Source organism: Artemia franciscana, unplaced genomic scaffold (assembly GCF_032884065.1).
Source record: "Artemia franciscana unplaced genomic scaffold, ASM3288406v1 PGA_scaffold_30, whole genome shotgun sequence".
NCBI classification, from domain to species: domain Eukaryota; kingdom Metazoa; phylum Arthropoda; class Branchiopoda; order Anostraca; family Artemiidae; genus Artemia; species Artemia franciscana.
Genome location: NW_027062662.1, coordinates 1,848,401 through 1,992,579, shown reverse-complemented (window position 1 = coordinate 1,992,579; position 144,179 = coordinate 1,848,401). Strand labels below are relative to the sequence as shown.

The 144,179-nt window shown below is 34.9% G+C and overlaps 3 protein-coding genes across 5 annotated transcripts in view; 2 read left to right on the top strand and 1 right to left on the bottom strand.

Annotated features, from left to right (window-relative positions):
• The window catches only part of LOC136041581 (RNA-binding protein cabeza-like), a 71,699-nt gene extending 1,158 nt beyond the window's left edge, over positions 1 to 70,541 (top strand). Inside the window, exons 1-10 of one of the 3 annotated variants that reach the window (XM_065726275.1) lie at positions 34,864 to 34,962; positions 39,948 to 40,097; positions 41,359 to 41,548; positions 46,755 to 46,789; positions 49,808 to 50,004; positions 57,064 to 57,193; positions 58,794 to 58,937; positions 63,801 to 64,004; positions 66,006 to 66,201; positions 70,426 to 70,541. In XM_065726275.1, coding sequence (XP_065582347.1) covers positions 34,953 to 34,962; positions 39,948 to 40,097; positions 41,359 to 41,548; positions 46,755 to 46,789; positions 49,808 to 50,004; positions 57,064 to 57,193; positions 58,794 to 58,937; positions 63,801 to 64,004; positions 66,006 to 66,201; positions 70,426 to 70,459 — 1,290 coding nt within the window. In that variant the 5' untranslated portion in view covers positions 34,864 to 34,952 and the 3' untranslated portion in view covers positions 70,460 to 70,541. Of the gene's footprint in view, positions 1 to 34,863; positions 34,963 to 39,947; positions 40,098 to 41,358; positions 41,549 to 46,754; positions 46,790 to 49,807; positions 50,005 to 57,063; positions 57,194 to 58,793; positions 58,938 to 63,800; positions 64,005 to 66,005; positions 66,202 to 70,425 lie in introns of those variants that run through there. The other 2 variants (XM_065726274.1, XM_065726276.1) reach the window with 2 other exon arrangements.
• A 9,974-nt stretch (positions 70,542 to 80,515) lies between these two features.
• On the bottom strand, positions 80,516 to 99,452 carry LOC136041569 (ubiquitin-conjugating enzyme E2 S-like). The gene is made up of 5 exons (XM_065726255.1): positions 99,333 to 99,452; positions 90,754 to 90,901; positions 87,844 to 88,034; positions 85,126 to 85,254; positions 80,516 to 81,125 (listed from the first exon to the last, which is right to left on the bottom strand). Exons 1-5 carry the CDS (start codon positions 99,339 to 99,341, stop codon positions 80,961 to 80,963), a joined length of 642 nt encoding a protein of 213 aa, XP_065582327.1. The 5' UTR covers positions 99,342 to 99,452; the 3' UTR covers positions 80,516 to 80,960.
• Positions 99,453 to 99,614: 162 nt separating this feature from the next.
• Positions 99,615 to 141,406, top strand: LOC136041609 (ATP synthase mitochondrial F1 complex assembly factor 2-like). Its single transcript, XM_065726318.1, has 6 exons — positions 99,615 to 99,708; positions 116,802 to 116,992; positions 125,392 to 125,502; positions 131,514 to 131,694; positions 137,908 to 138,023; positions 141,235 to 141,406. Exons 1-6 carry the CDS (start codon positions 99,648 to 99,650, stop codon positions 141,364 to 141,366), a joined length of 792 nt encoding a protein of 263 aa, XP_065582390.1. The 5' UTR covers positions 99,615 to 99,647; the 3' UTR covers positions 141,367 to 141,406.
• The last annotated feature ends 2,773 nt before the right edge of the window (positions 141,407 to 144,179 follow it).

Sequence of the window (144,179 nt, the reverse complement as noted above, 5' to 3'; positions counted from 1 at the left end):
TTATTTAATCTGTTCTAGTCTTACAAATTAAAATACTTTTTAATGACTTCATTTCGTGCATGGTCATCAATGTGGGTTTAAAAAGGTAGGGTTTTTGTGCTGCGACAGTAACACTTTGATTTTGTGTGTTTTTTGTTTGTTTGTTTTTTTTTCTAGCACCCCGATTTCAGCTTCTTCCTAGAAAGTGGTAAGGGTATAACCTCTGCAGTTCTTATGGAAAGTGTGTGCCTTAGGCTGGATTGGTGAATATGACTTTGCATTTTGAAAAGCTTCGTAGAACTCTTGCCTGGGGGCATAAAGGATGATTTTTGCTTGTCCTTGAGCCAGAGCCTATAGTGTGTGAGGTGAAATGGAGTTTTATAGCCTTTGTCGGAGAGAACTATCTGAAGTTAGGCATTCAAGCTTTCGTTTTATCAAACCTTGTTTCTGCTTTCGAGTGGGAAGCTCCGTTCTAGCAGGCAAGCAGGCAGACACCAGTCTCACATTGAAGGTGGACTAAAATCTATAAGTGTTAGATGTATGCGGCAGTTACCTCGCCCCACAGCCAATACATTTTCTTTGAGTGATAAATAGAAAAATCTATATAAACAAAAAAGTGGCATTTTCCCACGGGTCCGAAAGTGCTGCTATCTATTGTTTCTACCCATTTCTGTTCGTGATTTCAGCTGAGTTTATCATTCGTTTTTTTTTGTACTTGGGATCGCAGTAGAGAAATGGTATCAGATGTGCCTTTTAAACTTTAAAAGTTCTCTCGTTGCTAAAGAAATTAGAGTTTATCCTTTGCTCCTTTCTAAGTGATGACGTTAGAAACTTGGCCTACGGCAAAAAAGTGAACTTTTGAACAAAGACAGATAGATTTTTTTTTCGACGGCAGTCGATAGCTCTTGATGAGCTGATCAAAGTATATGTCATCCATTTTTTGGTACAAAAATTCCTTCATGAGATGTAGTTTGAAAGTTTAAAGGGGTTGACAACTTCAGTAGTAAGGTACACACTGAAACCAAAAATAGGCCGATAACAATTGTGAGACATATAGGGGAGTTTTAAGCAACAGTCGTTTGTTAGCTCAAAATCATCTTCGGCGATGAGGGGTTCGCAACTTTTGCTCTTAGTGTACCTATTATTTGTTTCCGGTGTATTTGATAGTAAGACCAATTTGGTTCCAGTGGTAAGACATGTGAGGGACTTGTTTATTTTAAGATCCTTACAGATTAACAACTTCAGTATTCAATCGAAGCAAGGAAACAAGACCAAAATGTTGCTCTCGCAATACATTGCTCGGCGGAGTCGAACAAACCTTGCCGCAACACGTCACATTGCCCATGCAACGTATCTAGTTTTGTTCTAGGAATTGAGGATACAATGGCTTGCGAGAATCCGCATATACATGAATGAATTTGAAGAACTTTTTTGCAAATGTTATCCTTAGCAATGGTAGATGATTTTGAGGTACTTAGCTTTTAGTTTTGAAATAAAAAGGAGGCATATGGTCAAGTTGCATCTGTTATTCTTAGCAGTGGTAGATGATTTTGAGGTACTTAGCTTTGGTTTTGAGAAGCAAGCATGCATATGGTTAAGTTGCATCTGTTATTCTTAGCAATGTTAGATGATTTTGAGTTACTTATATATTAGTTTCGAGAAAAACAGGGTGCATAAGGTCAAATTGAATTTGTTATCCTTAGTAGTGTTAAATGATTTTGCGGTTCATAGCTTTTAGTTTTGAGAAACAAGGATGCATATGGTCAAATTGTATCTGTTATCCTTAGCAATTTTATATGATTTTGAGGTACTTAGCTTTTAGTTTGAGAAACAAGGATGCATATGGCCCAGTTGCATTTGTTATCCTTAGCAATGTTAGATGATTTTGAGGTACTTAGCTTTTAGTTTGAGAAACAAGGATGCATATGGCCCAGTTGCATTTGTTATCCTTAGCAATGTTAGATGATTTTGAGGCACTTACCTTTTAGTTTTGAGAAACAATGATGCATATGGCCAAGTTGCATTTTTTATCTCTAGCAATGTTAGATGATTTTGAGGCACTTAGCTTTTAGTTTTGAGAAACAAGGATGCATATGGCCAAGTTGCATTTTTTATCTCTAGCAATGTTAGATGATTTTGAGGCACTTAGCTTTTAGTTTTGAGAAACAAGGATACATATGGCCAAGTTGCATTTGTTATCTCTAGCAATGTCAGATGATTTTGAGGCACTTAGCTTTTAGTTTTGAGAAACAATGATGCATGTGGCCAAGTTGCATTTGTTGTCTTTAGCAATGTTAGATGATTTTGAGGCACTTACCTTTTAGTTTTGAGAAACAATGATGCATATGGCCAAGTTGCATTTTTTATCCTTAGCAATGTTAGTTGATTTTGAGGCACGCACCTTTTAGTTTTGAGAAACAAGGATGCATATGGCCAAGTTGCATTTGTTATCTCTAGCAATGTTAGATGATTTTGAGGCACTTAGCTTTTAGTTTTGAGAAACAATGATGCATGTGGCCAAGTTGCATTTGTTGTCTTTAGCAATGTTAGATGATTTTGAGGCACTTAGCTTTTAGTTTTGAGAAACAAGGATGTATATGGCCAAGTTGCATTTTTTATCTCTAGCAATGTTAGATGATTTTGAGGCACTTAGCTTTTAGTTTTGAGAAACAAGGATGCATATGGCCAAGTTGCATTTGTTATCTCTAGCAATGTTAGATGATTTTGAGGCACTTACCTTTTAGTTTTGAGAAACAATGATGCATATGGCCGAGTTGCATTTGTTATCTTTAGCAATGTTAGATGATTTTGAGGCACTTAGCTTTTAGTTTTGAGAAACAATGATGCATATGGCCAAATTGCATTTGTTATCTTTAGCAATGTTAGATGATTTTGAGGCACTTACCTTTTAGTTTTGAGAAACAATGATGCATATGGCCAAGTTGCATTTTTTATCTCTAGCAATGTTAGATGATTTTGAGGCACTTAGCTTTTAGTTTTGAGAAACAATGATGCATGTGGCCAAGTTGCATTTGTTGTCTTTAGCAATGTTAGATGATTTTGAGGCACTTACCTTTTAGTTTTGAGAAACAATGATGCATATGGCCAAGTTGCATTTGTTATCCTTAGCAATGTTAGTTGATTTTGAGGCACGCACCTTTTAGTTTTGAGAAACAATGATGCATGTGGCCAAGTTGCATTTGTTGTCTTTAGCAATGTTAGATGATTTTGAGGCACTTACCTTTTAGTTTTGAGAAACAATGATGCATATGGCCAAGTTGCATTTGTTATCTCTAGCAATGTTAGATGATTTTGAGGCACTTACCTTTTAGTTTTGAGAAACAATGATGCATTTGGCCAAGTTGCATTTGTTATCTTTAGCAATGTTAGATGATTTTGAGGCACTTAGCTTTTAGTTTTGAGAAACAATGATGCATATGGCCAAATTGCATTTGTTATCTTTAGCAATGTTAGATGATTTTGAGGCACTTACCTTTTAGTTTTGAGAAACAATGATGCATATGGCCAAGTTGCATTTTTTATCTCTAGCAATGTTAGATGATTTTGAGGCACTTAGCTTTTAGTTTTGAGAAACAATGATGCATGTGGCCAAGTTGCATTTGTTGTCTTTAGCAATGTTAGATGATTTTGAGGCACTTACCTTTTAGTTTTGAGAAACAATGATGCATATGGCCAAGTTGCATTTGTTATCCTTAGCAATGTTAGTTGATTTTGAGGCACGCACCTTTTAGTTTTGAGAAACAAGGATGCATATGGCCAAGTTGCATTTGTTATCTCTAGCAATGTTAGATGATTTTGAGGCACTTACCTTTTAGTTTTGAGAAACAATGATGCATGTGGCCAAGTTGCATTTGTTGTCTTTAGCAATGTTAGATGATTTTGAGGCACTTACCTTTTAGTTTTGAGAAACAATGATGCATATGGCCAAGTTGCATTTGTTATCCTTAGCAATGTTAGTTGATTTTGAGGCACGCACCTTTTAGTTTTGAGAAACAATGATGCATATGGCCAAGTTGCATTTTTTATCTCTAGCAATGTTAGATGATTTTGAGGCACTTAGCTTTTAGTTTTGAGAAACAATGATGCATGTGGCCAAGTTGCATTTGTTGTCTTTAGCAATGTTAGATGATTTTGAGGCACTTACCTTTTAGTTTTGAGAAACAATGATGCATATGGCCAAGTTGCATTTGTTATCCTTAGCAATGTTAGTTGATTTCGAGGCACGCACCTTTTAGTTTTGAGAAACAATGATGCATATGGCCAAGTTGCATTTGTTATCCTTAGCAATGTTAGTTGATTTTGTGGCACGTACCTTTTAGTTTTGAGAAACAATGATGCATATGGCCAAATTGCATTTGTTATCTTTAGCAATGTTAGATGATTTTGAGGCACTTAGCTTTTAGTTTTGAGAAACAATGATGCATATGGCCAAGTTGCATTTTTTATCTCTAGCAATGTTAGATGATTTTGAGGCACTTACCTTTTAGTTTTGAGAAACAATGATGCATATGGCCAAGTTGCATTTGTTGTCTTTAGCAATGTTAGATGATTTTGAAGTACTTATCTTTTAGTTTGAGAAGCAAGGATACATATTTTCAATTTGCATCTGTTATCTTTAGCAATGTTAGATGATTTTTAGGTACTTGGCATTTAGTTTGAAAAAAGGGGCCTCCCCCTGGCCACTCAGCGTGTCCCCAGGTGGCAATAGGGGAACGCCCTACAGATATGTATGGTACCACCATAGGAGGCACGGATCTAGGGGGGGCTTTTCCCGGGGGGTCAATGATAGAACATGGGCACCCTCGCCAGGGGCCTTACATACAGGTGGAGGAGGAAGAAGGTCCCTTCAATGTATTCTCAACATGGCCCACCGGCGTGTCTATACGTCCTATGAGTTACAAACCTTCTCCCAGTAATGGGCTAAATCGCATGGTGACGCAGAGCACCATCGTGGGAGGATCCTCTATATGAGGACAACTGTGGTAGGGTGTAAGATCTAGATCTATGGACAACGGTCTCGGTAAAGGGCTGCCTCGACCCTTCCGGGGTACCTGCAAGACTGGGGACCTTGTGATCAACTCTATTCCCACTTGAGGAGTGGCGATTCTCGTGGAAATTACAGCCTAGTAAAAGACACAGAACTTGCACAGGATTCTGATTAATGGATAATTCTTCTGGGCTTGGTCTGTTTTGACAGGCGTTTTCGGGCTGAAAAACCTCTACCTAGATAATTTATATTCTATGGGTTGCCTCTCCGTAGTAAAATATTATTTGTAGGCAGAAATATATAATGAGTCGGAGGTAATAGGCTTGGGACTGTCTGTGCAGGATTTTTACTTTTGTTGATAGAAGAGCATCGCAAGTGCTGAAAACCATGTTTTGACCAAGATGGGTCCAGGATTGCACAAAGCCTCCATTCATACTGGAGGTCCCAAGGAAGTCTTGCTGTCCAGTTCTAAGCCGGCTTAAGCGGTTTTGTGTAGACTTGAGAAGATATGCTGATCCCTGTCCTGCACTGGTGTCCGGTATCAGTGCTTTTCCTGAGTGCTTTTCCAAGCCTTGGTAAAAAAAAAAACTAGTTTTTTTAACTGAAAGTAGTTTTAATGTCGCTCCTTACTTTCAGTTAAAAAAACTAGTTTTTTTTAATTGAATTTGGTTAATAAAATGAAAGGAAAATCACGAAATAATGTGGGTATATGTCAGTGGAATTGCATTTGACTACAAACGTATGCCCAGAAAAAAAAAGAAAGCTGGGCTCTAACTCCACAGGTTAAGTTACAACAGGTTAAGTTACCATGTTTTGACCAAGATGGGTCCAGGATTGCACAAAGCCTCCATTCATACTGGAGGTCCCAAGGAATTCTTGCTGTCCAGTTCTAAGCCGGCTTCAGCGGTTTTGTGTAGACTTGAGAAGATATGCTGATCCCTGTCCTGCACTGGTGTCCGGTATCAGTGCTTTTCCTGAGGCCAAAATAATTTCAGTGATTTAAAGAAAATGAAAGTTGGAACTTGTAATGTTACGACGTTCAAAAATGACTATCGTGTCGACATTTTGACTGACAAATTCAGAAGATACGGAACTGGACTTATTAGGAGTTTCAGATACTCATATCCCAGGGATAGGTAGTATGAAAATAGGTGACATAAAATATTGGTTTACTCAGGCAGGAAGGATGGGGTACATAGACAAGGAGTAAGGCTCACGATGAATATGGAAGCTGCTATGTCTCGTTTAGGCTGGTAAAGTATTAATAATAGAATACTAATTGCTCAATCTGTGATTAAAAGTTTTGGGTATCAGTCATAGTAGTATATGCCCCTATAGAACCAAATAACAGAGATAGTTGTGACTCAGATGACTTTTACTTACAGTTACAGAAGCAAATAGACAGGGCCCCAATTTGGTGTTTTTTTAGGAGATCTTAACGCCCAGGTAGGTAGAAATAGAGATAGATCGTATCCTAGCCTAGGTAAATTTAGTGTAGGAAAAGGATACAGTAGTAGCTACAGCTCTGCAATGTTGTAACTATAACAATTTAGTTATAACCAATACAGTGTTTGGTCAAAAAATGACCCATAAGTTGACATGGTATCCACGCGACGGTAAGACAGCAAACCTTATTGATTACGTTATAGTGAACCGAATTCTGACAGGATCAATACAAGATACTTGGGTATATAGGAGTGCCTTTTCTGCTGTTAAAAGTAAAGATCACCATCTAGTAGTGTCTAGGGTTAAATTAAAGGTGAAATATCGGAAGCGTAACTGCCTCACGGGAAGTTATGATATTGGTAGACTCCAGGATGAGAATTTGAGAGAATCTTTCCAGAAACAGTTGAATACTAGACTTGAGCATTTGAAATTTGACAATGTGGAAGATGGTTGGAATAATTTTTGGAAAAACAGTTTGTGAAGTTGCTGATGGTGTCTTAGGGAAGAAAGTTAAGACTGCAGCTAGGGATATTTGTGAAAATGCTTTATATTTAATTGAGAGGAGAGAGCGTTTGTAAAAGAATTATCTGTTTGATAGATCATATGAAAACAAAAGGAATTAAAAAAAAGGTAGAGAAAGCGTTAAAATGTGAACTACGGAGGTGTGAAGTGGAGTCTATTCATAAAATTGCCAAGGATCTGGAAGAAGCAGCTAAACGGTATAATAATAAAATATTGTAGTGGCATGTTATTAAATTGAGAGGGAGTTGTCAATCTGGAATTTTCCCAGTTAAATATAGGAACAGGGTCTAAATTAGTGATACCTATCTCATCCATTCTATTAACATTGAATTTTTAGTTCATTTACATCATTTAACATAAAATGTTGCACATTTTGAACAATTTCCACCTGTACATTCAAAATGAAAACAGGTCCATTGAAATCAAATTATCGGATTATTAGAATTATTCAATATTGTATTATTATTAATACATAATACGTCATATTTTGTATAATTTCCTATACTACTTCTTCGACCTAATATTTAATTGTTTGATCGATATCCAAATAATTTGTATTATCTTTATTTTTTTTCTTTCAATAACCTTTAAGATCATACCTTTATCTAGTTTTTTAAATTTCTTTTCAAGATCAGTGACTTTAGAATCAAAACTCAGAGGTGCAAATAGATCAAACATTTCACCTTCAAAATCAATAATGATAACGATTTCCTTTCCATATTTAGTTTTTACAAATTTTATTAATTAAATCATGTATTCCATTCCAATGTCTAAGCCTTCTTTCCTAATAGTTCCATTATATTTATTTTTCCATTTTCATTTTGCTTTAAATTTTCTCCATTTAATAGCTGCTAAATTTATTCAACAAATTTACTGAATCGGAAGTAATTTATCTAACAAATTGATTTCTGTTTAACTTTTAACTAGTCTCCAATAGCGTAAATGGTTTGAGCGCTTGACTCACAAGAGAAAGGTCTCAGGTTCAGTTTTGGAAGCCTGTCAAACGAAACACAAAAAGATTGGACAAAATCTCCTTACAGAACTGTGTGGCCCAGTTGGTAAAGTGGTCGACTGATCATCGGTTGCAATCCAACAATTCGACTCTCACTTTTACCTCGTGTAACAGCATAAGGTGTCAATACGATTGGGGCACTGCCCAGATCAAACAGTTCGTGGTAACGAACTGTAGTAAGGAGCGACCCGGCTCAATAGTAACCAAAACTCTAAAAAATGGAATTTTGATACCAATACCTACATCAAAAGAATCGCATTGTAATGCTGATTTTAAATATATAAGTTTCATCAAGTTTAGTCTTACCCATCAAAAGTTATGAGCCTGAGAAAATTTGCGTTATTTTAGAAAACAGGGGGAACCGCCCCCTAGAAGTCATAGAATCTTAACGAAAATCACACCATCAGATTCAGCGTATCAGAGAACCCCACTGTAGAAGTTTCAAGCTCCTATCTACAAAAATGTGGAATTTTGTATTTTTTGCCAGAAGGCAGATCACGGATGCGTGTTTATTTGTTTTTTTGTTTTTTTGTTTTTTTTTTGTTTTTTTTCCCAGGGGTGATCGTATCGACCCAGTTGTCCTAGAATTTTGCAAGAGGGCTCATTCTAACGGAAATGAAAAGTTCTAGTGCCCTTTTTCAGTGACCAAAAAAATTGGAGGGCACCTAGGCCCCTCCCACGCTAATTATTTTACCAAAGTCAACGGATCAAAATTCTGAGATAGCCATTTTATTCAGCGTAGTCGAAAAACCTTATAACTATGTCTTTGGGGACGACTTACTCCCCCACAGTCCCCATGGGAGGGGCAACAAGTTACAAACTTTGACCAATGCTTACATATAGTAATGGTTATTGGGAAGTGTACAGGCGTTTTCAGGTGGATTTTTTTGGTTGGGGGAGGGGTTGAGAAGAGGAGGATATGCTGGGGGAACTTTCCTTCGATAATTTGTCATGGGGGAAGAAAATCTCCATGAAGGGAGCGCAGGATTTACTAGCATTATTTAAAAACACAATGAAAAAATAAATATGAAAAAGTTCTTTCAGCTGGAAGTAAGGAACAGCATTAAAACTTAAAACAAACAGAAATTATTACCCATTTGAGGGGCTCACCTCCTCCTAATACCTCGCTCTTTACGTTAAAGTATTTTTAGTAATTTCAACTATTTATTCTACGGCTTTTGTGATTCTGGGGTCATTCTTAATGAATTGGGACAAAATTTAAGCTTTAGTGTAAAGAGCGAGGATCTGACAAGGGGGCGAACCCCCTCATATATGCAATAAAAATATGAGAATACAAAAGTTCTTTACGTAAGCTAATTTATAAGTTACGTAAATCTTTTACTAATAAAAATATTCGTAAAAAATTAAAAGTTCTAGTTGCCTTTTTAATTGACCAAAAAATCGGAGGGCAACTAGGCTTCCTCCCCCGCTCTTTTTTTCTCAAAATCATTCGATCAAAATTATGAGAAAGCAATTTAGCCAAAAAAAAAAATGCTAATTTCGTTTTAATTATTCCTCTGCGGAGAGCCAAAATCAAAAAATGCATTGATTCAAAAACGTTCAGAGATTAAATAAAAAAAACAAGTTTTTTTAACTGAAAGTAAGGAGCGACATTAAAACTTAAAACGAACAGAAATTACTTCGTATATGAAAGAGGCTGCTTCCTCATCAACGCCCCGCTCTTTACGCTAAAGTTTTTTACTGTTTTAAAAAGAAGAATTGAGAAACAGAGTCAAACTTTAGCGTAAAGAGCGGGACGTTGATGAGGAAGCAGCCTCTTTCATATACAAAGTAATTTCTGTTTGTTTTAAGTTTTAATGTTGCTCCTTACTTTCAGTTAAAAAAACTTGTTTTTTTTTATTTAATCAAAGAGTAAGAAGTATCTAGCTTCCTTCCAAACGTAAAACCCTGCGGGATCTCCTCAGAACCCAGGCTGATGTGAGATCACCAGCACCAAAAAAAATAAAAATAGAAGACAGCCTGGGGGGGGGGGGTTACAAAAAAATTTAAATTTTGTTTTTAAATATTTTTTAGTTATGTATATATTCTATTAATTTATTTATTGAAAACGTAGAATATTTATTGGATCCATGAATTTTAAAGTATTATTTGAATATAATAATTTCAAAGTATTATTTGAGTAAATAATTTGATCATTTACTAAAAGAAATTTTTTTAACCATATCTAATAATTCATGTTTTTTTTTCTTCTATTATAGATAAATTGTTTATACTATTTCCAGGATCTACGTTTTTAGTTTTTATTAATCAAACTAATTCATAACTTAATAATGAAACAATAAGCAAATAGCATGGTGAAGAGAAAACTGTGGAGATAAACTATATGCCTTTCGTAATGATAGGATGAAGGAGATAGAAAATGAGCCCAAATAGAGCGATTAGTGAAACAAGCAATATTAGCGGGTGGAACGTAAGAAGGGTTTTATTTATGTGTTAAACTTTACAGACTTGACACAGTATTTACATCCATTTAGAATTACTGTTTCAAATATTTTTCACGAGGAAAAAATTGTAGAGTTTTGCGTAATTCATTTTCTCGTTTAATTATTTCTTCATTAGTCAATTCACCCGATTTGTACATAGCAAACGATTCTAAATATAGAAATAAGCATTTTTATACTTTGTTAAGCTATTCTTAGATTTTTTAAAGTATTTCAATCAGGACTGTCCCAAGACTTAAAGTAGCAAGGGGTAACACAGCAAAAGCAGATAAACCTGAAGGACTAAATATAAATTTATATAGCAAGAAAGCACTACTAACATTTCCATAATATTTATAACTTTTACGATAAACAATTAATCTCTTTTTTAGTTCTTCTTCCATTTATATTTGAAAATAAACTTTAAACAAGATTCTGTGGATCCATTCCCTTAAATCTTATTTTTATACATTCAACATATAAATAACCTCCATTCACATCGTTAAAATTTTGGCCTTGAGTACAATGATAGGCAATTTACATATTTGACAATTTCATTTCCAGGTTGAATTCCAAAAGAATCATAAAATTCTACAAATGGGTACTTGGGATCATTGAAATATCAAGTCCAATGTGTCCCAGGCGATCCGATGTAGTTATAATTGATTACATCACATTATTTTTTCTTTATTTTACTTAGTAAGTTATCTCGAGAAAATCACCTCAAAAATAAGGGATATGACCTAATTTATTCAATATATCAGTATTTGTCAGTGGTATCATGTGATATTTTATTCTTTCTGATATTCCCTTATTTTTAAGCCAGCATTCTTTGAATTTTGAAATCTCAGGTTCAACAACGTTTCTGGATCTTCCACGCTGTTTATGTAGTTTATGTACCACGCTATTTATGTATCAACTTTAGCGTTTGAAGAATCAGTAATTGTCAACAATTTTTTTCCAGTATATGTACCCAATGCAGCAGCTCCTCTTGTTAGAGGAGCTTTACCTATTGTAGTTGCTAATGGTATTAAAACCGGACTTAAGCCACCATTTTTGTTGATGATATGATGTAATTAGATAGACATCTTTATTCTTTATTTTCGCTTGCTCAATTTGCTCAATTTGTTTCCTTTTAATTCATATTTTAACAGGGTCTTTACCAACAGTAATTTTACTTATTCGAATTCGGCAATTTTCTTATTTCTTCAACAATTTGTTTATTGTTACTTTTTGAAGAGGAGATAAATGAATTGTGTATTCTTTTTATTGATTTTAAATTTATCAACAAGAGATAAGAACGGTAATCTTAGATGATGTTGAAGTAGTAGTTTGTAGGATAAATCAATTTTTATCCTTTTTTCATTTTAAATTTTTCAATCTTAGTCCCCTGTCTTTTATGAAGTAATAGTCTAACAGATTCTCGTTCATTCACTTTTGTATGTGTTACTCGCACTTTACATTTTGTTTACGTCTAGACACGTTTTCTTTTAGATTTTGAAATTCTGATTAAATAAATTGTATACTCTTCCATTTATTAGAAAATTATTTTCATCGATAAAATAAAAACAGCTTCATGCTTGAAATTGTTTAAAATAATTATAAGATTTTGTAAGTTCATAGCATCATTTTCTGATTTTGGATCACCTATATTACTTAATCGTTTCAATTGTAAATCAAGATTAACATCATCATCCAGTAATTGGCTTTTGTTATTTGTATACTTGCGATATTTACTTCCTAAGCTCCCAAACTTATTCATTAATCATACGCAAATTTTATTAAACTAATATCCAAGATCTTTCTGCACTTGAGAGATTCATCATATTTTTTCAAATCAATTAGTAAAAATCCCTGATTCTTTGTTGCTTGATTAAATTAGTTGATAAGTTTTTTTTTCAAGTCAGATGCATGGTTTTGTCTGATTCTATCAATTTCTTTTGGATTAAAACACTTGAAAAATCCAAAATAGTTTCTTTATTCGTTTTAATCGTATAATTTTATGTTTATCAAAATATCTCTGAGAAATATAAACTATTGAGGTGTTTTGCTTTCTACCTCTCATGCATAAATCATTAATTTCTTCTGATCTTTTTCTGTTACAAAATCGTCAGATAACTGAGTTTTGACACTTTAGATCTAGGTCATCCACATCAATGATATTGCTTTATCACTACTCGCAACCAAAAGATTCATGTCAGTTTTTCCTTCCAAGATATTTATGTTAATCATTGAATCTTTATATTTATCTTCTTCAAGATCTTTAGGATACGGATAAATTTTTTGAAAGTTTTAGCAATCATAAATCAATTAAAAGAGTAATTTAGCTATACCACATCCAAAGTTAGCGCAAATCAACAGTTGAAACGGCCATTGAGGTGCTAGCAAATGTTTATTTTTAAAACGACCTTCATTTTTTCCACATTCATATATTTTAATGGGTGCTTTTCCATCCATTTACTTGGTAAATTTTTTTTTAAAGCAAAATTCATTTATGAAGTTCATAGCTTTGAAGCTTATAGCTTTAAAGCTTATAGCTTTGAATGTTATAGCTTTGAAGCTTATAGCCTATAGCTTTGAAGCTTTCCACTTTTCCGAATAACACAACTTTAAAATTTCGTAATGTTATTTTATCTTTAACAATATTTGTTTTGATACCTTTCAATTTTTTCTTTGTTTTGGTTTCATCGTCACCCTCTTTTAAATAAACATATACTTTTAATCTCAAAGCTACAAACTCAGACATTATTGTTCCATATAATTCATCCTACATCATTTCTATCACTTTTTTATTGACTGCAGGGAAATTATAAGGATTGTTTTCTTTATAATCCGAAGTATCGAATTTTTCTTGGAGGTCAGCTTTAATTTCACCATGAAAATCTACAATTCGAACATCATAAATAAAGCTATCCGTATCCATAGAACATAAGTCAATGTTTTCATTATATATTGTTTTCCTACATCCATAATGAAATTCATACGTCAGTAACTTAGATAACTCTGATACAGCAAATACAATATAAATAGGTCCATCTAGATTTATTTTTTACTTTGCCATTTTGGCTACCGAGGAACTCTCGCTAAAGATTATTTCCAATCTAAAGTTGTTTTTTTTAATTATTTTTTGTCTTTGTTCATCATTAGTAATTATTTCCATACTTGCTCTTTTTCTAATATTTTACAAGGTTTTCCTAAAACAAGCATTATTTATGAGTTTACAAAAATCTTTCTCGAAATCATTCGTTCCCTTTTGTTGTAACTTAGTATTATGATTGAGATATTCTTTTAATTAGAGTGACTCAGTAATTGTGAGTGTTCAATGTACTTTTTTCAACACTAAGCCATGTTTTAAATACAGTTCTAAATTCGTTTAATTTGTAAAATCATTTATTTTATTATTTAAAGTCGTAGTTAAATTTATATCGAAATTAATCAGGAGCTAGTGGTAAATCTTTATGTAAATTGTGTTACTCTCTTCTATATTCTAAGTCAACGTCGTAAATGGCATCTACATTATCCTTATTCCATTCTGATTGAACTTAATTTTTAAATTGTTGGAAATATTCTGAGGTGTTTTTTTTAAATGGTCGGGTATAGAAATTAATTAAAATCTTTTTCATGTAAATTTTGTGACATTGCCCAACCGCATACTTTATTAGAATCTGAACACATTAAATAATTTGAAGGTTTTGTTTTATCAAAGGCTTTCATATATTTATTATTAGCTTTAGCAAATCTTTTCATACATTAAGAATCACCGCCTCTTATTTTTCATTCTATAAATGTATATATATTTTCGTCAGAAAATTAGGGAATTTCAGCTTTAGAGTGTTTGAGAAAAGCTTCCCATGCTAGTCGTGGTGCTGAGAAGAAGTGCGGTGGATGTAGTTTATAATTATTTGAGCCTACATTTCTAGAATTTTCAACGTCACCTGATAAATTAAAAACATCACTCTTTAGATAAAATTTAGTGTAATCTAATAGCGGTCTACATTTAAATAATTTCCAAATGAATCGCTCATATATATTCTTCTTGAGAAACATTTTTCTCTGTTAATCTATAATAAAACTTGCCTATTGAATGTAATTTTGTATAATTTATTTATTCATAGCTATCAATATATTCATAAGGACAAATACTTTTCTTTATTATTTCTTTGAATTCTTCAATATTTTGAACTACATTAGAAGTATGCTTAAAATTACTTCTTAAACAACAGCAGTTTACTTTACATTCACATTTTACTAAATTTTCAGAAAGCCAATCTAACGATGAAGCCATAAAACGGAGTGAATCTATGAAGTGCACTTCGTATTGCTTTTCATTAACAATTATTGTTTTATAAAACAACATAAAACCCCCACTGAATCAAAAATACCGTTATAAGGTACTAATTCTCTAAGAAATAAATGAGTCTCATATTTTGAGAGATTGTGCATTATAATAGGGATTTTTTTAGGAATTCTAAAGTTTTTATTCCATTCTGCATAAGTAAATCCACGTATATTACCAGTCATATGGTCTTGATTTAAATAAAAAAAATATTCACTACTATTTCCTTCTCACAAATGGGCCAGCTTTTAATAGTTGTATCATTCCATTTTTATCTTACTTGTTCTTGTTTATAACCATGATATTTCTGTCTATTTTCATACTCATTGGATATTTCTATACACACTTTTTTTTACGGTAGTTACAAAATGCGCTTTAGAATCTGCACCAAAATATTCGTAATATTTATTTTTTATTTTATTAAAAGAACAACACACTTGGAATCCATAAGCAAATGACTTTTTCTCTGCTATTTTAATTATCCTTTTACCTTTTTTTGATTACATTCTTCATGACACGATTCAAAATCAGCTATAATACAGTAATATAATTTCATTTGTTTTGGCTATATTTTTAAATTCAATTGTAGTTCCCGGTTTTGGCAAAATGATGTCAGGATCTTCACAGTTATCTCTTTTAGAATTTTTTTCAAACTATTTTTCTTTTGAAATGTCTACTGCAGTAGGTGAAACGATAAATGTTTGATTTATGTTTAGAAATTTAAATTCTCAAGAATCTACTTAAATCTTTAATTAAAACATAATGATTATCAAAATAGAGTAAATTAATCACATGGGTTGTAGTTTTTCCATTGATCTTAGTTTGAAGAATATAAGCTCAAAGCACTTTATTTTCACTTATTTTAAATAAACAAATTTTAATATTATATTTTTTTTTGAATTTATAAATATCCTGAATGTCCATTGGAAAATTAGTGATCCCTTTAAAGTTGAATTCATTTTCATGTTTTTAATAGTTTTACAGTCTGTCTTCATGATTTTTAACTCGATATAGATAAGTGAGTATTGACCAAAGAAAGCATTTTTTATCAGTATTTTTTATATTAATGCAAGCTTGTTTTATTTTTTACAAATTCAGGCAATTCTTCATAAGCAACTCCTACATAATTTTGTAACCTCGTCATTTGATAATTAATTCCATCGATTCTTTCAAATTGTAAGCCTGATCTGGGTGTATTCTCTATAACTAATGTAGGTATATTCCTTGTGTTTACTATTTAGATGGCTTTGTTCGATGTCACTACTTTTATTGAAAATTCAGAAGTAGCAACGATAACAAATATGTTTAGAGTTCTTCACTATCCTTCTGAAAATAAAATATTACACTTGTTGTAAATTGAACAAAAAGTGGCCCAAATTAAGCTCCATTTGCATTCATTGAAATATTAACTGTATGGGATTTTTTCTATTCCATTGAATACTAGTATTATTATCATCTTCTTCTTCCTTAAACATATACTCTGGGATATCTTGAACTTCTTTTGTTTCTTTTATTTATAAATAAATTCTAAATGTCAATATTTCTGTGTTTTTTACCATTCTCTCTACCAGTTACATTTCAAATGAATTGTCGATTTTTATCAATATTTTTTATTGATTTCTATTAGATTTTGAACTAACTTTTTACTTTATTATTTAGTTCTTTATAATTTCTAACATTTGAAATCTATTTGGATTAAAAAAAAAATTATGCTCAGTAATATCTTTATTTCGTCAACTATTAAATCAAAGTTTTAGATCTGAAATAATTTTATTGTTTTCTTCGATTTTATTTTCTAATTTTACTTTTGATTCAGGTTCAACATTTTGGTGATACTGCTTTTTGTCTTTTTCTCTTTTTACAGTTGGTGACCATCGAAAATAGTGATCGAACATTGATGTTGTATTATTGAAATTGTCATTGATGGTATTAAATAATTCAAATTTTTAACCAATAATCTTTAAATTATATTTTTTGGCAAACGACTGCAATGCCTTAATTGTATAATACGGTATTAGATATTTTATCTGGACGAATTTGTATTTTTGTTGTAAACAGCTTTTAATCACTTTTGCAATGTCAGTCATTTATTAGGAACTGATTTTATTAAACAAATTTCTAAATCTTAAAAAATAGTCAAGCCTCGAGAAATTCTCGAGACCTTCTTGACAACATAGAAATCTGCTAGTGTTTATTAATATGTTTAATAAGTTAAATTCGTTTAGTAATTTAAATGTATTTAATAATTTAAATCTGCAATAAATGGAGATTTATTTTATGCGATGTAAAAGGATTACTACCACCGAGTTTTTAACTCAGTCGGTTTCAAAAAGAAATTAAGTGTCATTTTGTGGTTACGAGAAATATCGTTTTTTAAAAAGGAAGCAACGAGCAAAACTCTGGGTAAAAGGAAGTGGTGTTTCTACTGGCAAGAGTAGTGTAGAAAACAAGTTTTTAGAACTCTATTATTCAAACTTTTAAGGGATTGAGGATTTAAATAGAAAATTAAAAGAACCTAGTTTTACTGTATCATAACCAAAAATCAAAGAAATAATGCACAATAAAAATAGTTATTGTTTACACCATCCAGCTTATGACACATTTAGTAGAAGACGCGTTTACATTCATAGTGTCGATGACTAGTGGCAAGCAGCTTTGGTTAATATCCAGCCGTATAAAAGTGAAAACAATAATTATAATTATATTCTTACTGTCATTGATTGTTTCAGTAATTATGCTTGTTTTATTCCTTTAAAGGATAAAACGGGTAAGGAAATGCTTTTACGGATTCATTTAAAAATAGAAAACCTAAAAAATTACAAACAGATAAAAGTAAAAAATTTGTTATGAAACACATTCAAGTATTTTTTAAGAGTCATGAAGTTCATTGTTTCTCATCTGAAATTGAATTTAAAGCTCTAATTGTCGAACGGTTAAATAGATCAATCAAAGAAAAACTATCTAAATTTTTTACTCATAACAACACAAACCGTTGGATAGATGTATTATCCTCTTTTGTTGATTAAATTAAAAAAAACTATTTTTTTTTTAACTGAAAGTAAGGAGCGACATTAAAACTTAAAACGAACATAAATTACTCCGTATATGAAATGGGTTTTCCCCTCCGCAACCCCTCACTCTTTACGCTAAAGCTTTTAATTGTTTTAAAAATTAGAATTGTGGCAAAGAGTCAAACTTTAGCGTAAAGAGCGAGGGATTGCGGAGGGGAAAACCCATTTCATATACGGAGTAATTTATGTTTATTTTAAGTTTTAATATCGCTCCTTACTTTCAGTTAAAAAAAAGATAATTTTTTTTATTTAATTTCTGAATGTTTTTTAACTAATGCATGTTTGATTTTGGCTCTCCGCACATAAATTATTAAAATGAAATTTGCATACTAATTTTTTTTTTGCTAAATGGCTTTCTCTTAATTTTGATCAGACAATTTTGATAAATAAGGGGTGGGGAAGGAGGCGTAGTTGCCCTCCAATTTTTGGCTACTTAAAAAGGTAACTACAACTTTTAATTTTTAACAAACGTTTTCATTAGTCAAAAATATACGTAGCTTAAGAATTAACTTACGTAACAAATTTTTATATTCTTATATTTTTATTATGTATCTGATAAATACCTCGCTCTTTATGCTAAAGCATTTTTAGAACCCCTCATATGCTTAATAATCTCTGTTCGTTTTAAGTTTTAATGCTACTCCTTACTTTCAGTTGAAAAAACTTTTTTCGTGTTTATTTTTTCATTATTTTTTATTTACAGTAATGCTAGAAAATCCTGCGCCCTTTTCATTGAGTTGCTCTTCCCCCAACTCATATTCCTCCAAGGAAAGATCCTCCCATATATCCCCTCCCCTCAACCCAGCCCCCCAAACCGAAAGAATCCTCCTGAAAACGTCTGTACACTTCTCAATAACCATTACTGTATGTAAAAACTGGTCAAAGTTTGTAACTTGCAGCCCCTCCCCCAGGGACTGTGGGGGAGTAAGTCATCCCCAAAGACATAGTTATTATGGTTTTCGACTATGCGGAACAAAATGGCTATCTCAAAATTTTGATCCGTTGAATTTGGGAAAAAATGTGCGTGGGAGGGGGCCTAGGTGCCCTCCAATTATTTTGGTCACTTAAAAAGGGCACTAGAACTTTTCTTTTCCATTAGAATGAGCCCTCTTACGACATTCTAGGACCACTTGGTCGATACGATGACCCCTGGGAAAAAATAAAATAAATAAATGAAAAAAAACAAAAAACAAATAAACACGCATCCGTGATCTGTCTTCTGGCAAAAAATACGAAATTCCACATTTTGTGGATTGGAGTTTGAAATTTTTGCTATAGGGTTCTCTGATACGCTGAATGCGATGTTGTGATTTTCGTTAAGATTCTATGACTTTTAGGGGGTGTTTTCCCCTATTATCCAAAATAAGGTAAATTTTCTAGGCTCGTAACTTTTGGTGACAAAGACTAAATTTAATGAAACTTATATATTTAAAATCAGCATAAAAATTCGATTCTTTTGATGTATCTTCTAGCATCAAAATTCCAATTTTTAGAGTTTCGTTTACTATTGAGCCGGGTCGCTCCTTACTACAGTTCGTTACCACGAACTGTTTGACAATTATGACAATTCTTATCATCGATCCATCAAAATGAAACCAACAGAAGCACGTAAAAAGAAATTTAAAACAAGGTATACACTCATTTATTTCCTGATGTTGAAAATCAAAAACCATCCATAAACATATTCAATGTTGGTGATTTGGTTAGAAAAGTAACGATGTTTTTGATAAAGATTACCTACCAAATTACAAAACTGATGTGTTTCAAATAGCTGCAGTGAAATATACAACCCTTATAACGTCTGAATTATTGGATAAATCCGGTGAACTCATTATTGGGGGTTTTTACGAAAAAGAACTCTCAAAGGTTATCCGATAAACACTTTCATTCTATATATGGATCCTATAAAGTTGAATAAAGTATTAGCAAGTATAGTTAAAATTAGAGATATACAAAGAAATAGAGTTCAAGAAAGTTCCTTAGAGCAAGCTGGATTTCGTTACTATGCTGAAAAGTTAGGTGGTGCAATCATTGAAGAAGAAGATAAAAATACAAATATCACTGATAAATTACATCAAGGTGGTACTTATTTCAGAAAAACGATTTCAACAACTAGATTAATTTCTAAGCAACACAGCAAGTTTTCAAGCAAACATTCCAACTCACTCAATTCAAGCTATTTTACCTCCAAATAAACCAAATTTCATTGCTAACGTTGATTCTGGGATAGATGAAGAATTTCTTAGAGAAATCAATAAGGACTCTGATCCTAACGGATTGTATTTCGAAATGCCTAGTTTTTATTTAAACAATTATCAGTATTTAAACAAGGCAATAGATGAATCAGGAAGACCTAATCAAAGATATGGAGAAAAGATGAAAGGTGTGAAATCTAGTGAATTAGAAAAAAGTCTCAGTTTGTAAAAATCTATAGAAGAAGGTTAAAATATTTTCAAGAAAACTTTGATTTTATACAACCTCGGAAGGCAACTGTGATTTACATGAATGCAAATGATCTGAATGAAAAATTATATAGTTTGGTAGGTAGCAGAGCTGCTGGAAATACATCTGATGAAGTGAGAAATGAAGATATTGACCTGCTTATACATTATCCAAAATAAAATTTTAAAGAAAAATAACTATAATACTATTTACAATAATTATCTCAGAATTTGAATTTTATGAAGAAAAGGGCTTTTCTCATAAATGGTTTTGATTATTATTAGTCGTAACAAAAATGAAACTTAACAGTCCGGTCACAATTAAACAATCCGGTTCACGAAATGAAACAAATAATCCGGTCACGTTAAATCGAGACTCTGATTATGAAATAGCTTTAAATCAATATACACTAGGGTATTCATGGTATAACATTAGTGATCAATTTAAAAACAATACGTTTAAATACAAGGGAAATAAGGAGGAATGGGTTAACGTTGTTATACCCAATGGGTTGTATGATGAAGAGGGTTTAAAATATACCTTAATTTGTTATTTTAATTCATCCCTAGATCGATGTCAATCAGTAAATCATCCAACCTAGCAACAATAAAATTTGTTATTATTTTGAAAGAGAATTATAAATTTCGGTTTAATAGTGATTTATGTTTTATTTTAGGATTTGACAATGAAGTTGAACTAATTAGTAAATGTAATGAAGGTATTAAAGGTCCAAATATTACAAGAAATGTTGATAAAACACATATTTACTGCTCATTAGTAGATAGTGCAATTGTGAATGGGAATACAACCTCTGATGTGATCTAGAGTTTTCCTCAAAAAACAGAAACTGGATCGCTACTCTCTGAGATTCGTATAGAACGGCATTATCTTTCAATAAATCGAAACGAATATATCAACGCGCTAAAAATGATCACAACTAATCAATTAGTTAGATTAATTGATTTGAAAGGAGGGAATATTGAATATATTTTGGATGTGAAAAAGGTTTAATTAAATTATTAAAAAAAAATATCTATAATAAATGTTGATCAACAAGAAACAATTATTGTATACAATACAGTATTGTAGTGGGATTGGTACTATTCTCAATTATTCAAGACATCCATACAAAATATAAAAGATGAAGCTTGTTCCATCAATAACACTATGATCAAACCTCGACTGGAATTATTTATAAATAGGGCGATTGAATAAGTAAAAGACTGGATAGATTATAATCAAAGAGAGTTAAATGACGTTAGATCCCTAAAAGATATAGTTTCAAATAATGAGAGATATTTCAATAAAAATCTTGATGAAGAGAGGAAAGGCTTATTCGAGGCAATGATTTTAGGGAATGGACTTAAACTACATTCTCGGTGATGCTCTTCTTGGTACCTTCAGTGACAATCAAAGATCAGCCTCCACTGTTTGAAAATGTTTTGAAGTTTATTCAATAAATATGTTCTATATATAAATGGCAGTGAATCAAGTACTTGCTCCTTATTGGGACACATTTTAAAAGTCTATTATTGACGATTCTACAACCAAATATGAATATGCAGCAACTAGAGAAGACAATATGTGTGTATCTCAACAACTAAATTATAATTTCATTTTAAAATATGTAGAACCTTGGATTCTTACAAATGATAGTTACCTTTATGCAAAAGTGAAAAAAACACGATTGGATGGAAGAAATATGCGAAATAATGATGAAGCTACTTTAACAAATAATGGATTTAATTTGTTCAGAAATGCTGAATATATTATCAATGGAAAATGTATTGAAAGTATTGTTTATGTAGGTATAACGACTACTGTTAAAAATCTATTAGAATTTTCTGTTGACTATAGTTGAAGCATAGCTACTAATATTTTTATATATAAAGATAAAACCCAATCCGTTGATCCATTTAAAGCAAAAAACGAGTTTGAAAGCACTTTTATACCTGTTGCAGCAGGTAGTACAACCATTACAACAAAACGAAAATAACGCTTTTAATAGTGGTTTATTTAAAAGATTGAATAAAACCAAAGAAAGTCACATGGTTAGTATGTATTTACCATTATCACGATTATTTGGATTTTGTCAAGATATTAATCGTGTTTTTAGAGGCGTTACACATCAAATTATATTAAAAAGAAAAGATTTTTCCAATATGATTATAAAATCTGGAGCTCAAAATTTTAAAGTAGATGTAATGCATTTATCATGGATGTTACCAGTATTGCATCCCAGTTTACCCATAGTGACTCAATTAGAAGCTGGATTAACGAAGAAGACGGAACAATTAAAAGCTGGATTAGGAAAGGGTAGCTCATTTGAATTAAGATGGGAAGCGTGTAATACCTATAAAAGTGATAATAAAACGGATAAAGAATTAACATGGGGTTAGTCAATGTATGCTATAATATAATTAAAATTGTTGTTTTGTTATGGAGATCTGATAATGATAACTTTAAAGGCAAAACAATATGGTGTTTGATCACACGAACACTGATAGAATTGAAGTGAGAATAAATGGATGTGAATATCCACAAGAAGATTTTAAATAGGGTTTTAGTGATGCTAATGAAGATTGTTCGATTGCTTATAAACGATTTTTACAGTTACGATATAAACCTAGAAATGTTGATGGTGGAACAATTGTAAGTTACAAAGATTTTAAAACAGTGTATCTTTCATTTTGTTTTGATGTTTCAAAGCATGAATTGAATATTTATTGAAGTGGATCAACTGCTGATATACAAACTAAATTTTTGCTAGATCAAGTACCTGCTAATCCATATGACATGTACTGCCTTATATTTTCAGAGAGAAAAGTAATCATGAAAATCATTTATAGTAAATTATATATTAATGTTTACATTATTTTCGATTTGGAAATTTGTTTAATAAGATTATTTACAAATAAATGGAGAAACTTGTAAGCGAAATGAAAAATACAAATCTATTAAAAATACAAATCATCTTTTCCTAGAATACTAAGGCACACCATCTAACCAAATAACGCATCACCACTCAAATCGTTTCTGAAGCGTGTTTGGATTTTTCCCCATAATTCTTTCATCGAGTGACAGAATTCTGGGAAGAAAGCCAAAGTTTATTAAAAGCAAAATTATTTTTGATTCAGGAACTGTGTTTAATTAAATTATTTACTAATAAATGGAGAAACTTTTAAGCGAAATGAAAATGGAAAATAAATATAACCGAACTAATAGGAAAGAAGATTTAGACATTGGAATGGAGTTTACGATTTAAGGAATGAAATGTCTTACAACTAAATATGGAAATAAAGTCGTTATTATTATTTATTTTAAAGGTGAAATGGGTGATTTATTTGCACCTCAGTGTTTTGATTCTAAAGCAGCTGATCTTGAAAAAAAATATAAAATATTAGATAAAGGTATGATTTTAAAGGTTATTGAAAGGAAAAATAAATGTAATATAAATTATTTAGATATTGATCTAAAAATTAAATATTAGATCGAGGAAGTAGTATAGGATATAATCAAAAATATAATGTATCATATATTAATAATAATACTATATTTAATAATTCTAATAATCTAATAATTTGATTTCCATGGACTTGTTTTCATTTTGAATTTATGGATTTATCATCTTTAAAATGTGCAATAGTTTATGTTAAAATTATGTAAAATGAATTAAAAATGATGTAAATTGAATGAATGAAACCCCACTTTCTATACTACTTCCAGGAGAATTTTTCCTCCCCATTTGATTCTGTGGTCTCCCATTACCTTTTCTCTGTTCCTTCAGACAAAGTCCATCAAAAAGATCCATATAAAGGGGGAAAGAACACAACCCTGCTTAACTCCTGATTTAATACAAAACCAGCTTCAATGCCACTCCTGGGCTTGGATCATGCTGATGAATCAAGCATCCTAGCTGAAAGTTGGAACAAAATGAATAGACTTTTAGGGACTTTCCGAGTTCAGGGCGCTAGAAGAGGTTTGAAAATTAATGTTAAGAATACTAAGACTAGGAATAAGTGAAGATAAAAGGATGACGTTTGGTAACGAAAAGATTGATCAGGTGGACAGCTTCACTTACCTAGGTAGTATTATTAGTAAAGACGATGGGAGCAGTGAATATGTTAAAAGTAGAATAGCAAAGGCTCAGGGTGTTTTTTCACAGTTAAAAAAAAGTTTGGAAGAATAGGAAGATAAGTCTGAAAACTAAGATTAGAGTATTGGAAGGTGAGTGATGATAGTGGTCATAAATGGCTCTGAAGCATGGTCGCTCCGAAAAGTGAATGAAGATCTTCTATATATTTTCCAGAGAAATTTTCCTACGGATTGTTCTGGATACCTGGTTGACTGGCCGTATTTCAAACACTAGACCGCACGGAAAATATGGTTCAATTCCGGTTTCTAGGGCTATAATGAAAGAAACGTTGAGATAGCTAGAGCACGTTCTGTGTATGAAGGATGAAAGATTGCCGAAGATAGTCCTTTTTCGCCGACCGTCTATGACTAAACGGAAAGCAGGTCGTCCGCGTCTGGATTTGGGAGGATGTCATAAGGAAAGATTTAAAGGAAATGGGAACTTCCTGGTAGGGTGTAAAGAGGGAGGTTTTAAATAGATTGGGACGGAGGAGGAGTGTTCCTAGCTCTGCCGACCTCAGGCGGCTTTGTGCGGTGGTTAGTGATTAGTAATAGTATATATATATATATATATAGCAGTATTAGTAGTAGTACTACAGTAAAATTTGTAGTAAAAGCACTACCACAAACTACTTGTGCTTAGTTAAGTAGTAATACTAATAGTATTGCTATTAGTAATAGCAGTAATTAGTAATAGTAGCTACTACTACTAGTGCTAGCAGTATAAGTATTCTATAGTATATAGATTTATAGCATATAAATAAAATAAATTATATATCTATAATATCTAATTATAGATAATAATCAATAGTAGTAGTAGCAGTAGTAGTATATTACTTACTACATAGTAATATACAGTATTATAGTATACTACTATACTACTTATACTAATAATATATACTGTTATATATAATATATATATATATATATATATATATACATTATATATAACAGTATAAGTAACAGTATATAACATATATATATATATATATATATATATATATATATATATATATATATATATATATATATATATATATATATATATATATATATATTCTATATGTATATCCATATCGATTATATAGATTCTATATATATTATATATAGAATCTTTTGCCACAGAAGATTCTTCTTACACTGTATTATTCATTAATTTACCCGTATATAGCTAATCGTTGCTTTATCTGGAGTAGCAATTATTTTTTACTAATTATAAGCGAGTGCAAGTTCTTCAGAATAAAGCGATTAGGATTATTGGTAAATATGTTGAAGAGGTCAACGAAACTATTGCTTGTTATAAATCGCTGAATCTGTTAAATTTGGACAAATTAGAGATTTTCAAACTTCTACATTTGATTATCAGTGTATGAATGATCTAGTCCCAGCATTTTTTAAGAAGTTTTGTTGTTTGAATAGCCAAGTGCATGATTATGAAATGAGAAATAGTGACGATATAGCAATTGAGTCAACGGGTACAGTTAGATCAGCATGTACGGTAAGATATATGGGCCCAGTTATTTGGAATAAGTTGCCAGTGAGTATTAGGATGGCTGAACACCTACTTTCATTTACGAAAAAATAAATGATCATTTGTTAGAAATTAATTAATTTTTTTTAGGGGGAGGGCTTGGAAGGGGTCTGTGGAGTGTGGTATAGGGCGATTTTTGGGGCTGTTTATCGTTTTTTTTTGGAGGGGGGGGGGGTAAATATTTTGTTGTTTTTTTAATTAAGAGAGATTGATTTGAAGCTTGAGTTTTTTTTAGTTGTGATTTTTAATGGAATATATATTTTTACTTGTTATTGCCATACATCTGCAAAACTGTAAAGTTTTTCTTGGTGCGGCAGCATTTTGTAAAAGATGTGTTTTGGTTTTGTATGTGAAAAAAAAAATTAAAAAAAAAAAAAAAGGAAAATTTTTCCGGTCCTAAAGTCATTTGTCACTTGTTTTAGAACTAATTTTAGTATTTATTGTTTTTTATTTAGTAACAATGATGAATATAGTAGTAGCTGCAACCTATCAAAGAGTTATCTCTATAAAGTCCTTAGGAAATGGCTTTTCAAAAGTGGAATCAGGGAAATGGTTTCATTGAGAAATGCCTATGGAGCAATATGGATGTACTATTGGGTAATGATATAAGTTGTCAACTTAATTTTTTTTCAAAAAAAGCAATTTTGAGAAGAGGTAAGAATGTATAAGAGGGGTTCAAACTGGAATAGGAGTTCTTTTTTTTGAAAGCCCCCTGTTTTTAGCTTCTGTGTGAAAATCGTATTTTACTAGAAGCTAACATTTGTGTTTCTCCGTTTTTTCTTTATGAATCATCAGATTGAAGACTGTCGTGAAAAAGCTAATTCAGAATGAAATTTCAGTTCTATAAACCTTTATGACCGTTTTTTTTTTTTAAGTGGCGACTCCGCTTAGGCCATGACAGAATATTTAAGCAATGGATCCAGTTTGAGGATTCAATGCCATGTTTTAGAGTTGGCCCATTTAATACACTTTATTTGTGCATTTTCAGCTCTTTTGTAACTTAACCTGTGGAGTTAGAGCCCAGCTTTCTTTTTATTCTGGGCATACGTTTGTAGTCAAATGCAATTCCACTGACCTATACCCACATTATTTCGTGATTTTCCTTTCATTTTATTAACCAAATTCAATAAAAAAAAACTAGTTTTTTTAACTGAAAGTAAGGAGCGACATTAAAACTTAAAACAAACATAAGTTACTCCGTATATGAAAGGGGCTGTTCCTTTCTCAACGCCTCGCTCTTTACGCTAAATTTTGACTCTTTCTCTGAAGTCTATTTTATTAAACAGTTATAAAACTTAGCGTAAAGAGCGGGGCGTTGAGAAGGGAACAGTTCCTTTCATAAACGGAGTAATTTCTGTTCGTTTTAAGTTTTAATGTCGCTCTTTACTTTTAGTTAAAAAAAATTTGTTTTTATTATTTAATTTCTGAACATTTTTGAATTAATGCATGTTTGATTTTGGCTCTCCGCACATAAATTATTAAAACGAAATTTGTATATTAATTCTTTTTTTGGGTAAATGGCTTTCTCTTAATTTTGATCAGGCGATTTTGAGAAAAAAGGGGTGGGGGAGGAGGTCTAGTTGCCCTCCAATTCTTTTGAGGGCAGAAGTTATAATTTTTAACAAACGTTTTTATTAGTAAAAAATATAAGTAACTTAAGAATTAACTTACGTAATGAACTTTTATATTCTTATATTTTTATTATGTATATGAGGGGGTTTGTTCCCTCATTAATGCCTCGCTCTTTACACTAAAGCTTAAATTTTGTCCCAGCTCTTTAACAATGACCCCTGAATCAGAAAGGCCGTAGAATAAATAGTTGAAATTACTAAAAATACTTTAGCGTAAGGAGCAAGGCATTTTTTTGATGACAAAGACTAAATTTGATGAAACTTATATATTTAAAATCACCATAAAAATTCGATTCTGTTGATGTATCTTTTAGTATCAAAATTCCGTTTTTTAGAGTTTCGTTTACTATTGAGCCGGGTCGCTCCATACTACAGTTCGTTACCACGAACTGTTTGATTATATTAATTTGGTTTATTAACCAAATTAATAAACTTGAGCAAATGTATATAAGAGAAAGCTTGATTTCAGCTAATTTAAATGATTAAAATTAATTGATTTCAGCAAATGTCACGTACTTGTTGGAGCATGGAATCAAAGCAGGAAGTAAAACTCTCCTAGAAATAGAATATGCTGTTGACTTGAGCATCCTAAACGGAAGTGTTAGCAAAATGAATGAAATGCTGGAGGTTCAGGGTGGAAGGATGGGTTGAAAATCAATCTCACGAAGACTAAGTTGCTAAGACTGTGAATAAGTGAAGGTGAAGAGGTAATATTCGGTAACAAGAAGATCGATCAAGCGCACAGCTTACTTCCCTAGGTAGTATTATTATTAAAGACGGTGGGTGCTGCGAAGATGTTAAAAGTAAAATAGGCAAAGCCCAGGGTTTTTCTAAAATTGAAAAAAGTTTGCAAAAACAGGAAGATAAGTATTTTAACCAAGATTAGAATCTTGGAAGTTACAGTGATGACAAATAGTCGAGGATGGTTCTGAAGCGTGGGCGGAAGAGGAGGATTTGTTTGATGTTTCCCAGAGAAATTCTTCAGGGATTATTATGGGTACCCGTCTGACCGACCGTATTTCAAACAGTAAACTTTACGAAAAATATGGTTCAATCCCACTGTCTAGAGTTATAAGAAGAGAAAGGTTAAAATTTCTTGGACACGTTCTGGGAAGGATGACATATTGATAAAGATCATTCTTGTCAGGCAACCTTCTAGGGTCAAAGGAAAAGTAATTCGTCCCCAAATGGGATGGGAGGAGGTTGTAAGGAAAGATTTAAGGAAAATTGGAACTTACTTGGAAGGTGTAAAGAGGGAAACTTTGAACAGATTGGGATAGAAGTAAAGCACACATAGATTTGTTGGCCTAAGGTGGCTTGGTTCTGCAACGGGTTGTTGGTAGTAGTAGTAGCACAATTTTATACAGTTAAAAGGTCTTGTGCCACTTTGGCTGTAGCTTATTGTTAACTTATTGTTATCTAAGACGGATAAAGTAAAAGCCTGATACGGGATTATCAGTTTGTGTGTTCAAAAACTATTATATGCTTATTTTTGGCTCCTTGTTCCTTTTACTTATGGAGTTAACCTCCCTTTTATTTGCAATTTTTTTCTTCGAAATTGTGTTGATATTTTTTAAGCTTTCGCCGATAAATACATTAGCTTTGGTAAGTGGTGGCGCCAAAATGGAAAAAATGAGCATTTCTTGGATAAATTTAGGCTGGTAATCAAATGGCTGACTATTGGCTTTGACATTCTAATAGAACGATTAGCATGAAATTTTGGGCTCTGTCCCCTTGTTTAGAAATCTTTACTACTATTATAAATAATTCACTGCTTTTACAAGCCTGATAAGGCCAACATAGCTGCGCACAGTCCTCCTCCTTCCTAATCTATTCAAAATTGTTCTCGTTACACCCACCCAAAAAGTTACAATTTCCTTTAAATCCTGTCTTATGACCTCTTACCAGCCCATTTTTGGACGACTTACTTTTCGTTTGGTCTAAATGGATGGCCGATAGAGATCGATTTTTGACCATCTGTCATCCATCATCACTAAAACCTGCCCTAGCCATTTGAACCTGTCTTTCGTTATTGCCCTAGAGGCAGGATAGTGCCACATTTTTCTTATAGCTTGCTCTTTGAAATACGGTCAGTTAGACGGACACCAAAAACAGTCTGTAAGCAATTCCTCTGGAAAACATCTAACAAATCCTCCTCAGTTTTCAGCAGTGCCCATGTTTCAGAACCATACCTAACTACTGTCATTACAGTAACTCATGTTTTTAGCCATCACTTCCCTAGGCAGATCCACTTAGCTGGGCCACGCGTTTGGCCCAGTTGCTTTCTCTTCATTATCTCCATGGTTAAACAGTGGTTCTCAATACTTTCATCACTTTAACTATCATAGGTCCATGCTATTTTGTAAAATCATTGTCTCGATTTGAGGCAGTTGGCACACGCAGTTTTCTGGAATATATGAGAAACCAGAACTCTGAAAATGAACTTTTGACTTATACTGGCCAACTGACTAAGAAAAAGAACTATTTTGAAGAAATCTTCGGCTTAAGCGTGAGGTGTATTAAACTATATTGGTTTTAAAGGATCTACTCCTTCAAAATGTTTGTGTCCGAAATTCCCCGCTCGTTGCGCTATGGTATTTGTATGGTAATAAAAATAGCCATGTAGTGGCTGGAGGAATTCGTATCGAAAGTTCAAATATTATCTTAATGAAGGTTTGCTGAATAGGAAACAAAATTTAACCAACACAGCTTAAGTATTTCTTTGTGTGCTAGTTTAATGATTAGCCTCCTCGAGCCTTTGTCTTTTTTGTGATGGAGATGAATTAGCGATGTTTTTATTTTTACTTACTTAATCCCTATGCCGGGTAGGCGTTAAGAGCGTCGTCAGCCATTTCCACGTGGGGTCAAAGACCTTTTGCCCACCCTATGCCCTCTCCTCTCATTACATTAATAATTTTGCATTTTCAAAATGTAAGATTTTTATGTTTTTTACATATGTATATTTGAAGACACTGGCCCCAACCCTTCATTCTAATCAAAGATTTCGTGATAACGAACTATAGTAAGGAGCGACCCGGCTCAATAGTAAACGAAACCCTAAAAAACGGAATTTTGATACTAATAGATATATCAAAAGAATTAATTTTTTATGCTGATTTTAAATATATAAGTTTCATTAAATTTAGTCTTATTCATCAAAAGTTACGAGCCTGGGAAAATTTGCCTTGTTTTGGAAAATAGGAGAAACATCCCTTAAAAGTTATAGTATCTTAACGAAAGTCACACCATCGCATTCAGCGTATCAGAAAACCTTACTGTAGAAGTTTCAAGCTCCTATCTACAAAGATGTTGAACTTAGTATTTTTTGCCAGAAGACGATCACGGGTGCGTGTTTATTTGTTTGTTGTTTTTTTTTGTTTTTTTTTTCCCCAGGGGTGATCGTATCGACCAAGTGGTCCTAGAATGTCGTGTGAGGACTCATTCTAACGGAAATTGAAAGTTCTAGTGCCCTTTTTAAGTGACCAAAAAATTGGAGGGCACCTAGGCCCCCTCCCGCGCTCATTTTTTTCCCAAAGTCAACGGATTAGAATTTTGAGATAGCCATTTTGTTCAACATAGTCGAAAAACATTACAACTTTGTCTTTGGGGCTGACTTACTCTCCCCAAAGTACCCAGGGGAGGGGCTGCAAGTTACAAACTTTGACCAGCGTTTACATACAGTAATGGTTATTTGGAAGTTTACAGACACTTTCAGGGGGATTTTTGGATTGGGCAGGGGGGGGGTTGAGGGGATGTGGATATGTACGAGGATCTTCCCTTGGAGGAATTCGTCACAGGAGAAGAGAAATTCCATGAAAGGGCGCAGGATTTTCTAGCATTATTAAAAAAAAACAATGACAAAATAAATATGAAAAAGTTTTTTCCACTGAAAGAAATGACCAGCATTAAAACTTAAAACGAACATAGATTATTATCTATATGGAGGGCTCATCTCTTCCTAAATACCTCGCTCTTTACGCTAAAGTATTTTTAGTAATTTCAACTATTTATTCTACAGCCTTTGTGATTCAGGGGTCAATCTTAAAGAATTGGGACAAAATTAAAGATTTAGTGTAAAGAGCGAGATATTAACGAGGGGGGCAAATCCTCTCATATGCATAATAAAAATATACGAATATAGAAATTCGTTACCTAAGTTAATTTGTAAGTTACATATATTTTTTACTAATAAAAACGTTCGTTAAAAATTAAAATTCTAGTTGCCTTTTTAATTAACCAAAAAATTGGAGGACAACTAGGCATCCTCCCCCACCCTTTTTCTCAAAATCGTCTGATCAAAACTAAGAGAAAGACATTTAGCAAAAAAAAATTATTACGCAAATTTCGTTTTAATTATTCATTTTCGGAGAGCCAAAATCAAACATGCATTAATTCAAAAACGTTCAGAAATTAAATTTAAAAAAACAAACTTTTAACTGAAAGTAAGGAGTGACATTAAAACTTAAAGCGAACAGAAATTACTTCAGGTATGAAAGGGGCTGTTCCCTCCTCAACGTCCCGCTCTTTGCGCTAAAGTTATTTACTGTTTTATAAAGGTATAATTGACAGAAAGAGTCAAACTGCAGCGTAAAGAGTGGGGTGTTGAATTGGGAACAGCTCCTTTCATACACGGAGTAATTTCTTTTAGTTCTAAGTTTTAATGTCGCTCCTTACTTTCAGTTAAAAAACTTGTTTTTTAATTTAATTGTAAGAAGGGCCTATTTTATTAAAAGGTGTAGTAATTCTCCCTCTTGGGAAGTATTTTCATTGTAGAAGGGGTGAATCTTTTATCCCAGGTTTGTCCAAAAAGACTAAGAATATTAAGGCGAAATTTCGGGGAGGCTTGAAGTGTCTGGTCAACTAATTCAAGAGGTAATGTATGCATTTAAGTTATCGAAAAGACATTTCTGCATTGTCTTTGGAATGGCTAAGGGTACGAACGTGATTGCCATTTTTACTGTTACTGGTACCTAGAGTGCAACTGTGACTACTTGCAACTATGTAATTTAGTTGCTCCAGTGATCTTAGTGTATTCAAGAAATGGGTCATTTGAATGGATCGTTTAACATATAAACTTTGAGTACCATTTTTAAGTTTACTGACGAGCTCTTGCCATGGTAAAGCTCTGAATTATTCCGCCATTTATGCCACAATACAAAATTTTAACCTGGTTTAACCTAAAATGCTATCTAGCAAAACCAGTAAAACAGCCAATCTTACGGAAAGCTGTTTGGAAAGCTCCAAGTTTCTAAAATTATAATTTATTATTGAGCTTTTAATATTTTGTTAACAAATCTCAAGTGCAGATAGATCGTTCACACACTTCCATCGATTTGTATGGTCATTCATGAAGCTATTAATCATTATTAGGAAAAAATGGGACCCATCAGGGTTCCCCGGGGGACCCACAAAAGACAGGAAGGAGATCAAAATAAGCATTTTTATATTTAAACGACTGAGAACGACTTGTTAAAAAGGAAGCACCAATTTTAACTCACTTGACTCACTTGAAACTCCGTCAGCAGTTCCTTTTAAAATGATATTGTGGTTAATTGGGTCGAACGTTTTCTGGAGATTCATTAATAAAAGATTCAAAGAAGTATCAGGGCTTTCAAGGTTTTTAAGAATAGTGTCAAGAAGACTAACAACGTAGGATGAAGCTCTTCAGGGTTTCCAACTGAAAACTAGAACCAAAAATAAATATAAAGTAAACAGGAATCACACTAAATTTACAAAAGAAAGTTTTGTTGAAATAAGTTTTGTAAATAAATATAGTCTTATATGTTATTATGCAGTTAAATAAAATGTATAATTAATTTCATTTCTTTCTAGTATTTAGTAAAGACAACAACAAAAATAATGTTTTAGTCTAATACTTGGTACTTTTACTTATGCTGAGTTTACACTGAGAGGAAAACTTGACGGGAATCCTGTCTCGGAAACAGGATTTATGTTTACACACAGAGGGAAAAGTGGGAAAAGATTATTTTCCCACAAAACATCATTTTACCATAATTTTCAGTTACCAGTTCCTTTTTCGCTGCCTTTCTGAAAATGCAATTCCTGTTATTTGAGTAGAATTTGGAGCCGTATCAATGTTTTTTTTTGTTTTTTTTTCAAAATTTAGGAAATGTATTTGCATATCTTTAAAACCTTATAAAATGAAATTGAGCAAAGTTATGAAGCTGAAAACAATTTTGTTGTACTTCAATTAAGCAGAAGATCTATTTTGCAAGGTTTCACTTTTATAACACACACATTTTTAAAGGTCAGGGCTCTCTAGAGGGAGAAGGAGTGGATGTAGTTGCTTCAAAATACCTTCCCAAGACATACTTTAGTCTGTAGATTCATCCCTGACCTGGTTCATTCAGCTGTTTTGAAATCTCAGCCTTGGGCTGAGATTTCAGAACAGCTGAATCTGAAATCTCAGCCCAAAGCAAGTCTTTTAGCTTTGTTTTCTTGTAGTCTTGGTGAGCAGTGTCATAAATACAAGGCTTGTCCTGCACCAAACAGATTAAATCAGTAATTTTGGGATGATTCTTTACTGACATGTTATTTGTTTGTCGGCCAAAATCAACAAAACTGTAAATATTCTCGTTCTTCTTGCCTACACATCAAGCAGAATTGGTCAAAAACGGTCTCGGTGAAAGGAATCCTTGCTGGTCGCTAGACTTTTTTTCTACCCGGATTCACGAACGGAATCCTTTCAAGTGGACCAGAATTCCTTTGACCGCGACGGGAATTCTCGTCTGTGTAAACGCGCTATTAAATAAACTTCTGAAGTATTTGACCCCTTGCTTAGGTTTCTTTTCAAACCCAGCTCATATGCACAGGGAAAAGCTCAACAACTAATTACTACGGAAAACCGACACGTTTTTCCGCAATAACGACGAGTTTTTGTGCTCGAGCATTTGACCTGCTAAAGATTTGACCAAATATACAAAGAAAAAGTCAAAAACTGATCGAGAAGATTGCAAAACTGATATGTTTTTCTTCATACCGATTGGTTTCGGCGCAAATAGTTTTTTTTTGTTGGTTTCTTGAGGCACCAATCGGTTATCGTCTCTCGTCAATAGGAAAATAGCAAAATTTTGAAAGAAAAAGCATAACAATCCTTAAGCACTTAAAATTACGTAGAAGCTCTTGGGTCTTTTTTTAAGTGGGCTAGTTGCTGGAACAACGCATCAAGCAACAGCTTTTAGTGATTGCTTTTTGGAAAAAAATCTTGCAACAGAAGAATGTGATTCATAACGTAAAGTGTGGACTAGTCCTTCCGCAGCTAGTTCGAACGCCGCCACCTACTTTTGGCATCGCCTTGGTATTTCTCAATTTCCTTTCTTTCATCACTTTTGGTAGCCATTTTCTATTGATTGATCTTGTTGAAACTTCTAAGGCGAAAATGAGTGAAGGTAAGGTTGCAGATTAAGAAAATAAGCTAAGTTCGATAATAATTTTAATGCTCTGGCTAATGTTTAACAATTTGGCAATGATACATGAAATTATATGACTTAGATTGTAATAAACTTTACATGCAACATGATTCCCTCTTTCCATGCTATTTTCAAACAAATCAGTTCGCTCTAAGATTTATTCCCTACTTTTGATGGTCCCATAGTATTTCCCGAGTAGTGTTTATCTCCATTAAATCTATCTAGTAATATTAAAGGAGGATAAAGTTCTACTTTTGGCCATCTTTGAAATGGGTTAGGTTAGGAAAATTGAACTTTCAGGGATGGGTCTACAGGATGAATTATGTCATAGAAATGTGTTTATAAGTAAATACCCCAACTCCTTATCCCTCCAGAGGGTCCTGAAATTTGTCTACATGGCAGTTCTATGCCTGCTGAAATTTTGACAATAGCATTTAATATTAAGCTAAAATTCTACTTAATTGATTTCTTGCTATCTCAGAAAGAGTTTAGGTTAGGAAAATCAAACTTTCAGGGATGGGTCTACAGGTTAAAATATATCATGGGAAGGCATTTTAAAGTACCCACCTCACTCCAAGATCTATTTTGCAAGGTTTTACTTTTATAACACAGGTATTTATAAAGTTCATTGAAGGTCAGGGCCCTCTAGAGGGAGAAGGAGTAGAGGTAGGTACTTCAAAATATCTTCCTGGGACATACTTTAGCATGTAGACCCATCCCATTTTATATTAGTTTTCAGTTATCAGTGTCTTTATTTCTGGCTTCAGTTCTAAAAAAAAAATGCAATTCCTGCTATTTGAGTGATATTTCAAGTGATTTCATTTTTTTAAATATAGGTTAGGAAATGTATTTGTATATCTTAAAACATTATAGGCCTAAATTAGGATTAAACAATGCTGTGAAGCTAAAAAATTTGCTGTACTTCATTTAAGCAGGAGATCTGTTTGTTTAATATTTCATTAGGCTATTAGTAGTCTATTATTGACTTATAAGTGAACATACCACTTGATGCTTTTTTTAAGCTCTTCTTAAATATAATAATTGCTTCTATTGTGAATTCTGTTTGTTTTAAAGGTTAGGTTGTTTGTTTAAAGTCTGAAATCAATGTTTAATCCTTTTTATACTCAAAAATAGAATATTGGTCATTTTTAAGAGCTTAAATTTGAATTTACAATAGAAATTATTATAGCCTATTCATGAGGGGCTTAAAAAAAGGCATCAAGTTGCATGTTCACTTTATTTTGTAAGTCAATAATTTGAACAACAAAAATTTACCAATCCATTTTGCAAGGTTTCACTTCTATCACACACAGGTTTTTACAGGTCATCAAAGATCAAGACACACTGGAGGTGGAAGGAGTAGTACTTCAGAATATCTTTCTAGGATATACTTTAGCCTATAGACTTATCCCTAAAAGTTTCATTTTCCTTATCTTACCCCTGTCCAAGATGGCCAAAAGTAGCTAAAGAAGGATTTTGCTATAAGAATAGATGTTTTATTTACAAAAAAATGTCAAGCTATCAGAAGTCCAGGTGGGATAAATTTTCACTTATAAGAGTTAAAAAGTACATACAAAAATACAAGGAAGCATGTCAGATTGTTTTCTAAATGTAAAAAAACATTTAAAACACAAAATTAAGTAGGAACAACCTTAGCTAAATAATGGACACAGAACAATTCTTTTGGTAAATTAGAAGTTTACACCATAATTTAGCCAGGATGAAATTGGGGACTTTTTGCTCTTTCATAATTCAATAATTACATGGGGAAATTATATTTTCAGCCCTGAAGGGGCTCAAAATGCCCATAATAGCTTAAACCAAAATTTAACATGTTTCTTTAAAAGCTGGCTAGTGAGAAAGAATTGCCTTTTGAGGATGATTCAGGAATGGTAATTATTATTTTCCTTAGTTTTATCAAAAAAAAAATACCACTTTGAAAACAAATATGCAGGAATTTCTACAAAAAAAGAAGTTAGAAACCCCTTGAAAATGATGTCTATTGATGTGACATTATTTTAATAGTTTGACGTTTTAAAAATTCTACAAATAGGTTTTCAAAATAACATTTTTAAATGTTTATGTAAAGAGCAACCCAGCTTAATAGTAGCCAAAACTCTAAAAAAACAGAATTTTGACTATCTTAAATTACAGCTTGGAACAATCTAACAATTTTTCCTTGTAGAATCTCCAGAGTTGATAATACATGACACATAGTTGAATATGTACACATGACTAGTGGTTTGATGTTGCTGATTCAAGTGCTTCCCAGTTATACTTCCATTCTTTTGTTGACTATCTGTTGTTGAGATGGTTCTTAAGCTGTTTGTGGTTTGGGCAGCAATGGTATCTGGCAGTAATTTGTTCTAGAGGTTGGCAACATGGTTGGTCAGAAAATGGGTGCATTGCTGCTTTGAGGAGAAATGTCTAGATAACTGTAAGTTATGTCCTCTTGTACATGAGTCCTGAGATGCCAGAGAAAGGAGATCAGGAAGTGCCTTTGAATTAATAAGTTTATGAACCACAATGGCATCACCCTATCTTCATCTATAAACAAGAGTTGGGAGTTTCAGCTTGCTTAGCCTTGTATGGTAAGGGAGTTCATGCAGTCCACTCACCGTCTTAGTGGCTCTTCTCTGGACATCTGAGATTTTTAACATCTTTTTTGAAAAAGGAGGACACAAGGATCATACCTGTCTCCAGCCTAGGCTGAACAAGTCTTTTGTACAAAAGGCTCAGAATTTTAGGAGAACAGGAGGAAATTGTTCTTTTTATGAGCCCTGGTGATGAGTTAGCTGATGCTGCTGCCTTCTTTGCATGATTGCTAAATTTAAGATGCTTTTCAACAATTACTCCTAGATCATGTTCTTCCAACACTAGAGAAAGGGACTGACAATAAAGAGAGTAAGTTGTATTGATGATCTTGTGTCCAAAGTGTAAACCATGGCATTTTGACACATTGAAAGTGAATAGCCAAGATTTCACCCATATGTTAAGGAGATCAAGGTCTTTCTGAAGTTGGGATGTATCCTCAAGAGTGTTAGCTGGACCAATTACCTTGTAATCATCAGCATATAGGTCATCTTGCTTTTAAGCTCTAGAGGAGCATTGTTTATGAAAATATTGAACATGGTAGGGCCAAGCACACTACCCTGTGGAACTCCACTGATAACAAGCTGAGAGGATAGGATTGCCATCTGTATCAAATAGTCTTACATGCTCAACACAATTCCTCAAAAAATCAAGAACACATTTAAGAAATTTTTCCTCCAAACCAATATATTGTAGCTTAAGCTCAAGTCTCTTATGATAGACTTTGTCAAATGATTTTGAAAAATCAAGAAGGATCATGTCAACAGGGATTCCCAACTCCAGTAGTTTTGTAATACAGTCATGACTTGAGCAGATTAGTATCTGATCTGTTGCTTTGGACACCATGTTGAGAGCTGTTGAGGAGATGAATCTGATCAAGATGCTCAATAACTGCTTTGTTGACAATGTTTTCAGGAAGCTTAACAACAACAGAGATAATACTAATAGGCTGGTAGTTTCCTGTAGAATCTTTCTTCCTGTTTTGTGAATGGGGGTAATAAGTTTCATTAAGTTTAGTCTTAGCATCAAATGTTGCAAGCCTAGAAAAATTTGCCTTATTACCTTAAAAAGTTACCTTAAATTACACTTGCTGGTCATAGGATAAATCCTGTGTCTACAAGCTTCAGTGATGATAGTTAGTTCTCTGTAGGGTTCCAAGCAGTGGTCCATAGTTTATTGAGCCACTCCCTATCCACTGATGACTTGAATGCCTCCATGGTGGTAGATTTCACTGTTTTTGCACTGAGGGAATTCTACAAGCTGACAACTATTTGAAAAGAATTTGTTCTTTAGTCTGGTCTATGCTTGTTTCCAGAAAGCTTATGGTGATGACCACAAGTTCTCTATGGAATTGTCCAGTTGGAAAAGGTCAGGAATGGTATCCTCAGCATTTAGAAGCTTGTATACTGTTATCACATCACCGTGTTTGTGGCTATATGTTAGAGGTGGCATTCTGAGGTTGTGGAGATAGGATTGCTATGGGACACCACAGAGGATTTTAATATATTTTGTTGCCCTCCTCTGGACTGATTCCATTGCTGCTTAGTCAGTATTTTTGATGGGGCATGCAATGTACATTCCAAATTCTAGACTCTTTTACTGCTTAGTAATAACATTTTGAAATCTGCTAGTGAACATTCTTTTGATTAAGCCGAGTGTCTGATTAGCCTTTGCAATAGTTGCTTGTGTATGAATATGGAAATTCAACTTGTCATCTACCAGAACATCAAGATCTCTCTGCATGGCTACTGCAAATAGTTTTGCAAGACCTCTCACCACAATTCATGTGGTACTGAGTGTATGGGTTTTTCTTCCCCTGGAGGAGTCTTACATTTTGCAGCATTGAGTTCAAGCAATGAACAAATATTTTAACTATCTATTTCTTATCTGTTAGGAAGTGCTTTACCTGCTCTACCACATCCTCATTCACCCCAATAGCTTGGAGCATGGTTTGAAGTTGTTTATGGCAGACTTTGTCAAATGCCTTTGACAAATCTGTTTTCTGCTTAGGCTTTTCAACAAGCATGATTCAAAAGGTGTACTTTCTGTTTTACTGTTGAAACTAATGGAGATAGTGATCACTGATCTCAAATCATGTGTAAATGTCAATTTTCACTCTCTAGACAATATTTTTAGTAACACATTTTTAAACCTTTGTTTATTATGGGGGGGGTATGATCCCCTTTAAGGGCTCAATGGAATTTGCCCCAGAAGTAATTACTGAATTTGGAAAGAATATGAAACTTGGTATCAAGTGATGTATTTACTTTCATCTTAGCTATGTTTTACCCTATTTTAAAATACTATATTCCAAAGGTATTAATTCATTCCAGTGTATTCTAAAGTTTTATATTTTCATCATATTTTTTTAGGCTACAGTTATGGTGGTTATGGGGGAGCACCATATGACCCATACACAACTAATCAGCAAAGCTATGCACAGCAGCCAGCTTATGGTCAGGAAACAACAACCTATTCGGGACAACAACCACCTGCAGCTGCTGCACCTGCAGGATATGGAGGTATGTAGTTTTTTTATGATGATCATCCTGTTATCTTTAACTTATTGCATAAAAAAAGATTATGTTGGTTCAAAAGAGACAAATGTCCATTATAGACCAGATTTGTCTACATGCACTAATTTAAGAGAAGATATTTACAACTTCTTAAGAATTGGCTCCTGGTGTATTCAACTTTCCATGTCAGTAAAAAAAGACTAAACAAACAAAAAGCATAAAAAGAAACTAAAGCAAAAAAACTGGCAAAAGAATGCCAAAATTTTAATTGTCAGAATGGAAACCCATTCATTAGTCATTATTTAAACTGAAATTGGCCTTAACATATTTAAAAAGATTAAAAAACAACAACAATAACATTCAAAAAAGAAAAAGAAGCTATATGTGAATATATTTGGGGGAGATCTTTGTCCTGGACCATGAGTCAGCCTATGTATGTGCCTGTGTAAATCTAAAACTGGGAAGAATTAAAAAAAAACTAAAAATCAGCTTTGTGGTCTGTTTATTGAATTTTTTACAAATTCTTCAGAAATGCAAGGATATTTTTACATACAACACAAAGAAGGAGAAATCTCTTACCATGAAGAATTGTCTAAAAGGCATATAGAGGCACACATTTAATGATCCTCCTAGAAAACATCCTCTTATCTTCTCTGCATCTTCTATTTTGTTCTTTGTACACCTGTTACAGTTGTGTGAGTAATTTCTTTTTGCTGTTTCTGTGTTTCTGTTCAAGCTAAAACAATCTTTTTTTTTGAAAACTGCTTTGAAGCCCATGAAACTCATCAAGTTTTTTCTACCAGAGGAGATTAAATTGTATCATCTAATGGTCTGAAATTAAAACACCTATTAATTCCAAATTTAAATTTAGTATTCCCTCTCCTAAGCAACTTATTAATGTACAGCTTGGAATTTAGAGAATAATGTACAAATGATGTTTTTCCAGGGGGTTTTCAACATATGCACAAGTCAAACAGGGGGGGGGGGGTAAAGACCAGTTAGTGTAGACATGATTTTCATGTTCAGTTATCTATTGTTGGTAGATTCTTTTGTGTCTATTTGTGTCTTAGGTACTAAATCTTTCATTTGATTGTCTTTTTATTTTTATCATGAATGTGGTTAACAACAGCAATTTTTTTTTTGGTTTGTTTGCAGTATGTGACAGCATTTGCCTCATGACGAAATTACTCTTAGTGCTATTTCAGGGAATAATTAAATAGGAAGTTCAAATCAGAAATGCTAGGCCTTAAATGTATTTTTTTGCTAGGATATGAACAAACTCCTGCCTATGGACAGCAGTATGGTCAAGCGCCTGCTCCAGCTGGGTATGGCGGAGCCTCTACTGGTTATGATGCTGCTCCTTCTTATGAACAGCCCAGCAGGGGTGGATATGGTGCCCCAAGGGATGATCAAGGGGGTAGAGGTGGATATGGTGGCAGTCGTGGAGGTGGATATGGGTAAGCTTTTTATTTTATTTAATAGCAATCAGTCTGTTGACCAATATTTAATAATGACATTTGTGGTTAAATTATAATTTTAAGGTGGGAGGGGGCTTCAATTTAAAAGTTCATTGTTTGTGAATTTTTTTTGTGAGATGAGACAAAGTAACTATAACTTAAAATATGGATTCTGCTATTCCCATTCTCTTGCTTTTAATCATTTTTGCTGACTAAAGTGTTACTCAAGTCTTAAAAACATTTACTTTAATGTTTATGAATATCTACTCAATTAATAATATCAAGTTTTAAAATGGGAAAAAACGGAGAAAAATCAAACAATCAACCTAGGGCACATCCAAGAGTTTTTTTTTTTTGGGCGGGGGGGGGGGGCTGCAAAAAATTTTTCTATGTGCACTTTTGTCACGTTTTTACAAGTCGGGCAAAAATTTCAGAGGGAGGTCAAATCCTACTCCCCTCCCCTTGCTACAGCCTCACAATCAAAATAGCTAAGAAAATAATTGTCAAGGCCCAAAATGTGTTAGTTTCTTTTAAAGTGTGAAACATTGAATACCAACAAATTGAACTGAAATCAAGTGCAGGCAATTTATAATGGATGCTGTTTCCGTGTTCATTAAACTAATAAATTGCTATTCATAGGTAATTGCAGATAAGATATAAAAAAGGTAAAACATATTACACTGGACTTTACCGTCCCTAGTGGTGGTGTTGACCTCTGTTTCTTGGCCCTTCAGCCAGGAAGTGCAAGGGGGCAGGCATCCCCCCTGTGGTTTTGTACACACCTCCTGTTTAACTTCCCTTGATTTCTCAAGGTGCCCATTTAGACCTGAGTCAACTCTTGCTGAGTTTACAGAGTCATGCCACTGACACCATTCTAAACCCAATAACTTGGTCTCAAGCCTCTGTCCTTGACGATTCCAGATCTAGCATGCTGTAACCACTTGGCTACAATGGCTACAATAGTGATTCTTAGTTTATCCTGCCTTTTAAACTTGCAATCCCTCTGATTCGTTGGAATACCATTAATTGTTATATTCCGGTATACCTAACTCTAGGGTCATATCAGCTGCTCTGCTTTATAAATGTTTAGTCCTACTAAGAGAATATGGCCACTCAGTGTATCTACATATCTTCATTTGTTTTATATAAAGAAATACTTGTTATAATGTGTAGAAACTGGTTAAATAAAGTTATATTGTCTCAATATACCAAATGGCTATGCTTCGAAAGGTAATTTATAATGGTTAAAAAGACGTAGTCATAGATAGCTCTGGGACCACCATGTCTTTTGCTGCATATATTCATAATAGACAAATCTACAGATTTGAATCTATTGCATGGTAAACGATAATAGCTGTTAAGTTTATGGGTTTGATATATTTGCTTGAAAAATTCAGTAGGAAATTGTTAATTTCCTATTAGCAACACACAAAAAGGATTAAAAAATAATAAGGCTACAGGTGCTGATAGTGTGATAAATGAGTTTCTTAAACATGGTGGCTCTGGGGTTAGAAGAAGTTACTGAAGATTATGAATATGATTTCTTAAAAAGGAGAAGTACCTAAGGATTTTAGGAAACAATTAAACCACTGTATAGCAAAGGTGATAAGAGTGAGTGTTGTAATTATAAAGGCTTTAGTCTGGTCTCTTTAGGTAGCGAATCACTTAGTAATATGATACGTTTTAGACTGACAGATGCTTTAGATAACGCTTGAAGTGAAGAACAGTGCGGTTTTAGAAAAGCTAGAGGATATGTCAACCAAATTTTCACTCTCAGGTTAATAATTGAGAAGTGTCTGAGTTCTCAAACACCTTTAGTCCTCAGTTTTATAGATTATGAGTAAGTGTTTGATTTGGTTGATACAGGAGCTTTAGCAAAGGTCTTATCCTTGTATGGTATGCCAGACTAACACGTTAAAGTAATTAGTGCTATGTACGAGGATAACACTGCTACTGTTAAGGTAAGGAATGAGGTTAGCAGCTGGTTTTGCACTAAATCAAGAATTAAGTAGGGTTGTGTTCTATCTTCTATCCCCCTTTATATGGATCTTTTTGATGAACTTTGCCTTAAGGAGCACAGAAAAGGCAATGGGAAGCCATGGAATCAAATGGGGAGGGAATAACTCTTCTGGACTTAGATTATGTTGATGATTTAAGAATCCTAAATGAAACTGATTAAAATGAAGGAACTTTAGGGATTTTGCGAGTTCAGAATGCTTGAGTAGGTTTGAAAATTAATGTTAAGAAGACTCTAAGGCTAGGAAAAAGTGTAGATAAAAAGGTGATGTTGGGTAACGGAAAGATTGGTCACGTTGACAGCTTTACTTACCTTGGTAGTATTATTAGTAAAGATGGTGGGAGCAGCGAAGATGTTAAAAGTAGAATTGCCAAGGCTCAGGGTGTTTTTTTCAAAGTTAAAATAAAAGTTTCGACAAACAGGAAGATAAGTCTGCTAACCAAGATTAGAATATGGGAAGGTACAGTGATGACAGTGGTCAAATATGGCTCAGAAGTTTGGGCGCTCTGAAAAGCGGATGAAGATTTTTTCTAGAGAAATTGCCTACCGATTGTTCTGAGCACCAGGATGACTAACCATATTTCAAACAGTAGGTTGTATGAAAAATGTGGTTCATTCCCCCTTTCTATGGCTGTAATGAAAGAAAGGTTGAGCTGGCTAGGGCACATTCTACAGATGAAGGATGATCCAGAAGCTTGTATAAACAGAAAAAAAAATAGCCTAAACAAAATACAAAGAAAAATACTACAAACACTGTACAAAAAAAAAGAAAGTTAAAAAACTAACTTAGAGCATCAGTTATTTATATCTTTGGATGTCTTTTTTAGGCTAGTTTTTCTTTACTTTTTTTATTTGTTGATAAACATGTGAAGCCAACATATTTGGACTTTTATTGTTAATTTCGTACTACAGTTTTTTTGCTGTCTTGTGGAAAAAATTACCCTTTCATAGATTTCGTTTTAAATTTAAATAGAAAGGTATTTTGGACTAAGAATTTTTTTTAGGAAATTACAATTGATTGGTAGTAGTTTTATTATATATACATTGAACTGTCAATAGGAATGGGTTAAGCAACAAAATCACAAGTTTTGTATACCTAAAAGGTAATATGTGTACATTCATCTTCAAGTCCTGGTGTGGTCTGTTGCTCTTAAAATTTGGTCTAACTGGTAATAATTTATCATTTAAGGATTGATATAATTGCATTCAAAACTTCTACTCTGATACTCTAATGCAATGCCATATGCACTTTAATTTAGTTATCATGCAATGCTGCTGTTTATGCTCACATCGATTTCATCACTTTTTTTTCTGTTTGGACAGTCCAATTTCAGTAAACACAGTAAATACGAAATCTTAAGTTTGTTTGCTGAATTTTTCAGTAATGAATATTGGTTGAAGAAATAAAGGGAAAATGGCAACTATGTCAAAAAAAAAACAATAAACTTGCTGTGACTCTTGGCGGTTAGCAGGTTAAGTAATGGTAATCTCATTATTGTTAATATGGTTATATTGTCGTTCTGTGTTGGTAATATTACTATATTATTTAATATGGCAATGTTGCTTTCTGAGAGAAAAAACTACCAATTATTTTAAATAGCTGTGCACTTTACCAGTGGTTAACTACCACCAGTATATGCGGTGTGTGGCAACTACGACGTGGCAGGTTATTATAATCTTGCTTCGGAAATAATGCAAATCTTGGTAATTTTCATAAAATAGGTGACTTCATTACTAAGTATCTTTCTGCAAAATTAATGTTTTTGTATAATAATTATTCTTCAGAGTATACTTTCCTTTTATTATTAAATCCGGTTTGTTTAAGAAGATGGATAATCTAGATTCTAGATAATGAAGTTAAAGCAGAGACAGCGATAATAAGTTTAAAGATAATGCAAAGGTTATTTTGATTCAATTTTCGAAGACTAGAAATGTAGTAGTTTCTGAATATTTGAATTTCTTGATATCCACCCCACATTTTTTTTTTAACGTGATGATCAACTTAATTCACAGGGATGGTTTATAAGTATAAAATTACTGTATTGGTATACTAGGGTTGCTCTTGCCTGAAATTATGAAATACAGTAGTGTTTCTGTGTAGTCGATATATATGTTTCCTTCATAATAAGTCATAATAATTCGTAATAATGTCTTGAAGCAAATTAGGAAATAAATTGTGATTGAAAATTCACAGGCAAGTTGTTTCTCCGCTTTTATGTTTTTTTCTCGTTTATTTTAAATGCGTTTATAGTCTGGTTATTATGTTACATGTAATACTAATAAAATATTTGTCTCGTTGACAGGTTAAGAGATTTATTACGTAGAGGAAAGAGAACAGAGTTTGACCAATTTTAACAACCAAGTGCAAAAAACTTGCACAATTGACTCTTGTTGTAACGTCCAAAGGTCATCTGTGGTTGTGGTATATAATATTCTGGGTTTGCAATTAGATTAAAAAAAAAACGACTATGAACTATGATCAAAAAGTGTCTTTAAAAACGGTATTCATATGGGTTGAGGACGAAAAGGGGATGGAAACATGGTCTATATTGGTGTATACATCTACAAATTCTCAATGGTTATTTATTGTCTTAGGATCTAACGATTTCGCAAATGCTATCAAATTCAATGCACATGCCAATACTTCGTTCAATGGAACACGGTTGAACTAGTTTATAAGATGGTTAAATCGAGTGGGGCCATGCTTGGTAGAGGTTACTTTAAAGTTGTGTTCGAGGGTATACTTACATATGGTTTAATGCACCTGAATAGTTTCAGTAAAGGCTATTGGAAGCTTTAAAAAAAGAAAATAACTTCGTACACCGTTGTTATAAAGGTTTTATTACCACTGTCTTCTATCCCCTTGAGTTTTTTCGTCCTCATAACTAGCGAGCCAACGATTCTCAAATATGAACGTTCTGCCGGTTTTCTGGGTTAAAAAGAGTTGTATATGATATCACAATAAATAAGGTTTCAAAGAATATCGCAATAAAATAATTGCTATAAGGTTGTAAAAGCATTGATTAAAACGATGGCATGGTCAATTGAAATCCAAATCCAAGGCGAAAAACAACAAGAGGGACTTTCGACTGACTGACTTACGTGACTGCCACTTGATCTATAGAGGCCCCCAGTGTTTTTAAGACGGAAATCTCAAAAATGGTTTATCTTTTCCATGTGTATCTACAGTGGTGCTCCAAGAGGCGGAGGTGGTTATGGCAGAGGTAAAATACTAATGTCACCATGTGACAGTTTTTATTCTCTTTCTTCAACTTTTTTTTGTGTTTGGTATACCTCTCCGGTTTTGGGTAATTTTATTGTAGTTAGTAAGCGGTGATGTAGCCAGGGGATAGATAAAGTGAGTAAATAACCCAACCAAAATCAGTAATAGCAATTGTCTAAAGATCGTGTGATCTACTTAATAATATGTTAGAGGTTTGTGAATCTATATGAAATATAGATCTGGCTATGCCACTGCTGTCAAATATGTTTTAAAATGAGGAATTGCCATGAATGAGGATCTTCATGCTTGATATGCTAAGAAATTTAGTATGGTAAAAAATTAACTACGTATTTAGTAAAAAATTGAGTAGTATTTAGTATACTAAGAAATTAAGTATGGGTTGTACCCTGATTTGAAAGTTTTGAACGCATGGAAGATGGGTTTTCATCTTATCATAAAGTTATATTACACCCTAGAGAATACGAGGACAGTAAAGCATAATTTCAAGGCTGTAAACAGGTTTTGCAGTTGTACATATTCAATTGCTATAGTCATCAGCTAAGAGTATGAAACCGTATTGATTTGTTAATTTAACAACAATAAGCTCATTTTTAAACGCAATAGATGCCAAATAAAACTTCATCATCAAATCTTGATCCTAAAAAGAGCAATCCACTGTGAGTTTGGCTTTATTTGTTTTGAAACAAGTAATTTCAGTTAGAGTGAATGTCTATTCATTTGTTTCTTCATTAATATTTTTAATTAATATAGTATTTTGGTTACCAAAGAAGATCTTTCGGTTATGATGTATGACCTTTTATTTGCTTTTCCATAGTTTGCCATTTTTTAATAAATATATGTGTGATTATCTGAAAAAATGTTACCCTAGAACTAGTGATTGATAGGTAGCCCCTCTACTATTTGCATAAAAAGCGTATTTGGTTTGCAAGGATAGCTGCTATGTTGAAAGTAAGATAATAAAAGATGACCAGTTATATGAGATGTATTTTCGGATAGAGCTTGTGTGGCCTGTAACCTATATACATGCCTAAAATAAAAAGAATAGTGCTTATTTGGTTTTGCACAAGCAAAAACGCTAGTGAAGGAAAAAGGTACTGAAAATGTGGAGTTTCGATTTGAAAGTAGTTTATTAAGGCTAATATGATATTAACTTGAATTGATGCGTGTAGCTGTAATGTGCCTGGAATGTGTTTGAAAGATTTCAGAAATATTCTAAATGAACTGTCTAGTAACTACTTTGAATCGAGCTTTATGCTATCGGATGGGCGTTGTAATTCAGATGGACAGGAGGAAACCGTTAACTTGGCATTTTTTTTTTTGCAGTTCCAGGATTTGATAAGAGTTCTGCATTTGAAGAATTTACTGATACTGTACTTAAACTTTGATAATATAGTTAGGGTTTCACTATTGCTGGACACGTACGTCTTTTCTTCAAACTAAGGTGTTTGGCGACCTTTTTGTCATATAGTAAAGGTCGTAAGACTCATCCACTGCAGGATATGATTTTTGTTGTTAGCCCTGACCTTGATGATTATTTTACGCTTAAGGAATATCACTGTTGAATTACTCAAAGAAAATCCTGGCGTAGCCTCTGGAGCTAAAGAGGATATGGTAAAGATTGAGTCTTTAGCTGATATGTTAGTAACTCATTTGTTGTATGATAGCAAACAAAGAAATATACAATTTATGATATTTTGGGATAGGCGATAGAGCTGCTAGTCCCTCATTCTCGTACGAGCACCTTGTCTGGAGCATATATGACAATCTTTGTGTAGGTTGACCGCCTAGAGTTGAGTTATCTTTTTCCAAGTGATTGGGAATTATATTGGATCAAGTTAATATATTTGAGAAGCTTCCTTTCTATTGCTATATATGTATCTTGCAAAGATAGGTTTCGGATGGAGGAATATTTGCTTGAGACGAATCACTGTGTGACATAATACGCCTGCTATATTTCATAAAATAGGAATAAGCAATCCCTTGCCTCAAAATATATTGAAAGCGATGTATATAGCCAATTATGTCAAATGAAAAAGGGTGTCTATGATGTGAAGTGCAAATTCTATACGCCTGGTCAATTAGCCAAAGATATGTGAACATCAAGTTACTGCCATGTGTTATTGAAGTAAGGAAAGGTTACAGTTTCAGCTTCATCCGCTGAAAACGGTTTTATTGAGAACTAAAATATATTTTAGAATGTTCTATAATATATTGCCTCTAGAAACTATATGTCTAGAAAATATGTCTCTTTTGACTTTTGGATGCTCTTGGGTCTTCATTTTTTAACTTTCTCCCCCTAAGGTTGAAGTCCATTATTATTCGTTTATGTATTTTCATATAGAATGGTGATTTTTTATGCCCAACTAGTAGCCTAAGATGAAGTTTCAATCTCCAAATAGTTTTGCCTAAAGGAGGTCTGGTATTAAAGGATAACCCAGACAGACAATAAAAGAACTTGAGAAAAATCGATCGGTTTGAAAAGCAAATATAACTGCTAAAGCAGAGGTTAATATCACGAAGAAACATTACCTAAATGGTACTATAGGAGACATGGTTTTACATGAAAATGGTCGAGTATCTAAAGAAGGTGACAAGCAAACAGCGCGTGCGCTCAAGAAATAAAGACCAAAATGTAATATTTGTTCAACCTACTTAGGCTCATGTTTTTATTAGTATCCGGTATTTGTTTTCATTGCAGTCATATTCTAGAGGTTACACAACTCGTAATTATTGAGAATCGTTTTCGATAGGTCAGCAATGTTTCATATCGCAAGGTAGCAGATGATCTGTCTTTGCTAGTTTTCTAGATGTTATCTCAATGGCTTCAGATCTTTTCGTTATTCTTAATCCTTTTTCTATACCTATCGAGCTAAACAAAAAAAAACGCTATGGTTATTTATTTTTACTCCTATAATTATTATTAGTAATAATTCTTTTTGCATGGTTACTTTTCGACTTGGTTGTAGAATAAGTTTGTGATTCGTGTTATTATGTGTAGATGCTGCTCCCGAAGCACGTGGCGGACCTAGAGGAGGAGGTGGTTTCGGTGGTGGCTTTAATGGCGCTGGAGATTATGGACCTCCTGATATGGAAGATAAAATTGTGATGCCAGATTCAGTGTTTGTGTCTGGTTTCCCTTCATCAACAACTGAGATGGATTTGGCAAGTCACTTCGGCCAAATTGGTGTTATTAAGGTTAGAATACATTCTATTGTCTTCTTATTTTGTTTACAAATACCGCAGAAAAGATACCAGGCGGAATTTACCTGTATGAAAGCAATTTACTAGATTAGTTTTTTGATGCATGGGTTGTTTCTGTGGGGATGTCCGTATTCCAGTTTTCCAAGTTTGGACATAACAGCCATAGTAAGAGTTAGCAATATTCGGAAAAGTACAAAGATTTATCAACTACTACTAATTGTAGAAAATGAATCCCGCTGGGTAGGTTCCTATTTTTATGGCACTTGGTATCTACCAAATGACATATAGCGATCATAAATTCTATCGGTCCCGGTTTTGTTAGTTTAGGCACTTCCAGGTAAGCTAGGACAATGAAATTTGGCAAGCGTATCAGGAACCAGACCAGATTAAATTAGAAACTGTCGTTTCTCCGATTCGACCATTTGGGGGGGGGGAGTGGGGGACGGTTAAAAATCCCGACCGGATCTGGTGACATTTGGGGGAGTTGGGGGGGGGGGTCCTAAAATCTCGGAAAACGCTTAGAGGGGAGGGATCGGGATGAAACTTGGTGGGAAAAACAAGCAGAAGTCCTAAATACGTGATGGACATAACTGGAGTGGATCCGCTCTATTTGGGGGAGTTGGGGGGGGGGGGTTAATTCTGAAAATGAGAAATATTTTTTTTTTTATTATTATTATTTTTTTTTTCTCACGAAGGAGTGATTGGATCTTAATGAATGTCATATTATGAGGACTCCGTAACTCAGGTCTCCTATTTTAAATCCTGACCGGATCCAGTGTCATGGTGACACTGGGGGGTGATAATCTTGGAAAACACTTAAAGCGGAGAGATTAGGATGAAACTTGATGGGAAGAATAAAAACATGTCCAAGATACGTGGCTGACATAACCGGACCGGATCCGCTCTCTTTTGTGGAGTTGGGGGTGGGGGGAGTAATTTGGAAAAATTAGAAAAATGAGGTATTTGTAACTTACGAACGGGTGACCAGATCTTAATGAAATTTGATATTTAGAAAGATCTCGTGCTTTAGAGCTCTTTTAAATCCCGACCTGATGCGGTGACATTGGGGGGAGTTGGAGGGGGAAACCAGAATTTCAGTGCTTTGGCGAGTTTGGTACTTCTGGACGTGCTAGGACGATTAAAATTGTTAGGCATGTCTGGGAGCTGCACAAATTGACTTGATAAAGTCGTTTTCCCCAATTAGACCATCTGGGTGGCATCAAGGGAGAGGAAAAATTGGAAAAAAAGTGAGATATTAATAACTTACGAGTGGGTGATCGGATGTTAATGAATTTTGATATTTAGAAGGACTTCGTGACTCAGAGCTCTTATTTTAAATCCTGACCGGCATTAAGCCTCTGATTTTTCTTTTAAATCAATCTATTGATTCTTAGAATTTTGCTACAGCTCATACCATATGAGTTCTTGGCTCTTCCGGCCTCGTCACAAGTGCCATATGAGCTCTTAGCTCTTGTTCTTTTTGACAGTACTTACATAAGAACAAACTCCTTAAAAACAATTATAGGTTGAAGACCAAAAAAAGAGTTGCCTCTGATTCATCTTCTTGAGGAAACAAAGCTTCCTTTATTTGTAGAGTGCACACAAAAGATAGTAAACTTTTCTGCTCTATGTTGTTCATACCAGAGAGTATAGGAAACATCAGGAGGGAAGTTGCCCTGCTTAGTATAAAAAAACAACCCGAATCAACTGCCGCTAGTGATTTTTTTTTCTTATCTAGTCTACCCTGAATTAAAGATAAGGTACTGATCGAGAATTCTTTTACCAGCCTAATGACAAACAGTATACTTAACCTACCTAGTTTTTCAAGATAGCGTAGGCCTAGTTGGTACGGAATGGATTATTAACTTGCATATTTTCCTTGAAGCTAATTCAGCTGAGTAATTATCATTTACGGAGGAGTCAGTTTTTCGGCAATATGTTTTTGGAAAATCGGTGGCCATACAATAATCATCAGCAAATTCTCTGTTGTAAAAAGCTAGAAAGAATGCAAAAACAAGCTAAATAAATAACAATTAAGTAAAATAATTAAAACCATGTATGGAACAATGTGTAAATGAGAATGAATTAACTCAAAATCCACTTCTTTCATAATGAGATGTCAAAGGCCTAGCAGTACAATTAATAATAATTAAAATTGAAATATAATTAAAATAATGTATAGAACAATGTAAATGAGAATGAATTAACTCAAAATCCACTTCTTTCATAATGAGATGTCAAAGGCCTAGCAGTACAACTAATAATAATTAAAATTAAAATAACGTATGGAACAATGTGTAAATGAGAATGAATTAACTCAAAATCCACTTCTTTCATAATGAGATGTCAAAGGGGACATCTCATTTGACATCAAAGATGTTAAATGAGAACATTGTGTACGTTTGTAGATAACTGCCTTTCTATGACGAAAATAAACAGATTCGTGGTAATGAACTCTAGTAAGGAGCGACCCGGCTCAATAGTAACCTAAACTCTAAAAAAATTAACTTTGATACCAATAGTTGCATCAAAAGAATCACATTTAATGCTGATTTTAAATATATAAGTTTCATCAAGTTTATTCTTACCCATCAAAAGTTACGAGCCTGAGAAAATTTGCCTTATTTTAGAAAATAGGAGAAAACACCCCCTAAAAGACATAGAATCCTAACGAAAACCACTATGAGATTCAGCGTATCGGAGAACCTCACAGCAGAAGTTTCAAGCTCCTATCTACAAAAATGTGGAATGATGTATTTTTTTTTTACACTAGACAATCACGGATGCGTGTTTTTTTTGCTTTTTTTTTCAGGGGTAATAGTATCGACCCAGTGGTCCTAGAATGTCGCAAGAGGGCTCATTCTAACGGAAACTTAAAAGTTCTGGTGCCCTTTTTAATTGACAAAAAAATTGGAGGGCACATAGGCCCCCTGCCACGCTCATTTTTTTCCAAAGTCACCAGATAAAAGTTTTGAGATAGCCGTTCTATTCTGCATAGCCGAAAAGCCTAATAACTATGTTTTTGGGGACGAATTATTCCCCCGGAGTCCCCGTGGGAGGGGCTGCATGTTACATACTTTGACCAGTGTTTGCATATGGTAATGGTTATTGGGAAGCGTACCGATGTTTTCAGGGAGATTTTTTGGTTGGGGGAGGAGGGGGTTACGCTGGGTGATCTTTCCTTGGAGGTGTTTGTCATGAGGGAAGAGAATTTCCATGAAGAATTTTCTAGCATTATTTAAAAAAAACAATGAAAAAATAAACGTAACGTAATATACGTAATAAAACGGTAACGGTATGCGTAATTAAACATTACGTAATAAAAATATACGAATACAGAATGTATATTACGTATATTTTTTACTAAATATTTTTATGTATATTTTTTACTAATAAAAACGTTCGTTCAAAATTAGAAGTTCTAATTACCTTTTTAGTAACCAAAATATTGGACGGCAACTGGGCCTCCTCCCCCGTTCCTTTTTTCTCAAAATCGTCCAATCAAAACTATGAGAAAGTCATTTAGCCAAAAAAAAAATGCAAATTTTGTTTTAATTATTCATGTGCGGAGAGCCAAAATCAAAACATGTATTAATTCTCTAAATAAAAAATATTTGTGGACAGAGGTCAAAGCTCTTTAATTTCGATTGTTTCCCTGAAAATTTTCTTAAATCTTGGTCCCTAGGAATCAAAGAAGCATTCTCAAACAAAATAAAATGATTTGGATAATTAAAAATATGTTCCGTTAGAGCCGACGTGAAATCTTCAGGTTTCGATTTTTGCTTTAATGACGATGACATAGAATTATGATGTTCTAATATTCCATTTTCAGATTCTGGTTAGTCAAACAGTTCGTGGTAACGAACTGTAGTAAGGTGCGACCCGGCTCAATAGTAACCAAAACTCTAAAAAATGGAATTTTGATACCAATAGCTACATCAAAAGAATCGCATTTTAATGCTGGTTTTAAATATATAAGTTTCATCATGTTTAGTCTTACCCATCAAAAGTTACGAGCTTGAGAAAATTTGCGTTATTTTAGAAAATAGGGGGAAACGCCCCCTAAAAGTCATAGAATCTTAACGAAAATCACACCATCAGATTCAGCGTATCAGAGAACCCTACTGTAGAAGTTTCGAGCTCCTATCTGCAAAAATGTGGAATTTTGCATTTTTTGCCAGAAGGCAGATCACGGATGCGTGTTTATTTGTTTTTTTGTTGTTTTGTTGTTTTTTTTTCCCAGGGGTGATCGTATCGACCCAATTGTCCTAGAATGTTGCAAGAGGGCTCATTCTAACGGAAATGAAAAGTTCTAGTTCCCTTATTAAGTGACCAAAAAATTGGAGGGCACCTAGGCCCCCTCCCACGCTAATTATTTTCCCAAAGTCAACGGATCAAAATTCTGAGATAGCCATTTTATTCAGCGTAGTCGAAAAACCTTATAACTATGTCTTTGGGGACGACTTACTCCCCCACAGTCCCCGTGGGAGGGGCAACAAGTTACAAACTTTGACCTGTGCTTACATATAGTAATGGTTATTGGGAAGTATACAGGCGTTTTCAGGAGGATTTTTTTGGTTTGGGGGAGGGGTTGAGAAGAGGGGGATATGCTGGGGGAACTTTCCTTCGAGAATTTGTAATGGGAGAAGAAAATTTCCATGAAGGGAGAGAGCAGGATTTACTAGCATTATTTAAAAAAAAACAATTAAAAAACAAAAGTGAAAAAGCTTTTTCAGCTGTTAGTAAGGAACAGCAATAAAACTTAAAACAAACAGAAATTATTACCCATATGAGGGGCTCACCTCCTTCTAATACCTCGCTCTTTACGCTAAAGTATTTTCAGTAATTTCAAATACTTATTCTACGGCTTTTGTGATTCAGGGGGTCATTCTTATTGAATTGGGATAAAATTTAAGCTTTAGTGTAAAGAGCGAGGTACTGACGATGGGGCGAATCCCCTCATATATCTAATAAAAACATGAGAATACAAAAGTTCTTTACGTAAGCTAATTTATAAGTTACGTAAATCTTTTACCAATAAAAATATTCGTAAAAAATTAAAAGTTCTAGTTGCCTTTTTAATTAACCAAAAAATCGGGGGGCAACTAGGCTTCGTCCCCCGCTCTTTTTTTCTCAAAATCATTCGATCAAAATTATGAGAAAGCCATTGAGCCAAAAAAAAAATTGCAAATTTCGTTTTGATTATTCCTCTGCGGAGAGCCAAAATCAAAACATGCATTGATTCAAAAACGTTCAGAAATTAAATAAAAAAAAACAAGTTTTTTAACTGAAAGTAAGGAGCGACATTAAAACTTAAAACGCACAGAAATTACTTCGTATATGAAAGAGGCTGCTTCCTCATCAACGCCCCGCTCTTTACGCTAAAGTTTTTTACTGTTTTAAAAAGAAGAATTGAGAGAAAGAGTCAAACTTTAGCGTAAAGAGCGGAGCGTTGAGGAGGAAGCAGCCTCTTTCATATACGAAGTAATTTCTGTGCGTTTTAAGTTTTAATGTCGCTCCTTACTTTCAGTTAAAAAACTTGTTTTTTTTTTTATTTAATACGTCATAAGAGCTTCCACAAGTACATGGGATTTTATAAAACCCCCTTTGGTGTTCTACGGAAGTTCGATCCTTTCCTGAATTTAAAAGAGAGCTAGCCAAAGTATTACTACCTCTTAAAGCTACCTTTAACCATTATTTTGTAAAATTCTTTTAAGTTTTTCACTCAGCCCTGGAACACATGGTAAAAAAAAACATATTTCTTTTCTGTTATTTCCTGGATATCGTTAGAAATTTTAGAAAATCTCTGAAAATCTTGTATTAAAAGGATTCATCCCTATTTTGAACTGTTATATTTTGGACAACGTTTGAAGGGCAAAAATGCAAAGTAACAAAAGAGACAAATGTCGCTATAAGATCTAGAGATCTCTCAACCTCTCTCTCCTAATGACACATTCTGGAAAAATCTTATTAAACTGAACGATTAGATTGGACTAATATAATCCCCCTCTTTCAAAGGTTTGTGGACGTTACAAACATAAACACTTGTTGCTAAGACTTATTAGCATACTAGAGATTTTTGGTGGTGGATTGGGTGAGAGTTATAAGTAATGAGTAGTGGGGTTGGAGGGAAGCTCCTGTAGCGATAAAAGTGCTCGGTCACTTTCGGCCGAGAGAAAAATTCTATAGTTTGCTTTTTATTTACATTTAATTAAGTTTATATTTAAACGTTGAGGAGTTGACTAGTCAAATAGGCATTGATTCAACTAATCTTTGTTGTATGTCTAGCCAAATGAAATCCCTTTCTTGATGTTGGGTCTCTTGCCTTGATACTATGGTTATGGGATAGTGAAACTGCTATTAAAAATTGTGGTTGCCTTTCACTATTTAATTACAACAATTCGAGTGTTTTAATTGATGTTGCAGCTGTTCATAGGGTAGAACGTCAATGTTAAGTGTGAACATATTTTCCGCTCTCGGACATCTAAAACAAAATCTTTCGCCAAATAGCTGACGAATAAAGCTACCTTTCATAATATTCTTATTTTTCAAATTCATTTATTTAAAATATGAAGATATATAGCAGGGGGAATTGCATATTGCCTTTTAAATGGCCAGTAGTACTTGAAGTTTTGCTTCATAATTCTTGTTAATTGAGCTGGAACCATGATTTCGCACATATATGTTATGAAAAACAGGAATAAATCAAGGAATGGAGTGAATTACGAAAGCAACGAACGGTAAGCCCAGGGAAATAACTTTTGGAATGCAATAAAATTAAAGAATAATTAAAATCATATCACTGTATTAAATTCTGCTGTAAAGTTACAAGCAGAATATTTTCAGATGGTGTAGAAAATATCCATTTTAATACTAGCCATTACAACAGCTCTCAGTTTGAAATTAAGCTCGTTAAATATGCACAGTGACAAAATTGAATTGATGTTGAAGCCATTGGCATTATTTTTCTTGTTGAATATAACAAAGTGATCAGTGAGATCATTTTTCTATTTTTAGTATTTTAATGATTTTTTGTTACATTCTTCATTTTAGACTGATAAGAAGACAAATGGACTCAAGATTTGGATGTTTAAAGATAAAGTGACTGGTGACAATAAAGGAGAAGCAACAATCACTTATGAGGATGAAAATGCTGCCAGTGCTGCCATTAATTGGTTTCATAGTAAGTTCTTCTATACACCTCTCCCCCTCCTTTTATCAAAGACTAAAAAGATTGGGTTTTCAGATTCTCGTGAAACTACTATTGCTATTTGGTAAAACCAAAGAAGAAAACTACTATTCTTGGTGTTTGTGGGCTACTAACGTTACCAGTGCTCCCTCTCGTCAATCTTGTTTAGGTTTTAATTATAAGTAATATGGTGCTTTTTGTTAATTTGTTTCCTGTAGTTTATAGTCATCAAAGTAAATTGGAACATGACAGTTATTCTTTATAACAATTAGTAGAATTAATTTCCGAACTAGTTTTCAAATCATCAGAGTCTGCATTAAAACACCTGCAAAAGATTCGTATCTAAGATTTTTCGGAGAGGGGGTTCAAACCCCCTATCCTTTCTCCCCTCTCCTCCCTGGATACGTCCTTGATTAAAAGTCTTGAAGTATCTATGGGAAGCTACGGAGAATTTCAGGTGAATTGAAGACAAGAAGGCAACTAAGGGTCACTCAACGCAAGGATACAAGAACATCGCAATGATATCCGAAGAGAAGGTTCAAAATAGACTTGAATTCAGAATTGAGCTTCTTTGACAGTAATAGACCAGTGTTGAGGCTACTTTCAGATAGAGGCCGTTCATCAGAATGAATGGAAACATCAATGATGGATATCTGTATTGGCTTTGATACTACTGAGAACTTGACAGTCAGTGGAGCTAGACTTAGAATGACAGCAAAACTTAAACTGGAGCTAGCAAAATTGACTTAGACAGACCTAGCGGTACTGTTTATGGCCTATATTGATAACCTGTATTGATTTTGATTGAAGTGAACTAATTTCTAGATGAAATACTTATTAATTCATCAAGAGTAGCTACGATTTATGATTAATTAGTTACTTGATCTGATAGTCCTTGAGTCTATCTTGTTCCTTGACAAGTGAACAGTCCGTTTTTTTGTCTTTTTTCTAATAAATAAAAATAGTAAAGGGATAGAAGAGGACATAGATAGAGGAATGAATCTCTTGCATCTACTGGCAAAATATAATCTACACAAAGAAGCAAAATAACGTGGCAAAGCTTATATATTTCCTTAGATTTCAAATGAAAGGTAAGAACTGGATCATCAATTTACACTATAATAAGGTATATAGTTGCTGGTGAGAATGTGAATTATGAAGTTTATTGGTTGGTCTATGGAAGTTATAAATATAACTACTAGTGCGTATAAGTATGCAGACGTAATTCAATTTCTGAGTTGTTAATTTTTTTATATTTCACATCATAACTTGTATTTGAACTCTGATTCTTACGAAAAATATCCAATACTGCGTATGTATACGCAAGTGCAAATCGATTTTCTTTGTTTGAATTTGAAAGTTTAATTTGTATTTGAAATTAGTTTTTTTTTGAAAGGTCATAATGATGACTACTATGCGCATAAGTACACAGACTTAAATTATTGTCTCATGTTTATTTTTTTTAAGTCTCGGCAGACTTTTAACTGGTTGTGTATTAATTTGTCTTTGTGGTTTTTCCTTCTTTTCCGGAGTGCCATTTCAGTTTCTTTCATAGTTAGTAAGTCTATTAAAATAATCTCTTTTTTTTGTCTAGATCAAGATTTCCAAGGCTCAAAACTGCACGTTTCTTTAGCAACACGTAAGCCAAATCAATGGGATACCATGTCACGAGGTGGACCAAGAGGAGGTGGTGGTCGTGGAGGTGGTGACCGCGGTGGTCCTCGTGGTGGTGGTTATGGCAAGTTCCATTTTTTTATTTGTGTTCTAAAGACACGCTAAAATAGTTTTATGTAGTATACTATACTATATAGTATTACTATTACTATATTATATAGTAATAGTATGTTAGTATGTACATGTTTTTTTTTTTTTTTTTTTTTTTTTACGATTTGCGTATTGCTGCACTATACATGAAGTGTTCAGGGTCTAGAAATTCCTCCTGGAAAATTAGGGGGAATGGTTACTTAAAGTGATTTTTTTTTTTCGTATTTAGACCCGTTCCTTTCCGATGAAGAACTGTGTACCTCTTTATTTGCTTAAACATTGTCAGATTTAAAACCCTGAGTGTTCCAAAAGGCTGTTGTGCTTTTAAAATTAGACCCTCCTTCCATTTACTAAATAAATAGCTCCCTTCTATCAGAGACAAGAGCCGAATTCTCATATAAATACTTTATTCTGACTTTACAGGGATCTAGTAATATCAGTTATATCACGGGTGTGTCTAGCTTTATTGATCTGGGTTTGACATATTTGCTCCCTTGTTGATTTTGTTAGATAAGATTATCTATTTATTTCTAAAAATTGCTATTACAAGACCCGAACGGCCGAATTTGAGCTTCTGAATCAAAAAATATAATCATGACGAAAACGCCTCAGGTCAGTAAGGGGTAACCTTTTATCCTTCAGCCAATTTGCAAGGAATCCTTCATAAAGTTTTGAGAAAATAGAAGGAGGAGTAATAGGACTAAAGAGGAAACGGGATACACAAAAGACATACACTGGTTTTTCTTAGTTTCTTAATTCTTCTTTCTATCTCAGACGGGGAAACAGGGAAAAGAAGGAGAAAGGGCTTCTGTAGTTAACTCAAGAATTAACCAACAAACAAAAACCATTTCATTCAAGTCAGCTTTTGTCTTACATTTTGTATTTATGTTATTGATTTGAGAAGGGGGACTGAATATGGTTGATTTGAATGGGGATTGAGTCAGACGGGTTTGGATTAAACGGGGGATGAGTTGAGTGAGCATTTAGTTAAGTGAGGTTGAGTTTTTCAGAAGTTGAGTAGAATGGAGTTTGAGCTGCTGAAGGATTTCATTACATGGAGGTTGAGTTGAGTGAGTGTTGAGTTGCACGAGGATTAGGTTTTAACGGGTTCAGTAGCACGAGGGCTCAATTAAACGGAAGTTGAGCTGCTAAAGTCGGCCGAATTTGAGCTTCTGAATCAAAAAATATAATCATGACGAACAAAAAAATCTTAAAAAAAAAAAAAAAAAAAAAAAAAAAAAACTGGCAAAGAATAACACAACTAAAACTGTCGGAATGAAAAATTGTTCGTTAGTCAACAATTTTTAGTCAACTTCGTAAGTCACAGCAAGTTACTAAGACGAAAACCCGTAAAACTCAAGAAAAAAAGATCAATAAAAAAGTTCAAAGGAGAGGGGACAGAATAAGCAAACAAATGCAGAAGTTGGGCAACACCAATACCAAATAATATAAGATGGAAACTAGTCAGATGTTTTGTTTTTCCGTAATATAGAGGGGGGGGCTTCATAATCGGAGGTACAACTTCGAACAGGCTGAGAAACGGCCTATGAAGGGTGGAATCCAAGTGGGGAGTGTCTTTGAAAAAAAGAAAATTGTTCCATGCGTGGGTTTGTCGTCGCAATTTTTTTTTTTTTTTAAGATAAAAAATTGGCCAACATGGATTCCTCTTGTACTCAAAGGTTTCTAATTTAGCTTTTTTGTAGAAGGTAGGAGTGTGGGACTTCTTTTTTAAAGGAACTGGTGAATTTAAAAGCATTCAGATATGTAAAAATTAAAACTAAGGTCTAGTTTTGTCCCACCTCTCTCTTGATTTGGCGTTTATCTCTTTTCTGACAAATCGACACGTTGGTGTCATAATAATCTCGTAGGGACAAAGACTTAAAAATTTTGTTCAAATTCAACTTAATTAGCACTTGAAATATGTACTAACATACTTGGGCCTTTCTGATAATGTTATTAAGACTGATCTTGAAAAAATATCATGAGCTATGGATATGCTAAATACTCCAGTTTATATGTATTGAATATCTTTTGTAATCATGCTTATGTCACCAATTTATGTGTTTCACCTGGCTAAATTAAAATAAGTTACATTTCATTGCACCCGTAGCTAGCAACCTAGTAAGAGATGATTACATTTAATACTAAGAAATACAGTAGCTCATAAACAGTTCCAAAAATTGTAGGGAGGTATATGGACTAACAACAAGTCCTTTCACCTTTTTGACTTCTTCTTCAGAAAAATTAGCCACTGGAAGCGCTAGTCTCCTCTAGTCTGCAAACAATGAATATATGCAATTATGAACAATAATACACTGTTATTGATTGTGGGAAATGCGAGTACGAGAGCTACCTGTCCCCAGCAGTTTAAGGCCACTAGGCCAGCTGGTACCAATACGGCTCTTCCTACTCATTCCCACTCTCTTCTGCACAACTGACAAAAATGCAAAAACAAGAACGAAAACGAAAAATCAGAATGAATAGTCATTTGTGAGTCAATAATTTAAAAAGGTAAAAACTAGTCAAAAACAAATACAAGTCGGATAAAAAGTAAAAGGACATTAAACGAGGGGGGGGTCAAAATAAGTTAATAAATGCAAAAAAGAACGAGATATAAATATTTATATAAATTAAAAGGGACACTAAAAAAGTGTCAATAACTTAATTGCATTAAGTCAATAAAAAGATAAGAAGATAAAAACCAGTCGGGGGGGGGGGGCAAAATAAGTGAATAAATGCAAAAAAAAAGAACGAGATATAATTATTTATAGAAATTAAAAGGGACACTAAAAAAGTGTCAATAACTTTTGCATTAAGTCAATAAAAAGGTAAGAAGATAAAAACTAGTCGGGGGGGGGGGCAAAAATAAGTGGGTTAACACAAAAAAATGAGAACAAAATATGAATATATATAAACTAAAAGAGACACTAAAAAGATTGGGGATGGCAAAACAATCAGATATATGCAAGAACTTGGGTACTACCATCAGCCAATAAAAAAAAGGAGAAACTGGTGGGATATTTTATTCATTTTTTCTGCGATCAAGAGGACAAAAGTTTTTCATATCTAAAAGTAACGCAACGAATGGGGGATAAAATAGGGATGGGCTCAGAAACAGCCCGGTGCGGCTGTAATCTGGACGGGGAATGACGTTTGGGGAAATACTTGCCGTCCGAGGGTTTGTTAATGCATTTTTTGCAAAACGGAGGCACAACAAAACCTTCAAGGGTTTCCAAACTAGCTTTTCTTAGGAGCAGAGAATATGGCATCTTGCCTTCTTTGAAAATTATACGCAAAGCTCTTTTTGGATTCATTGATTTTTTTTCAATTCTTTGCGAGATACGAGGGTTCCAAACTGGAGAAGCATATTCGAGATGGGGTCGGAAAAAAGACGTATAAATCTTTAAGGAATCGGAAGGGGGGCGCTAAATTTATTTTGGAAAGGAGGGCGATAGACACATCCCACTTTAAATTTAAAGAATTTTTGATGCCAGGTAATTTAAAGGAGGGCACAGAAATTTTAGGTTAGGTAGGATTAGGAAAACAGGGCCAGAATTTGAGGAAACAAATCAGCGTTATCATGGACTTAGAGGGGTTTACTGTATGTCTAAGTCCGAGGCCTCATCTCCAATTTCATTGAAGATACCTTAAGTAATGACAGGAATTACGCTTTTTGAGGTTTTTCCCGATGTGGTCGATAAGAGAAACGAGGTAGTGGGAAGTATAAGAGGATTTTAGGCTCCCGAAACGCCTCAGGTCAGTAAGGGGTAACCTTTTATCCTTCAGCCAATTTGCAAGGAATCCTTCATAAAGTTTTGAGAAAATAGAAGGAGGAGTAATAGGACTAAAGAGGAAACGGGATACACAAAAGACATACACTGGTTTTTCTTAGTTTCTTAATTCTTCTTTCTATCTCAGACGGGGAAACAGGGAAAAGAAGGAGAAAGGGCTTCTGTAGTTAACTCAAGAATTAACCAACAAACAAAAACCATTTCATTCAAGTCAGCTTTTGTCTTACATTTTGTATTTATGTTATTGATTTGAGAAGGGGGACTGAATATGGTTGATTTGAATGGGGATTGAGTCAGACGGGTTTGGATTAAACGGGGGATGAGTTGAGTGAGCATTTAGTTAAGTGAGGTTGAGTTTTTCAGAAGTTGAGTAGAATGGAGTTTGAGCTGCTGAAGGATTTCATTACATGGAGGTTGAGTTGAGTGAGTGTTGAGTTGCACGAGGATTAGGTTTTAACGGGTTCAGTAGCACGAGGGCTCAATTAAACGGAAGTTGAGCTGCTAAAGGGTTCAGTTGCGCGAAGGCCCACTTAAACGGGGGTTGAGCTTGAAGAGGATTCAGCTAAATGGGGGTTCAGTAGGATGAGAATTTAATTGTATGGGGGCTCGGTTACTCCTATTCGTAGTAACACGGGGGTTCAGTTGCACCTAGGGTCAGGTGCACGAGGTTCGATTGCAGTGGAACCTATAAAAAATGTTGTGTTCAGAATATTTTCCATTAATAATAAAAAAAAGACTAGAAAGTGACCCAAAAATAGACACCAAGTTGATGGCCATTTAAGATTCCTTCAGGTGAAAACACGTCAGATTTTGAAAAACTGAATTTAAACTTACGAGTGGAGACGCATCAGAATTTTAGAAATGTCTGGGCATGGACCGAAATCGGTTGGGAACCACTGGCTTAGAGACTGGGACTGAAGTCCTCTTCTTTTTTACCTCACTGATCAGCAAAAACAATGCAGTTTACATTATTCTGTTTCTGTGCTAACAGTCATCTAAATCCCTCAATGAAAAAGGATTTATAAATTACATATTTTATAACTTAGGTGGAGGAATGCGTGGTGGCCCAGGTGGCAGAGGAGGAGACAGAGGGGATAGAGGAGGACGAGGTGGTGGTGGTCCACCCCAAGGAGGTGCTCCTCGTGCTGGTGATTGGGTTTGTCCAAATCCATCGTGCGGCAACAACAATTTCGCATGGAGAGATGCTTGCAACAAGTGTCAAACACCCAAAGGACCTGGTGGAGATAGAGGTTTGATTTCTTTTATTTTTTTCTGCACTGGATTGAGATCTGCTGTCTTCTATGGATGCCGCTTAGTATTACTTGTCTGAGCATTCATTTTCTTCGTTTCACCAGGTAAATTAGGTAGAATAAGTTCAGATTGAGCTTGATCACTTCGGCTTTCTTTTAACTTAGGAAAAAGGTTTAGAGATTATTTAGCTCTTCAATAGAATATAACCAGTTTCAATAAATAATTGTGAGCTTGAGAACAGATTTTTTTTTTTTTACCCGCTGCAAGGAAATGGAGATGGTCAAGGAGATGGAAATGGAACCATCTGGTTCCATGGAATGGAAATGAAATGGAGATGCTCCAGATCGCAGCTCAAGGCGAGTTCCTGTGGATTATCAACATTTAAATGACATTTGTTTTTGATCAGTGTTCGGTTTCTTGGATAATGACTTTAAATGCTTAACAGTAGAAAGTCTTTGAATATTAAAAAAAAAATTGTATAGGAAAGGGAAGCGGTTATTTTTATACTAATATAGAACAAAAAAAAATCTATTTTAGTTAAAATTTATATTATGCTTGTTATAGGCTCAGTATATTTTTTCTCTCTTGTTATTTTTATTTAGAAGTTAATTTGTGTTTATTTGTATTCAATAATTTTTCTCATGAAAATTTTTTTTTTTTTTTTTTTATACTAGGACCGCTTGGTTTTGAAATTATTTAGTGCTTTATTCTTTTAATCTCCTGTTTTGGATAAATACCGGGTATAATTTGGTATAATACCGGGCTAGTTTGGTCATGTTTTCCCCACCAGTTTAAGGGTTGTCTATAATTAATTGCTGGTGTGTGTCAGTTTATTACAGGTCTTTTTTTTAGGGAAAAATCTCTTAAGCTAATGTTTTTGGGGAGAGGGGGGATATGCTCAGACCATTTAGACGGGGAAAATTTCTCCATCGTTTTTGTGAAGGAAGGATAATTTTGTATGGTCTGCACAGTCAAACTGGACTTGCTCTGGTTAAAGATTTGAACGGGGCCGCAATTAGTGATTAAAGAAAGTGTTCTAGGGAGGCGGGCAGAACATCTTGAGAATATGCGAGACCGTGGTAAAGTTACAGGAGTTTTTGACATTTTGAAATTGAAAATGTCAAAATTGACATTTGACATTGAAAATTGAATTGACATTGACATTCAAAATTTTTGTGACATTGAAAATTGAATGTCCAAAAAAGTTTTTGACATTTTGAAATTGGCCGAAGAAGAATGAGAGACAGTACAAAAAGAATTTAAAAATAATAATGCCCTTGGTGTTGATGGTATTGTAAACGTGGTTTTTAATATGGTGGTTGTGAAGTAAGTTGGACCCCTTTGTAATAAAGACGAGAAGAGTGTGGTAATTACAGAGATATTAGCCTGTTTTCTGCAAGGATCAAATTACTTTTAAGACTATGTGATGCTATAGATATAGTTTTAAAAGAATAATTTATAATTGATAATAATTTAATAATTAATTTTCGGAAGGGCGGAGGATGCGCCTACCAGATTTTCACTCTTAGATTAATAATTAATAGGTTAGTGAGTCATCCGACCTCTCTAATCCTTAGTTTTATAAAACATGAGTAATTGTTTGATTCAGCCGATTGAAGAACTTTAGTGAAGGCACTATCCTTGTATTGTGTATACCAGATAATACAATAAAGTGATTAGTGCCAGGTAGTATAATCACATTTCGGCTATAAGAAAGTGTGATTTCAAATGAGGAAATAGATCTCTCTTAGACTTTGATTCTACTGGTGGTTTGAGCATCAAAATATAATAATGTTGCCAAAATCAATTAATTTTATGGAGGATTTGAGAGTAGAGGTTTCACGAACAGATATGAAAATTAAGTCGTTAACAGTGAGAATAATTAATTAAGACTGGGAAATTGGAACTTCTCTAACCGTAACGCTCTTTTTTATATAAATGTATGCCCTTTATTTCTTGTATGACTAAATAGTTAAATTTATTTATTCATTTTCTTTTAGGAAGTGGAGGCTTCGACAGAGGAGGTGGTTTCGACCGAAGTAGCCGTGGTGGTGGATTCCGTGGGGGTGATAGAGGAGGCCGAGGTGGTTTTGGTGGTGGACGTGGCGGTGACCGCGGAGGCAGAGGAGGATATGGTGACCGTGGTGGTAGAGGTGGCTTTGGAGATCGTGGCAGAGGTGGACCTATGCGTGGAGGGTAAGTAGAGTATAAAATGTGATTAAGTATTACAAATAAGAGAAGTGTTTAAAAGATCATTTACGGTTCAGTGTGGTAGTGATTCATCTTTTTGCTTGTCCAAATAGAACTTTAGGTGTTATCTTGCTGGTTCGCTTGAATAGAGAACAATTTACTTGCAATGTTTATTTGAGCAGCACAGGACACGATTTCTGATTTTTTTATTTTCTGCTTAAGTGACAGTTGGTGAAACTTGCAGGACAAAAGACTGAGATCCTCCAGAGCCGTTGCTGACGCTGGCGATCTTCGTTCTCCGAGACTCCGCCATAAATAGTATCAGACTTTCTGCCCATGTGACATTTGGTGACCTAGGCTTTGCCGATGACATTACAACGCTACAGTCGTGCAAGTAACGTCTGCAGCAGCTAAACAGGGTCAGCGAAAAAGCAAGCTAACTTGGCCTAAGAATAAATTCGAGTAAAATCAAAACAATAGTGACTACTGATTCCCCACTTCATATAAGAAGTGGAAATGAGGAAAATGAACAGGTCGTGGAGTTCAGGTACCTTGGAAGCATGGTGGAAAATACAGGATCAACATCCAAAGAGCTAATGACCAGAATAGGTCAGGGGAACGCCGCCTTCAATAGACTCAAGCGCTTATGGAAGTCGAAAAATTACTCGACCCGGCTTAAGTTACGCCTGTTCAACAGCAACGTAATCCCTGTCCTCCTTTACGCAGCTGAAACTTGGAGTTACCAACAACAGGAGAACAGAATCCTTGCATTCAAGAACAATGGTCTTCAGAGAATTTTAAATATTCATTGGTCAGACAGAATCACAAATGAAGAGGTCCGCAAACTTGCCAATCCGCCTCTGGTGACTGACATTAGAGCTCGGAGGTAGAGATGCTTGGGGCATATTTTTCGAATGCAAGACGCTCAGGTTCCAAAAGCCACTTCACATAGGCACCCAAACGGATGTTGAAGACGGGGAAGGCCTGGGAATACTTTGCGACGGACATACCAGTCTGATCTGCGCAGTATCCATGCTTCTCTTCTGGAAATCTCCCCCTAAGTGAGGGGAACCGGTCCGGTTATGTCAACGACGTATCTAGGACTTGTGCTTATTCTCGAACTCATCACAGCACTAGAAATCCCCCCAAGTCCCCCAAAGAGATCGAATCTGGTCCGGTTATGTCAATCACGTATCTACTAGAACTTAATCTTATTCTTCCCATCAAGTTTCATCCCGTTATCTCCACTATATATGTTTTCCAGGATTTCCGGTTTCCAAGATTTCTGCTTCCCTCCTCCACTCCACCCCCCCCCCCCCAATCACCCCAGATCTGATCCGAATTGAAAATGGATTATCTGAGACATAAGATCTTTCTATATATCAAGTTTCATTAAGATCCGATCACCCTTTCGTAAGATAAACATACCTTAATTTGAACGATTTCCTCTCCCTCCAGCCAGGATTTAAAATAAGAGCTCTGAGACACGAGGTCCTTCTAAATATCAAATTTCATTGAGACTCGATCACCCGTTCGTAAATTGAAAATATCTCATTTTTTCTAATTTTTCCGTATTAACCATCCCACCACTCCTCGCCAGATGGTCGAGCCGGGGAAGTGACTATTTCTAATTTAATTTGGTTCGGTCCTTGATACGCCTGCCAACTTTCAGCGATCGCTTTATCGATCACGGAACTAGTTTCGGGTCTTATTCATGTAAAATTTGGGTCGTTCGGGATTCGAATCTGGAGTAGATTGCATTTCAAAACGATTCGGATTTATTTTCGTTTCTTTTTGAACATTACCAAATAGGATGGTTACCTTACCATGGTTACATTACCTTAAAGGATGTACCCCAAAATTATTTTTTTTTTCAAAATTGAATAGTTTAAGAGGCAAACGCCCCCCCTCCCTAACTGATGCACCTGCCTTCCCATTCTTTTCAATTTTTTCCCTTCAATGGCGTTCTTAGTTTTATCTTCGAATCCTGCAAAGCTGCCAACCCCTTCCTTCATTTTCGTGAATGACTATTCAACAAATTCTAAATTTCGAACATCCTCCAGACCATAGCCATGCTTTTTTTATACTGTCGGCTCTTTTTGTGATGGGTATGTACCCCTTAGATTCCCCCTTTTTTTAATTTCGAAAATATTCTGAATTTTCATTCAAAAATGTGTTAATTCCTGGGCGCGTAATTGTTTTCAAGGTATGATTAATATCATAGGTCCTCATTCTTATGTGACACAGTGATCTTGGTCTATTGAGGCCGTTTAAAAATCCAGTTATGAAAGTTCACTCCAAATAAAACAACAAATACTTCTAAAGAAATAGTAAAAATCACAGTTTGATGTTTTAAAGGTTCTAGCTGTGAATTTTTCAGATAGAATCAACGGAGAAACTTGTCTCTGTATTATCACTTTGTCGCTACCCTTCCTGACATGGTTGTGGTATTTTCATTTGCACTGCTATATATGTATCAAAAGTAGAAAGTCATGAAGGTTGGGATTAAATAAGTTCACATTTTAATGGTTGCAACTCCAAATCCTGGTACACCTCATCAGGATCATAGATACGCCACTTTTTTGTGTTCACATATTATTTTTTTTTTTATTTCAATTATTAACAAAAACCTTAAAATAAACGCATTCCCTTCAAATTCTACAACATGAAATAAAAGAGGTATAATCAATTCAAAAAAAGATAAGCACTAACCTCAGCATGGGTTCAAAAACAAAACACAACTGCGCCGTTGTATATACAGGTACTGTTAAGTTCATACTTAATATGTGGTGCTAATGGCCCCTACTTTTTAGGTTCACCTCGTTATTTAACACTTTTCTATTGCTTGAAGTTCGCTAAAAGAGAACTTACTCGCTATGCTGATTACAAACATGTCAGATGTATTGATTTTCCAGGTGTCTATTCTAATTCTAGTCTCGAGAAAAAAATTCCCAAAAGATTCTATCTATGCTCTTCAGATTGGTCGTGAAAAAGCAAATTGGTCTCAACTGTTATTGTTATTGGGCATTTTGGTTTCGCAGGCACATTAGAAATTTTTTTTTATAGCTCATATTAAAGATATTGCTTTACTTCCCTCGGAAAAACTTCGTTTTTTTTAATTGATTTGAAGTAGAGGGGTAATGGTTAGATTAGGTTAGAGTAAATGGTAAGCAAACTTACCATTTGCTGTCGATTACATCTGATCTCCAAATTTGAGAAACCTTGAAACCGAAGTTAATCAGTTTGGTCTCTGGGTGGCTCAAATACTGCCAAGATTAATGTTTTTTGGCCGATCAGAATTTCAATGTCCTTCTGGTATGCAAGGCGACCCATCTACATCATGCATTACCGTCAGCTGTCAGACACATGACGATTGTGGCACTGAAGATATTTGTGGCAGATTAAGAACTTACTCGCTATGCTAATTACAAACATGTCAGATCTATTGATTTTCCTGTTGCTTGTTCTGATTTATTAACATAAGGACTTTTATTTGTTCAAAAAGGGAAAAAATTATATCCTTGAATTAAACATTCTAGAATATTTAAGAGCAGGTTTTAGATCTTTATCGACTAAAATTTAACTGGCCGTTCTTAGTTGATGAGTATGTAAAATTTTAAAACTTGTGCAAAAAATTCTTAAGTCCCTATGACTTCAGAACTGCCTGTTTTGTGGAGCGAGTTCTTCCAAAAAATAAGTTAGAGGCGTGTTCAAATTTATTAGCTTAGGAATTTTTTTATATTCAAAAAGTGGAAAAATATATTGAATTTAACATGCTTAGATATTTAAGAACGAGTTTCAGATATTAATCGAACAAAATCAGGCAAGATTTTTGGAAGAGACCCGTGCTCTTTCATTTTAGATTCTTTTTCTTATTTTTGTTACGGAGAGGCCCTAATTCAATCTTGCCTAAATTCTTGGTTTTTTTTTTTTTTTTTTTTTTAACTTGACCAGCTTTAAAATTGGCCCTAGACCAAGACCTGGACCAAGATTAATTGCTGCTTGTGGGTATTACCCTATGGGCTTATGAAAACTTGTGCATTTACGGATTGTTTCACTTACCAATGACCCCTACTTGAAGTTGTGGCTTTTACTAATTATGAGTTTCATCGCTTTTCTCAGATAGTACATCCGAAAAGTTCTCGAATGAAAATATGTGATAGAGAATCTGTATAGTTGTGGTAATTTAATATATTTTCAAAACTAATTCAATTTTTTCTCTTGTTCTAGGGATCGTGGCAGAGACCGTCCAAGGCCTTACTGAACTGGGTCTTATCGTTCACTTTCATAATTATGTGACAATTTTGTATTTTCTTTTTCTGATTAGACCTTCTTTTTTTACTTGACTTTGGATGTTTCTTAATCGTTATTGAAGTTTAGTTTATAGTTTGTCCGAGTTTATCAATTGCCGGTTACCCGTGAAGAAGAGAATGAAGGAACATGCTTTAAAAGACCTTCCCAATTCATTGTTTAGACTCGGAATTCATTCATAGTGGATTCTTTCGCTTAACCTAACAACAAAAAAAGTCATCTAGAACTTTATCTTAGTGTACAGTTCTAATATCTTTGTTTATCGTTTCATAAAAAGCCACATTTCGTGGTAACGAACTGTATGTAAGAAGCGACCCAGCTGAACAGTAATTGAAACTGAAAAACTAATTTTTATACCAATAGATGTATCAAAAGAATCTGCTTATTATGTTGATTCCATATATACAAGTCTCATTTTGACCATCAAATGCTACGAACTTGAGATGATTTCTGATTTTGAAAAGGGGGGAGGTGCTCCCTAAAAATCAAAGAATCTTAATGGAAATCACACCGGATTCTGCATATCAGATATTCCTATTGTAGAAGTTCTAAGTTCCTGTCTGCGAAAATGTGTAATTTTCCATTTTTCAACGAAGAAAGATCACGGATGCATGTTTTTTGGGGGGGGGTGATCTTATCAACCCAGTGGTCCTAGAATATTGGTAAAGGGCTCATACGAGGAGAAATTAAAGGTTCTAGTGTTAAGTGAACTTTTTTAAGTGACCAAAAAAAGATTGGAGCGCAGCTAGGTCCCTTCCCATATCCCTTTTTCTTAAAAACTTATGATTGCCATTCTCTTCGGCATAATTGAAAGGTCGAATAACTATGTTTTCCGAGATGTCATGACCCCCCAGAGACCCTGGGGAAAGGTCTTACAGTTGCAAAATTTGCCTATTGTCAACGAATAGTATTCTTTATTGGGAAGTGTGCATATATTTTTCAAGTGGAGTGGGGAATGAATTTTCTGCTCAGGAGATTTTCCACGGAGAGAATTTCCATCAAGTGGAAAGTTTCCAGAGGGTGAACTTTTCAGGAGAAATTTGGGGAATTCGCCGGAATTCCTATCTAAAATTTTTATGTCGTGCTTTCTTTTTGCTGGCTCAATTTTACGCGTGAAGATGCTAAGGGTAATTCTCCGGGGTAAATTTTCACCGGGATTGAATTGTCTGGAGTATATTTGTGAAGAGGAGGGGCTAGATTTTAAGACATTGAAAAAGCAACCAGGAATTAAATTTAAAAAAACGAGTTTTTTCAACTGAAAGTAAGGAGTAACATTACAACTTAAAACGAACAAGTTATTTCTTATATGAGGGGGTTGCTTTCCCCGGGGAAAGGTCTTGCAGTTCCAAAATTTGCCTATTGTCAACGAATAGTATTCTTTATTGGGAAGTGTGCATATATTTTTCAAGTGGAGTGGGGAATGAATTTTCTGCTCAGGAGATTTTCCACGGAGAGAATTTCCATCAAGTGGAAAGTTTCCAGAGGGTGAACTTTTCAGGAGAAATTTCACGCTGGGGGAATTTGGCGGAATTCCTATACAAAATTTTTATATCGTGCTTTCTCTTTGCCGACTTAATTTTACGCGTGATAACGCTAAGGGTAATTTTCCTGGGTAAATCTTCACCAGGATTGAATTGTCCGGATAATATTTGTGAAGAGAATAATGGACTTCTTCGTGGAAATGGAGCTAGATTTTAAGATATTAATTAAAACAATATCAAACTTATTTTTGAAGTACAGAAAAACTAGCTTAAAGAATGAGGTGTTCAGAAGGAGTAATCCCTGTCATGTACGTAAATAATTTCTGTTCGTTTTAAGTTTTGATATTGCTCATTACTTTCAGTTGAAAAACTTTTTTTTTATTATTTAATCATCAAAAAGCGGAATACTAAGATTCCACTTCAGAAAAACAATTTTGCTCTACAGCATAGCTAGCAGCAAATGTCGCAAGACAAGAAAATATTATACAAAATAAAATGAATAAATATAAAAATCAATTTTCAAAACTACCCAGCATTTTCGGGAAGTCCCTCAGTGTAGTGATTCACAAAGGACAATAGATACATATTCGTGATGTTTTAGATTGGCAATAGATACCTATGGGACAATAGATACATATTCGTCGATGCGATGTTGGCGCAAGTCATTGGCCGAAAGGGGTGTGTTTGTAAGAATGAGATTTACATAACCTGTACTGAGACAGTCTGGGAATGTTCCACTACTTAGACGTTGATTAATACAGGAAGCCAATGTAGGATCAAGCTGGTCGGAGGAATCAGCAATCAATTCAATAGGAATTTCTAGGGGATAAGCGTTTCCGGGTGTCAAGGTGTTAAAGCTTTCTTGGGGGCAAACGATATTTGAAAAGTGTATGTTTATCTGATCAGCACTTACGTTTAACGTCAATGCCATTGACTCTGTTTTTAAGCGTTTTTTACTTAGTAAGAACAAATAAACAAGCATATCTTTCTTCTGGTAAAAAACGCACATTCCATATTTTTAAAGATAGGAGCTTGAAACTTCTACAGTGGTGCTCTCTGATACGAAGAATGTGATGTGTGATTTTCATTAAGATTCTTCGATTTTTAGGGATATATCCGCTTTTTCAAATTCAGAAAAATATTCTCAGGTTCTAGCCTTTGATATGTAAAATGAAACTTACATATTTGGAATCATCAGGAAAAACTGATTCTTTTATATATCTATTGGTATCAAAAAATTTCTTTTTTGGATTTTCATCTACCTATGATTCGCATGGCTGAATGCTGGAAAAGGGGACAACCTCAAACGAATTCCTTTAGAAATGATTCTTTGACTGCATGACCATAACATGTGTGCTGATTCCGAATCCGAAGGTCTGTCTCTAGATCTTCCACAAATTAGAGCTTTCGAGATTGAAGCAAAAAGTTGGCTGTCATTACTACGCCTTTTTGGCTGACAAACATAAAATTGGATGTTTAAAATCAAGAATATTGTTTGGGCTGGGAAGAGTGAGGTTGAGCGAAAGGCAAGGTGTGAAAAAAAGAGAACCTCAAACACATTCCAGTACAAATGGTTTTTTGACTAAACGACCATAACATGTGCATTGATTCCAAATCTGAATAGTCTGGGAGCGTTTTCACTCCCGGAATAGAGCCAATATCTTTCCACGCTGATTGGCTGTTGGAGCGCCGGAGGTTAACGCCTGTCTAAAGATGTGTATTGAAATCCTTCTATGGACGAGATTCGACCCCGCGCAAGTGCTGTCCATATAGGCTTTGCTTTAGCTCTTTCACAAATTTAAGTTTTCGAGATTGAAGCAAAAATTCGGCTGTCATTACTACGCCTTTTTGGCTGATAAACATGAAATTGAATGTTTAAAATCAAGAATATTGCTCGGGCTGGGAAGAGTGAGGTTGAGCGAAAGGCAAGGTATGAAAAAAAAAGAGAACCTCAAACACATTCGTATACAAATGATTCTTTGACTAAACTTCCATAACATGTGTGCTGATTGCGAATCCGAATAGGCTGGGAGTATTTTCACTCCCGGAATAGAGCCAATATCTTTCCACGCTGATTGGCTGTGGGAGCGCCGGAGGTTAACGCCTAGTCTAAAGACGTGTGTTGAAATCCTTCTATGGGCAAGATACAACTCCGCGCAACTAGTGTCTATATAGGCTATGCTCTAGCTTTTTCACAAATTTGAGATTGAAGCAAAAAGTTGGCTGTCATTACAATGCTTTTTTGGCTGATAAACATGAAATTGAATGTATAAAATCAAGAACATTGTTTAGGCTGGGAAGAATGAGGTTGAGTGAGAGGTAATGTGTGAAAAAAGAGAACCTCAAACACATTGCTCTACAAATGAGTTTTTGACTAACCGACCATAAAGTGCATGCTGATTCCGAATCCGAATAGTCTGTCTCTAGATCTTCAACAAATTTAAGTTTTTGAAATTGAATCAAAAAGTCGGCTGTCATTACTACGCCTTTTTGGCTGATAAACATGAACTTGAATGTTTAAAATCAAGAACATTGTTCGGGCAGGGAAAGGTAAGGTTGAGTGAGAGCTAATGTGTGAAAAAAGAGAACCTCAAATACATTGCTTTACAAACGAGTCTTTGACTAAACAACCCTAAAATGCATGCTGATTCCGAATCCGAATAGTCTGTCTCTAGATCTTCAACAAATTTAAGTTTTTGAAATTGAATAAAAAAGTCGGCTGTCATTACTACGCCTTTTTGGCTGATAAACATGAACTTGAATGTTTAAAATCAAGAACATTGTTCGGGCAGGGAAAGGTAAGGTTGAGTGAGAGCTAATGTGTGAAAAAAGAGAACCTCAAATACATTACTTTACAAACGAGTCTTTGACTAAACAACCCTAAAATGCATGCTGATTCCGAATCCGAATAACCTGTCTCTAGATCTTCCACACACTTGAGTTTTTGAAATTGAAGCAAGAAGTCGGCTGTCATTACTACGCCTTTTTGGCTGATAAACATGAAATTGAATGTTTAAAATCAAGAACATTGTTTGGACTGGGAAGGGTGAGGTTGAGTGAGAGGTAATGTGTGAAAAAAGAGAACCTCAAACACATTACTTTACAAACGAGTCTTTGACTAAACGACCCTAAAATGCATACTGATTCCAAATCCGAATAGCCTGTCTCTAGATCTTCCACACACTTGAGTTTTTGAAATTGAAGCAAGAAGTCGGCTGTCATTACTACGCCTTTTTGGCTGATAAACATGAAATTGAATGTTTAAAATCAAGAACATTGTTTGGGCTGGGAAGGGTGAGGTTGAGTGAGAGAAAATGTGTGAAAAAAGAGAACCTCAAACACATTACTTTACAAACGAGTCTTTGACTAAACGACCCTAAAATGCATGCTGATTCCGAATCCGAATAGCCTGTCTCTAGATCTTCCACACACTTGAATTTTTGAAATTGAAGCAAGAAGTCGGCTGTCATTACTAGGCTTTTTTGGCTGATAAACATGAAATTGAATGTTTAAAATCAAGAACATTGTTTGGACTGGGAAGGGTGAGGTTGACTGAGAGGTAATGTGTGAAAAAAGAGAACCTCAAATACATTACTTTACACATGGATCTTTGACTAAACGACCCTAAAATGCATGCTGATTCCGAATCCGAATAGCCTGTGTCTAGATCTTCCACACACTTGAGTTTTTGAAATTGTAGCAAAAAGTCGGCTGTCATTACTACGCCTTTTTGGCTGATAAACATGAAATTGAATGTTTAAAATCAAGAACATTGTTTGGGCTGGGAAGGGTGAGGTTGAGCGAAAGGCAAGGTATGAAAAAAAAAAGAGAACCTCAAACACATTCGTATACAAATGATTCTTTGACTAAACTTCCATAACATGTGTGCTGATTGCGAATCCGAATAGGCTGGGAGTATTTTCACTCCCGGAATAGAGCCAATATCTTTCCACGCTGATTGGCTGTGGGAGCGCCGGAGGTTAACGCCTAGTCTAAAGACGTGTGTTGAAATCCTTCTATGGGCAAGATACAGCTCCGCGCAACTGGTGTCTATATAGGCTATGCTCTAGCTTTTTCACAAATTTGAGTTTTTGAGATTGAAGCAAAAAGTCGGCTGTCATTACAATGCTTTTTTGGCTGATAAACATGAAATTGAATGTATAAAATCAAGAACATTGTTTAGGCTGGGAAGGATGAGGTTGAGTGAGAGGTAATGTGTGAAAAAAGAGAACCTCAAACACATTGCTCTACAAATGAGTTTTTGACTAACCGACCATAAAGTGAATGCTGATTCCGAATCCGAATAGTCTGTTTCTAGATCTTCCACAAATTTGAGTTTTTGAATTTGAAGCAAAAAGTCGGCTGTCATTACACTACTTTTTTGGCTAATAAACAGCCAAAAGGTTGAATGAGAAGCAATGTTTGAAAAAAAAGATCTTGAAACACAAAACACTACAAATGAGTCTTTGACTGAACGACCATAAAATGCATGGTTATTCCGAATCCGAATAGTCTGTCTCTAGATCTTCCACAAATTTAAGTTTTTGAAGTTGAATCAAAAAGTCGGCTGTCATTACTACGCCTTTTTGGCTGATAAACAAGAACTTGAATGTTTAAAATCAAGAACATTGTTCGGGTAGGGAAAGGTAAGGTTGAGTGAGAGATAATGTGTGAAAAAAGAGAACCTCAAACACATTACTTTACAAACGAGTCTTTGACTAAACGACCCGAAAATGCATGCTGATTCCGAATAACCTGTCTCTAGATCTTCCACACACTTGAGTTTTTGAAATTGAAGCAAAAAGTCGGCTGTCATTACTACGCCTTTTTGGCTGATAAACATGAAATTGAATGTTTAAAATCAAGAACATTGTTTGGGCTGGGAAGGGTTAGGTTGAGTGAGAGGAAATGTGTGAAAAAAGAGAACCTCAAATACATTGCTTTACACATGGATCTTTGACTAAACGACCGTAAAATGCATGCTGATTCCGAATCCGAATAGCCTGTGTCTAGATCTTCCACACACTTGAGTTTTTGAAATTGAAGCAAAAAGTCGGCTGTCATTACTACGCCTTTTTGGCTGATAAACATGAAATTGAATGTTTAAAATCAAGAACATTGTTTGGGCTGGGAAGGTTGAGGTTGAGTGAGAGGTAATGTGTGAAAAAAGAGAACCTCAAATAAATTGCTTTACACATGGATCTTTGACTAAAAGACCCTAAAATGCATGCTGATTCCGAATCCGAATAGCCTGTCTCTAGATCTTCCACACACTTGTTTTTGAAATTGAAGCAAAAAGTCGGCTGTCATTACTACGCCTTTTTGGCTGATAAACATGAAATTGAATGTTTAAAATCAAGAACATTGTTTGGGCTGGGAAGGGTGAGGTTGAGTGAGAGGTAATGTGTGAAAAAAGAGAACCTCAAATACATTGCTTTACACATGGATATTTGACTAAACGACCGTAAAATGCATGCTGATTCTGAATAGTCTGTCTCTAGATCTTCCACAAATTTGAGTTTTTGAAATTGAAGCAAAAAGTCGGCTATCATTACTATACTTTTTTGGCTGATAAACAGCAAAAAGGTAGAGTGACAGGCAACGTGTGAGAAAATGAGACGCTCTAACACATTGTTCTACAAATGAGTCTTTGACTAAACGACCATAACGTGTGTGCTAATTCCCAATCCGAGTAGTCTGTCTTCCTAGCTCTTTCACAAATTTGAGCTTTCGAGATTGAAGCAAAAAGTTGGCTGTCATTACTACGCCTTTTTGGCTGACAAACATAAAATTGGATGTTTAAAATCAAGAATATTTTTCTTCTGATACTTCTGAGGTGACCCCAAAACTACGAAGAACTGCCCGTTTGACCTCATTATTGTCGCTAATTTGGTTTTGTGGGAGTATCGAAGTAGCTTCGGCGGCTTTCCTGTCAACAAACCATGCAGCCTCACTGCCTACGTCGATGTGTCCCACTGGTTTTGGATAGCTGTACCCTCGAAGCTGTTGAGGTATGTATCAAGGTCTCCATCATTGCTGAATTTTGCTATTGAAATAGGCGACATCCCTGCTGTTACGGTTGCATTCTGAATTGCAGCTTGGCCTGCGTAAACAGCGGGACTAAATTGCGTGGCTAAAGTAGCAAAACGGTCATTCATCACTTAATTGCCTCTTGGTCTGTAGTGACGCGCTGATCTTTGCCAACGACAGTATCACCTGAATTATCCTGAGATCGGGTTGACTCCTTTTCTCCTTCTTCCTCTGAACTTCCTGTCTTGGCTTCTAGTGATAGACGTTTGCTAGCTTTCAACTCCAGTTCTATCAAGGCAGATATCTCCCGCCTGGCGTCGCAGCCACTAAGAATGGAAGAACCGGAAGACGCACTAGTCTCGGGCTCAACAGTCAGTCGATAATAGCTCTTTGAAGCCTCTTGAACACTGATTCGGTGGCTTTGTCGACAAATTTGGGTTTCCAGTGACTTATGGGGGTGTGGTAAGTGTTGTTTTCACTTGCAGGCTCCTGTCGCTTTGGCATCCAATTGTCAAACAATCCGTGAGTAATGTAGAATTACTGTAAATTTTTTGTATAGAACCAATGCGAAAATAATATAAAATTACTACGAAATTTGATATACAACCAGTACGAGAGTAATATAAAATTATTCCATGCAAAATTTTAATGTATACAAAATTACTGCAAAATTTGGTATAGAACCAATGCGTGAGTAATATAAAGTTACTGCAAAATTTGATATAGAACCAATGCATGAGTACTATAAAATTGCTGCAAAATTTTATATAGAACCAGTGCGTGAGTAATATAAAATTAGTGCAAAATTTGGTATAGAACCAATGCGTGAGTAATATAAAATTACTGCAAAATTTGGTATAGAACCAATGCTTGAGTAATATAAAGTTACTGCAAAATTTGATATAGAACCAATGCATGAGTACTATAAAATTGCTGCAAAATTTTATATAGAACCAGTGCGTGAGTAATATAAAATTAGTGCAAAATTTGGTATAGAACCAATGCGTGAGTAATATAAAGTTACTGCAAAATTTGGTATAGAACCAATGCGTGAATAATATAAAATTACTGCAAAATTTGGTATAGAACCAATGCGTGAGTAATATGAAGTTACTGCAAAATTTGATATAGAACCAATGCATGAGTACTATAAAATTAGTGGAAAATTTGATGTAGAACCAATGCAAGAGTAATATATAATTCCTACAAAATTGATATAGAACCAATGAACCAATGCATGAGTACTATATAATTGCTACAAAATTTGGATTAGAACCAATGCATGAGTACTATAAAATTACTGCAAAATTTGGCATAGAACTAATGCAAGAGTGATATAAAATTACTGCAAAAGTTGGCATTAACCGGAGCCTTCACTGCACTGAATGGTATCCTGTAGAGCCGGGACTTGAAACCTCGGCCGCTCCGACAAGACTATCGCTTACCCACTTCGGTAAAGGACACAGGATAAAGACACGAAGTCCAACCGAACCACACAAATTCCTCCTTACCACTGCAGCACTGAAAAGCTTTCTTAGAACACACGAAATATTCTTTCAAAACTGAGTTGCGTATACTACTGGAATTTACTATTTATTGAAATTTCTTCTGACCAATATAAGAAATTAGTCACCCGGCAATACTAAGCGACAAGGTATCTCTATCTAAATATATATATATATATATATATATATATATATTTATATAATTTATCATATAGTGTCATGGGATCCTGAATTCATTCCAATTACCCTAAAATTGCCTCGAAATCAAGTAAACAAAGTGAAGATTATTTTAAATACAGAGTATAATATGTTTCTACACAATGTGCCCTGTACACCCCCCTCCTCAGTGGCTCGATGTGCTACAAGAAGCTTACCGTCATTCCTTTGAACCATCAATTACCCCCTCCCAAGCAGCAATATAAGAGAAAAAAATATTTTAAACAGACAAAATACATAATATAAACCTTAAATAAAGTTATTAAGCAAAATTTCATAGAGCAGTGTTTATCCCTTCACTTTTAACTTAATTTTGCTTCAATTCCTTTTTTAATGCACAGTCTTTGAAACAACTGAGGAATAAGAGTTTTTAACTTAATTCTAATCCAACGATTTCATCGAATTTGTTCTTTTACTTAGAAGAACTTCTTTCAAAAAAAAAAAAAAAAAAAAAAAAAAAAAAAAAAAAAAAAAAAAAAAAAAAAAAAAAAAAAACTAGAACGTACAGAAATTTTCCCAGAATAGAGCTAGTTTTCGATGCAATAAAATTTTTTATCCTTTAACACAGAGTCCCACCTGACAGCACATTTAAAACTTTCAGTATATTGGAGGAACGTCGGTGCAGTGACATCAATTTCAATTTTTTCAATGAAAATACCAAAAAGGGCTTTGTAGGGGGCACACGCCCCTTCCTCTAATTGAAACCAGTGCGTCAAGAAGAGTTCCTTGGGGTATTTTTTTTTTACCATACACAAAACAAAATTTATTGGAAACGTATCAATCTTAAGCGTGTAATGTTGATTAAAATGAACAAAAACACCATATAAATTTTATACATAGACACTGGGAATAATTTCTATACATAAATGTGTATCAATAGCAGCTACAAAGGGGCACGTACACTGGTGCTCATTTCTGGGTGTGTGTGAGTGTGTGGGGGAGGGGAATTGAAACTAAATTGACAGCAAATTTCATAAAAATTAAGTAAAATATCATAAAGTCACAACAAAATCGTTTTAATTTTTTTCCAGAAGGGAGGGGGAGGAGGAGGAAGACGATCTAGGCTCGAGGTACTTTAAGTTGAATTTGATTAAAGACACAATACAGTACAATCGCAAAAATTAGAATTCACCTCTTATCGAACTAAATCCGCCATCATTATTGAAAAGAATTGATCAACAAATTGACGAAAATAAATTTTCACAGTTTAAATTAGATTAATTTAAAGCCTTTTTAAAGTTTTCTTTTTCTCTTTAGCAGCTAATAATTTCTTCTTATCTACCACCATTGAGTTTGCACTTAATGGCTGTTTTGAAATTGCTGGTTTCTTTGATGCACTTGGCCCATCTTCTTCTTCTTCCAAAGGGGTCTTGGACGTCCGACCACTCTATAAGAGAACATTGTGATAACTTCAGAAAAAAAAGGATTAATGTAAGATGGAGAAAGCATGGAACCAAAAATACGATAGAAAGGCCATTAGGTAGGGGGTTATACATCCATATATTATATTTAAGAAAAAGGCCGAACATTTACGGACAATTTATGGGACTTTTTGGCGATCGATAGTAATTTGGCAACCTCGACCGCCGCACTTTCTGACTAAAGAGCTGTGAAATGGAGATCAGTACTGCCAGTTTGGACCATGAAATCTGGTGCCTCATTTCTTGGCTTCCGTTTCCCTTTTATTGCCGAAAACGGATGAAGTTCTAAAGGTCACTGACAGGGAGACGACAATGTAAAAATATTGTGCGTCATGCCCGTTTTTCCAATGACTGACCGTGTTTCTGCTCACTCACCCTAAAAAAGTTTCCGCTTTTTAGCTAAGGCCCCCTCCCAACACCTGAATTTGCTTTAGTTTTAATGTAAACCCCTTCGACAGGGCCGTATCCAAGATTTTTTTCGAGTTAGAAAAACATTTCAAGGGATATCAACCCCTCCTCCTCTGGATACGCCATTGCCCTTCAATAAGATCTTCAGAAACTACTTGAATTAGTGCCGATCTCGTATAAACTTCAGAGACGGCTCATTTAATTGGAAATTGAATGTTCTAGTTCACTTTTTAAAAGACAAAAGAGATCCTAGGGCAACTAGCCCCTCCACTCCCTTTTTCCTAAAATCCATACGATAATAATAACAGATAGCCATTTTGTTAAAAAATAGTTCAAAGGTCAGATAAGAAAAACTCAGGTGTTGACGCAGCCCCCCAGGGCCCAGGGGTAGGCGTCATATGTTATGCTCTGGGGGCATATATGGTTTTTATGGAACTTCGGAGAGAGCTTATTTGATTGGAAATTGAAAGTTCTAGTTCACTATTAAGAGTCAGAACAGATCTGAGGGCAACTAACCCTTTTTTACCCAAACCCATCCGATACAAATTTTGAGACAGCCATTTTTTAAACAGTTCAAACATCAGATAACAAAAACTCCTGGATAGTCAACACAACCATCCAGAGCTCGGGCGGAAGTGTTTTAAGCTATGTCCCAGAGGCGTATAAGGTATTTTTATGTAAGGTGGCTCGGTCTTACGCGGTAACTTCGATTTACAGTGCAAGGGCTGTAAGTTTTTCAAGTTGCTCATTATTACTTTGATCATTTGTTTACTTTGATACCTTGTTAGATTTGATCCTTACTTTACTTTGATATTGTTACTTTTATGCTAGATTTGAAGATTTGATGAGTTTGATGTTAAAAAAATCTTATTTTGAAATAAGGAGTTTTTTTTTAACTTGAAACTTTTTGCAGTCAAAACCGAACAAAAATTCATTTAAAAAACTTTTCGAAAGTTTTTCCTCAATTCTTTCCGAATGAATTGGGGTGTACTTCTAATGAATGGTGTCTTCACTACATATACTTAAGTGGCTACAAAGTTCAACAAAATTAGTTTACCTTTTTTTTTATTATAATGATTGGGAGAGCAGAATTCAAAGACAAGTGAAAATTGGATTAAGCATTGGTTGTTGGACCACGGTCGTCTTCAGGGAGTAGGGGTTCTGTACTTCTAATGAATGGTGTCTTCACAGGGGTATGGATACTGCCTGTTTCCCTAACGGTAAAAGTATCGTTCTCTTACTTAAATAACCAATTCTCTTACCTAGAATTATCATTCTTTTATTTAAGTGGCTACACAGTTCTGCTGATTGTTAGAGCGCAGTCGTTTTCAGGAAGTAAGACTTAAGTAATTCTACTGAATGGTGTCTTCACTACAAACAGGAGTATGGTTACTGCCCGTTTCTCTAACGGTAAAAATATAAGGCCTACTGTGTAATTCGCGCTTTAATAAAAAGGAACTATATTACAAATATTTTATCCTGTTCTTACGACAACCTTGAAAATAAACTAAAAATGGCAATGCAACTAGACCAGGATTTACCAATTGGCCCACTAGGCCCTGCGGCTTTTATTATTCCCAAAGTTTTTGGGATTTCCCCGAAAATGTTGCAAAAACGGAGCGGCAAAACCGCTTGGTCCTAGAGGCGTCAAAGCCTTAAATCCGGCCTCGGCGAAACTAACTCGGAGCTGGTGAGCTTCAGCAATAGATATCATTATATACCAGTATTCAGTTTCATTTATCATTTCTTACCAAAACTGTTAATTTATTTAGGAACAAAAAAAAAACATTTTGAAAAAGGGAATTTTGAAAAACTTGAAACTTTGACAATCAAAAACGAACAGATATTACTTAAAAAAAACCTTCCAAAAAGAAATTTTCTACAGAAAAAATAAGGGATATATTAAACTTAAGACCAGAAGAAATAGAAACCTACAATAACTTAAACTCAAAACAACCATAAATTACTATTAATGAATAAACAAAACCCGAAACGAACAGAAATTAAATAAACAATCAAAGCAAAAAACATAGTACAGGTATTAATACAAAAGAATAAATAAATCTCAAAACGAGTAAAGCTTAAGTTGAATATGTAAATCAAGCTTAAAACGAACAAAAATACTTTGCTATTGAGGCATAAATGAAACCCAAAACGAAAAGAAATTAAACAAACAATAATAGCAAATAAACAAACAAATAATAGTTACTAATATAAATGAGTAAATAAATCTTAAAACGAGTGAAACTTAAATTGAATTTGCAAATCCAGCTTGAAACGAACAAAAATCTCTACAAAGAAGAGTATGGGTTTTGCCTCCTTCTTTCAGAGTAAAAGTCTAAGACCTACTGCGTCATTAGCGCTTTACGGAAAACGAATTATATTACGAACATAAAAACTACAGTAAAATCAAATTTTGAACTGATGAGCTTTCAACAATTAATATCATTATATATCAAAGATTTAGTTTAATTTTATTAGTTCTTTCCAAGACTGTTCAAGACACATATATCTTCATTATAAACTCAAGAAAACTCTTACAAACAAGAAGAAAACTCTTCTTTGTAGAGATTTTTGTTCGTTTCAAGCTGGATTCGCACATTCAATTTATGTTTCACTCGTTTTAAGATTTATTTACACATTTATATTAGTAACTATTATTTGTTTGTTTTGTGTAATTGTTTATTTAATTTCTGTTCGTTTAGGGTTTCATTTATGCCTCAATAGCATTTTTTTTTTATTTGTTTTAAGCTTGATTTGCGTATACAACTTAAGCTTTACTCGTTTTGAGATTTATTTATTCATTTATATTAGTACCTGTTGTATGTTTTTTTTGCTATGATTGTTTATTCAATTTCTGTTCGTTTTGGGTTTCATTTATTCTTTAATAGTAATTTATGGTTGCTTCGAGTGTGAGTTATTGTAGGTTTCTATTTCTTCCGGTCTTAAGTCTAATATAGCCTTTACTTTTCTTTAGAAAACTTATCTTGGGAAAGTTTTTTTTCTAATTAATCAGCATAAAAAGTCGATTGTTTTGATGAATTGATTTTTATCCAAATCCCGTTTTTTAAGAGTTTTAGCTACTATTGGCCAGAGTCGCTCCTTACTTACAATTCATTACCATGAACCAGTTACAAGGTCAAACTGTTTTCAAAGCTAATCTTTTCAAATATCGAAGTTTCAAAATTACCACGGGAGAATAATAAACATAATAAATTTAGAGCACAAATATAGAAGCTAAAAAATATCGTAAAATAAAGTGTGTATAATTAAAAATACAGTCACGTAGTCACGTATACTGGTGAAAGCATATAGTCCATCTGTAACAATCTTGACTTGATCTTTAAAATCCTATTAATACGTTCCTTCAAAAATTATTTAATTAGCAAGTTTCTCGCCATTTTTGCGTAACCTTTTCCCCCAAACCCAAATACCCAGCAAACGGGCCTGGATCAACGTACTTAATTATACCTTCAGTTTTATTTCAAATGAAATAAAAAGAAATCAGACAGCAAAAACATCAATACTGTTGAAAAAAAGAAGAAAAATTTAACCAACCTGTGCATGAATCTCAGTCATCAATCTGGCCCTTGAAAAATAGTCGTCGTATTTTTCCAGCAATAACTTTCCGGCTTCTTCATTTAAAGCTGATTCAGCATTAGGAACAATTAAAAGACATTTGATAGTCTAAAAAAAAAAGAATAAAAAAAAAAATCGTATAAACCGAAAGAAAAGGACTTGACAGCAAACCATATTCTGAAATCAAAACATATTTGCGTAAATGAATAAGTCTGAAGCAGTAATAATTTGAAGTTGCAAGGTTATATAGAAAATATTTACCATGCCAAAGTTTTGAGTTGGGGGTCGAAAAGGAGTCGTCAGCGAGTCACCTAGCCTTCAACAATTAATAGAGTAGGACCAACAGTCGTCAAGCGAATCACCTAATGACGACCAAGTAATGACGACCAAGGAGTCGTCAGCGAATCACCTAGCCTTCAACAATTAATACAGTAGGACCAACAGTCGTCAAGCGAATCACCTAATGACGACCAAGTAATGACGTCAGTAATGACGACCAAGGAGTCGTCAGCGAGTCACCTAGCCTTCAACAATTAATAGAGTAGGACCAACATAACAGACAGCATATAAAACTCAAAATTTCCAAAAAGTGAACAGAATGTAGGCATTTACTTTTTAGTGTGATAAATCAACGACTTAGCAGCAATGTATTGAAAAAAATCTTTCCAATTTCAATCTATCATAAGCAAAATATTATGTGTAAAGGTCAAAAGAAAAAAGAAGTTAATTTTTGAAAATACGCCAATCAAAATCTATAAGTATTCAAGCATTGAACAGAATTAGCAGTATAGTCCAAGAATAAGATCAACTAGCGATCTAACTAGCGTTTTGGGTCACAGGGGTTTCGTCCATCCCAGCCGTTTGCATGATTTTTGTTTTTGGTAGACTTATGTGGGTGCAAGTCGAGAATGCCTTGTCATTGATCATAGTCTGGGCTTCCGAAACAGATTCAGCATGCATGTCCACGTCGTCAGCATAGTCAAAATCCGTGATGGGGAAGGACAGGGTCGCTGGAGCACCTTTATACTTATCAAGGACCTTATGCTTATTCAATGGATGACAAAATTGAACAAACTCGGTGAGAGGACACAACCTAAACGTACATCCTCCTCGATCAGGACCAAATCTGAAAGCTCGCCATCAACTCTGACTTTAAACTTTGTTATAGCATAGTATGCCCTTAGCAGACTAATGATCTCCTCAGGTATACTACCCTCTCTCACTTCTTCTCATACTGAATCACGGTGGACTGAATCAAAGGCAGTGATGAAATCTATGAAGCTTTGGATTGTTTTTTTGCTGGTGTTTAAACCAGTGTTCAAGGATCTGTCACACGCTAAAGATCTGGTCACTACAGCCCAGAGACCTGAATTCTACTTGGATGGGTCGCGTTCAGCTGTTTCTAGTATTATTGCAAACAGCTTGGAAGCAATAGGGAGAAAGGAAATCCGTCGTTAATTTTTACAATGATAGCTAGCCCACTTCTTGAGGATGGCGCAAGTCTCGTCACATCACTTAAAACCGGGGATGCCGTAACCAAGTTTTCACACTGTATCACATTCATCACCACCATTACTGGATATTTCTTGAGGACAAGATACACCCCAAGGTCCCAGTCTTACGGTACTCAAAGTGCGTTGGCCATCACTTTGCTCGACGTGGAGCTCAGGGATGTTTTCACTCTTTTGAGGTACGCTAAGTGATTTCCTATATTGCCTAGGGACAGGGGGTCGAGCCTCGTCGCTTAGAGCTCCGCCACCGCAGTGGAAATTTCCAGGCTTAGCTAGCCTCTTGCTCCCACTTAGTGTCGGCAATCAGCTTCAAACAATGATTTGAACCAACAATAACAGCCAAAACAGTAACACAGTTCCTGCGAGTCTTCACAGCTTGGCCGACCAAAAACATAACCGACCAAAAACATAACCGACCAAAAACAACGGAAAGAAAGACAATAATTAAAAGCCACAAGCGGAAAATTCAAATGAATTTATCAAGCAATAATTAGATACAACCAATTGGAGAGAAACAGTTTTTGTGTTTTAAGCCATTCAAAGAATGTTCATAGGAGCAGAAGTTCAGGCATATAAACAAATTTATTTGGACTGGAGGGTAAATGGAAGATATATTAGTTAAATTTGAAAAAAAGGCAGAGCCTAAAGACATATTTTGAAATTAAGACCAAAAAATAACATCTTGATTTTTCAAGGGGGATAGCCCGATTTGTATGCATACCTGACGATTTTACTTCTATCTCACCTATTTTTGTAAATTTGTGGTTTGAATACTTCTTATGGTTCTGGATAAAATTATTTCACACGGGAGTCATTAATATTTTTGTACTATTAAGTATACATGGATCTTCATCAAAATGCAGTTTATGACAAGGTATACAAGTCTTAAAATATATTTTTTAGGCTTAGGAGGGTAATTGATAAGTTAAACAATCCAAGTTCTTGACAGAAATATTTCTTTTCCTTTGGAATTGTCTAAGATTAACTACAACACGGAGAGTCTTTTTCTACGATAGTAGATTAAAGATGTCTGATTAAATGTAACTTTTTTTTATATTAAATGTGATAAAATGTTTTGATTAAAATGTTTTAGCTCCTTGAGACACATCTTTTTTCCTAGCATAGTGTTTAGTGTCTAAAACGTTCTTTGAAAATACCTTATTATGATTCATTAAAATGGACTAACCAAAAGAACTTGCTTAATTCCCAGGTCTGGCTTCCAGTCTTTCTTCAGGGTATTGACACATATTTCTCCATTTGCAGCCACGTTGGGGTGAAATATTTTGGTTAAAAAGTATCCTTTGGGTGGACCTTGGGGAAAGTCCCTGCCTAAAACTAATTTGACTCGAAATGTTCCACAAGCATATGGGGTTCCAGCTATAAAAGAGGACAAAACATGAAAACACATTACATTTTATATTAACATGTTATATGCATGAGCAATATATTATTTTAAAATAACATTAAATAATAAATTATAAACCAAGCACTAAAGGTAAGTGTAATCATATCTTGGGCAGAAGTTATATTTGTTCCAAAAGCTGGTGGGGGGGTTAGGGTTCATCATTTTAAATTTAAGTTGACTTTAATGTACAAATAATACATTAGACGAACACTTTTAGTTGTTTTGTCTTGTGGGGGAGGGGATACATACTTGACCCCTATGGTCAAAAAAGCTAAAGGGATCCGTTACAAACTTCAAAAACACCCCTACACAAAATTTAATATAGACTAAGACCTCATAACTAGCCAAGGGCATAATATTACACAAATACTTCTACGCCATGGAACCTTCCTGCGTCAATTCTCAAGCGAAATTCGTAAAACTTTCTTTATTATGCATCCTGTCTTATAACTGAAAGTTTGTATAAGAATGTTCAAAGAAGCCATAGCACGAAACGAAATTTTCACAAACCATCTATTTTGAATTGGGAGGGCAGAGTCCACAACTTGCCAAAGGTGCCGTGGAAATAAGAAGGCATTTGACAGAAGTACGTCCAGTTGGGACAAGGTACCATCTTGAGATATTTCACAATGTTAATGTCAAGCTGAATAACTTAATAAGACAGTGAGAAGTTAGAAAGCTGGCAAGATGTAGAGTATCTCAATGTCCCCAAACCACAAACTAAGTGTAGTCGTTTTTAAGTGTTGAGGCAATGTACCTTTGAGGCCAAATTTTATATCCAGTTTTGTGGGTTTTCTGTAACATTAAGTTAAAACTAAATTCTAGTTCTTATTAATTTATGGAAAACCAAATTTGTACTGATTTTCCTAATGTAATGCCAATGATACCTGGAATATACTATCATAACACTAATAATTTCATTTTAACAGTTCATATAAAAAACGAAAGCAGAGCAATGAAAAAAGAAAGTAGAAGAAAACAAGAACCCATCAACACAAAAAAAAAATTCATCAGGACTGGAAATTGTGCATAAGTTGTAAAGGCAAAAATTAGTAACAGGTATCAAGAAAAGAGGCTTCAATCATTTCAACAAAGACACACCCAGAGATAAAAAACCAAGACTTATGAATGATGTGTTTTTACTTGTTTTTTCCTTGTACTACAGAAGCAGAAAATTAAGATGGAGAGAAATTATTACACACAAAAAAGGTGTATAGGCTATATTGTTGTATATATATATATGTAAATATATGTTATAAATGGTATGTATGAATGTGTGGAAGAACGTCATAGGAATATTAGGAAAGTTGTATGTATGCATGGATGTTGAAACGTATGTATGTTGTTTAAATATGCAATGAACATATGTATGAATATTATTATGTAATAGTATTGTACAAATTATGGACAGTATGTATATTGGCTTTGTAGTCATACATAATTCATTTTATTCAGAGGTTTGATGTGGCCAAGGCCTGACAAAACAGTGCAAATATTCAGTCATAAAACATAAGTAAACAGGTGTACACAGGACTGGCCTTGAGGAGGTATCAAAGTATTATTCGCACTGGAGGGCAACTACAATAGCCTCTTAATTATATGCGGGCTAACAATCCTCTCTGCAGCTTAGGGATAAACTTGTTCCTGGGCCTGCTATCTGTTTGGCCACCTTTCAATAATATATACCATATTTCATGAAAGATCAGCCAACTTAGGTTGCTGAGGGCAGGGGCACAAAACATTGACCCCAGGCACTGAAGAACCTACCTCTGCCTCTTTATCTATTCATTAATTGTCTATTCATATCTATTCTATTCTTATCTACTCATTATCTATGCTCATCAAAGGAAGAAATTTGAATTATGTACAAGCATTATAGCAATAGCATGCATTATGCAAACTGATTAAGTTACAATATCATAACAACTTTATATGAAAAAAAAACAACTTTATATGATAATCATGTAATCATAACAATAACTATTTCAAACATTTAATGCTTACATTTTTGAATCTAATTTGAATTAAAACCTGTTTTGTTCTATTCCTGACTATCTGCAGCTACAATGCCATTCAATCCTGTTTCCATTCAATCTATTTAGAAGTGTAATTAATTATTTAGAACTGAACCTTCCAAAAACAATAGACATTTAATCATTTCAGCTGTAAAAAAATAAGTAAATTGGTATTTAAAAGATCTATAAAGTATTTTCATTTTGTAACTTTTATATTAGTACAAAAACCATTTAATTTCTTTCCAAAGGTTTTTTTTTTCAAGAACAATATTAAATTATTGAATCTAATGAGAAGACTAATTCTTCTAGCATAAGAATGGATACATACCCCCTGTCAGGGAGTATGAAAGATTCTCATTACCCTTGATAATGTGCTACAATGAAATTGAGCCACCACATACTTTGGCAACATCAAGGACAACAGAAAACAATCAAAGCCTCAAAACATGCTACATTTTTAAAAAAAAACAAAGGTATCAATTTAATTATAAATAGACCCAGGGAGGATGCATTAGATAATAGTTATAAATATTTAATAATGTTTTTTTTATTTTATTTCAGGTACCCTCTTAAAATATATCTATATAAACATGCCAACTAAAGATCTGGGATGTCAAACTATTATTCTAATGACCACAGCATAAAATGCACTCATCAACAATTGTACATAAATTACCTGGGCCATCAATTGTTGCCTGAATATCTGTAATATCTTCTTCTGAAACATGTAGTTTGATTCCTTCTAAAGATTCTTCAACGAGGGCATTTAATTCCTTTGTAACTGCTCTTATGGTCTGAGGGGGCAAGTTTTCTAAATTTGAAATCTAAAAAAAAACAACATAATAATAATAAACTTTGTATTGCTTCTCTAGTCAACCAATCTAATTAATAAAATTTGGAATCTGTAGATCAACAAACAACAAAACTAGTAAACAGACTTACCAAATCTGGCATATTCTACCTTACTCCAAACGTCCAAAACACAATCTTTAACACAGTCAAAACAAAAGGTATGCTATGAAGTTCTGCCAAAAGCGCTTTAACAGAGGGCTACAAAACAAATCCTTCTCCAATCATGCAGTTGACCCAAATACTGTTATGTCCCCTAGCATTGAAGCCCTCACATGAGCATTAGACAGAGGTTGGTATACCATGTCATGATGCATAGTTTGAGATGTCCCTGATAAGCAGAGTCACCTACATTACTGTTGGACATCTTTATGATTTGTCCTTATTTCTGGAAGTATGACTTAAGGTAATGATAATGCAGCCAAATATACAAGTGGGCACTGTAACAAGTATCTAGAGTCTACAAAAAAAAAAAAAGAAAAAAAAAAAAAGAAAAAAAAAAAAAAAAAAAAAAAATCTTAGATACAACTCTACCTATGAAAATGAATACTACAGTAATCATAAGTGATTTACTAAGTGTTAAATCTAAAAATAACCTATGTGATACTTGAAAAAAAAAAATTACTTAATATAAATGTGTAGCCAATACTATATCATAATTAGTCCAATGGTGCTGATTAGCCTAAGAGTGATAAGGCTTCAATGTGTTCATTTCAGAAACTTTAGCAGGCTCATTTGATTGTAAATTGAAAGTACTAGTGCTTGTTCTGAGAGTCAAAAGTAGCTGGGGGAGGGGGGCTACTGACCCCCCTCAAAAGTCATCAACAAAAAATTCTGATATACTGAAATTTTCAGAATAGTGAAATTCAAATTCTGAAATTCTCAGAATAGTTCAAAGCTTCAATAAAAAAACCTATGTGGATAACATGACCCTTGGGGCAATGGCTGTTAGTTATGCAAGTGGTCTTTTACTTATGCATAAGTTTTGCTATTGAGAAAGGGGGCATGTTTAAACTGGGGTCTCCGAAAAAGTTAAGGGTATTAAGGCAAAACATTCAGGAAAAATTGAACAATACCAAAACACACTTTGTGCATGCCAATTATCAAAAGGGCATATCTAAAATATCCCAGGGACAGTTTAGCACAATGCAAAAACTTTCAATACTACTGTTAATACTACTACTACTAAGGCTATGAAGGTGAAACTTTCAGGGAATCTTGAACTGAAAAAAAAAAAAAAAAAAAAAACATCTTGCAAGTGGGTTGTCAAATGGACATATTAGCAATAACTCAGGAACAACTTGGAGCATTAAGTTGAAACTTTGAAGGAATGTTGAACTAGCCATAAGATATTAAATTTATACTACTACTGTTATTATTTCTAATACTAAGGCTGCTACTATGACTGGCTGCAACTACAACTATTTGTAACTGTGACTACAACAACTTGTGATTGTAATTACTTACAACCCTGGCTACTTGTGACTGCAACTACTTACAGCTATAACTGTGAGTATTTACAACTACTCAAAACTGCAACTGTGGCTACTGATCACTTAGACTGCATCTACCTTTTATGATAACCACAGGGTTTGGACAGGTCGGTTCGTTTCAAATTATAGGGCCTGTCCTATTTTTATAGGATTTCCCGGGCCCAAATATAGGCCAACTATGGGATTCGGAAGTCCTTGGGATCAGATCTGTGGTAGATGGTGTAGGATGCCTGGTCACATAAATTACCAAGTTTATCCCAATCCCTCCAATCTAAGCGTTTTCCATGATTTTAGGTCCCCCTAAATTCCCCCAAATGTCACCAGATCCGGTCAGGATTTAAAATAAGAGCTTTTAGACACGATATCCTTCTAAATATCAAATTTCATTGAGGTCCGGTCACCCGTTCATAAGTTAAAAATACCTCATTTTTCTAATTTTTCAGAATCAACCCCCCCCAAACTACCCCAAAGAGAGCGGATCCGTTCTGGTTATGTCAATCATGTATCTAGGACTTGTGCTTATTTTCCCCACCAAGTTTCAGCCCAATCCCTCCAGTCTAAGTGTTTTCCATGATTTTAGGTCACTCCAAACTCCCCCCCAATGTCCCCAGATCTGATCAGGATTTAAAATAAGAGCTTTGAGACACGATATCCTTCTAAATATCAAATTTCATTAAGATCTGGTCAACCGTTCGTAAGTTAAAAATACTCCATTTTTCAATTTTTTCTGAATTAACAGGTCGCCCACTCCCCCTCCCCAGATGGTCAAATCGGGAAAAAGAATATTTCTAATTTAATCTGGTCCAGTTCCTGATAAGCCTGCCAAATTTCATTGTCCTAGCTTACCTGGAAGTGCCTAAAGTAGCAAAACCAGGACCAACAGACAGACAGAATTTGCGATTGCTATATGTCACTTGGTTAATACCACACAAACACTATACTACAATGAGATTAACTGAACAGACGGACCAAAGGACGATGAGGCGATAAACAATAAGAAGCTGATTCCAACAACCTTCCATGCAGGAGGGCCAACTTTGCCCTTCTATCAGGGACATCAAACCTACAAATTATCTTACCATTGCTATACCAAGGGGGGAGATAAAGTAAAAATTTACAATATCTGAAATAAAAAGTCTGAATCTGATTAACATCATTTTTCTTTAGAAGGGGATAAAGACCAGATAGATAAAGGACAGAAATGTTTCAGGTGGAAGGTCATTCCATGGCTTCCACACCCTGCTGTAAAATGAATGTTGGCCTATTTTCCTTTTTGAAAGTGAGGGGTACAATTTATGTGGGTGATAACGGGTCCTATTAGTGTCATTAAATGTGAAGAACTGCGATGTACTTATATTATCAATGCCTTTGATTATATCAAATGTGTTAATAATGTCTGCCCTATCCCTTCAGAATTGAAGACTTGGTAATCCTAGCCTGTGCAGTGTATTTTCATACAGCAAATGTTTCAAATAAGGTAAAAGCTTAGTTGCCCTTTGCTGTATTTTTTCAACCCTTGCTCTGTCTTTTTTATTCAGAAACAGGAAAAAACAGTCACTAGCGTATTTTTAGGGGGGGGGGGGCGAAATTTGTCATAAAATGCGTCCAATCAGGTGCAATTTAACCAAAAATTCTTAGGCCTAACGGCCGAATTGCATTTATTCTCAAATTCTTTGTCACTCATTTATTATAAAAGATTGTCGAAAAAAAAAAATCGATTCTGACTCCAGAAGTCGAACTGATCCGTTACCTTGCAGAAAAGCATCACCTTAATTAGGTTAAAAACAAGAGGCAGAAGGACAATGGAATGGAGAGGGGAGAGGGAAAAATAGCAAGACCTCTTACATTAATGACATATAGTTTTATTTTCAAGTTTCCCTTAACTTCTCCAACCATAGAATTCAGAAAGCTTTTCTGTAAGAGCCAACAGTAAGGCAAAGAAACAAAAATTTTCGTCCCCTAAACCCTGCCTAAGCCGGGGACGAAACTTTTTACATTTCTTTCGTTTTCTCAAACTTGCTTGACATTACTAAGATTTTTCTACATTCAATAAGAATAGCAGACTTATATACCACGGTTGTCAAAAAATCTCTAGCCCCCACTCTTTATAGGCTACTGGTACTTATGACCTTTAGGTGGGACGACCTTTTGGTGGGCTAAGTAAACATATGAGGGACTGTCTTGCTGCCGCTCTTTCTTCTAAAGTCATTTGTTCATATGTACAAGGATCAAGATAAGCTGCACGCTGGTAGAGCTCCAACTTGAATCTAGGATTTTGCACAAAGTACTTTTTTAACTGCATAAGCAGCTGATCCTTCAGGCGATTCTCAAACAGCCTCTTCAATCTCGCTTCACAGAAGCTCACCAATCCCTTGATCAGCATGTGTGCTTTGCTTGAAGTAGTGTAAGTGGACCCACTAGCCAGTTTGGTGGCCTCTTCAAAAGGGCTCAAACAACTTGTTGCACATTCTAAAAGTGACCAGTCTTGCTCAGTAAGTTCAAGTTCTCTAATTTTCGCATTGCAAACATTTACATCATAAAATTTCTGTAGAGCAGATTTTCTGTGTAACATGGAACTAATCATCACGTAAGTGCTATTCCAATGCACTTTCATATCATGAGGGATGTGACCACTTAGTCCTATTTCTTTGCAAAGCCCTTCAAAGAGGTCATGTTGAATATTTGACTTTTTTAGCAGCTTGAGTGTCCGACGCAACTTTTTGAGTGCACCATTGAGTGAGACTGAGTCTTCAATTTCAGTAAAATCATTTGCACCACTGGCCCATTCATCCCATTCAGTTTCTGTGTCGGAGTCGTACTCTTCCAAGTCATATACATTTGAAGCAGTGTCAACAATGTCTGAATCTATGATATCAGGAAGGTCATCTTCTGTCAGACCAATCTCTGAGGAACATTGCTCTCTACTAGTGCCTTGTTCGGGTTCACCTTCATCATCTGAATCACATTCCGGTGTTTGCTCTACGTCAAATTCATTTCTCCCCAAAATTTGAGGCCATTTGTGACTGAGGTGGAGGCAGTGGCCAAAGCAAGATGAACGTTCAATTCCACCAATTTGACAAGCTTTTATGACGCTCGAGCCAGAATCAGTTACAACACAGAACAATTTGTCTTCAAGTTCAAATTTCTTCAGGGCTACTATGATTGCTGCAAGTATATTTGCTGCTGTATGCTGAACCTTGAGACGCTTAAAGTGCAAGATGCAACTGTGAACTACCCATTTTCCCCTGACTAGCTTGGGGTAATTTACTGTCACTGCCAAGTATCCTCCCCTGTATATGGCCAGCAGTCAAATGTTATAGATACCTTTCGTGCCTGATTCATATCCAATTTCAGTTTCAACAGTTTCTTTTTCTTTGCTTGAAACACATGCCTTTTTATGGTACAACCCAATGGAGGCAAAATACTGCCTGTCAAGGAGTGTATCAGTCAACGCATGGCTTGCATGTCAAAAATGGAAAGTGGTAACTTGTCTGCAAGTACTGTTCTTACACACTGTTTTTTCAATTTAAGTTGACTTGAGCGGTTGCGCAACATCAGAGAACATATATCTCTAGTTCCTTTTCTAGAGAAAGAAAAATTGCTCTTTTGGTTCTTTGGCTGTTCTTCAGCTATCCCACATCCTGGCAATGAACCCTGTACTGTACAACAAACAACAGCTTCTGGGCCATTGGCAACATTATCCATGTCCTGCTGTGCTGGTGCAGTAGAGGCAGATGACTGTACTTTCACCTTAATCTTATGAACATTTTCCAGGTGATTGACAAAATTAGTAGAAGAACCTCCACTAGCCTTGATAGTCTTTTTGCAAACCTTGCAGGTGATGCTGCATTTGTCTTTCACACCATAATTAGCCCAAACTGGCTTTTTCCTTATGATTTTAGGTAAAACTTCTACCTCTTCATCAGAGGAAATATCCATGACAGTTTTGCAGTAGTACCTGAAAGTCATTTGAATCAGTTTTTTTTTAATTACAGACAGGCATTTGTCCTACAAGAATCCTGATACACCCAGTCAGGGTGACTAATTTTTGCATACAATGTAGTTATCAACAATGTTGTGATGATTCTTTTGAAAAAAAAAATCAATGTGATATTTGAATTCTGCATGTCCAACTGTGTGGTACTAGGGATAAAATAAGTCTGAGTTACAGCATAGTACAAAAAAGAAAAAAAAGGAAGAAGTTAAATGGGCTTGTGCTGTATCTGGAATGAGCTGACTGATAACAATAGGCATGGAACCCTCACGCCTACAAAAGTTCAAATAGACTAGCATGGCTAGTCTAATTCAACTGTTCATAATTTTTACTTTTAGGATGCTTGCTCCAGCACACAAAATTAGATGAAGGAAGGACTAATTTTTGCATACAATGTAGTTATCGACAATGTTGTGATGATTCTTTAAAAAAAAAAAATTGAAAAAAAAATCAATGTGATATTTGAATTCTGCATGTCCAATTGTGTGGTACTAGGGATAAAATAAGTCTGAGTTACAGCATAGTACAAAAAAGAAAAAAAAAAGGAAGAAGTTAAATGGGCTTGTGCTGTATCTGGAATGAGCTGACTGATAACAATAAGCCTAGAACCCTCATGCATACAAAAGTTCAAATAGACTAGCATGGCTGGTCTAATTTAACTATTCATAATTTTTACCTTTAGGATGCTTGCTCCAGACCACAAAATTAGACGAAGGTTAGCAAGGAAATCGAGCTTCTAGTTTAGATGTCACTATAATTTCACCTGAATATCAAAGAAATTACTCTTCTTGTTGACAAAGGACAATTTTGGTATCATACCTGCTAGATAGTGCGGCATTCAAAAAAAAAACAAAAAAAAAACAACAGAAAACAGATAAAAAAAACAGAAACAGAAAAAAAACAGAACAGAAACAGGTCAAACAAAAACAGGTAGCCTGTTTCTGTTTTCTGTTCTGTTTTTTTTGTAAAAACAGAAACAGAAACAGGCAAGAAAAAACAGAAACAGAAAACAGAAACAGTGCCAATGCTTATACCATACTGACAAATTGTATTTGAGTAAAGGTTGAACTGTTGTTTTCTAAATGGCAATGAATGAACAGAGATTAAACTTACAGAAATTGCATCTAAGACATAATAATTGATAGTTTGCCTTACAAGTTACTTCAGAGACATGCTTGTCAAACCTAAGACTCGAATAAAAATGAACACCAAGGTCAAGGACATTTTTAACAGGTAAAATTGAATGTCCAGCAAGATGGTAATGGTAACTTTGTTCTACTTTGCCAAAGTAATGGACAACCCTACACTTATTTTCGTTGACAAACATGGAGTTAGCATTACACCAATTGTGCACTGGACACAAGTCTTTTTGAAGCAATGAAGCTTCATCTAAATTTGTCAAGGAACAGTAAAGCTTTACATCACATGCAAACATTTTAACTGTGGAATGGTGGACAACAAGAGGCAAGTCATTGATGGAAAGGCAGAAAAGTACCAGACCAAGGCAACTACCTTGTGGAATGCCACTTAAAACCATCTCAGCAAAGGACAAAGCTTCACCTACAATCACTTTTTGCACCCTGCCTGTTAGATAATCACCAATCCAATTCAACATTCTGGCACCAAGGTGATATACCTCACACTTTTGAAGTAAAAGCAGAATGGAAATTTTATCAAATGCCTTAGAAAAATCTATATTAATGCAATCAAACATGAGACCTTCATCTGCCTTCCTATGGAAGTCTGTAATCACTTCCAAAAGCAGTGTATTACATGAATGTTTTTTACAGAAACTGTGTTGAGATGGATGCCAAAGAAGATTTGATTCAAAATAATTTTGTATTCTCTTGACAATTAGTTTTTCCATAATTCTGGAAAAAATTGAAGTGTTTGATATTGGTATATAATTTTTAAATTGTGTTTTTGTGCCACTTTTATACAGGGGTTTAATTATTGCTTTTTTCCATGCCAAAGGGTGAGTACTAGATGCCAGACACAGATTATACAATATGTCAGTGGTTCAGTGAGTACTATAGCCTATTTTTAGTTCTGAAAATGTAATCTTTGTTATTTGAGTAGAATTTTAAGCTGTACTAATAGTTTATTTTCTTAATTTAGGAAATGTATTTGCAGATCTCTGAAACCTTACAAATTAGGATTGGGCATAGTTGTGAAAATGAAAACCATTTTTTTGTACTTCATTAAAGTAGAAGATATGTTTTAAAAGGTTTCATTTCTATACCACAAAGATTTCTAAAGGTCATCAAAATTCACTGCCTTTCAGTAGGAGAAGCAGAGGTAGGTACCTCAAAATACCTTCCCAGGTAATACTTCAGTCTGTAGACCCATCCTGCAAGTTTCATTTTCCTAACCTAACCCCTTTCTGAAATAGCAAAAAGTAGCTAAACTAGAATTTTACTGGGCTTTCAACAATGGTGTACTTCTTGTTTGTTCTAGTATCATTTTTGAGGGGTTTCCATCTTTCCAAAATTCCTGCAAATTAGCCTATGTTTTCTAAATAGCCAAACATTTTAGCTTAGTATTAGGACTAACTAATGAAAATAATAGTTACCATTACAGAATCAGCAAAAAAAGCAATTTATTCTCACTAGATATTTTTTTAGAAGCACATTTTAATTCAATTAATGAATTTGAATTTCAATTAATGAAATGAATTTCAATTAATAAAATTCAATTAAAGAATTTGGAAAGATTAAAAAGAAATCAGGTGACATACTCACTTTTTATGTGGGTAAACTACATGAATAGCCTATATTTTTACCTGGACTAGGCCTATCTGATTTTTTTCTTAGATTGGACTAAACTCAGCCCCCTTGATCAAAATTTTTTTTTAGAGCCAAATTTACTACATAAATATGAAACAAATTCACAAAAAAACATGATAAAATGAAAGCTTACACTAGACATCTTGACAATATTATTGAGGGTATAGATGAGTTTCTAGACTTCAAAATTAGGTAGGCCTATGACATGGCTCTACAATTTATGAAATCCTGTGAGAACATTTGAATATACATTTTTCGAATGAGGTTATTTGGGTATAGTAAAAAATGATAAAACCAAAAGCATATTTTGTTATTGTTTATTGGATTTTTTATTTTATACTCAGGTTACGTCCTTAACCTTTAAATTATTTATTATTTTATCATCCATTTATTTTACAAAAGGATTTGAGCATTTCGAAAATTCCGCATCAAGATTTGAAATCAGAAAATGAGACATATTTTACTCCTTTCAAGATATTTCCTATTCAAAAGGAATATTCATACTCAACGTACGTTGAATTCAAAATCTAGTAATTTCATTAGGCCTATTTATCATCAAAATAATATTCATAAGAGTCTAATGACTTAAATGTTACTGTTAGTTGTGTTAACTAACGTTAATTATCACTGTTAACTGCTAGATTTAACTGTCAGTAATTATACTTAACTATTTTTATAAAAAAAAGTACAAAATAGATTTGATAGATTTTCTGATAGATAATAGGCTAGTCCAGACCATGGTCAAATACTATACAAGCTGGTAAAATTCTAGTTAATTGACTTCTTGGTACCTTGGAAAGGGTTTAGTTTAGGAAAATGAAACTTTCAGGGATGGGTCTACAGGCTAAAGTATGTCCCGGGAAGGTATTTTGAAGTACCCACCCACACTCCTCCCTCTAGAGAGCCCTAAAATTTGCCTACAGGGCAGGTCTATACCTATTGAAATTTTGACAAAACAACATTTTACCTTAATTTTCAGTTACTAATTGCTTTTTCTCTGCCTTTAGCTCTGAAAATGCAGTTCCCATTAGCCTATTTGAGTAGAATTTTGAGCCATATAAATGTTTTTTCTTTTAATTTAGGAAATGTAGCCTATTTGCATGTCTTTAAAACCTTATAAAATGGAATTGAACAAAGTTATTGAGCAAAAAGGAATTGAAAAAGCAGGAATTGAGGAAGATAAAGGAATTGAGCAAAGCAGAAGATTGATTTTGTAAGGTTTCACTTTTATAACACACATATTTTTAAAGGTCATCATAGGTTAGGGCCCTCTAGAGGGAGAAGGAGTAGAGGTATTTGCTTCAAAATACCTTCCCGGGACATACTTTAGTTTGTAGAATCATCCCTGAAAGTTTCACTTTCCTAACCTAGCCTAAACCCTTTCTGAGATAGCAAGAAGTCAAGGTAAAATTGGTGCAAACAGTATTACTGGCTTTCATATAAAGTGAATATACCACTTGATACCTTTTTTTATGCTCTTTACTAATATAATAATTGCTTCTACCACAAATTCAGATTTAAGCACTTTTTGAACTCTTGACCTCTTAAAAATGACCTATATATGGGGTCATTATAAATCTGTAATAGCTTAGAAACAAATTTGGGCTATATTTATTTATTTATTTATTTTTTTTTTAATGTGTGCACACATCAAATTTTAATGAGAAGAGAAATCACCAGTGCAACAGCACAAACACATAAAAAACAGCAATGGTTAGTTTATGTATATAATATATGCTATGCTTTACCCCCCCCCCCCTGATGTGCAAATATATAGCCCAAATTTGTTTCTAAACTATTACAGGTTTGTAATGACCCCATATATAGGTCATTTTTAAGAGGTCAAAAAGTGCTTAAATCTGAATTCACAGTAGAAGCAATTATTATATTTGTAAACAGCATAAAAAAGGCATCAAGTGGTATATTCACTTTATATGAAAGCCAGTAATACTGTTTACACCAACTTTACCAAAGTCAATTAACTAGAATTTTACCAGACAAGCTACCAAGCTGGAAAACTTTGAGCCTCTGAAAATGTAGCAACCCTCTTTTGGTATAAAGGCTTAAAAAAGTCTTCTGCATCACTTGCAGAACTTGCCTAGCTATAGGTGAATATGATGTACAGCGGGCTTTTGATTCGGGTATCCATTCTCAGAATATGGTTGAGCTGAGAAAGTCCGGAGTTGACCGTGCTATTGTCAAACCCTTGAATGACATGTATAGTAGGCTCAAGGTCCGTATTAAACTGTCAGGTAAATTAAGTCGTAGGTTTGCTGTGGTGAAGAAAGGTATAAAACAGGGAGCCGTATCATCACCTGATCTGTTCAACAACAGCATATCGACGGCCCAGTCAAAAGTGGCCCCTTGCTGTATTTTTAAAGGCATTGACGTGTCCCTAGTTGGGTTTGCAGATGACCTTCTAAACTTTTCAAGAATTTTGTCTTCTTTGGAATCAAACTTTAAAATTTTGGAGATGGAGTATGATGAAATTGGGTTGAGTTTTAATGTGACAAAATGTGAAGTACTGTTATTTAACTGGAATGCCTCTCAACCCGAAATCCAACTAGGGTCACAGGTGGTCATGCCCTCTAAGTCAATTGTATACCTGGGTCTGCCGATCGGTGAAACTCTTCAGCATACACGAGCACTGCTTGTAAAGCACATCGAGAAGAAGATCAGGTCAGCTTATGGAGCTTCGGTTTCCTCCAAGCGTAATCTAAATAGGTCGCTGCGTGCACAAATATTTGTTGCTGTTGCCTTACCCCATGTTCTTTACGTTTCGCCGTTCTGGAAGTTACTTACAAATTCGAATAAAGTAACTATAAGAAGAATATTCTTCAGGTACCTCAAGTTCCTACTTGAGATGCCATTAAGAACAAGTAATTCTTACCTAACGAGGCGGTATTCAGTACCTGACCCATTTACTGCGGTGGAAGCGTGTCTTGAAAAGTACCGTGATAGAGTAGAAGCGAGTAACCACCAGTGGACCGCCATTCTTACATAGTTGTATTATAGTTCCTTCGTGATTATTTTCATTTCAAGAAGTTTCGTTGTGTTTTGTATGTGCGTTTTCTTCTCTTTTGTTTTTTATCCGTCTTTTGTTCAATTGTGACGGGTTTTTCCAATATATTTATTTATTATTATTTATTTATTTATTTATTAGGCATCTAGGCTATGGGCTGTTGGTGGCATTAAATAGGGAGGATTATTAGAGGAGAGATTGCTATGACATGCAGTGCATAGGATTTCATCCATACAAGGAGTTGCTTAATCCACCTCAGGTTCAGAAATTGGGTAGTGTATCATGTTTAAGGGTCTCTCTCTTGGGTTCCAGTGCTATGGTGAAGGGGTCAGAGATGTCTTTCCCATTTCTGTGTAAAACTTTTCCAGATTCTGTTGCTAACTAGGATGATTTAATACATCTGGCTGGTGGAAGCTATGCTCCCTTGGACAAATATCTGTTCCTGCAACTGTATCTTGGTTTAGCACATTCTCAAAATGTTCTGCCCATCTTTCTTTAACTCTTTCCTTATTACTAGCTGCGGTCCTGTTCCTATATATAACTAGGACAAGTCCAGATTGACTACTCTCTCAATTTATTAACATGCCAGTACAAAATTTTACTATTTTGCTGTCTAGCTATATCTTCCAGATCCTCAGCAATTTTATCCACAGGCTCCACTTCACACCTCCTTAGTTTATGTTTTAATGCTTTCTCCACTTTCTTTACATTGCTTTTGTTTTCATATGATCTATCACTCAGATAATTTATGTACAAAACCCTTCTTCTCTCTATTAAAACATAAAGCTTTTTCACTAATATTCCTAGCTGCAGTCTTAAGTTTCTTCCCTAAGACACCATGAGCAACTTTGCAAATTGTTTTTCTAAAATTATTCCAACCATCTTCCACATTGTCAAATCTTGAACTCTTGAGTTTCCTATTCAACTGTTCCTAGAAAGTTTCTCTCAAATTCTCATCCTAGAGTCTATCAACATCATAACTTTCTGGGAGGTAGATACCCTTCCAAAATTTCAGCTTTAAATTAACCCTAGACACTACTAGAGTGATCTTTACTTTAGCAGTACTCTTTTTATTGTCTGAAATAGTGAAACAAAATATGAAAAGTAGAAAAATGATCAAAATATGTGCTATTGTAAAATAAGCAAAGTATCTTGTATCTGTGCTCTGGAAATTTTTAAGTTTTTAAGTCTTTGAAAAGTATTTTTTTATCCTTACAATAGTTAATTACATTTCTTTATGCCATAGATTCGAAAAAAAGAAAAAACTGTCAAAAGAATCTCATTTCTTTTAAATTAAAATGTATCATATATATCTCTAAAAAAAACAAAAAAAACTATTTGTTGTCTGAAATAGTGAAACAAAATATGAAAAGTAGAAAAACAATCAAAATATATACTATTATAAAATATGCAAAATATATTGTAATCTGTGCTCTGAAAATTTTTATATGATACTTTTTAAACTTAAAAGAAAATAAGATTCTTTTGAAAGTTTTCTTTTAATCTGTGGCATAAAGAGATGTAATTAACTATTGTAAGGTTAAAAACAAGAAGAAGCTTAATGAGTCTACTACTCTTTAGGGGCCTTTCCAGGCCACTCAGTGTGTCCCCAGGTAGTGATGGGGAACAACTTACAGATATGTAGGGTACCTCCAATGGAGACACAGACCAATGGAGACACAGACCAATTGGGGACCTTTTCCCTGTAGGTCCATGATAGACACTAGGGCACCCTTGCCAGGGGCCATAAATACAGTTGGAGGAGGAAGAAAGCCCCTCAAATGTACACTCTACAGGGCCCAGCAGTGTGCCCATGTGTCCCATGAGTTACAAGCCTTATCCTAGTAATGGATTAAATTACATGGTGAATTGATGATGCACAAAACCATCATGAGGGGATCCTCTATAGAAGGACAACTGTAGCAGGGCATAAGATCCAGATTTATGGACAATGACCTCTGTAATGGGCCGTCTCAACCCTTTTGGGGTACCTGCGAGACTGGGGACCTTGCAGTCAACTTTATTTCCACTTGGGGAGCAGTGGCCCTCAAGGATATAATAGCCTAGTAAACAACACAGCATTTGTATGGGATTCTGATTAATGGATAATTCTTTTGGATGTGCACCTGGAGTCGATGGGATCACGGCAGAGATGCTGAAAGCGTCCCTTCGAGCCTGCATATTCGTATGGACTGCTCTTCTAGTGGCCATCTGGAACAACGAAAAAGTCCCAAAAGATTGGACCAGAGGTATACTGGTCAAACTCTTCAAGAAAGGCGATGCACAAATTTGTGACAATTGGAGGGGCATCAATTTGATGTCTGTGCCTAGTAAAATACTAGCCTCAGTAATACTACAACGCCTAAGAGCAGCCCTAGACTCACATCTCAGGGAAGAGCAACATGGGTTCCGACCTGGTAGGTCTTGCTCTGATCTTATTTTCATTCTTAGACTGATGGTGGAAGAGTCCAGAGAATAGAACAAAAAGCTGTACCTGCTCTTCATTGATTTTGAAAAGGCGTTCGATTCTGTTGACCGAGACACTTTATGGAAGATTTTGAAATATTACGAAGTACCTGATAAACTAGTCAAAATGATAATCGCACTATATGAGGATAGTGAATGCTGTGTATGCACAGAAAATGGGGACACGCGTTTCTTCAAGATAATGTCTGGTGTCAAACAAGGATGTGTCCTATCCCTGTTTCTGTTTGTCATTGTAATGGACTATATTCTACGGCAGTCTTCAGGCATTGGAGTGAAGATTAGCAGCCAACAGATCTCTGATCTGGACTTCGCAGATGACGTTGTTCTTCTTGAAGAAGCGAAACTGCGACTACAGCTGCTACTCGACGCCATAGACGAAAAGGCCGAGAAAATGGGACTTGCAGTAAATGTCAGTAAAACAAAGAGTATGGCCACATCTGACTCCCCACTCATATTAAAATGCAAAAATAAAACTATTGAGCAGGTCAAGGAATTTAAATATCTCGGGAGTTGGATCGAATACGATGGTGAAATAGCCAACAAAATCAAGAGGAAAATTGGTCAAGCGACATCAGCTTTTAGCAAGTTGAAACCAGTCTGGCACAGTAGTAAATACTCTATGCGCTTGAAGCTCCGCCTCCTGAATAGCAATGTGATGTCCATCCTCCTCTATGCTAGTGAATGCTGGAAACTAAACACCCAGCTAGAGAAACGTGTCCTAGCCTTTGGAAACATGTGCCTTAGGAGAATCCTGAACATATCATGGCAGGAAAAGGTCACCAACATAGAAGTTCGCCGACGAACGGGTCAGCCATTTGTTACTGACCTTCTGAAACCTAGGAGATGGACATACCTTGGCCACGTCCTCCGTATGCCAGAGGATCGACTCCCGAATACAGTATATGATTGGCGTCCCGAGGGGAGGCGAAAAAGAGGTCGACCAAGACTAACCTTACGACGACAGTACGACCAAGACTTGAGAAATGCGGAGTTGTCTCTTCAACCACAGTGGGAGGACGTCACGGCTGCAGCTCAGCTCCGAGATGTCTGGCGAGGTTTCGTAGACGCCCTATGAGCCACCCCTGGCTCTGGAGGATCTAAGGTCTAAGGTAAGGTCTTTTGGGCTTGGTCTGTTTTTGGTGGGCATTTTTGGGCTGAAAAATCTCTTCCTCGCTAATTTATCTACTATGGGTTGCCTCCCTGTAGTAGCATATTTGTAGGCATTAGTATATAATAAATTGGAAATAATAGGCTAGGGATTGTCTGTATAGAATTTTGACTCTTTTTGATTGAAGAGCATCATCAGGTACCAAAAACCATGTTGTGACCAAGATGGGCCCAATATTGAACAAAGCCTCCATTCATACTGGAGGTCCCAGGGACTTCATGTTGTCTGGTTCTAAGCTGGCTTAAGCACTTTGATGTTGACTTGAGAAGATATGTTGATCACTGTTCTGCAATGGTATCCAGGATTATTACTTTTCTTGAGGCTAAAATAATTTTAATGATTTGAAGAACATGAAAATTGAAACTTGGAATATTGCAACATTAAAAAACGACTTTTGTATCTTGACTGACGAATTCAGACAATTTGAACTGGACTTATTATGAGTTTCTAAAACTCATATCCCTGGGGTAGGAAGTGTGGAATTAGGTGATCTAGAATTTGTTTACTCTGAAAGGAAGGGTGGGATAATGATGAATATGGAAGCTGCTAAGTCTTGTTTAGGCTAGGGATTTATCAATAATAGAATACTAATTTCTCATCTTATGACTAAAAAGTTCAGGGCATCAGTTATAGTAGTATATGCCCCTGCTGAACCAATTGACAGAGACGCTAGTGACTCAGATGAATTTTACTTACAGTTATAGGAGCAATTAGAATGGGTCCCAGGTAGAAATATCTTATTTTTACTAGGAGATTTTAACACCCAGGCTGGTAGAAATGGGGATAGATGGTATCTTAGCCTAGGTATATTTGGTGTAGGAAAAAAAACAGTATTGGCTACAGACTTTTGCAATTTTGTAAGTATAACAATCTAGTTATAACCAATACAGTGTTTGGTCATAAAATGGCCAATAAGTCGACATGGTATTCAAGTGCTGGTAAGACAGCAAACCTTATCGATTATGTTATAGTAAACCAAAGACTGGCAGGATCAATACAAGATGTTAAAAGTAAAGAACACCATTTAGTAGTGTCTAGGGCTAATTTAAAGCTTAAAATTTTTTAAGGGTAACTACCTCCCAGAAAGTTATGATGTTGGTAGACTCCAGGGTGAGAATTTGAGAGAAACCTTTCAGGAACAGTTCAATAGTAAACTCAAGAGGTCAAAATTTGACAATGTTGAAGATGGTTGAATCATTTTAGAAAAACAATTTGCAAAGTTGCTCATAGTGCCTTAGGGAAGAAAAGACTGCAGCTAGGAATATTAGTGAAAAAGCTTTATGTCTAATAGAGAAAAGCAGGGTTTTGTACAAGAATTATCTTAGTGATAGATCATATGAAAACAAAAGCAATGTAAAGAAAGTGGAGAAAGCATTAAAACATGAACTAAGGAGGTGTGGAGTGGAGGCCATTGATAAAATTGCTGAGGATCTGGAAGATGCAGCTAGACAGCATAATAGTAGACACCAAAATCAAACATGCATTAACTCAAAAACGTTTAGAAATTAAATAAAAAAAATGTTTTTTTTACCTGAAAGTAAGGAGCAACATTCAAACTTAAAACGAACAGAAATTACTCCGTATATGAAATAGGTTGTCTCCTTTGCAATTCCTCGCTCTTTACTCTAAAGTTTGACTCTTTGCCACAGTTCTACTTTTTAAAACAATTAAAAACTTTAGCGTAAAGTCTGAGGGATTGCAGAGGGGACAACCCGTTTCATATACGGAGTAATTTCTGTTCGTTTTAAGTTTGAATGTCGCTCCTAACTTTCAGTTAAAAAAACTAGTTTTTTTTTATTACATAAAGGATCAATATAATTTTTTATAAAGGATCGATGTAGTTCAATATAATTTAATAAAGAACCAACCATGAAACTAGAAAAGTACATACCATAAATCTTCTTGATAACAAACCAAGAATCTAGTAAATAACTAACCACAAATTGAGGAAAGAATAATTTTTAGCAATTTACAAATGTATATATAAAAGACAAATTTATTTACATAAAGGATAAACACTATAAATTGGAATTATGTAAGTATAATTGGTATCATGGTTTTATTGATAGCGGAAATACAAACTAAAAGAAATTGATTCCAGTTGGCCTTGAACCACCAACCTTTTGCTTAACAGCCAATCACCCTAGCCATCTAAACCACAAGATCAATAATTAAAGTTACAAAATGAACTGTATGATCTGTTTAGATAGAAAATAAAAACTGGGTAAAACCAAAACTAGAATGGCCAAGAATACACAAAGAATCGATTTAATTCATCATAAATGGTGTCAGTTTAGGTATTGTCATGTAGTAGTTATTACTGTAAGTTTTGTTAAGACTTTAAATTGACGGATGTGCAAAAAGTGAAAAAAAAATAAATGTAAAAATAAAAAATGAAATGATATATAATAAATGAAGAATAGTATATCAGAGATTAAGAACTTATAGGAGTGCTGAGGTTGAAGCTGAAAGCATATTTACAGCCTACGTGGTAATTTTAAGGACTGAAAATGACAAGTCGTTTGTACAGATCAAATGTACCTCTTACTTTCAATAATCAGTGAAGAATTGTTCCTAGGTTATATTGATCCTTTATGTAAAATATGTTTTATATTTAAAATTTAAGAAATAAACTTGTTTTAGTTACCTGCTGGCTAAAATTATGAAGAAATTATGAAGGAACCACAACATTCAGTTCCTTTGGGCTTCAGTTTTTTATGGCACTTGGTATTAACCAAGTGACATATAGCAATCACCAATTCTGTCGGTCTGTCGGTCCTGGTTTTGCTGCTTTAGGCACTTCCAGGTAAGCTAGGACGATGAAATTTGGCAGACGTATCAGGGACATGACCAGCTTAAATTAGAAATAGTCGTTTTCCCAATTTGACCATCTGGGGGGGGGAGTGGGGGCCGGTTAATTTTTAAAAAATAGAAAAAATGAAGTATTTTTAACTTATGAGCGGGTGATGGGATCTTAATGAAATTTGATGTTTGGAATGATATTGTGTCTCAGAGCTCTTATTTTAAATCCCGACCGGATCTGATGACGTGGGGGTGGGGGGGGGGGTTGGAGGGTGGAAACCTAAAATCTTGGAAAACACTTAGAGTGGAGGGATCGGGATGAAACTTGATGGGAAAAATAAGCACAAGTCCCAGATACATGATTGACATAATCGGAACGGATCCTCTCTCTTTGGGTTAGTTGGGGGAGGGGGTAATTCTGAAAAATTAGGAAAAATGAGGTATTTTTAACTTACAAATGGGTGATCGGATCTCAATGAAATTTGATGTTAAGAGGGATATCGTGTCTTAGAGCTCTTATTTTAAAGCTAGACCGGATCTGGTGACATTGGGGGGGGGGGGGTTGGGAGGGGGAAACCTAAAACTTGGAAAACACTTAGAGTGGAGGGACCAGGATGAAACTTTGTGGGAAAAATAAGCACAAGTCCTGGATACATGATTGACATAAATGGAACGGATCCGTTCTCTTTGGGGTAGTTGGGGGAGGGGTTAATTCTGAAAAATTAGAAAAAATGAGGTATTTTTAACTTACGATCAGGTGATAGGATCTCAATGAAACTTGATATTTAGAAGGATATCGTGTTTCAAAGCAATTGTTTTAAATCCTGACCAGATCTGGTGACATTGGGGGAAGTTTGGGGTGGGGGAACCTAAAATCATGGAAAACGCTTAGATTGGAGGGATCGGGATGAAACTTGGTGGGGAAAATACTCAGAAGTCTTACGTACGTGATTTAAATAATTGGAACGGATCCGCTCTATTGGGGGGGGGGGTAATTCTGAAAAATAAGAAAAAATGACATTTTTTTAACTTACGAAGGAGTGATCGGATCTTCATGAAACTTCATGTTTAGAAGGACCTCGTAACTCAGATCTCTTATTTTAAAACTCAACCGGATCAAGCGTAATTGGGGGGGGGGCAGTTGGGGGGGGGGGGACCGGAAATCTTAGAAAATACTGAAAGCGGTGAGATCAGGATGAAACTGGATGGGAAGAATAGAAACCTGTCTAAGATACGTGACTGACATAACCGAACCGGGTCTGCTCTCTTTGGTGGAATTGAAGGGGGGGGGGGTAATTTTGAAAATTGAGGTATTTGTAACTTACGAAAGGGTGACCCGATCTTAATGAAATTTGATATTTAGAAGGATCTTGTGCTTTAAAGTTCTAATTTTAAATTCCGACCAGATCCTGTGACATTGGGGGGAGTTGGAGGGGGAAACCGGAATTTTTGGAAACGTGAAAATTGCGGTATTTTCATCTTACGAATAGATGATCGGATCTTAATGAAATTTGATTTTTTAGAAGGAATTCATGTCTCAGAGCTCTTATTTCAAATCCCGACCAGATCTTTTGACATTGGGAGGAGTTGGAGGGGGAAATCTTGGAAAAACACTTGGAGTGGAGGAATCGGGATGAAGCTTGGTGGATAGAATAAACAAATGTCCTTGATACGTGATTGACAGAATCGTACTGGATTCACTCTCTTTGGGGGAGTTGGGGAGAGGGGTTCAGTGATTTGGCGAGTTTGGTGCTTCTGGACGTGCTAGGACGATGAAAATTGGTAGGCGTGTCAGGGAGCTGCACAATTTGACTTGATAATGTCGTTTTCCTAGATTCTACCATCTGGGGGGCTAAAGGGAGAGGAAAAATTAGAAAAAATTAGGTATTTATAACTTACGAGTGGGTGATCGGATCTTAATGAATTTTGATATTTAGAAGGACATCGTGACTCAAAGCTCTTATCTTAAATCCTGACCGGCATTAAGCCTCTTATTTTCCTTTTCAAATCAATCTATTGATTCATAGAATTTTGTTAGAGCTCATACCATATGATCTTTTGGCTCTTAGCTCTTCTCGCCTCGTCACAAGTGCCATATGAGCTCTTAGCTCTTGCTCTTACTATAAAACAACTACTACAGTCTTGTGAAAATTGGAGTTTTTAGTGGAAAAACCGTTTACATTTTTAAAAAAGTTTCAATTACAAAAGATGTGGCAATTTCTATTAAAATAAGCCGTTGAACAGCTCTATGATGCTCCAGTACCCTGTTATCTGAGGAAAAGAAAGACAATGTCATTTATGAAGAATATTGTAGTAGCTTCCACTTTTCTTGATTTTCTAGCCAATATATTTGCCTTGTTGTTCAAGCCAAGGGACGGTAACTTTCCCATGTAGGGTTTTTGGACAAGGCAATTCTAATAGTGTACTTTTTGTTTTAGTGTACTTTTACACTATTTAAACTATTTACACTATCTGACTCTATTTTTATGAGTTATTGGCTATTACATTTCTTGCCATTGGATGTGATTACCTTTTACTAGGTTGCTAGCTACTGCTGCAACCCAGATTAATATCAATCAACAACAATGTTAAGTTGCCTATGCAAGTTAGTATAGGCAAGAGTTTGAGTTATTGGCTATTACATTTCTTGCCATTGGATGTGATTACCTTTTACTAGGTTGCTAGCTACTGCTGCAACCCAGATTAATATCAATCAACAACAATGTTAAGTTGCCTATGCAAGTTAGTATAGGCAAGAGTTTGTTATTTATTACAAATTGATTTATATATATATATATATATATATATATATATATATATATATATATATATATATATATATATATATATATATATATATATATATATATATATATATATATATATATATATATATATATATATATATATATATATATATATATATATATATATATATATATATATATATATATATATATATAAATATTTAAGTATAATAGCTGTGGTGTGGTGTGGACTACCACAGTGTGGTCCAGAAGATGGCTTGGTGCACGATTTATTCACTTGACTGCTGATAAATCAAGGCAAATATCACAAGAAATTTTTTTACAAATTTCTTAAAGCGTTGCTGTTGTAATCTTCTTTATCATCTTCTACTCGAGTTAACATGTAACTTTACTGATTCCTCTCCTTGTCTGATAGATCTTAACCGTGTCTTCCTTTTGGGGACGTCAGACATACATCCAAAAACTCAACCAATACTGCGGGTGTTTTCCGTGAATGTGGCTATGCTGTCATGGATCAAGCAATAGCTGCAACCTAGTAAATTGCAAGCCACGGCTCATAATAGTTAAAAGTTTAACAATACATAAAAAAATAACTTATGTGACAAAAATTCTATTTGTGGCTAATTCAGACATGGTAACTATTATTTCGATTAGTCCGAAATTATTTCGATTATTTCGAGAGTAAAATGTTATTTCCAAAATAAATTTACAGAAACTCAGAAAAAGACATGAAAGCAATTGAAAATAGCGTTGGGTCATAATGAAAAGTACACAATTAGAATAGCCATTGCCGGAAATCATATACAGGACGCTTATAGCCTCTATTTGTAGAATCACTACAAATAGAATCACTACATTGTAGAATCACAATGTACAATTGCAGAATATTGTAGAATCACTACAAAAAAGTGATTAGAGAAAAATCACTTTTTTGTGACTAGCACTGATTTCTTCTCTGTTTTGTCTTGGTTTGTTTTTTCTTTGTTGCTGGCAGGGCACTGGAGTATCATAAAGAGCTGTTTAGGGTCTCATTTAAAAGCTAGTTTTTATATGTAATCACTTTTTTATAAAATTTACTTGGCAACATCTTCGTAAAGTGCCATATGGCACCTATATAATGCAGTTTGTTTCATTTTTTTTTTTGGTGAATTTGCCAGAAACGAATCTTTTCCAATGTAAAGACTACATTTTTTATTATTATTGACAAGGGCGAAAATTAGGGGGTAAATAAGCCCTCCACCTCCCAACAGCTGCCAATGGAACTAGCTTTCAGGCAACATTGTAGTCAAATGTTTAATAAAGCTTTGAAAGCCAAATTAATTGATTATGAAACTCTGAGGTCTTGGTTACCTTATTGTAGTAAAGTAGAGAGGCTATGGCTACTAGGTTTAGTGAGGTAACCACGCTGGACCCACTCCAATGTAACAAGGTATGGGAGGATCACTGTCCTAGATGGAGTGAGGGTTTAATCGGGGTGAGTCTACAGGGTGGCTGATATTTATGGGTAGCCGAGTCTAATTATAACGAGACGGTTCCTACTGAACTCTGCGAGAAGACAGCGTATAATTGTTGATTACTTTTAATAAATTCTAAACCTAGGAGGTATATGCTGATTGACTGCGAACAACAACGGTACAAGGTACTTGCTCTAGACAACACGGTACAGGGAAGAATGTCCGAACAGATGGCAGTTACAATACACAACTTAAAACCATAGTAATTACTTACACTTTCATTACTCAAAACAATCTTAAGCATTGAAAACTTAAGAGAGATGCGAAGTTAAACGTATATTTTGCCCTATATTTGCAAAACCTTGCTTCTTACGTCTATTTGCTTAAGTTAGAACAATCTTTTTATAAGGTTTATTGTCAGTATTTTTAAAACATACAAAAATTAACTTAGTTTTCCTGATGAAAGTAAAGAACAAAAATCAGTGCTTCCCAATTTATACAACATATTTTGAAAGACTTTTAAATAAACTGGCTCATGAATATTTTTCTATATTTGTAGAATTTTGAAAAACTACCGATTTACTGAAAAGAAAACCTACACAGCAAAAAGGAATAGAAACAAGAAAGTTCTTTAATGGCCTGCAGAAAATAAAAGAACAATTTAAAGATCTCAATAGTCCTTTGCTATCCATGAAATCAATAAATCCTACGTCATGATTTTAACTCTAAAAAAACTCAAGAAACCTTAGTTTTTCAGTAAGACCCTAGTCTTTAGGAAGCCAAAAATATAGGTAAGTATTACGAGCCTGAGTCTTGTCGTGGAACAAATTTCCAAGGACAGATTTACCTGACCCTCCATACAAATTCACAGACAAATTCTTGTAAGTTTGCCATTCGAAAAATCATCTTTTCTCCGAACCTGAATATAATATCAAATGGTATCACTAATGTCATATCACTAATGTGGTATCACTAATAGTGGTATATAATATAGTGGTAGTAATATAATAAAGTGGTAGTAATATCACTAAGTGGTATCACTAATGGTATCACTAATGTCACTAATGTCAAATAATATCACTAATTCCAATTATCAGCTAGATAACTCATCGAAGTTTGACGTTTGCTACCTCTTCTGCTCTCTTACAACCCTATAGTCTTTACTTCTACACGGGGAGATTCTTCTCCTCTTTTCCCGATCCGAAATAGACCTAATTCATTTATGTGCTCCGATATATTTCCTTTATTTGCGAGGTAATAAGCTCATGAATGTCTGAATTTTCAAACCGCCTCTTAGACGCAAGTTAATGTTGTGTAATTTAGGAAGTTTGTTGTTTTTCTGTATTAATATTTTAGCTAATTTTTTTTAAGCGGAATTTGTTGGCTATTATTTTTATTGGCTAAACCAGTCCAAATCTTCCAAAAACGTGGATTCAATTGCTGTCACCGATATTTGGGAGGTTTAGAGTCAGATCCTCACCAATCTCTAGAGACGGGGTACAATAGCCTGCTGCTACCATAATTGAAAAGAATCTGGCCACTATCCACCAAGAATGTTAAACGTGCATACAGCACTTGAACATTTGCTTAGAAATCGTCTTAAGTCCCTTCCCTTATTCGAAAATGGGCTGGGGAATAACTAAAAGTAATGTTAGGAAATATAACTCACTTTAGTTCACAATATTATAACACAGACCAAAAATTGCAGCCTTATGCAAAAAAGTCCTGAACAGACTAGGTACTAAACTTGAAATCAAACAGTTCGTGGTAACGAACTTTAGTAAGGAGCGACCCAGCTCAATAGTAACAAAAACTCTAAAAAATGTAATTTTGATACCAAAAGCTACATCAAAAGAACCACATTTTAATGCTGATTTTAAATATGTAAGTTTCATCAAGTTTAGTCTTACCCATCAAAAGTTACCTGAGAAAATATTGCCTTATTTTAGAAAATAGGGGAAACACCCCCTAAAAGTTATAGAATCTTAAGGAAATCACACCATCAGATTCAGCGTATCAGAGAACCCTATTGTAGGAGTTTCAAGCTCCTATCTACAAAAATGTGGAATTTTGTATTTTTTGCCAGAAGGCAGATCACGGATGCGTGTTTATTTGTTTTTTCTAGGGGTGATCGTATCGACCCAGTGGTCCTAGAATGTCGCGAGAGGGCTCATTCTAACGGAGATGAAAAGTTCTAGTGCCCTTTTTAAGTGACCAAAAAAATCGGAGGGCACCTAGGAATCTCACGTTAATTATTTTCTCAAAATCACCGGATCAAAATTCTGAGATAGCCATTTTATTCAGCGTAGTCGAAAAACCTTATAATTATGTGTTTGGGAACGACTTACTCCCCCACAGTTCCCGTGGGAGGGGCTACAAGTTACAAACTTTGACCAGTGCTTACATATAGTAATGGTTATTGGGAAGTGTGCAGACGTTTTCAGGGAGATTTTTGGTTGGGGGGAGGGGTTGAGAAGAGGGGGATATGTTGGGGAACTTTCCATCGAGGAATTTGTCACGGGGGAAGAAAATTTCCATGAAGGGAGCGCAGGATTTTCTAGCATTATTAAAAAAAAAACAATGAAAAAATAAATATGAAAAAGTTTTTTCAGCTGGAAGTAAGGAGCAGCATTAAAAATTAAAATGAACAGAAATTATTACGCATATGAGGGGCTCACCTCCTCCTAATACCTCGCTCTTTACGCTAAAGTATTTTTAGTAATTTCAACTATCTATTCTACGGATTTTGTGACTCAGGGGTCATTCTTAATGAATTTGGACAAAATTTAAGCTTTAGTGTAAAGAGCGAGGTACTAACGAGGGGTTTAACCCCCTCATATATGTAATAAAAACATGAGATTGCAAAAGTTCGTTACGTAGGCTAATTTTTAAGTTATGTACATCTTTTACTAATAAAAACATTCGTAAAAAATTAAAAGTTCTAGTTGCCTTTTTAAGTAACCAAAAAATCGGAGGGCAACTAGGCTTCCTCCCCCGCTCTTTTTTTCTCAATATCATTGGATCAAAACTATGAGAAAGCCATATAGCCAAAAAAGATAAATATGCAAATTTCGTTTTAATTATTCCTCTGCGGAGAGCCAAAATCTAAACATGCATTGATTCAAAAACGTTCAGAAATTAAATAAAAAAAAAGTTTTTTTTAACTGAAGTAAGGAGCGACATTAAAACTTAAAACGAACAGAAATTACTTCGTATATAAAAGGGACTGCTTTCTCATCAACGCCCCACTCTTTACACTAAGGTTTTTCGATGTTTTAAAAAGAAGAGTTGAGAGAAAGAGTCAAACTTTAGCATAAATAGCGGGGTGTTGATGAGGTAGCAGCCCCTTTTATATACGAAGTAATTTCTGTTCGTTTTAAGTTTTAATGTCGCCTCGTTACTTTCAGTTAAAAAAACTTGTTTTTTTATTTAATACCAAGATAAAAACAAAATAGGGACCTAGAGCTTCTGACAAAGCAGACGGAGCATTCATGAATCACTGTCTAAAACTTGACTCGTATAGAAATATTAATATTATAAGCCAATGTGCCATCTTGATTGAAATTAAGCCTGAAAAATTAATACACCTAAAGTGCGGATGAAGGCAGTTTATATGTAGGAGAAAAGGGATATTTATCTGGTACAAAAGGGATAACATACTATATTATCCAACTCCTGTTTATGGTAGTTTCTGTCTGTTTAGTTTTTCTTTACTATTTATTGTAATTTACTTCCAGATTGCTCATATATCGATTGCAATTTGTGTTCATTTGAAGCTTGAACTACTATTTGACTTTATTTTCACTGGTATTAGATTTAATGTACCAATTTAGTTTTCTTTGAAAAACTTCTCCTGTGGAATAAGTTTCTTGTTTAAATTTAATTTCTGTTCGTTTTTCAGCACGAAAGCGTTTTTACCAAAATGTAAATGTTGTTGAGTGTGATGGACAATATGAAATAAATCTCGATAGCAAGAAGCTCAAAACCCCTGGTGGTCAAGTATTTAAAGTGAGTAGCTACCCATTGTCATTAGCAGTGGCTGCAGAATGGGATTCGCAAAAACCAAATATTATCATCCCAACAATGCATATTGTGAGTTTTTATTACTATTAAACAAGTAGTGGAGGTGGTTGCTCAAAGGGCATAGGAAAAGAACATAGGTTGTATTCTTTTCAAACAGTTTGTGGTAACAAACTGTAGTATAAAACTTTACATATAAACTGTAGTAAGGAGCGACCCGGCTCAATAGGAGCCGAAACTCTAACAAATGGAATTTTGATACCAATAGTTACATCAAAAGAATCGCATTTTAATGCTGATTTTAAATATTAAGTTTCATCAAGACCAGTTATACCCATCAAAAGTTACGAGCCTGAAAAAATTTGCCTCATTTTTGAAAACAGGGGAAACAACCCCTAAAAGTCATACAATCTTAACGAAAATCACACCATCAGATTCAGCGTATCAAAGAACCACGCTAAAGTTTCTTACTGTTTTAAAAAGTAGAGTTAAGAGAAAGAGTTAAGAGAGTCAAGTCAAAAGTAAAGTTAAAGAGCGAGGCGTTGATGAGGAAAAGCCTCTTTCATATACGGAGTAATTTCTGTTCGTTTTAAGTTTTAATGTTGCTCCTTACTATCAGTTAAAAACACTTGTTTTTTTTATTTAATTAGGATAAAAAGTAATTCCCCCTTCCCTCGAAACGAAGTTCAATAGACTTGGCTGCTAATATTACACAGCTAAAACGTAAAACTTGAGGAATAAATTATGGAGATACACGTTTAAATTTGATCCTTGAGTTTGGTTGATATTTATGAGTCAAATTATTATTTGGGCTAACTGCCAAGAGAATACTTATGAAACTGGGCTGTATTCATTTAATAGGTAGTACGTGGGATATTTGTGTCAAAATCATATTTATAAAGTTAGATTTAATGTGTTAAATCTATTGATTTAATTTGCTTTCTTTTTCCGGTTTTCAAAGTAATTACAGGTTAAAGTTTTTCAAAATTTGCTATACCATATTTTGTAAAATATAGAAATAGCTCCAACTTGTAACTTTTGATTTCAAAATTGTATTTTTTTTTATTTTCTTATCTTTAATATTCGCAAAAATCCAAATCTTTAATATCTTTAAACTATTCGCAAAAATCCAAATCCCCAAAATTTTCTCTAGTATTTCGCTTTCCTGTAAAATGTATGTTGTCCAATTTTATCTGTTTCCCTACAAAGAGTACTGCCTTTCATGACCTTGGACAAACTTCGTCTGACTAAATTCAACTTCCAAAAATTGATTTACGGCCCAAGACAAGCCTCATACGTTTACTAAATCCTGATCTTGATTTTAAAGAATTTAAGAAAAAAGTGTCTCAAATAAAAAATATATCTCCTTAACTTGGCTCTAACTTCGGTTGTTGATACTTTTCTGGCAACACTCATTAATCACAATTGAAAACCCTAAATTTTTTTTCAGTTTTCCCAACTCGTGTAAAATGTATGTTGTTTGACATATCACTGCTTACATACCACCATCTTCTCTTTTAAAAAATACCACCCTGTACTTTAACTGGGTTGTCCATCCATTAATGAAAACAATCGTTATTAAAATAAAGAAATGTCTAAAAAAAATTCAGTGTTTTCCTCTCCTGTAAAATATATGTTTTCTGACATATCACTGCTTACATACCACCATCTTCTCTTTTAAAAAATTCCACCTTGTACTTTAACTAGGTTGTCAATCCATTAATGACAACAATCGTTATTAAAAATAAAGAAATGTCTAAAAAAAATTCAGTTTTTTCCTCTCCTGTAAAATTTATGTTGTCTAACATATCACTGCTTACATACCACCATTTTCCCTTTTAAAAAAATGCCCTCCTTTACTTTAACTGGGTTGTCCATCTATTAAGACAGCAATCATTATTAAAAATAAAGGAATGTCTAAAAAAAATTTCAGTTTTTCCTCTCCTGTAAAATTTATGTTGTCTAAGATATCAATGCTTACATAACACCATTTACTCTTTTAAAAAATGTCACCCTGTACTTTAAATGGGTTGCCCATGACAGCAATCGTTATTAAAAATAAAGAAATGTCTAAAAAAAATTTCAGTTTTTTCCTCTTCTGTAAAATGTATGTTGTCTGACATATCACTGCTTACATACCACCATTTTCCCTTTAAAAAAATACCCTCCTGTACTTTAAATGGGTTGTCCATCCATTAATGACAGCAATCGTTATTTAAAATAAAGGAATGTCTAAAAACATTTCAGTTTTTTCCTCTCCTGTAAAATGCATGTTGTGTGACATATCACTGCTTACATACCACCATCTTCTCTTTTAAAAAATGCCACCCTGTACATTAAATGGGTTGTCCATCCATTAATGACAACAATCGTTATTAAAAATAAAGAAATTTCTAAAAAAAATTAAGTTTTTTCCTCTCCTGTAAAATGTATGTTGTCTAGCATATCACTGCTTACATACCACCATCCTCTCTTTTAAAAAATGCCACCCTGTACTTTAAATGGGTTGTTCATCCATTAATGACAACAATCGTTATTAAAAATAAAGGAATGTCTCAAAAAAATTTTAGTTTTTTCCTCTCCTGTAAAATGTATGTTGTCTGACATATCACTGCTTACATACCACCATCTTCTCTTTTAAAAAATGCCACCCTGTACTTTAAATGGGTTGTCCATCCATTAATGACAACAATCGTTATTAAAAATAAAGAAATTTCTAAAAAAAGATTTCAGTTTTTCCCTCTCATGTAAAATGTATGTTGTCTAGCATATCACTGCTTACATACCACCATCTTCTCTTTTAAAAAATGCCACCCTGTACTTTAAATGGGTTGTCCATCCATTAATGACAGGAATCGTTATTAAAAATAAGGGAATGTCTAAAAAAAATTTCAGTTTTTTCCTCTCCTGTAAAATTTATGTTGTCTAACATATCACTGCTTACATACCACCATTTTCCCTTTTAAAAATACCCTCCTGCACTTTAAATGGGTTGTTCATCCATTAATGACAGCAATCGTTATTAAAAATAAAGGAATGTCTAAAAAAAATTTCAGTTTTTTCCTCTCCTGTAAAATGTATGTTGTCTGACTTATCACTGCTTACATACCACCATCTTCTCTTTTAAAAAATGCCACCCTGTACTTTAAATGTGTTTTCCATCCATTAATGACAACAATCGTTATTAAAAATAAAGAAATTTCTAAAAAAATTAAGTTTTTTCCTCTCCTGTAAAATGTATGTTGTCTAGCATATCACTGCTCACATACCACCATCCTCTCTTTTAAAAAATGCCACCCTATACTTTAAATGGGTTGTCCATCCATTAATGACAACAATCGTTATTAAAAATAAAGGAATGTCTAAAAAAAATTTCAGTTTTTTCCTCTCCTGTAAAATGTATGTTGTCTGACATATCACTGCATACATACCACCATCTTCTCTTTTAAAAAATGCCACCCTGTACTTTAAATGGGTTGTCCATCCATTAATGACAACAATCGTTATTAAAAATAAAGAAATGCTTAAAACAATTTCAGTTTTTCCTCTCCTGTAAAATGTATGTTGCCTAACATATCACTGCTTATAACTACCATTTTCTTTTAAAAAAAATGCCTCCCTGTACTTTAACTGGGTTGTCCATCCATTAATGACAGCAATCGTTATTAAAAATAAAGAAATGTATAAAAAAAATTTCAGTTTTTTCCTCTCCTGTAAAATGCATGTTGTGTGACATATCACTGCTTACATACCACCATCTTCTCTTTTAAAAAATGCCACCCTGTACTTTAAATGGGTTGTCCATCCATTAATGACAGCAATCGTTATTAAAAATAAGGGAATGTCTAAAAAAAAATTTCAGTTTTTTCCTCTCCTGTAAAATGCATGTTGTCTGACATATCACTGCTTACATACCACCATCTTCTCTTTTGAAAAATGCCTCCCTGTACTTTAACTGGGTTGTCCATCCATTAATGACAACAATCATTATTAACCATCCATTATTAAACAGCAATCGTTATTAAAAATAAAGGAATGTCTAAAAAAAATTTCAGGTTTTTCCTCTCCTGTGGAATGTATGTTGTCTGACATATCACTGCTTACATACCACCATCTTTTCTTTTAAAAAATGCCACCCTGTACTTTAACTAGGTTGTCCATCCATTAATGACAACAATCGTTATTAAAAATAAAGGAATGTCAAAACAAAATTTCAGTTTTTTCCTCTCCTGTAAAATGTATGTTGTCTGACATATCACTGCTTACATGCCACCATCTTCTTTTTAAAAAAATGCCACCCTGTACTTTAAATGGGTTGTCCTTCCATTAATGACAGCAATCGTTATTGAAAATAAAGAAATGTCTTAAAAAATTCAGTTTTTTCCTCTCCTGTAAAATGTATGTTGTCATACCACCATCTTCTCTCAAAAAGAAATGTCACCCTGTACTTTAACTGGGTTGTGCATGTAAAATGTATGTTGTCTAACATATCGCTGCTTAGATACCACCATCCTTTCTTTTAAAAAATGCCACCTTGTGCTTTAAATGGGTTGTCCATCCAATAATGACAACAATCGTTATTAAAAATAAAGAAATTTCTAAAAAAATTCAGTTTTTTCCTCTCCCGTAAAATGTATGTTGTCTAGCATATCACTGCTTACATACCACCATCCTCTCTTTTAAAAAATACCACCCTGTACTTTAAATCGGTTGTCCATCCAATAATGACAACAATCATTATTAAACATAAAGAAATGCTTAAAACAATAACGATTGCTGTCATTAATGGATGGACAACCCATTTAAAGTACAGGGTGGCATTTTTTAAAAGAGAAGATGGTGGTATGTAAGCAGTGAAGTTACACAACATACATTTTACAGGAGAGGAAAAACTGACATTTTTTTAGGCATTTCTTTATTTTTAATAACGATTGTTGTCATTATTGGATGGACAACCGATTTAAAGTATGGGTTGGCATTTTTTAAAAGAGAGGATGGTGGTATGTAAGCAGTGATATGCTAGACAACATACATTTTACTCCTCCTTTATAACAATCTATTCAAAGCTTCCCTCTTTACACCCTTCCAAGAAGTTCAAATTATCTTTAATCCTATCGTACGACTACTTTTCGTCCCATTTGTGGATGACCTACCTTTCGTTTGGCCGTAGGTGGATGTCCAAAGAGTACGATCTTTGGCAATATGTCGTCCTTTGTCCGCAAAATATGTGTTAATCAGATTAACCTTTCTCTCCATATAGCCCTAGAATGTGAGACAGAACTACATTTTCGTAGAGCTAACTGGGTGCCCAAAATAGTCCGTTGACAATTCTTCTCGAAAAAATTCAACAAAACCTTTCGCCCACGTTTCAGAACTATGCATGACCACTGTTGTCACTCTAGCTTATAATATTCTAAATCTTAGTTTGCAGACTTATCTTCCTATTTTTCCAAGCTTTTTTCAATCTTTCTACTTTTAACGTCTTCACTACATCCACCATCTTTTCTAATAATACTATTCAGGTAAGTGAAGGTATCCACTTGATCGGTCTTCTTGTTCCCCAACATCTCCTCTTCACCTTCATTTATTCATAGTCTTAGTGACTTAGTCTTCTGAACAAGGATCTGTTAAACCTGTTCTTTCACCTTGAACTCTCAATTGGATCTCATGCTCTTGTGTTGTTGATATATTTCGGGTTGTTGTGGTTGTTGGTATATTTCGGGTTGTTGATATATTTTGGACAACCATCATTACAGCCGGTTCTGGTCTCTCTTGTACCTGGGGAAAAACCTTGATTAGTGTATCCCCCTTTCCCCCACAACATTTTCAGGCCAAATTTAAACAAAACTTTTATTTATTAACATATTTTTTCAATATATTAGTTAATTAATCGTTTATGTTTCAATTATTTTTTAGTTTATTATTTAAGTTATTTAATTGTTATTAATTTAATTATTTTAATTATGTTATTAATTAATTAATTATTTAATACTTATTTTCATTTATTACCTGAACCCTCTACTTTATATTAATAAAAATAAAATATCCATAAATTACAAAATAGTTATAACCGTTAGATTATTTATTTGAAATTTTGCTCTCTAAAAATTTCTGCGCCCGGGTCAAGTACCCCCTCTGTCCCTCTTCTTAAACTGCCTCTGAATCATTAATAAAAATCAAAAACCTTCGAAACAATTAATCAAAAACCTTCGAAACAATTGAAAGTTTTTCCCTCTCTTCTAAAATACATGTTGTCTGACAAACCACATTTCGTATACCGCCTTCTTATCTTTTGGAACGGGTCCTTATTACTCTGAACGGGTCCACTCTGCGGAATGGGTCCACAGCCTGGGCCGTGGACCCATTTCTGACAAAAATCGTCAATAAAAGTTAAACAAGAGCTAAGAGCTCATATGGCACTTGTGACGAGACCGGAAGAGCCAAGAGCTCATGTCATATGAGCTCTAGCAAAATTCTAAGAATCAATAGATTGATTTAAAAGGAAAATCAGAGACTTAATGTCGGTTGAGATTTAAAATAAGAGCTCTGAGACACGAGGTCCTTCTAAATATCAAAAATTCATTAAGATTGGATCAGCCACTCGTAAGTTAAAAATACCACATTTTTTCTAATTTTTCCTCTTTCTTCAGCCCCCCAGAAGGTCGAGTCGGGGAAAACGACTTTATCAAGTCAATTTGTGCAGGTCCCTGACACACATACCAATTTTCATCGTCTTAGCACGTCCAGAAGCACTGAACTCGCCAAAGCACTGATCCCCCCTAACTGCTCCAAAGAGAGTGGATCCATTCCGGTTACGTCAGTCACGTATCTACGACATTTACTTATTCTACCCACCAAGTTTCATCCCGATCTCTCCACTCTAAGCGGTTTCCAAGATTTGTTTCCCCCTCCAACCCTCTATGTCTTCGGATCCGCATCGAATTGAAAATTGAGCATCTGAGACATACGATTCTTCTATATATCAAGTTTCATTAAGATCTGATCACCCATTCGTAAGATATCTTGGTTTTCACGTTAACCAAGAATTCCGGCTTCCCCATCCAACTCCCCCCAATGTCACTGGATCTGGTCGGGATTTAAAATGAGACGTCCAAATAACAAGATCCTTCTTAATATCAAATTTGATTAAGATCTGATCATCCGTTCATAAGTTACAAATACATCATTTTTCTGATTTTTGCGAATCACCCCCCCCCCCAACTCAACCAAAGAGAGCGGATCCGGTCCGGTTATGTCAGTCACGTATCTTGGACTTGTGCTTATTCTTCCCACCAAGTTTCATCCTGATCTCTCCGCTTTCCGCCAAGATTTCCGCCCCCCCCCCCCACCCAATGATACCGGATCCGGTCGGGATTTAAAATAAGAGATCTGAGTTACGAGGTCATTCTTAATATGAAATTTCATTAAGATCTGATCACTCCTTCGTAAGTTAAAAATACCTCAATGTTTCTAATTTTTCAGAATTAACCTCCCCCCAACTCCCCCAAAGAGATCGGATCCGTTCCGGCTATGTCAATCACGTATTTAGTACTTGTGCTTATTTTTCCCACTAAGTATCGTCCTGATCCCCCCACTCTCAGCGTTTTCCAAGATTTTAGGTTCCCCCCGCCCCAAACTCCCCCCAATGTCACCGAATCTGGTTGGGACTTAAAATAATAGTTCTGAGACACGATATCCTTCCAAACATCAAGTTTCATTAAGATCTGATCATCCGTTCAGAAATTAAAAATCATTTTTTCTATTTTTTCCGGTTTAACCGTCCTCCACTTCAGATGATCGAATCGAGAAAACGGCAATTTCTAATTTAATCTGGTCTGGTTCCTCATACGCCAGCCAAATTTCATCGTCCTAGCTTACCTGTAAGTGCCTAAACTAGCAAAACTGGGACAGATAGACCGACCGACAGAATTTACGATCGCTATATGTCACTTGGTAGATACCAAGTGCCATAAAAACTAACGAAATATTTTCAGGTTTTGTCTTCTGTGAAATTTATGTTGTAACATAACGTGTTTTGTAGACTAATGTCTACTTCGTGAAGGCAGTGCTGAGACAATGTTTCTTTTTTTTTGGTTGTGCCCTAGGCTTAAACTATGGCTGTATGGGACCATTGATGTAGGAAGGTGGGTACTTTGGGCCCACCACACCTGAAATCCTAAGTATATTGGAATTTCCGGGCTCTTCTTATTCAAATTGTCAAGTTTTTGTATTGTTGGCTCACCTCCGAAAAAAAATTATTGTGTACGTGCCTGTATGAGGCCCTTCAAAGTCTTTAGTTAGCTGAAAACGAGGTCTGTGTATTTCAAATATTAATATAAAGAAGCACTACACAAGTGATTTGTCATTAAAAATGATACAAGAACCGTCAAATTAGTTGAAACTAATGCCTCAGTGTGTAAATGTGTTGTGTTTTAAATCTCTCCCTCTTATAATTATTTTTCTTCTTTTAGAGTGCCATTTGCAACACTGTTATTGATAACCCGAATCATTTGACGAAGTATGATATTGTCCATAACCTTATACCATATTTGGAAAATGATACACTTCTTTATAGGGATTCAGTAAGTTAGTTATTTTCATAGCTATTTATAGTAAGTAAGTTACTAATTGTGACTTAAAGTAAGGAATTTACTGATTGTCTCAAAATAGCTCTCATATACTTTATATACTTATGGGTTTCTTGATCTATTGAGAGGCAAGCTAAAAAAAAATTAATTAGATCAATACAGCAAAATTTATTATACAAAAACAGGAATGCGACTAAAACCTAAAACACAATGTTAAAGATAATGTTATATCGAATAAATTCTTAAGTACCAAGTAGAACGACAAAAAATATGAATCTCTGAATAAGTGAAAACTTATTCAGAGAAACCCTATATTATTGGCATTGCAACAGTGTTAGTGTGCTCTATTCCCTCCTATGCCTGTATTTGCTGCCCACCCTCTTAAAGAGATCTGATTAAAATCTTGAGATTATTGTTTTGTTCAGCATCTGTGAAAGGTCCATTAACTATACCTTTGAGGATAATATGAGAATTCTCAGCCTTTGAGCAAGGGCTGTAAGTTATGCAATTTGCGCATTGATTACATATTGGATTAATTTTTGGGAAAACGGGGGCGATTTTAATCTCAGGTCTCCAAAAAGGTTAAGAATATTAAGATATCGCTTTCAGGGATTGTTGAGGGGGATGTTGAACTAAATCAAAATCAAGTATGTGCATTCTGGTTGCTAAAAGAGCAATCAGCAATATTTCAGGAACGGCTTGAGTTAAAACTTACAGCCCTGAAATGAGAAATTAAGGGGTTAGTTGAACTGGTCAGTTCAGCTGGTCAGTTCAGCAATTAAACCTGACGTTTTCAAGCAATTACAATTCGATTACAACGATTTTCATTTCAGTTAAAAGTATATTACAATTCAAAATTGTAAAATATACTAACAATTGCAGTAAACTCGTCAGAAATTGCACTTCAAACACGAGATCTGAAAAGTGTTTTGCTGTAATCTTGTCCTCTGGGGTGCCAAAATCTTCCATGCAACACTGAACCTTGTTGCCAGCCAACAAGGCTAGGATACCCTAGTGATTTCTTCCTAAAGATGCCGGAATTTGGTATTTGGTATTATATTTTCCTCCCGGTAGGCCAATGGGATAGTGTCCTCATCAGATAGCTCATCACTTGGATATATTTGGATTTCATCGTCGGTTAGTATAGGTTTTGTTTCTCGACACACAAAAGTGAGAATGCTTTGCTGGTTATGGCACATTACCATTTTCAGGAGCAATATTTATCTTTGGTTTTGCCCTCTCAGATTCAAAAGTGACTTGTTTAAGAGATTTTTTTCCTCCTTCATCTCCACTCTAGCTTCCGGTTCGGAATTAGGACTAAGTATTGTTGCAAGGATGGTTTTCTTGCCACTAGCGTAACTCGACATCTGCTGTTTATTGCTATTTTGAATTAATTGACTAGCTTTTGAGTGAACCTATTCCGTGGATAGCTCTCTGACACTGGTTCAAGCTGATCTGATCTATGATTAACGGATGACTTGACACCTCTTTCTAATTTAGATTCTAATTGTCAGATCTTCAATACGCTCAAGCAATGACATACAATAGGAGCCATTGGAGTTGGATATATTCATCCTGCTCCACCTACTTGAAGAATAGTAGGGGGGGGGGCATAGAATGGAATTGACGGCGACTATCCATGCGCTCGCACGTGTTCGTTTGCCGGTAGCTAGAATGAAACAGTGCTTGTGGAGAAGATCGAAAGCTATCAGACTGCTTTTAACAAAGCTGACAATACTGAAGACTTTGAAATGCTGAAGAAATGAAGACCTCGAATACTGAAGAAATACCGTCTGCTTCATTGAATGTATTTATTAAGGTTAGGTACAGCATGGGTAGTGCAACTAAGCATTGCTGGTCCTCCTAGTTCATCTATCTCTAAAACCTCTTCCTCTGTAATATGTTCCTCCATCTGTCTTCATGTTCCCCCTTTGTCCCTCCTGGCTAATTCTAATGAAATACTGATAGCGTATTGGAAGCTTTGTCAGTGATAGCATACTTTACAATTAGCTGTATGCCTCCCAGGGAATGGTTGATATGCTAGGAGACATTCACATATCTTGTTTCAGAGGGGAAATGAGGCTGTAACTCCCATATAGGTTGTCATCTATTGGCTCGACCGTAAATCTAGGTAGATGCAAACGGTACTGGTTGAAAAGATTTCGCTATGGAATATATATTACATTCTTCATCCTTTCGATAGTTTTTGGTATGACTAATCCTGTTAACCTCTCTTGCTCGGGACTGAAAGCCTTGAATCTAGAGAAATGAAGTCATCTGAATTATGGACTGTGAAGATAGCTAAGAGGACACATTGAACGCAACTTATATTGATCTGGTAATTATATTTATTGTAATTTCTGTATGAATTAAATTTTAACGTCGCTGTTTGCCTTCTTTTGAAAAAGCTTGGCTTCCTATAAACTAATAGCCTAAAAAACCAAAACTCACTTACAAGGGTGTAATCAATTGTTATGTTAAATCCATTTGTTGAGCTAAGTATATCTTAGCACAATGTTTATAAACATATGAAACAGATTTAATTTTGCTATTTGCAGTATCATTCATCGTAGTAATACGGACTAATTTTGATCTCACCTCTCTTACCTGACCCAAACGCCTAATCTGGTGAATTAACTTTTGTATCCTAACAATCTGAATAATGCAATACTCCTTAGAAGTTTTGAAACACTTAAGGTTTAATTAAGGTTGCAAAAACACAGAAGTGGAAGCGACCTAAATCAACGACAATTTCTTTCGTTCACATCTTTTTGTGAATTGCTTCTGTCCGGTGTATTTGATCGATTTTTTTGTATAATTCTTTGGAAGCTCACGATCTTTTTAAGGGTAATCCCATTTACCAAACCTAAGCTGTTAAATAGATGGGGCTACCGAGGGGTAAACCAATATATTTACAATTAGGCAAAGATTCTGCTGATTCCTGAATGAGCAAAATGTGGCTTGCCTCTTGATTGTATATATTGTTCAAAGAATACAATAAGAATATGCCTCTAATATGATTTATCGGCAAACACACAAAAAAGTAATACTTAAATCAAAGCAATCTGGTCCGTCCCAAAAGTATTTTGCCGCAATGAATTTCAAGAAGCAAGGCACAGTTTGTCTCTTATATCGACCTCATGTAGTTTCTTTATCGAGCCACAATTCTAGGATATTTCGTAATTTTTTTTCATTGCACATCTCGTACGATGTCCGGGAAGAATCTATGTAGGCTACGTCTAGAAATCCTCCTATCTACGATATTTTTGGCGCTATCATTCTATTAATGCGTTAGTCCTTGATGTAGGCCGGGCGGCTGAAATTCTAAATCAGTTATGGTTGTTTTTATTTTCGGAATTTATATAGGCTACTCTTATAGGCTTGATTAGCCTGTAACCTCAGAAACGCTGGATTGAATTGCTCCCATCAGTGTTTTAAGTTTAGGGGTTTACCGTAATACTGGGTTTTGAACTCAAATTTCTGACTGGGTGTCTGGGGTTGCTTATGAGTCACTGTCTAGCCGACTTTTTCGGTCCCTTGTTTTGCCTACAAGTATAGTGGACATTGTTCGTCATGAGTCAACCAAATATCTCTGTTAACCCCATTAAAATACCAGTGGGCTTTGTCCAGTAGGTAAAACTCGTATAATATGAACAATAAAAAAGTCCTTTGGACATGGTCGATCTTAAATCTTTGAATAATGTTTGGGCCTCTAATTGCCTTCAAATGACTCACACAACTGATAGACTATTTGTATTAATTTTACTCTAAGCCTATCTACCTTAGTGCTGCCATAAGATGGATGATAGACTATCATCAACAAGGGAAATTAATCATTTATATACAGCTGAAAAAGTTAAGCCGACTTTAACTCTCAGAAGGACTGTCTTGGCTTTACTCTAATTAGCCATGGCTCTCAAGTCTTTTTTCACTTCTACGAAGTTCATGAGTTAAATATCAACGGACTCGTTTTATATAGTCATTTAATTATATATATTAGATAATTGAGATTATCTTACACAAGTGCCTTAATTCATACAAGACGTGAAATGATTCTCCTGAAAAAAGGAAATAAGAAAAGAATAAGCTTAGAGCGTGGGGTAAACAGGATCAGGGTCCCTACAGGGACCAAGTGGAGCTTACAAAGTCAAATAAATGCTTGAAGACAATTTTGGTTGTATTGATTCTTAATGAGAAACAGCAGGTTGAGGTTCATTTATGTTTCAACCATATATACATAATATACTAAATATACAAAGATCTGACAAAAATACAAGCTTTTTTTGCCCAGATGAAACAGCCGAAGTGATAAATAATCAAATACAAAGATAACCAATGAAAGAAAGAAGAAAAAAAAAAATAATAGATGTAATATTAGTAGCTCACCACGCCACAGCAGACTCCCAACCCAACGATAAACAAACAAAAAATATTTTTTTTCCTTTTCTTTATTTGGATATACTTAAAGTTTCAGGCAGTGGAAGCTCCTCTTTAAAAGTATTCGAGCCAAGGGAACTACAGCCAGACACAAGTTTCGTTACATTACATTAATTCTTGACCTTCTATGCTTATAAATCAGAACTATTTTTAATGAATAAGCTCCAAATACATTTATTTAAACAAAGAAGCAGTTAAAACAAAATTCAATATTCTTATAATAATACGGTTGATCAATTTTTGTCTGTATTTTAGGTTGGGGCAGGATGGGGGTCAGTATTGCTTCAGCCCTATAGAAGATCAAAAATTATTTTGATTTTGAATCCATTTGTTTGCATTATGTTCCTTTTACCCACCCATCCAAAATTCTATAGTAATACAAGTAATGAAATGTATGCACAATTTTGTCAAAATTATTAATAGTCAGGCTAAGTCTTCCTTTTTAAGACCCAAACAGCAAAATTATTAAAAAGCTGTATAAATATTCCTTTTGTAAATCAAATTAAAACAAACACAGATTAATATTAAAAATAGTTGTTAAATATTCTCACAGAAAAGTAAAATACTTAAAATAAAGACGGTGGAATAAAGTCAAATAATAACCCAAATTTAAAATAAGCAGAAATCACTATCAATGTACAAATGAGTCTCGAAACAAGCAGAAACTTCACCGAATAATCAAGTCAAACTTCAAACCAGCATAAGTTCCATAAAAAGGATTCTGACTAACGTCACCAAGCCTTTTGAAGGCCAGAGCGTCATTGGTGCTTTACTGAAAACATAATTTATCCTAAACTTTTTTCTCTTTTAAAATTGGCCCAGGAAATTGTCAAATTGCCAGCCTTCATTAGTTCTTTCAGTAATTTTAGCTATTGTGGCGATATTCTTTCTTTTTTTTTGTTGATGTTTGGACAAATAAAAACGCAGCGCTCGAAATGAAAATTGTATTTCAATAAAGAGCAAATGACGCTCTTGTCTTTAGAAGGTTCAGGGGGCGTAATCCGTACTTCTGTTTTTGGTAATTTCTGTTTGTTTTAAGTTTAACTTGATAATTCATTGTGATATCTGGTCATTTTGTCTCTCATTCATCCGTTAATAGCGATTTACGCTCGGGCAAGCGTGAGTAATGGTTTTACTTTATTTCTGGTCGTATTTGATTTAATATAGCTCTTTACTTTTCTTTGAAAAATTTATTTTTTGGAAAAAGGTTTGATTTAATTAATCTCTAAAAAAAGTCATGAGTATCTTTTGATTTTGGAGTCCTGTCCCCTGGGCATGTCAATTAAATGGGCAAAGGAAAGGCAATTACCTCTCTAGATTTTGGTGTATATAAAAAAAACACAAACAAGAAACAATAGGGATTTTTCTCTAAGATAGTCTGTCTTCCATTGTCTTAGAAAAAAAGTTTCTATTTTTCTACTTTGTGTTTTTTTTTTACATGAAAAGGCAGTGTGGTCTTCGTCGCTATTTTTTTGGTGTATTTGTTCCCTCCTCCCTCCCTATGCATTTTCGTAAACTCGTGCTATCAATTCTGCATCACATGTTTCTCACTTTACTTCTCATTTCAGGACAATGAAGAGTGGCATGAAATGCAGTCAAAAGAATGGGATCCTCTAGTCGATTGGTTTAATTGTCGGTTTGAAACTAGTTTAGAACCGTGTAGTGATATAACTGGGCCTGTCATCAGACCTGAAGACCGAGAAGCTATAGCCAGACATTTATTATCTCACAGCTTGTGGACCGTGCAAGGTATCATAGTTTTTTAATTTCGTATTGTAAACGCATTACATACCGTACAGGGGATTTCACTGCTTCAATATACCGACATGGGCATTCTAGCTTTTGAAGAAGAACAATAAGAGCTGTCCTTGAGATCCTCTTAGAAAAGCTTTAAAGAAACCTAACTACCTCGGATATCTCCTCGGAAAACCATACCAACAACCCCTTACAATTTATTTTAGTTATTAATCTCTAGTCCTTCCTCTGTTAGGCTGGTAGTGCAATGTTTTCAAACCTCTTAATTTTGTTTGTTAAATTCAGTATTTACCCCAATGCTTCAATTCTGGTTCATTCAGGTTCATTATGGGGTGCAGTGTAACTTCTGAAGTGTGACACGACTCAGGTCATTAAACTCGAAGACTAAGAAGTTATAGCTTGGCATTATCACACATATATATGTGTACAGTACAAGATAAACAAAAGTTTGCAAGCTAGAATAGGGGTCGTAGGATCCCTAGCAATCCAGGGAGGTTTATATCCGGGGTGGCCGTAAATTGTATTAGCTTCAAGTATTACTTTGAATAGTTACCATAATATGTGATAGAGCGTTCTAATGCTTAAAAAGGGGGCTGAAGATTTGCTTTAGGGCTAAGAGGGCCTTAGTGTGACGAAATTTGGGAAGAAATGCCCTAATTATCGACATGTATGAGCAGATTAAACGCAAACTTGCAGCTCGCAGGAATGACAAATGTTACCAGAAAACGTAAAATAATAGAAAATTCTTTGGAAGACAGTGACAGAATTCCCCTGTCCCTCCCCCGATCGTTCCACTTTTCATGTGCTTTACATAAAAACTTTGAATTCTTATAATTTCGAGGGCAAATACTGCTCTCCTCAACTCCCGCCTCTTTCTGCTAATATTTTTCATCGCAAATCCCTCCCGATATTGATCTGAAGGATATCTCACAGAAAATAAGAAAATATTTCATCGGAATAAACTTTATTTTAAGGATGTAAGCCCCCTCTATCTTCCACAAAATGATCCAGTGACCCCCTTCTTCCTTAAGATCTGTAGCATAACTATGCTACACTATAAACTATTCAATTAGTAGGTACAACCCTTGTTACTAAGAATGAACGTGTCGTCGCATGACAGTATTGTCTCAGAACCTGGGAACTATAAATACCTTGTCGATAAATCTAAACTGATTTGTTATCTCAGAATGGGGTCCTGCTTGGTCTAAAAATATTGTTTTGCTGCCGAAAATTTGAATTGGCATTTTGCTGTTTAAGAATCTTTTTGTTGCTTAAAGCGGCTTTAGAAAGCTTTATTTCCGATTTAGCGTTCCTCATAATATTTCTTTTGACATAGTCCTAGAAGCTCCTATGTATCTGCAGAGTTCATTGAGTGATTCAAAACTATCCTTGACGTTGCCTCTTTAAAACATATAGTATATTATCTGTAACCTTTCGAAGCGTTCAGCCATCTTAGGTCACTGTAATTTCCTGGATTCTAGTGTCTTATAATCTTAGTTCTGAGGGTTCTTTTTATTTTCCCAAACTTTTTTCAACAAAGAAAAACCACTTCGAGCCTTGACTATTCTACTTTTTATGTCTTCACGACCCTCACCGTCCTTACTAATAAGGCTACATAGATAAAGGAAACCATACAATCACCTTTTCATTCTTATGGATTCAAAGAAAGTGATTTTTTTTAAATAGCGTTGTTTTAAATATAAATAAAGGTCTATGTTAAAATTTAAGACGAACAGAAATAAAGTCCTATTATAATCCAAGCTTAAAACAACCAATAATTACTAATAAAGCACAGTAATTAAAATAGTCACATCAAATTAAAATACAACAGATACTGATGTGGATGGGCCAATAAATCCTAAAACGAATAGAAATTAAAATGAATACTTACGTCAAACTTAAAACAAATATAAATTAGTGCAAACAGGAGTTTGGCTGCTCCTGCCTCCTCCCCTAGCCGTAAACCTTAATATGTATATTGCGTTCTTTATGCTTTAATGAAAACGAAATATGTTTTAAACATTTTGCTGTCAGAAGCCAAACTATAGTCACATTCGCAAGTTGTCGCAGTCGCAGTCGCAGTCGCTAGTTGTTGAAGTTACAAGTAGTTGCACTCACAAATACACATTTCCAGTCGCAATCGCATCTCAAAGTAGTCGCAGACACAGTTGTCGTTGTCACAGTCGCAATTAACCCCAATCGTATATTGTTGCATTCGCAAGTAGTCGCAGGCACAACCAGTCGCAGTCGCAAGTAGTCGCAGCAGTAGCAGTAGTAGCCCGAAAAGTTTAAATCTAATACCCTCAGCCAAGCCTAAGATATTATCGATACGCCCATTTGATAACCTGGATGCGCATATTGTATTTTAGTTCAGTTCAGCATTCCCCTCAACATTCTATGAGGTGTTAACGTAATACTCTTATTTTTTTGGACACCCAAGATCAAATTGACCTCCCCCTTTTCCCGACAATAAATCTTGGGTATGAGCAATGGGTAGCTTACATAACTTACATTTCGTCGACGAAGGGCTTGAATGGGGTGCGTGTCATTCCCGGGGACATTGTTAGTTCACCTTTAGATTATTTTGAACAAATTTCGACATTTATGCCTCTTTTCAACAAGCAACACTTCAATGTTGCCTCTGATTTATGGGACCTAGTCTTCTAGACATTCATTGACAAACCTATTTTCGCCCCCTACACTCACAAGATCTCCAAAGGCTCGTTTATTCTGCATTTTTCTTTTATTTTGGATGCTCAAATCATCTGCGAAGTCTAAGTTTCAGAGTTTTGCCTCATATAATATCATGTTCTCCCATAGCCTTTGCTATGTTTCTCAAGACACTACTACTACTACTATCAACTCATTGCAGCACCTAGCCGCCTGATGGCGACACAGCTACACATGCTCATCCTCGATCAAAATCTATCCAAAGCCCTCCCAAGAAGCCCCCATTTCCCTTAAATCTTTCCTTCGACATTCTCTCACCCCATTAAGGGGTGACCTGCATTTTGTTCGGTCCTAGACAGTGGCCCAACAAGGACGATCTTGGGCAATCCTTCATCCGCAGAACGTGGTCTTACCTATCTCAACCTTTCTGCCATTATAGTCCTAGAAAGCGGGATTGACCTTCATTTTTGTGCAGTGAACTGTTTTAGATACGGTCAGTCAGTCGGGCACCCAAAACAATCCATCGTCAATTTCTCTGGAAATTTCTCCATTTGTCCGTTTTTCTGAGAGCCCACGTTTCAAAACAACACCTGACTACTGTCATCACTGAAGCTTCCAATATTCTAATCTTAGTTCAAAGACTTATCTTCCAAACTTTTTCAACTGTGGAAAAATACCTTGGGCCATGGACACTACTTTTAACATCTTCACTGCATCAACCGTCTTTACTATTAATACTACCTAGGCAAGTGGAAACTGCCCTCTTATTCGATCTTCTCGTTACCCAACATTACTTCTTCACCTTCACTTATACCTGGTCTTAGTGACTTATTCTTCTTAGCATTATATCTAAAGCCTGTTTTTGTACCCTGAACTCGCAAAATCTCTAAAAATTCATTCGTTTTGCTAATATTTTCATCTAGGATCCTTAAATCTTCGGCATAATCTGAATCTAGGTTAGTTTTACTCCCCCAATTAGTTCTGTGTTCTCCCATTGCCTTTGCTGTACTCCTTAGAACTAATTCCATCAAAATGATTGATATAAACGGGAATTGGCCATAACCCTGATTAACTCCTGATTAAATTTGGAAATAGCTACAAACTTCATTTTCTACAAACCTCTTTTTCATCCTCAAGCCTCATTACTTCGTTTTATGTTGTTTTATCTATTGGTCCAGGTTAAACTTCGTCGAAGTAATGATTCTTTGACTGCTTTAATTTTTAATTCTAAAGGTTGAATTTTACTGTAAAGCTTATTTTATTTATATGGGTTTTACCCTTGGATATAAGGCCGAGATATTCATTTGAGGCTTAAGCAAGTTTCACTATCTTAGAAATTCCCTATCGTTTTACCTGTTGTTTGTTTTTATGATGGAAAGGTAGTGTGGCCTTCGTCGTTGTTTAATCCTATAGAGCCATCTGGATTCCATCTAGACCATACTACCCACGAAAGCTATAAAGTGGCAAAGCTGCCGAAGTTGACGGCCTACTGCCTATTTGTTGAATAATGTTACTAGGATCCTAATGAGACCTCCCCAAGAAACAGTCAGTCAGACTTGGGAAACTGAGAGTGTCCCCAGTGAATGGAAGAAAGGAGTTACTGTCAAACTTTGTAAAAACGTTGAATTATTGACTGCAACAATTGAGGAGGTACTACATCGCAGGTCATAGGAAGTAAATTCCTTCGTTATATATTCCGGAATCGTGCTCAATCAAGAAAGGACTAGATCCTGAGAGACAAAAAGGACGGTTTTTGGCCAGGCAGGTCGTGTGCTGGTCTGATTTCGAGTTTAAGAATACTAATTGAAGAATCCAACGAGTGGCAGACTGAAATACTAATAGTGTCTATCAACTTCTTAAAGGCTTTTGATTCTGTTCACTGGGAACCCTTATGGAAAATACTATGGTATGGTGTCGTCCTGACCAAAATTATTACTATTATTGTTGCTTTATAGAAGGACCAGAAGGGAGCTGTATGAACCGACAACGGAGACATGACGGGATGGCTCTAGGTCCATTGTGGTGTATACGACAAGACAGTATCCTCTCTCCTGTGCTCAACATGGTTTTCATTGGTCACTTGTTTTGGCTATGTCACTTTTTTGGAGGGGTTCAGTTGAATGACAGCCGCACTATCTTTGACGGTGATTTTGCTGATGATATTACGCTCCTTTCCCGTCCTAGAGGAGATTTTCAGCAGGAAATCACAGAACTCTAAAAACAAGCACGACGAGTGTGATTGTCAATAGAGCGAAAGTCATACGATTGTCTAAAGACCGAAGTCATACGGAAAAACGGAAATACAGCTCTGGGCGGATACTTAATGTCGGTTTTTATAAGATAGAGGAGCCTGCAGAAATTAAGTATCTTGGAAGCATCGGAAATTTTGATGCAAACCTGGAGCGTAAAGTTACTACACGCATCGGTACTGCTTATGCAGGCAGTGCTTTTACCAAACCAAGCAAAGTCTGGAAAAACTGCATACTGTTTAAGGCTCAAGCTCCGACAACCGAATAACAAGGTCTTCTGTGTTAATTTACGGAAGCGAAGCACGGACAATGAAAAAACGGTCGAGAAACGAATACAAGATTTCGAAAACAATTGCCTTCGGCGTATCCTGGAAATCCACTGGTCTGATAGAATTACCAACAACTCCACACGTGAATGAACAAAGCAACTACTGATAGTCCAGAAGATCCCAAGTAGTAGATGGTGGCATTGGGGCCATATGGCAGGCTCTCCCATGATATCTGTTGTTCCCCTCTCCTGATATAAGAAGACTTGAACGGCAGAAAGCGAAACTTGGCCTACATCTAGAGAAAAATGCTACACTGCTTGGAAACATCTTTGGAAGACTTTTGGCTGCAAGATCTTCTGAGGTTGTTGTGGAGATGCACTGTTGTCGCCTTATAGGCCAGCCGCCGTGGGAGGAACTAAGTCCTAGTAAGTAAGTAGAAAAGTAAGAGCATAACCATTGCCTATGGTGTCCAGTGGTGGGCCAGTGGATCGATCTTTGCCTGAAGATTCATGACCCTGGGTCCAGCAAGGACTTTTATTGTCGAGAAGTATCGCTAATCTATGGATACAAAAAATTAAAGTGGAATAATGACATTCCTACCATTCGCCTAACAGCTACAATTTCAAGCAGGGGGGCACAATTCGTGAAATTTTCACTGGAAGGATGGGAGTTCTGTTTTTCTCTCTTGAATCAGGCGTTGTTCTGCCTCGCCTGATGCTGGAAATCAGATTATTCATTAATTTACCGTAAGCTTTAATAGCTGTTAGCAATTAAAAATACTTTTTGTCAGCAAATATTTGGATTATTTAATCATTGAATGTGTTTTCAGTAGCGTTTGTTTGGAGGGAGCCTTTGGATTTATGCAAATTTTAATCGGTGTTACCCCCCCCCCCCCCTCTCAGCATAAAAATTGTCACTAGTGCGTGTTGTTATGACTTTTTAATGCAGCTTTTTTTCTCTTTCGCCATAAGAGAAGAGATATTAGTTGTTCTAATATTATGTCCCTTTGTATTTTCAAGGATTGTCTTTTGGTACAGAGACACTGAAATCAACTATTTTGATGATAGCAGTTTTTGCCAAACGTTTAACTGTTGAACAGGCTGTGAGACTTGCAAGATTAGAGGCAGTATTTCAGGTATCTAGCATTTTTTTTAGGGGACAGAAAAGGTCTTATCTTTCTAAGCCCCGGTTTGATCCCTCCCTCTCGAGTGTGAAATATTAAATAGAAATATGAATGCAGTCCGAAGGGTCGTGAGATTCCTCCAGCTCTTAAAAAAATGTGCGAAGACCATTGAAAGTGATAAAATTAACTACAGTCGATACCAAGATCCTTCATGTAAGGTGTAGAAATGCTTTATTTTTTTTTATTATTATTAACGTCTGTACCTTTCTGCAATGGAATATATGTACTAAATTTCTATGGTGTGAATTAATTAATCTTTTCAGTGGTCCGAATTGAATGCAATAAGTGAGGTAATATGTCTTAAAGGTGCCAGTATAATAACATTTAATATAACATATAACAGTATAATAACATTTCTTGAACCTCTCCCGTGATTTTTAGGGCACTGAGTATATCAAATTCATTGTTTAGAATTGAAAGGTCTCATTTTGATTCTTGTTTTAATTGTAAATATGAGTAGCCTATGTGTTCTATATAGCTTTGTGCAGTTTCAAAATTGTCAGCGTGTGTGTTGGATGAAAAAATTTAACCTAGGCCATTCCCATGATGACTTTCAAAGATCGTTTCAGGGTCGAACTGTGGTAAAATTTTATTAAGCTTTGGAATGTTTCTGTTATAAGAAATTCTCTAAATTTCCAAAATAGCCAAAACTTGACACTAGATCATTTCCACGATGACTTAGAAAGGTCATTTTACTACAAACCCCCGTTTGTAGTATTTCGTTCGTTTTAATTTTAAAATTCAATTTGATTATTACTCGTTTCAAGAATTATTTATTAATCTATGGATTTATTTATCGAAGATTTTTTTTTATCTATGTATGTTTAACGTCTTTAAGTTTAACGTGATTATATATTTTAATTTTTGTTCTATCAACTGTGATAGTAATCTGTAGCCGTTTTGAGTTTGAATTATTATATGAATTGAAATCTGCCCGTCTTAACTTTAGTATGGCTATAAACTATTCTTTAAAAAACTTCTATTTTGGTATTTTTTTTTTGTAATTAATATCTATTTGTTTTGACTACCAAAGCTTTATTATTGGGTTAATATTATGAATATTTCCACTGTTTTTCAGGTCTTTGGCCAAAGAATAAAAATATGCTATTCTAATCTAAATTCTTAATTTGCATAAGGTGACTGGAACGTTGGCTTTGATTGGGATTTATTATAATCATTTTATAATTTTGTTCAGTTTGAAATCTAGATTTGGGACTGTTCTTGACTTAGGTTTTGTTCAACGGCAAGTTACAGACAATGTACCCGAAAAAAATTCTCCTGGGAGAATGTTAAAAATATTACAAATGAACGAAAATGGAATAGGAGAATGCACATATGCCAGAAAAATCGCTCAGCTCTTTTTATTTCGAATCTTTAAACCTTTTATTTGTCACTTTGAAGCGAGCGTTTGCCTGTCTGGTATAGAAAATAGTATTCTGACAACAGGTATACACATAACGTCTTTTGGTTGGGTTCAACAACCCTCTCAACATTATCTGAAATTTCAACTTTAATATCTTAACCATTTTTGAAATGTTTCACAGCCCTTTTGACAACAGGGATGCACATAGTGCCTCTAAAACCATTTCAACATTCCGTGAAAGTTTCAGCTTAATACCTTTAACTCTTCTTGAAATATTGCTCACACTATTTTAGTAAGCTGAATGTACATAGTACCTTTTGCTTGAGTTCAATATCACTTGAAATCTTCAACTAAATACCATTAGTTGAACCTGAAATATTACAGATACGCCCTTTTGACAATCGGGGTGTGCATACTTAGATTTTTAATAAGTTCTACCTCCCCCTCAAAATTCTCTTAAATTTTTACCTTAACACCTTTAACTGTTCCTGAGACATTCCCTGGAGGTTTTCACTTAATACCCTGAGCCGTTCCAGAAATATGGCGGATGTGCCCTTTTGACAATCAGCATACACATAGTGGGTTTTAATGTTGTTCAACATCCCTCTCAACATTTCCTGAAAGTAGTCGCAATTAGAAGAAGTCGCAATCGCAAGTAGTCACAGTCAGAACTAGTCGTAGTTGCAGCCGCAGTAGTAGTAGTGGTCCTGAAAGTTTCAAGTTAATACCATTTGCCTTTTCTAAGACATTGTAGATACGCTCTTTGATAGCCGTGATGCCAAAAGTATCTTTTGATGGAGTCCAAGATCTTCTTTAACATTCTTTGAAGTCTCATCTTGGCTTTGTCGGACATACCCAGGATCGAAAATCCTTCCTTTGCCTTTGATATATCTTCTATACAAACAAAGGGCAAATTGCATAATTTACAACCATGTCTCGTGGACTATGGGGAGCTTTGCATACGTGAAGGCATGGTTCTAAGACCTTTTGACAATATTGAACAAAATGTGTTTTTCCTCATAATTTTGACCAGTGTTTAGGAGGGGGTATCTAAATGTGGCAAGGGGGAGGGGCTGGCTGACCTTCAATCACTTTCCAAAACCCTCCTAAGATGCCCTGGAAGTATCAACTTATAACACCTTAAGCCGCCCTTCAGGTATTGGTGATATGTTTTTTTGACTATTCGCATGCCGATAGTCTGCTTTGATTTTGCTCAATATCTCCCTTAACATTTTCAGTAAGCAGTCGCAAGTTGTCACAGCTGCAAGTAGTCACCATCGTTAGTAATCTTAGTTGCAAATTCTCACAGTCACAAGACGTATAAGTCACAATTGCTGTAACAGTACCATTAGTAGTAGTGGTGGCCATTAAAGATTCAGGTTAATACCCTACTCCGTTCCTAAGATATTGCAGATATGTATTTTTGATAACCTGGATGCTTAAAATGTATTTTGATTTAGTTCAGCATGCCCTTAAATTTTCCTTTGAAATGCACCTCAATACCCGTGTGGGCTCACCCTGGTCTGTATAATTTACAATCACAATTCAAACTTAAAAAGTTTTTAATAATTGTCAATTTCCCTCGTCCTGATTTTTCATTCCAGGTTCTGATCATCATTCAATTAAATCTCTAATTTGTTATTGGTGAAGTAAAGAATTTTCATGATATCCCGATTTCAAGGAAGTTTAATTGACGCTCCTTCTCCTCGGAAATTTGGCCTGACTTGATTGATTCAAATTATCAGTTAGATCGTAATTTAAAGAAACTGTGCGATAACTTCAGTTTTTTCTTTTTTTTAGACAATTCGTTGGGGTGAAGTGATTTGGGCACATGACCTGGAAAAATTTGACTTGCAAGCAAGAGTTTCTGCAGCAGCCCTAGTATCGCATTTCAGCTCAAATGATTATCATCAACAAAGCCGTTTTTTATGAATATGTTGTTGTTATTAGAATAAAAAATGTTAAATTATTATATGAAGGATTTATGTGTTCCAATAAGTATCGTTTTAGCATGTGTTTTCCTGATTCAGGAGCAAAATATTCCCCAAAAGCCTATATAATTCGGCTTCAGGTTAGCTGGAAACAAAAAAATTGCCAAAGAGCATATATAATTCTGCTTCAGGATAGCTGGAAACAAAACATTGCCAAAGAGCCTATATAATTTTGCTTCAATGATGCTGCAAAACCAAAATCATGTTAAAAAGCCTATATAATTCTACTTCAGGATAGCTAGAGACAAAAAAAAATGTCAAGAAGCCTCATTATTCGTCTTCAGGGTGGCTAAAAACAAAATATTGTCATAAAGCCTATATAATGTTGCTGTAAGATGACTTAAAACAAAAATTTTGCAGAAAAGCCTTTATCTTTGAAGGCACTTCATTTGGTCACACTTAATTCTGTTGGGTTTTAGCACAGCAAGGTGCTGTTTGATGTTGTATATCAATACTATCTATTAAGCTTTTTGAAAAAAAAATAAAACTATTGCAGCACCAAGAACACCGAATGAAAGACTATTTTGCCCCCGACACCGATTCTGTGTCTACTCATACTTGACAACCTTGATTTCTTTGGATTTTTTTTTGGTGTGCAAAATTTTGGGTATTAAATATTTTTGTTAGTGTTGCCACGTTGAAAATAATTAAAACTAATTAGTTATTTTTGACGATACATTTCGTCTGTAAAATTTAAACATTAACAGTCTGGTGATGTCTGAATCTTTTTGCTGATTTTTTGCTTCTTTTTCCTGATTTTTTAGACACATTTTTTCATTTAATTTGGCACTTGCTACGACCAGAAACTACATACGAATGTCTTCTTCATTAATATTTCAATCAAGATTTTTAAGATATGCTTGATGAAGTTTTCACTTAACTACTTCCACTAGTCCGACTTCATATTTAGTCTCCTTGGTACTTTTAAAGGAAAAACACATTTTTTTCAATGTAGTCAAAAGGTCTTAGAACTATGCCTTCATGGATGCGAAGCTCCCCATAGCCCCCGAGACATGGTTGTGAATTATGCAATTTGCCTTTTTTTGTATAGAGGATATATCAATGGGAAAGGAGGAATTTTCGATCCTGGATTTGTCCGAAAAGCCAAGATGAGACTTCAGAGAATGTTGAGGAGGGTGCTGTACTCCATCAAAAGATACTTGTCTTGGGAACACAATGCAATGTCTTGGGAACGACTAATGGTATTATCTTAAACCTTTCAGGACCACTACTACTACTGCGGCTGCAACTGCGACTAGTTGTGAGCGAGACTACTTACGATTGCGACTACTTCTAATTTCAACTACTTTCAGGAAATGTTGAGAGGGATGTTGAACAAAATCAAAACCCACTAAGTGCATTCTGATTGTCAAAAGGGTACACCCGCCATATTTCTGGAACGGCTCAGGGTATTAAGTGAAAACCTCCAGGGCTATCTTAGGAAAAGTGAAAGGCATTATGGAAGAGCTTTCAATTATATTAAACTGTTTAAAGAGTAAAAAACTGGCGATTGCAAAAATATTTGAATATATTTTGACAATGGATTAAAGCAATTCAAAAACCTTAAAATAGTAAACCCAAAATTTGAAGCTATGTAGAAATTATTATCATAAATTGGACTTGATTCAATATTAATGCTTGCGGCTCAAAAAGAAAGTATAATTAATTCTACAATGTTGCCAAAAAGGGACCTCTAGGAGGAAACAACAAAGCAACGTAAAACCGCGCAGTTAGGTGAAAATCAACCTGGACAGCGAGAATCAAAACGCATCAAAACTGAAAATGATAGAGATGATGATTGGGTTTGGGATTTTAACTTGTAGTCAGAGCGCCAGATTCTGTATCTTGCACCCACCCATGCCGGAAGGTACAAAAATGCTGAGGACGGATCTTAGGGTAGTCGACCATGCTGAAAACGAATATCATAGGGCGCATGTTACGCCGTTGGGGTGTTTCTGAGATATAGACCAAAAACGCCAAATTTAGCCTATAACTAAGTTACGATTCAGGATTTTTTTTTTGCGAGTTATTGGGTTGACGAATCCGGCGTAGTGTTATATCAATCGGAAGAAGAGATCTAGATCTACAAGAATATGATTTTTAAATTGAAAAAAAAACACTATTTTTTTCTCTATGTACTGTAGTTTCAAAATAAGTGCTGTAAAATTCGACAAATATCTCAAAGAAAGGCTAAAAACTTGTAATTTCTTCAAGGTAACAAACTTTTTTTTTCATATTCGAAAAAAAAGTCCATTCATTTCTGTACAATTTGAGCTAAAAAAATATAAACTATATTTATTTTTAAAAGGTCTGCAATTTTTTGTAGTGTCACTGAAATGATCACTAGCCGTATCGTGAAAAGGGACATAATTTTGTTTTTCTTCAAAGGGTAGGAATACTTCAAACTTCCTAACTGTTTAAATTTTTTAACTTTTACTTAAAAATAAAAATAGGTTTAAAAAAAATGTTGACTAAAAAGAGTTTTTTTTTTTTAGAATGGACGAATATGTTTTCTGGTGTACTAAGGCGTCTGCAATTACCTTTTTGGGACCTGATTTGCCACTGAGATATTTACTACATGAAAGAATTCTGCTTCACAGATAGATTCAGTCGGCGCACTGGAGTTGTCTTACTCGGCCTGCCCGTAAAATTGGGTAATAGTAAATGATTAGGGACCTGTTGTAATTAAAATTAAAAGGTATCAAATAAAACTTTCAAAAATATTCCTCATTTTCTTCTTCCGAGAATTCAGAC

What these genes read in the sequence shown, in the direction of transcription:
- LOC136041569 (XM_065726255.1), bottom strand. An exon ending in GAATTAAGCAAGTTCTTTTG is followed by an intron (nt 85,255 to 87,843) that starts GTTAGTCCATTT and finishes TTTTTTTTTTAG; the next exon opens with ACTATCAAATGTCTTTTAAT. An exon ending in TGACTGAGATTCATGCACAG is followed by an intron (nt 81,126 to 85,125) that starts GTTGGTTAAATT and finishes GTTCTCTTATAG; the next exon opens with AGTGGTCGGACGTCCAAGAC.
- LOC136041609 (XM_065726318.1), top strand. Translation starts at nt 99,648, where the DNA reads ATGAGACATATTTTACTCCTTTCAAGATATTTCCTATTCAAAAGGAAT. An exon ending in AAGGAATATTCATACTCAAC is followed by an intron (nt 99,709 to 116,801) that starts GTACGTTGAATT and finishes TTCGTTTTTCAG; the next exon opens with CACGAAAGCGTTTTTACCAA. An exon ending in CACTTCTTTATAGGGATTCA is followed by an intron (nt 125,503 to 131,513) that starts GTAAGTTAGTTA and finishes TTCTCATTTCAG; the next exon opens with GACAATGAAGAGTGGCATGA.